General features: G+C 42.2%; 3 protein-coding genes across 9 annotated transcripts; 1 reads left to right on the top strand and 2 right to left on the bottom strand.

Moving 5' to 3' along the window:
• Positions 1 to 4,290: 4,290 nt before the first annotated feature.
• Positions 4,291 to 36,580, top strand: LOC120019560 (uridine diphosphate glucose pyrophosphatase NUDT14-like). Its single transcript, XM_038962864.1, has 5 exons — positions 4,291 to 4,397; positions 22,416 to 22,459; positions 25,455 to 25,519; positions 27,935 to 28,244; positions 36,124 to 36,580. Exons 1-5 carry the CDS (start codon positions 4,317 to 4,319, stop codon positions 36,371 to 36,373), a joined length of 750 nt encoding a protein of 249 aa, XP_038818792.1. The 5' UTR covers positions 4,291 to 4,316; the 3' UTR covers positions 36,374 to 36,580.
• Positions 36,581 to 71,005: 34,425 nt separating this feature from the next.
• LOC120019612 (protein sel-1 homolog 1-like) lies at positions 71,006 to 126,286 on the bottom strand. Of its 7 annotated transcripts, XM_038962957.1 has the most exons (23): positions 125,644 to 126,286; positions 125,367 to 125,410; positions 121,940 to 122,062; positions 121,229 to 121,810; positions 119,833 to 120,037; positions 102,689 to 102,856; positions 102,225 to 102,330; positions 92,161 to 92,323; positions 91,756 to 91,809; positions 91,546 to 91,605; positions 91,339 to 91,420; positions 90,916 to 91,070; positions 90,389 to 90,445; positions 90,196 to 90,264; positions 89,694 to 89,771; positions 86,278 to 86,340; positions 85,667 to 85,754; positions 85,264 to 85,412; positions 84,354 to 84,519; positions 76,849 to 76,923; positions 74,076 to 74,248; positions 73,870 to 73,998; positions 71,006 to 73,587 (listed from the first exon to the last, which is right to left on the bottom strand). In XM_038962957.1, exons 4-23 carry the CDS (start codon positions 121,313 to 121,315, stop codon positions 73,342 to 73,344), a joined length of 2,373 nt encoding a protein of 790 aa, XP_038818885.1. In that variant the 5' UTR covers positions 121,316 to 121,810; positions 121,940 to 122,062; positions 125,367 to 125,410; positions 125,644 to 126,286; the 3' UTR covers positions 71,006 to 73,341. The 7 variants fall into 7 exon arrangements, with proteins under 7 accessions (XP_038818885.1, XP_038818886.1, XP_038818884.1 ...); XM_038962958.1 differs by having other exon boundaries at positions 121,464 to 122,062; positions 125,644 to 126,282; XM_038962956.1 differs by lacking the exons at positions 121,229 to 121,810; positions 121,940 to 122,062 and having other exon boundaries at positions 76,849 to 76,920; positions 125,644 to 126,283.
• Positions 126,287 to 126,770: 484 nt separating this feature from the next.
• LOC120019611 (activator of 90 kDa heat shock protein ATPase homolog 1-like) lies at positions 126,771 to 142,895 on the bottom strand. Its single transcript, XM_038962953.1, has 9 exons — positions 142,453 to 142,895; positions 134,843 to 135,033; positions 132,468 to 132,550; positions 131,808 to 131,925; positions 131,604 to 131,695; positions 131,011 to 131,136; positions 129,916 to 130,017; positions 129,767 to 129,818; positions 126,771 to 127,290 (listed from the first exon to the last, which is right to left on the bottom strand). The coding sequence occupies exons 1-9, from the start codon at positions 142,530 to 142,532 to the stop codon at positions 127,118 to 127,120; spliced, it is 1,017 nt and encodes a 338-aa protein (XP_038818881.1). The 5' UTR covers positions 142,533 to 142,895; the 3' UTR covers positions 126,771 to 127,117.
• Between the last annotated feature and the right edge of the window lie 1,284 nt (positions 142,896 to 144,179).

Below are 144,179 nucleotides of genomic sequence, written 5' to 3'. Positions count from 1 at the left end.
TTGGGATTGGTCACACCTTATGCCTTTTCACACAGAATTTTTCTAAGCCCGGGCTATCTTCGCCCAAAGATGGAATGGCCCTGGGCTAGATTAGACTGTGTTCCCACAAGCATTTGTTAACTCTGAGGTAAGCTTTAGCACTGGGCTAAGGATTCACACTTTCCAAAGCCCTGAGCTAACGGACAAACACAACATGCGACCAATGTTATAAGCATTGACATTTATCAACACATTATTTCCCCTTGCTTCTAGTCTAGCATTTGATTTCCAACAGTGATTTGCATAAACCTTGCTGTCTGCCTGTCTGACCTTTTGAAATTCGATCTCTCCCTTTTAAAAAGAATGCTATGCATGTTTTCTGAATCTCTGAATCCAATTAAATGTCAATGGAAACGCTATGAAAACAGACAAACATGTAGTGTCTGCTCATAGAGATCCTATAAAATTATTACTAGGCTATTTCAATTCTATGCGTTTGCTCCCCTTCCAGCTGTAGAGTTTTTGTAACTTTAGTAGGATTTTATTGAGACGACATTAGCCAGCCTGCATAGCAGCTATTTTTGAAAATCATAGCAACCAAAGTTTTTGCACAGAATAAATTATTTTGGTTGGAAGGATGAAAGTAAGAATGTATCACAGGCATCACGAGCATATGTAAATTAGGTAACAGTGTAGCTTTTGTGATTGGACAGTGAGCACTCTAGGCGTTGTGAACACTCGCTTAACCCCGATCTAAAATCTTCCTTAGTCAAGGGCTAAGGTTTGAGGCTCTTAGCTCTGGGATAAGGTGCAGTGTGAACGCCCTTGTTTACCCAATGCTTACCTGCACCTCCTGTATTCTGTTCTCCGTTTTCCAGACAAAAGAAGTCAAACTCTTTCGGCATGCAGTCGGGGAGGGACTGAAGCTGGCTGGCTAAACAGGGGCGATAACAGCCCCCGACAATGACCTTGAGGTCCTCGAGGTCAAGGCTTCGGGAAGGACCTGGTGGCCACGACCACTAAACCCCTGCTCCAATGGTCTTCCATCTAGCTCAAGTTGTCAAAAGTATGCATCCATCCTCCCCCTGCTTCAGTTTCCAAGTGACAAACAAACCCTAATAAATGCTTCAACATTGAGTCTTAGGGGTCTTTTCAATCCATATCGCGGAAGTTCAGCTTTACAGCGTGATTGAAATTTAAAGGCAACGTTCCCCCATTAGCGGAGACTGCATTCATGGTAAATGCTGTAGATGTCGGCTCAATTGGAAAATACCTTAACATTTCTTTTGCATAGTAACACTTCAGCGATACAGATTGAATAGAGCTCTTAATTATGCCAATAGGAAACAGAACAGACCTCGAACACCTCTCTGCCTTATTCCACGACTACTTCTACCATTTGTCAACAAAAAAAAGTAATTCCAAACAAAATATGTAACAGAATGTATTTTATTTTTACTTTTATTTTATTTATTGGCTCATTACATTTTTTCCCCCTGTATTATAGCATGCTTTCTCTCTTCTCTTTGTTTTATATTACTGATGCCTCTGGAGCGCTTGAGTGATCTGCCCAGACCTGTAACGCTCGTCTGAAGAAGTAGACCAAGGTGCAGCGTGGTAAGTGTTCATGTTCTTTAATACTCAGAACACCAAACAAAAACAACAACAGGAATAACGAACGTCACGTTCTGCAGGCTTCACAGAGCTAACAAAAAAAACAAGATCCCACAACATAGGTGGGAAAACAGGCTACCTAAGTATGATTCCCAATCAGAGACAACGATAGACAGCTGCCTCTGATTGGGAACCACACTTGGCCAAAACCAAAGAAATACAAAACATAGACTGCCTACCCCACATCACACCCTGACCTCACCAAATAGAGAAATAAAACGTCTCTCTAAGGTCAGGGCGTGACAACGCCAACCCTCACCACCCAATAAATAAAACCTGTGTTGAAAATCTGACATGCGTTAATAATGAGCTCAACTTTCTATCTGATTCTAATATAAAGCATAGGTGCATAGCATAGCATGACACGCTTTATGGGGCAGTTTCTTTCGGACACAGATTAAGCATAGTCCTGGACTAAAAAGCTAAATAGAGAATCTTCATCTGAAGTAATTATATATATTTTTGGCCTAATCTGTGTCTGGGAAACTGCCACTGATTTTTGTTAGTCCTGTCGTGGAAATACTACACAGGTACACTCAAAGTCAATATTAAATTAATCATCCTTTATTGTCAGTGCGTTGGAGAGGTTCCAAACAACTCAATACACCAAGTGCACATGTCGATCAGGAGCTCCGACGGGGCTGTCCCATTTAGTTCTCTTATATATTGGTTACAGACACGTTACATAGACATAGTTCATAGGGTTGGTTCCGGCATGTCTGGCTCCGTCTCCTATCTTAACTTCTGCCAGATGGTCCAAAGGAGGAGGTAATGACGGCCGCCCCTTATATCTTTACCAGGCTCAGGCAGGAACCAAGGATTGGTTATGACACCAAAGTCAAGATGAACATTTTCAAGACTGTTTCTTCACAAAGTAAAATTTCCTTTATCATATATGCATAGTCACTCTAACCATATCTACATGTACATACTACCTCAATCAGCCCGACTAACCAGTGCCTGTATGTAGCCTCGCTACTGTTATAGCCTCGCTACTGTATATAGCCTCGCTACTGTCATTTTTCACTGTCTTTTTACTGTTGTTTTTATTTCTTTACTTACCTATTGTTCACCTAATACCTGTATTGCACTGTTGGTTAGAGCCTGTAAGTAAGCATTTCACTGTAAGGTCTACACCTGTTGTATTCGGCGCACATGACAAATAAACTTTGATTTGATTTGAAATGGTGGAAAAAAGGGATATGGTTTGTTAAAGAAGAATGGTAGAACGTGTAAGCAGAGGGAGCTGAAGACAGGAGGAGAAATGGAAGTGAATTAGTGTGAAGTATCGGAGGTGGTAGGTGTGGTATAGATATCGGAGACCGAGTTATGAACCGAGGATCAGGAAAAAGAAAAAAGTGGACTCTTTCCTTTTGGCTGATCCATTTGTGGTTTCACGGTCGGTGAAAAAAAGAGTTGGGTAATGTGGAGTCGGTGAGGGTAACCAGAAGTGGTCTAGTGATAATTGTTTGTGTTTCTGTTGGTCAGAGGGAGCTCGAAGTAAAACGAATGGGGGCAAGAAAAGTGAATTGTTTCGTTCTCAAGTAAAGGGCACCAATGAAAGGAGTGATAACTGGGGTAGCAGTAAATAGAAAAGTTGACCAGCTGAGGGGAAAGACTCCCTGTGTATCTGATGCTCGTCGTTTGATGCGACGCACGCAAACAGGGTGGCGAGAGTGGGGAAACAGAAGAGTCATTATCTTTTCATTTGAAAGAAGTTGAGTCTTTGCCTGACAAAGTGAAGTTAGGATATTTAAGTTAACCTGTACGATCGTATATGCCGAATACAGTACGATGTTACAGGTGTCAAGCTTACGGGCATGTGGCGGCATTGTGTAGGAGGGAGGGTCCAAGGTGTGAGAAATGTGCAGAAAGGAATGAGACAAAGGAATGTGTAGTATTGGGGAAAGTAGTGAAATGTGTTAATTGTAGGGGTGCCCATGGAGCTGGGGATCAGAAATGTCCCGTGCGAGAGTGGCAGGTGAGGTTTCCAGGGTTAGAGTAGTGCAGTAGTTGTCATGTGCTGAGTTAGTGAAGAAAGTAGGGGAAGTTGGGTTAAGGGGGAGGAGTGGTGAGAGTAGTAGAGATATACCAGTACAGAGGGATAAGCCAAAAACTGATATACGTTTCAGTAAGATTGGATTTTTTGCATTCATAGCAATGGTTATCAGCTGTACTGGAAGTCGCAGAAAATTGAGGTTGTGGTGGCAGATGCAGAGAGGTATTTGGGTGTGCAAGACTTGACATCAGAAGAGTTACAGGGTGTGTTAAGTGGTGATGTCCCATCCTTTCAGAATGATGGCATGAGGTAGGAATAAATACATTTAATTAGTGGAGAAGGGTGGTGTTAATTTTATTTGATATAATTTAGAAATTAGTGAGTGTAGTGTTAGATGGTAGGGTATTGTTTTAGTACATTTAAATTTTTCAAACAAAGTATAAGGGAGTTGTACTCCAGTCTAGTACGTAGCGGTAATGCAACAAATTGGATGCCAACCGCCGTTAAATCTCATAAAAGAAGAATAAGAAGACTTCCAATTAAAAACGAGTGTATTTTGTCCTTACTAGGGAACCGTAGGCATTTGTCTCATTCTCCACTACTACCTGTGGTTTGTGCTATCTGACGTGAGAGAAGCACCGGTGGAAAGCTAGCAGTCTGAACTATGGAGCAGATAAACGATATCCAGGTCGTTCCGTGCACCAACTCCAATTATCTGAAACCATTCAGGGTGCAATATAGCCAGGTGAGTCAAAATAGCTCACTAGCGTTATATCTAGTCTGAATTCCCGGACACATTCATTTCTTTTGCTAGTAGCCCAACCCCCATTCATTTTCCCATTGCTTTATTGTGCAGCATCAACGGCATAACCTTCATAAAAATACAGTACACCATATTTCAGTGATACTTATGGACTTAGCCATCTTAACTTTGCTTCACCACTGCCGCCAAATATTTTCTCTTAGCATAAAATGTAGATATTCAGGCAAGTAGCTAACATGTCGGTTACTGTCTCATGAGCACACGCTTTACATTAACGTTAGCTAACTAGCAACCTAGCGAAGTAATTGGCAAGCGTGTTGGAAATTTACAACCTGATGCCTAGCTAAAATATCTACATTTCCCCCGTGGTTGTTGTTGCAAGTGACCGTTTGCTAGTCAAGTCATGTAATGTCAGGCCTTGTGGATGTGTCGAACTAGAGATGGCCTTGCTAGTTTGATAGTGATTTTATGAGGTCGGATGTTGAGCGTTTGGTGCTGTGCTGAGCTTGCAAACCCATTTTAATTTCAGTGATGTATTTTAATATATCTATGGAACCCACACAAGTCCACTTATGTATAGAACCCACCAGTATTTTATGGCCCACAAATCATCATGTGAAAAGGTTAATCTACCTGAGTATTTAATCTAAAGGGAAATTCCCTCGGGAGATAAAATGCATGTTAGGATAGCTTTCTAGTTAGTTAGCTATATTGATTCCACTAGTAACTGTCCTCTTAGGGTACGTACAGTAGCTATTTGTTTGGAAGATGGATACACTTGAACTAATTGCCATTAGCAATGTGATGTTCAAGATGACTGTACTTTTATGGTTGATTGTATGTTTGTTGATTAGGAAATAGTTCTGGTCACAGGCAATTAGGCTATGCATATTTGGCTACATAAAACAACACAATTGGAACCAGATTTTGTTGTCGTTGCCATTCTTGAATTAGGCTGTTACCACTTTCTGGATCGAAAGCTATGCTCAGGTCAATCAATGACATGCATGTAGGCTTCTAGAGGCTGGGCTATTGCCTCCTTTGACACTTTCCTAGAGGAAATGTGGAATTGTTCTGCTGTGATTTCTTTGGCAGTGAGACCCTTTGGGGCGGGCAACGTTTCATCACATTCACTCAACCTTTCCTGAGATAATGACATTTCTCCTTCTGTGGATTTCATGAAGGGCATTAGGCACTGTTTTGGCAGGAGGGCACCTGTAGATATTTCCGTCCCAAGTGTTCTCCCCATCTGGGCTTGTGGTCCTGGCCTAACGCTTCCTGTCATTGAGTGTGGAAGTGTTCTGCTTCTCTGACCCGTTGTTGCTCTTTAGGTGTTTGTGAGTCATAGGCTGAATGACCACTGCTGAGCCCTATTGGTATGGCATTTCTTCCCCATCCGTTGTTATAGCAGAGACTTGATACTTTAAGTAGGGTGTTAAAGGACAAAATTAAACTCTAGTTCTGGTGTTATACTTTGTATTATTATAGAGAAGCTTCTCATGAACACAACACTTTTTTTGATTTCATGAAGATAGGACTTGCCATTGCTGAGATCTTATTTTCAAGTTATCTGAAGAGACCAACAAGGTTGCGGACAGGTCAATGTTAATCCTAGTTAATAATTTCACCATCACCTGTCTGGATTTTTTAATTCAACATGTTTTGTCCAATATCTCAAGATCGGGTGGTCATATTGTCATTAAATTGATTCAAATTAAAGTACAAAGTATTAAATAAAAATGCTATATTAGGCACTACAGAATACATATTTACAGTAATTTAAGGCCAATCATTTGAAGTAGGGTGGTCATATTAACAGATGTTCATGCTTTATGCAAAACTGAGTTTGTAACAATTCATTAAATTTGATTAACTTGTTATACAACTTTGCAAATTATATATTTAATATGCTAATTAGTCTGTATGGAATCAAAAGAAAAATACAGCATGTTAAGCCCATTCTTTTAAAGTAAGGTGTTCATACCATTAACATATATTGATGTGTGCGTGTGTATGTGCGTGTGCACACACACACCAGGAGTACTAGCAGTGTACATATAATTGGCAGCGCTCTAGAAGCACCTTTTTTACAAGGAGCCCGTGGGTTTCCGTAAGCCGGTAATAGCCGGCTTTTGGCTGTAAAAATAAATAGAAAAGCTGATAAATAAAATTGGCACCAGCCAAGTGTCCAGGATGAGAGGGAAAATCCCATTGTGAAATAATGCTTTTTAGCCTATTCATTGACGGAAATACCAGTTGATGTAAATACATTTGACTGGTTATGCTTATCGTTCTATTGGTTCATTTGCATCATTTAGTGGGATTAAATTGGCGAGTTTGTATATTCTTTATCTTATTTATCAGTTGTACATAGCGTACAGAGAGCCTTTGAGCAGAAAATCATTGCTCAACAATTCTAAATGCGATTGTGTATTAAAATAGTTTTGTCAATTATTAAAAAGAGCTAGTTTTATAAAAAAAATATATAGCTAGTTTATAAATTTAGCAACGTATCAAGTTGATCCCGTTCACCATTCAAATGCATAGGTTACGTAAGGCAGGTTTCAGCGCATCAAACACCACTTTTCAATGATCTGGAGGCAGTATGCATTTAGAAAACCATAGCAACTTAATTGTTTGACACCTGAATGTTTTACTCCATATTATGAACCATGTTTTACCTTGCTTCAAAGTAGCCTAGGCAAAATCCAACCATATCCATGGAGGAAGTAAGTTTTATAAAGACTTCCATATGCCTTTGAAACCAGTAGCCTATTTCTCTCATGTTCTGTTGCTTTTCAACTTCTTTCGTTATCCGATAGCAAAATTCACATTTACATGTAGCCTATTGCCTTTGCTGCGCTAATAATGTTAAGAAATAGTTTATCAACATTTTAAGCAAATTGTTCTGGTCTGTTGCATTAGAATCATTGCTTTTTAAATTTGTATGTAGCCTAGGCCTACTGGTTGTATGAATTTGGGATCTATTGTCCCACAACTGTCCCGGAGTCTGTTTGGGCTATTTTTTTATCGACAAGCTGACCAATAGAATAGTTCAACTTTTCTACTATGGAGGATAGTAGATTGACATAGGCGGCGTGTCCATAATCTAGGGAAGCTTTCCCTAAATAAATTGAATTAAATTGCCCAAATTATATAGCCTACTGCTGTCTATCTTTTTTTTTTTTAAACAGGCTACTAAAGCATGATTTGGACACAGAGAATCATTAGCTTACCCTAGCCTTAAAAAAAAAAAGTTGTGGATTCTAAATTGCAAGGAAAGGCAGCGCGTGTGGGGAAATACCAAATAGATGTTGAGTTGTGAAAAGTAGAGTCCCAGCCAGGCACATTGCAATATTTCTAAATTAAATTGCGGGAAAGCAAATGGCTGTAAAGAGAAGACAAGGAAAATACTATAATCTTTCTTTTAGTTACCAAAATTCTCAACTTAATTGACCTAACAGTAGGCCTATAACTTTTCTTATTGGCACCAGTAGAGAGCATCGGCCATATCTCAATCCCGTGAGCACTGCGCATATTCAGTCTTTATCATTGTTGGGTCAGTACCACTTAAGTTTTTGGACAATAATTTCCTCCAGTTTAGATGGATGTCATTCTATTTGTCTCACCTTTTCGTAGGCCTATTATATGGACAATGTTGTTTTTATTGATCTGTTTGTCATTGTCAGCAGAGTAGGCTACCTTGTAAATTGTTAATGTCTCCAATCATAAAGTGTAGTAGAATTACATGAAATGTATTTTCAACATACAAAGAAGAAACGTGTCTGATATAGGCTATAGCTCAGGCCTCTACCCTACAAGCGCTCAGCCAAGCATTGAACGGTCTTTGCATTGAACAAGTAAAATGGTCGCACTGTAGAACCCTGTTTGGGATTACATAATAATGAACAAAAAGCAGGGTTACTATTTACCAATTAGTAACTGTTAGTCTGTATATAAAACTATTCTGCTGTATTTTTTTCACAACTGTAGCCTAGGTTGCGCGGTATGCAAACATGTCCACTCCTACAATGACAGCGGTAAGACTGTAATAATAATATATTGAAGGCGGAGAAACAACAGGCCCGAGCGACGTCCAGCCACAGGAGCTGAGAAAGTTCAAATTTGCGTTTTCCCCTTAAGTTCGTGCCAAATTGAGATTTGCTTGCTAAGCATAGCCACCTCATTCCCTTAATCCTCCGCTAGCAAACAATTTCCGCATTGGAAATCCGGATTGTCAATATTGTTCCGGGAACAAGCGTGTAATAAACACAGCTTCTACAGCGCTTGAAACATTTGTTAGCTGTTCCAGGCGAAGCGGGCTCTAGCTAGTTGGTAACAGGTGTTGACACACACACACTCATGAACAAAATAAAACTTCAGAAACAGGCTGAAGCAACAGGTCGAGGCGCAGGAGGTATCAGAGTTTATAACAGGAAATTATGCGTCCAAGATATCAATCAAAATAGGGGTACGGGTACACTGTTATTTTTCCACATTTTGGTTATTTTTCCACATTTTGCTGTTACAGACAGAATTTAATTTTTTTGTCACTTGCCGTGGAATTGTTTAGAAATTCAATGAAAAGCTGAAATGTTTTGAGTCAAGTATTCAACCCCCTTTTTATGGCAAACCTAAATAAGTTCAGGTGTAAAAATTTGCTTAACAAATCACATAATACATTGCATGGACTGTGTGCAATAATAGTGTTTAACATGATTTATTAATGACTACCTCATCTCTGTACCCCACACATACTATCTGTAAGGTCCCTCAGTTGGGCAGTGAATTTCAAACACAGATTCAGCCACAAAGACCAGGGAGGTTTCCAATTGGTAGATGGGTAAAAAAAAAAATACATTGAATATCCCTTTGAGCATGGTGAAGTTATTAATTACTCTTTGGATGGTGCATCAATACACCCAGTCACTACAAAGATACAGGTGTCCTTCCTAGCTCAGTTGCCGGAGTGGAAGGAAACCGCTCAGGGATTTCACCATGAGGCCAATGGTGACTTTAAAACAGTTTAATGGCTATGTTAGAAAACCTGAGGATGGATCAACAACATTGTAGGTACTCCACAACACTAACTTAAATGGCAGAGTGAAAAGAAGGAAGCCTGTACAGAATAAAGAAATATTACAAAAATATTTGTAATAATGCACTAAAGTAATACTGCAAAAAATGTGTCAAAGCAATTAACTTTTTTGTCCTATGTTTGGGGCAAATCCAGCAATGCATCACTGAGTACCACTCTTTATATTTTCAAGCATGGTTGTGGATGCATCATGTTAAGGGTATGCTTGTAATCATTAAGGATTTGGGAGTTGTTCAGGGTAAAAAAAGAAACGGAATGTAGGCACAGGCAAAATCCTAGAGGAAAACCTGTTTGTCTGCTGGGAGATGAATTCACCTTTCAGCAGGACAATAACCTAAAATACAAGGCCAAATATACTTGAGTTGCTTACCAAGACAACGTTGAATGTTCCTGAGTGGCCTAGTTTCAATATTGAATCAAATCGGCTGAAGTCTATGGCAAGGCTTGAAAATGGCTGTCTGGCAATGATCAACAACCATCTTGACAAAGCTTGAAGGAAGGCCGATTTGCTTGTTTGAATTTGATCACTTGGGGCAAAGTCAGACTGCTTTTAGAGGACGTTTCTATCTCATCAGCCAAGTGTTGCAAGCTATCATCCTCAGTGGCAAGGGTCTCCTGCTGGGTCTCTGCCGCTATTGCTCTGAAATTCGTAATGCTCCAAGTGACCAGAGTCACTAGTTCCAGATTCCTGCTCGCTTTCAGAATCTCCCATTGACTCGGTTTCTCCATTACACTCTTGTCCTATCAACAAGGACCCGGAGGCGACTACAGTCTGATCACTGCCCCCATCCACCTCTGGTAGTGGGTTTGGTTTCATTGTTCTGGCATCTGCAAAACTCTCCTCTGAAAGGATGGAGGGAACAGTTGTATCCTTTTCAGCCTCTCCAATCAAAAGAAAGTTCACAGGAAGTAAGAAGTTGCAGTGTACAACCTTGACCTTGTCTGTGGAAGGGTTGGCTACTCTGTAGATGTGCAGATCTGGGTTGCTCCAGTTGAAGACATAGATGGTAGATTCCCCCACACCTGCCAATTTCCGTTTGCCCCGTTCTTTCTTGTTGGCTAAGAGAACTTTGTCACCGACCTCCAGGGTGCATCCTCTCACCTTTGTCATATTTTCTGGCCTGCTTTTTTCTGTGCCTTTGATGTGTTTGTCTGTGTAACACGCATGGCCTCCTGAAGATCTCTTTGAAAGGAGTCTACAAATTTGCTGTAACCCAAAACGGTCTCATCTCTCAGAACACTTCCAAACATGGTGTCGACCGATAGCTGTGCGGTCCGCCCAAACATTAAGTAAAAAGGGGGCGAACCCCGTCATCTCATCTACAGTTATATGCGAACGTGAGAGTTTGTATCATCTGAGGCCATTTCTCTTTAGTCTGTGGAGGCAAGGTTCGAATCATATTCCCGAAAGTACGATTAAATCTTTGTTTGCACATTGGTTGATGCCGAGTTGTGTGAGATTTCTTCACTCATGCTAGGTCCATTAGCTCTATCAGCTTGCTCTAAAAGTTGGCCCCTTGGTGACTTAATAGACGCTGAGGAAAACCGTAAATACAGAAAAAGTTGTTCCAGTTTCTGGGCAACTTGTTTTGCCGTCTGAGTTGTACAAGGGAAGGCGTGAGCTACTTTGGTAAAATGGTCTGTTATTATTAGTACGTCAATACTCGCTCCATCCTACGACCGAACAGAAATCGATACAGACCAACTCGAGTGGCGCACTTGTCTTAATCGATTGAAGAGGAGCTCTTGCCTCAAGTCTTCTTGACTTGCTCACAACACAGTGTCTACATCTCATGACCTAGTCTTTAACTTGTTCATCCATACCAACCCAAAATAACCTCTGTCTGAGGTGTAACATTCTTGCTTGACCTTGGTATGCAGCATCATCATGTGTTCCTTTCAACACATCTGCCTTCAGGGACAAAGTTACACTGAACTGATAGCTCTTATTTCCTGTTTTATCCTTTGATTTCCGGTACAGTTTTCCATCCTTGTATTCCAACTTCAAATTTTTCTGCACGTCCACTGTTTCATGTTCTCTTTCACGATGTATTGGTCTCCGTTTCCTTTCCACATAATAGGTAGCACGAGCCAATGTCTCATCTGCTTGCTGCTTCTCTTTGATATCTCCTAGTCAAAAAGTGTGTAGCGCTGGGTAACCTCCCTGCAGCAGATGTTGGGATAGCTGCATCAGAGGGACAGTGCACATGGATATGATCCCCTTTCGGTACAAGCGGTTGTCTAGGAGTGCCTTCACTTCATCAGAGATCTCAGCAGACTTTGTACCTTGATGGGACCCTGTCATGCCACTGTTTGGTGGGGCTTGGCAATCCAGACAGCCGGAGTGTCTCTTATACGTTCTCTGCTATGACGGGTTGAGTGGTACCGTCACTGACGAACGGTACACGGCTGAGTAAGTCGACGGGTATGTTCTGTGGCCCAGGTATGTATTTCAGATCAAAGTCATACGGGGCTAGCTTCGCCACCCACCTCTGCTCACAGGCATCAAGTTTAGGCTTTGTCAGTATGTGAGGGAGTGGGTTTTTATCTGTCAGGACAGTAAACTGGGCACCTTTTAGCCAGTGACAAAATGTTTCACATACGGACCATTTCAATGCAAGAAACTCTAGACGGAGGGCTGGATATCTTGCTTGGGATTTGTTGAGGGATTTACTAGCAAACGCAATGGGTCTACTTTTACTCTCACCCTCTGCGATCTGGCTCGGAACAGCACCTAGGCCGTCAATTGAAGCATCAGTCGAAAGTATGAAGGGTTTACTCAAATCTGGGTGAGCTAAAACTACAGCCTTTATTACAGCTGCTTTTAACTTTTCACGCCTCTCAACCCCGGATCCGGGATTACCCCCCACCCCCCCCACACTGATTAGCATCGCTAGCATAGCGTCACATTTAAATAGTAGCATCTAAATATCATTAAATCACAAGTCCAAGACACCAAATGAAAGATACAGATCTTGTGAATAAAGCCACCATTTCAGATTTTTAAAATGTTTTACAGGGAAGACAAAATATGTAAATCTATTAGCTAACCACGTTAGCAAAAGACACCACTTTTCTAACTCCATCAGTTTCTTACTCCATCAGGTGCTATCACCAATTCGACCAAATAAAGATATAAATAGCCACTAACCAAGAAAAAACTTCATCAGATGATAGTCTGATAACATATTTATTGTATAACATAGGTTTTGTTAGAAAAATGTGCATATTTCAGGTATAAATCATAGTTTGCCATTGCAGCCACCATCACAAATCTCCCCAAAGCGACTAGAATTACTACAGAGAGCAACGTGTATTACCAATTTACTCATCATAAAACATTTCTTAAAAATACACAGCTCACAGCAATGGAAAGACACAGATCTTGTGAATTCAGACAATATTTCAGATTTTCTAAGTGTTTTACAGCGAAAACACAATAAATCGTTATATTAGCATACCACATATGCAAACGTTACCCGAGCATTGATTCAAGCCAAAGAGAGCGATATCGTTATCATCGCCAAAATATATTAATTTTTTCACTAACCTTCTCAGAATTCTTCCGATGACACTCCTGTAACATCATATTACAACATACATATAGAGTTTGTTCGAAAATGTGCATATTTAGCCACAAAAATCGTGGTTATACAATGAGAATATTAGCAAAACTGGTCTGAAAATGTCGGGCGCCATCTTTGAGAGTGATCTAGCCTAATCGATAACTAATCATAAACTTGACTAAAAAATACAGGGTTGACAGGAATCGAAAGACAAATTAGTTCTTAATGCAATCGCTGAATTACATTTCTAAAATTATCCTTACTGTGCAATACAGGGTTCGCCAAGCGAAGCTATACCAAAAAAAATGGCAGAATATGCGTTTAACATTTTTCTACAGAACAACGATTTATCATCTTAAATATTTCTTACTATGAGCTGATCTTCCATCAGAATCTTGGGCAATGTATCCTTTCTCCGGTCTAATCGTCTTTTGGTCGAAAGATGTCCTCTTGTCTGTCGAAATGGCCACTAACGTTCGACCGGTACTGGAAACGTGCCCGGCGCTTCAAAGTGCATCACAAAGAAATGCCTCAAAATCGCACTAAACGGATATAAATTGCTATAAAACGGTTTAAATTAACTACCTTATGATGTTTTTAACACCTATAACGAGTAAAAACATGACCGGCGATATATAAGTGGCTAAACCAAAGCTTGGAAAGAGAGCCAGTCCGACGTCCTTCGTGCGTCAGGCGCAGCAGGAAAAGAAAGCCACTTCCGCCTTGTGCTCTTTTATACAGGCCCTGATTGCGCAATCGACTCCATTCAAATTGTCACCTCTTACTGACATCTAGAGGAAGGCGTGGGCAGTGTTTGTATCCTCATAGCATTTACAGGGACTTTAAAACTGACCTGGGACCAGAGGCCAAGATTTCTGAAATCTCACTCCCTGTCAGGAAAAGTGCTGTAGAATGAGTTCTGTTCCACTCAGAGACATAATTCAAACGGCTATAGAAACTAGAGAGTGTTTTCTATCCAATAATAACAATAATATGCATATTGTACGAGCAAGAATTGCGTACTAGGCAGTTTAATCTGTAGACCAAATTATGCTAATGCGAAACAGCACCCTTTATAGTGGCAAGAAGTTAACTCATCAAAGGCGTGTTGACACTCACTCGTCCAGTCTTCGGGTGTCATGCTCCGGGACGGCCTACTGAGTCTTGCCATTTTATCTTTTCGTTTGCTTTTCGGTCCCGCTGTTAAACAGTAGTGGCTTGGCGATTTTGAAAACCCTTGGCGTGGGAGTAGTAGTTCAAAATTCAGAGAAATGACTGGACCCTATTCAGTCCAGTAGTTTTTCCATCCATCTCCATGAGATCAGTGGCTGTCATCTCACTGATGACTGTCACTTTTCCCACATCAGTCTGGATCCCTTTTTCAGATAGTACATGGCCCAAGAATTTCACAGAACGCCTATGGAAGTGTCACTTTGGGGCAAGCTTCAAGTTGTTGTTTGAGAGTCTACAGAAAACCAACTCCAACCATTCGAGTGCTTCTTGTTCACTTTTACCAAAGACTAGTAAGTCATCTAGATTGATGACATCATCCTTGCAAACATAGCTGGGCTGTTGCAGAGGCCCTTAGCTCATCTGTTATATTCAAAAAGGCCAACTTGTGTGGTAACGGCTGTGTATTTACAATCTTCTTCGTGTATGGGAATATTATAAAATCCCGATGTCAGATCCATTGTGCTGAAAAGGCAGTTTCCGGCCAATGACGCCAGTGCTTCGGCTTGATTTGGTAGGGGCTAAGCATCCTTCTCAGTTCTCGTGTTGAGCCAGCGGAAATCTGTACAGACTCTGAGTTCACCATTTGGTTTCCAGACAAGAACGAGAGGGGATGCACTATTAGATTTCCTGAGGATTTCATGTTCTTCCATTTCCTCCAAGGTTTGTTTCAGTTTTTGGAAGGCACATGGTGGCACTCTGCTGTAAGGAAGTCTGAAAGGCCTCATCTTTCAGTCTTATTCTATGCACAGTCTCTTGCTTCGCCACGGTCCAATTTCCCTCTGGAAAATATGCTGTCATATTTCACAACCAGGTCTGCCATCTTGTTTTTCCATTCATCTGATACTCCACAGGAGGCAATGTCATCATCAGTCAGACCCATGTCTTTCAATACATCAGCATATGAGCATTTTTCTGCCTGTTCAGTCGTGGTTCCAATGACGTTCTGTGCAACATCTTGTTAGTCATCACATTGACCGCAGCTGCTGTTTAACTCCAGGTCTTCCAATGCTATACAGGGGTATACATCTGCCAGTTTTGCATTACACTTCAGTTGTAACTGGGGGATCTTGGAGATTAACCACCTTCATGCGGATCCATTTGTCACCCCACAGTAGGCATACAGTACGACCCACTAACACACTGTGCCTCTCGGGACGTTGTGGGCTCTACAATAACAGTACTGCCAATGGAAAATTGCCCTTTTCCTTTCAGTCTACCTCAAACTAAGTGTTCATGTTTTGGGGATAGTGTCACACACTGGCTGAGAACAGTGGCAACTTTTCCCAGGCATTTTACGTCCTTGCCAATGGTCAACATTTGCCAGTATGCTTATAAGTGTATCTGATTCATCAGAAAGGCCATTGGCTGGTTGTGATATTGCTTTCCAATATCCCTCAACGTTTTTTAGTTGGAGGACATGTTTCAGTACATTTGTTCCAATGATCACCATCAGTTTTCCCTGGCACAGCTAATACTGGCACCAGCATCTCGCAGTTCATTCATTTGATATGGAGCTCATATTCACATTTGGGATTGACCTGTTGCCCTCCACATCCGACGAGTACTACAGGAGTGGACATTTCGAGCTTTCAGTTAAGACTTGTTTTCGACGCAATGTATGCTCAGCAGATTCAGTTAACGTACAGGCCATTGAACCACTATCCTCTTAGTTCTACTGAACCTTGCACGGTCACTGGTGCGTAGAACAGACTTTCATTGCCGGTTATTCTCTGAGTAGGTTTATATATCACATTTTTGTTGCCTTGATTTTTCTCTTTGTATGAAGACAGTTCTATTTCAGGATCAATGTCATTTATAGGGGCTGAGCTTTTAGCTGCACCTTTCCTCTCAAGATGCAGACCTATTAGTTTAAAGCTGGACCTTGATTTTGTGGCCGCTGCCCGACTGGTGCCTCTCTTCTAACCTACTGCTTTTGTGGGCAGTCTATGGTTTGATGGCCAGGATTGTGACATTTGAAGCACAGGCGGTCATTAAGACAGTGAGACCGAGTGGAGTGAGCCACGTCTTTGACATATAGCACATGGGAAGGAGGGAGACAGCTGTGCAGTTCTGCTGGGCCCTCTTGTGTTGCGGGGCGAGCAGCGTTTTGGTTTATAATAAACCGTTCTAGCAGTGTTACAGGTTTTGTCATTGCCACTCTGAACTCCTTGAACTGCTGAGGTAAGGATGGGGAGCTCTGAGCTCTCCTCTGTTTTTTGGATGTCTTCCTGGGGTGTCAATATGTTTTGTTTCCTCCTTGTAGCACATCTATCATTTTAGTGGCTGTCTATCAATTCCTGAACTTCACCCACTGTCCATTTCTCCCTAGGCTTGCATCCGAATGCTGTGTACAGTTCAAGATTGGGGCAGTGCTTCACAAACATCATGGTGACCGCATGACCCGCGTCATCCATCTGTCTGCCCTGTCTTTGTAGACATTCATTAGCTAGATCTGCTACTCGGTTAAGGCACACCCAGTAGTCTAAGCTACTCTCCCCCTGGATAAGGTTTGGTTTCATAAAAATCTTGAAGTGGCATAGTAGGGGAGATGGCCTCACCAAAATGATCTTTCAAAATCCTGAAAATAACCTCAGGGTCTCTGCTGATGTTTACAAGGGGGTTGCTGTGATTTTTATCTTGACTAAATCCTTTGCCCTCCCCATTAACAGTTCCATGATTTTATTACCTTTCTCTGGCGTTTTGTAAGCTTTCTTTACCAAGTAAGTCTTCATCATTTCCTGCCACTCATACGCAGTACATTTATCTGTTCCATCACCTCTGAAAGTGGGTGGCTCACGCATATCAGATTTCATGACAGTTTACCTTGTACCAGTCTGGCATGCACAATGGGACGGTGTTGGCGGCTACCTTGAATGGAGTGGTATTACTTGCTGACAGACTGGTCACAGTATTGTTTCAAATCTCTTGACCCATCTGTTTGACTAAATCGAGCATAACATTTTGCTGCGTATGGTATTCATCATCATTGGAGTGATTATCATCTCCATCACTCTGACCTGTTGTTTGATCAATAACATCCTCTTGTTCATTTACTGACGGTACACCAGACTCCCGGTAAAAGTATGCTCTACCATTCTAGCTGTCTGAGCCCACCTACCAATACTGGGAGTTACAGTATCACAGTTAACTCCCCTAAATTGTAAGTCCTCACTCACCAGGGTTGGAATCGGCTAAACTTTGAACATTTAGGTATTAAGTAAATGATAGATCAGAAGCATAGAATATAAGGAGTGAAAGAGACTGGGTTTTATGTCAGAAGTTAATGGTTCCCTGTAGAAAGACAGATGGCTTTGGATTGTGTTGGGTGGACGGGAGGAGATCAAAGGATTGCTATAGGGGAGGCAGATGGACATCTGTGGATTAGGTGAAGGAGGAGTTGAGGTCAGGAGGTCAGATCCCCTGAAGGGAGTAATACGGGTTTATTACTCTATTACCCTATTACTGTGGAACCATAAGATGAGAGGAGGAGTGTCTAAAGTGGGATATAAAATATATATATATATATATATATTTTATGTTTTTTTTGTTGTCTGAATACAGCTGTGTCGACCCTTTGGGAAGAATTAAACTTGGTTAAGCTTCTCTAGTGTCCGTGAGTTATTTACTCTGAAAAATAAGAACCTAACACCAGTAAAAGTGGTGGATCACCATTGGGCTTGACCAGAGTACCTGGATTTTTTGGTGTGGACATGTTATTCATGACGAATATTCAAATTGACTGTCTCTTGAAGTTGACCGCAGGTGTAGTTCTCTTCTCTGGAGCACTGCTGTATTCCCGGTGATCGGCGACGGCTGATCTTGTAGATCTGGGTCACGGCACCAATTTTGTAACCAACTTCACACAGCCCCCCCAGAAGAAAGGCACACAGACACCCACACTTCAGGTTGACTCATCTTTTACTGCAGATTAAAACCAATCAAACAGTGATGACAGGCATTGACAGGACGGTCACAGCCACACGTTCACTGGTTAGGTAGGACATGAGATATCTTTAAGGTAGTGAGAAAATAAACATTCACTTAATATTTCAATAAAGCACAAGCTAGCAATAGCTATCGTGACATTGTAGTGCAGTGACCAACAGTGCAAGTTATCCCGTCGTTAACATGGCTAGCTAAGCCAGTAAAAACTTGGTTAACTTGCCGAATTAGGTGTTAAATACATAAACTGTATATATTTATTTTGCCGTTAAAGTCGGAAGTTTACATACATGTTAGCCAAATACATTTAAACTCAGTTTTCCACAATTTCTGACATTTAATACTAGTAAAAGTTCCCTGTCTTAGGTCAGTTAGGATCACCACTTTATTTTAAGAATGTGAAATGTCTTATTTCTTTCATCAAATTCCCAGTGGGCCAGAAGTTTACATACACTCAATTAGTAGAATTGTTTAACTTGGGTCAAATGTTTCAGGTAGCCTTCCACAAGCTTCCCACAATAAGTTGGGTGAATTTTGGCCCATTCCTCCTGACAGAGCTGGTGTAACGGAGTCAGGTTTGTAGGCCACTGTAAGGTATGTGTAACTGCAGGGAAGTCAGGCGCAGGAGAGCAGAATTGGGTAGCAAACGGAGCCCTTTATTACTGGTGTAACTGAGTCAGGTTTGGTGTAACTGAGTCAGGTTTGGTGTAACTGAGTCAGGTTTGTAGGCCTCCTTGCTCGCACATGCTTTTTCAGATCTGCCCACAAATGTTCTATAGGATTGAGGTCAGGGCTTTGTGATGGCCACGCCAATACCTTGACTTTGTTGTCCTTAAGCCATTTTGCCTCAACTTTGGAAGTATGCTTGGGGTCATTGTCCATTTGGAAGACCCATTTGCGACCAAGCTTTAACTTCCTGACTGATGTCTTGATGTTGCTTCAATATATCCACATAATTGTCATTCCTCATGACGCCATCTCTTTTGTGAAGTGCACCAGTCCCTCCTGCAGCAAAGCACCCCCACAACATGTTGCCACCCCGGTGCTTCACGGTTGGGATGGTGTTCTTCGGCTTGCAAGCATCCCCCTTTTTCCTCCAAACATAACGATGGTCATTATGACCAATGAGTTCTATTTTTGTTTCATCAGTCCAGAGGACATTTCTCCAAAAAGTACGATCTTTGTCTCCATTTGCAGTTGCAAACTGTAGTCTGGCTCTTTTTTATGGCAGTTTTGGAGCCGGGGCTTCTTCCTTGCTGAGCGGCCTTTCAGGTTATGTCGATTATAGGACTCGTTTTACTGTGGATATAGATACTTTTGTACTTGTTTCCTCCAGCATCGTCACAAGGTCATTTGCTGCTGTTCTGGGATTGATTTGAACTTTTTGCACCAAAGTACGTTCATCTCTAGGAGACAGAACACGTCTCCTTCCTGAGCGGTATGACAGCTGCTTGGTCACATGGTGTTTATACTTGCGTACGATTGTTTGTACAGATGAACGCGGTTACCTTCAGGCTTTTGGAAAATTCTCCCAAGGATGAACCAGACTTGTTGAGGTCCACATTTTCTTATCTGAGGTCTTCGCTGATTATATTTTGATTTTCCCATGTTGTCAAGCAAGGAGGCACTGAGTTTGAAGGTAGGCCTTGAAATACATCCACAGGTACACCTCCAATTGACTCAAATGATGTAAATTAGCCTGTCAGAAGCTTCTTAGCCATTACACAATTTTCTGGAATTTTCCAAGCTGTTTAAAGGCACAGTCAACTTAGTGTATGTAAACTTCTGACCCACTGTAATTGTGATACAGTGAATTATAAGTCAAATCTGTCTGTAAACAATTGTTGGAAAAATAACTTGTGTCATGCACAAAGTAGATGTCCTTACCGACTTGCCAAAACTATAGTTAGTTAACAAGAAATTTGTGGAGTGGTTGAAAAACAAGTTTTAATGACTCCAGCCTAAGTGTATGTGAACTTCCGACTTCAACTGTACATAGTCACATTCGCTATTGACTTTAGGATATATGATCCCGTTTTCCAACGACACTTGTTATGCAGTTTTTTTTATATACAGAGGAAGGAGACGCGAACCTGCTCTCAGAATATCTCTGACTGAGGAGCAGACCAACTTCCCAAATACGGGAGAAGCACTCAAAACCCACTAGTTGTTCTTTCAAAGAAAATAATACAAAAATGGTAAGTCCGAAGACCTCTTCTATTACCAACCTTACTACAATGGAAGCAAATATTCGTATGAATTCAGCAACACGTAATGAAAGGTAACTTTATTTATTTCACCCCTTTTCCTGAAGTGAATGGTTTCACCCACTACTCTACCTGCGAACTGCGGCGTTCTTTGATGTCTACATTGCGCGCGAGGTTGATGGAAACTCTACATTTTCATTTTGTCACACTAAGCCAGACAGAAAATGCTACCTGCTCCCATAAGAGGCAATCAGCAATTGATACTAACTTCAATCTACTAGCCCTATAATGAAATTTATTTTGAAATTTCATCTGATGGGTTCTTTGAATCAGTACACCACACACACACGATATCTAGCGGTATACAGTATATGACAGCCACCTAGCTAGAATTGACATGCACCCCTACTGAAATGTCAAAAGCTAACTAGCCAGCATTGGCAATTATCAATAGATTTGCGCTACCTGCTCCATAAGAGGTGATCAGCAATGTATACTAGCTTCAATCTATCTCTGTAATGAATATAGTCTATATAATTTTTTCCCCGACATTCGATGGGTTCTTTGAATCATTAACGTTACACCACACACACAATCTCTAGCCAGCTGACCGCACCCGTACTAAATTGTCAAAAGCCTGCACCCTCTTTTTCCAGTTGAGCGCACACACAGCGTTGCCACCTCGTTAATAATAAAGTGCCTTCAGAACGTATTCATACCTCTTTTGACTTATTCCACATTTTGTCGTGTTACAGCCTGATTAAATAAAATTTAAATCTCACTCATCTGCACATAGTACTCAATCATGACAAAGTGAAAATATATTTTTAGACATTTAATTGCGATTTTTTTTCTTATTTTTTTCTTTCCATTTGATTTACACAACATACATAGCACTTTGAAGGTGCGTAATATATGTTTATTAGAACCCCTTGTTGGATGGGGATTTGATTTGAACAGACCTCCAGGCTGTGTAATGGCTATTTGACCAAGAAGGAGAGATGGAGTGCTGCGTCAGATGACCTGGCCTCCACAATCACCTGACCTCAACCCAATTGAGATGGTTTTGGATGAGTTGGACCGCGGCGTGAAGGAAAAGCAGAGGGAACTCCGTGGGACCTCCTTCAAGATTGTTGGAAAAGCATTCCAGATAAAGCTGGTTGAGAGAATGCCAAGAGTGTGCACAGCTGTCATCAAGGCAAAGGGTGGCTACTTTGAAGAATCTCAAATATAAAATATATTTTGATTTAACACTTTTTGGTTACTACATGATTCCATATGTGTTATGTCATAGTTTGTCTTCACTATTATTCTACAATGTAAATAGTAAAAATAAAGAAACCATTGAATGAGTAGGTGTCCAAACTTTTGACAGGTACTGTATATAAAATGCTTATTGTAGTCTTTGCTCGGCATCAGACAAGTTTTGTGCTTCAGTTGCACTTCTAAACTCGGATGAGAATTCACAACAGGCATTCCATCAGTAGACAGCGCTCTTACTGATGTGTAGCTACTTTTCTCCAGTACTTTTTGCTTGTAAATGTCCAAACTCACCAAAAATGACTTTTCAGTAGCTACTACTTATATAACTTTTTGAGCTAGATTGCCAGTCTTTGTAATTTGTTTTTCATTTGCGCTCGTTAGCATATTTAGCTAGCAGTCTTCATATTGAAATCTGCTATTAGTTTGTGCAAATGTTGTTAGCAATCTGGTAACAGATGCCCAATTAGCTTTTTTTTTTGTGCCCCTTGTGTACTAAGACGGCAATACTGTAAATCCTGCGATGAAAAAGGCTGGCACAACTAAATGAAAATCTGGATACCGCCCTATCCTAGTTAATGGATGATTTGATATCCAACCGAGCCCACCAACATGTAGAACAATTAACTAGATCCTAGCACAGTTCTTTCAGAATGTGAATGTCATTCATGTATTGTTTTTGTGTCATTCACAGAATGGGACAAAGAAATCGTGGGACTTCATGCGAACTCATGACAGGTGAGCTTCTATCTGCCATTGACCCGTTTCATTGTTAAGAGAAACTCTGTGCTAGAGATTGGGTGTACTCACATGAACACACTTAAACACACACTCGTTCAACTACCTCATTGGCCTCGCTGTCAGCTGAGAGGAGTCCCTAAAGGTCAGATGTGAAGACCTTCAAAACCCCACATGCCCCCCCCTTCCCAACGCTTTCCTATACCCTTCACTTTGACTTGCTACCTAATAAACTAACAAAATATAATATTGAGGCCATTTCCTTGAACTTGGGAAAGCCCAGACAATTTCTCCCTTCAGTCAGTATACGCTCTAGGCATTTCTTGTGGAGATTTTAAAATCTGAGGTATGAGTTGACACTATTGTACCTAGGGACATTTTTGGCCAATACCGATATTTTCCTTGCCAAAATACCCGATACCGATATTAAAACATTTAGCGGCCGTTTAAGCATTCTAGTACAGTTAAATAGTTGAAACACACAAACTGACCAAAAAGTTATTTTGTTGGCATATCCCCATTACCAGTAAAACATAATCAAAACCTATTTCTTTCATTTGCTGTGCTGTTTCGTTGTTCATTTGTAAAGTCGTTTTTATTCTCAACCAAGATTTCGTCAAGCAGTGAAGTTTCAGCTCTGTCCGTGGCCTCTTTTCCTCGGTGCACACTGTCACTGTGTCCGTTTCCATCTTGTCCAGCTGTATCTGTAACATTTCACGTAAACCCTGTTTCTTGTCTGCATCGAAGTTGCGGTCCTTGTACCTAGCATCGAACATGGTGGCGACACAGGAAAGCGGCTCAGAGAGAATGCCACCGACTCGCTTGTTCACAGCTTCTAGTGGAGTACATTTGCAAGTTTTAACCCCACGGTCTGTGTCGGCAGTTTTGTTGAGCAGGCGTTTCGTGAAGCTAATAGCAGTGACACCCATAGCAAGTAGCTCATGGATGTGCGTTTCAACAATACTGTGTAACTCCGGTATGGCTACATCTGAAAAATAGCGCCTACTTGGTAGTGTGTACCGGGGCCCGAGGTGCTCGACCAGTCGGCAAAAGCCAACATCCACGACAGAGAGCGGTTGATTGTCAAGGGCAATGAATTCCATTATCTTGGCGTTAATGGATTTCGCATTTTGAGTTGTCTCACTAAAAATCATTGCAAATTACAAAAAGTTTAAGAACAAATTTACTCACCTACTTTGGATATCCAAAAAAACAAATTCCAAGAATCATTAAATAATATAAAGTCAACTTGGAAAATCATCAATCAACTATTGGAATGGTTGTAGATGGAGTTCTTGTTCATCTCAATTGTTGGAAATAAGACCTATCGTGTTCCTGATGTTATTTCATGTGACTTTTCTGTAACTTTTTTGGTGAATGTGGGTTCCTCTGTCAAAGAAAATTGAGAATACTTTTGGAAATCCCTTAGATTACATTAAGGGACATTATATATATATATATATATACACTTGCAGTATCAAGGTTCTTATTAGCTATTTCCAGCCTTAGCTGAGACGACGAGCAAATAATTCGTTTTTAGATTTTACAGCACCTTACACAACATGTATCTGCTCATTTCCCTAATCACCCCATTCACTCTGTCCAATTTGAAATATAGTTGAGTAGTGGAGACCAGAGTCTATCAAACTTGGGCTGTCTCTTGCGGAGATCATAAGTGAGCGTTTCAAGAGGGAGAAAGTCAACAATCTGGTCAATCCACATTTTAAATGTAGGAGAGGTATTAGAGGCCCACAATAGAATAATACATTTCTTAGCAAAGTATGTAATAGTCATAAGCAAATTTTCTCTGTCAGGATCAAGAACAAAGTCCTGCTGGGCATTAAGAAGAAAGATACACGGGGTCATATCAAACTGTACATCCAGTATTTTCTGTGCAGCACTATGTATAGATTGCCGAAATTATGCTCTAATCTATGGATTTCACATGACTGGGCAGAGGGGCACAGTCATGGTTGGGCCTGGGTGGTCATAGGCTCGCCCACTGGGTAGCCAGGTCCAGCCAATCAGAATGAGTTTTCCTCCATAAATTAGTATTACAGACAGAAATACTCCTCTGTTACATCAGGTGGCTGGTCTCAGTCGACCCCTTAGGTGAAGAAACCAGAGATCCTGGGCTGGCGTGATTACATGTGGCCTGCGGTTGAGAGGCCGGTTGGACGTACTGGCAAATTCTATAAAACGACGTTGGAGGCGGCTTATGGTAGAGAAATTAACATGCAACAGCTCTGGACATTTTTGCAGTCTGAATGCCAATTGCGCGATCCCTTAACTTGAGACATCTGTGTCATTGTGTTCTGACAACTGCATATTTTAGTGGCCTTTTATTGTCCCAATAACGAAGTTCACCTGTAATGCTGTTTAATCAGCTTCTTGATATTTCACACCTGTCGGGGGGATGGATTTTCTTGGCAAAGGAGAAATGCTCACTAACGGGGATGTAAACAAATTTGAGCACAAAATATGAGAGAAATAGGCTTTTTGTGCATATGGAACATATCTAGGAGGTTTTATTTAAAAAAATGGGACCAATACTTTACATGATACGTTTTATATTTTTGTTTAGAATTTGAGGACTATCCATGGACATATTACACTGCCAAAATGTATGGCTTGTGTTAGTGATTTCATACCAAAATTAGAATACAATCTCATTTTGTGGAGTAAACGCTCAACTATCATCAACACAACAGGGCGACTTCCTTCTTAAACTAGAACGATGTAATTCAAATAGCATATTTTCAAGTTTGTGCCCTTCTGTAGCTACATTAGGAAGAAGGAATTAGGGCAGTCTGGGCAGATATGTATTTTGTAGTTGATTTCTGTAAGCAGGAAATTGGTGCACTGTGTGTGATGTCATGTAATATAGTTAATTTAGTTTATTAACAATATTATTACTTCACTTTTGCTTGTGCCCCAAAAAATTATAAATTAAACAAACTGAATAATTTTTCTCTTCTCCCCCTTTTATTTCCAGTGTTTCGGTGCTGATCTTCAACACCACCTCACACTGCTTCATCTTGGTCAAGCAGTTCCGTCCAGGTAAAACTCCCTACTTAATTTCTCCTCGACCAATCAAATCATGTTTCCTCCGTAAGAACAACCTTTTGCTAAGGACTGGGAATTGACATTCCTTTTCATAGTTATTTGACAATGAAGAGGGACAGGAAATGAAAGTAAAGTGGAGAAAGTGTTAGAAGGGCGTGGGTCAGAATCGAACCCACCACAACCTTTCTTCATCACTGTCGGGAAGTGCTGCTATTGTCACATTGCAAGTTTCCTAGCCAGCACCTGTGTATTATATCGGATTTTGCTGAACTGCCACTTGAGCCTGTCAAGTGGAACAATATCCCCCGTAACACGTGGCCCGGGATCGGTCTGGCACTGTCGAGGCTTGTCTACTACTGAGAAAGGGCTAACATGCTCTCTCCTCCCGGCCTCCAGCCACCTTTACACCTGTGGTGGTCACCAGGGTTCGGGTCTATGTTGTATCTGCCAAAGCAGCAGCTACTCTTCCTGGGGTCCAGCAAAATTAAGGCAGTTAAACAATTTAAAAAAACATTACTATACATTCACAACAGGATTTACAATACTTTAAGTGTGTGCCCTCAGGCTCTTACGCTACTACCACAAATCTACAACACAATATAGTGTATAGTGCGTATGTTATTGTGTGTGTATGCATGTGTCTGTGCCTATGTTTGTTTGTTGCTTCACAGTCCCCGCTGTTCCATAAGGTGTATTTTTAACTTTTTTTAAATTTAAATTTGATTCTACTGCTTGCATCATTTGCCTGATGTGGAATAGAGTTCCATGTAGTCATGGCTCTTTGTAGTACTGTGCGCCTCCCGTAGTGTGTTCAGGATTTGGGGATTGTGAAGAGACCTCTGGTGGCATGTGTTGTTGGGTATGCATGGGTGTCTGAGCTGTGTTCTAGTAGTTTAAACAGACAGCTCGGTACATTCAGCTTGTCAACACTTGACGTCAGTCTCTCTTCCACTTTGAGCCATGGGAGATTGACTTGCATATCATTAATGTTAGCTCTTCGTGTACTTTTAAGGGCCAGCCGTGCACACCCTGTTCTGAGCCAATTGCAATTTTCCTAAGTCCCTCTTTGTTGCACCTGACCACACTACTGAACAGTAGTCTAGGTCCGACAAAACTAGGGCCTGTAGGACCTGCCTTGTTGACAGTGTTTAAGAAGGCAGAGGAGCGCTTTATTATGGACAGACTTCTCCCCATCTTAGCTACTATATTCCATGGCTACATCAAGCTTGTGACTTTACAAACTTGTTGGATGCATTTAGTTTTTTTTGTTTGTTTTGTATTATGTTTAGCCCAAAAGGAAGTGAACGGTGAACGATGTATTGTCATTTTGGAGTCACTTTTATTGTAAGTAAGAATAGAAGATGTATCTGAACATTTCTACATTTATGTCGATGCAACACTGATTATGGATGATCATGAATGAATTGTGAATAACTGAGAAAGTTAGAGGGACCAAGATCATATCCCCTCTAAAATACAATGCTAATCTCCTCTGCTATTGATAATGGGTTAGAGGTTTATTATGTTTTGTTGTAGCCTCAACTTTCTCACTCATTATTCATGATTTTTATTGCATTCAGGGTTATTTAGGACTGGTGTTCAGAAACATCTTATCTACTAACTTATACAGAAAGTTACTCCAGTCATTATTCACCGTTCAGTTACTATTGGGCTAAACGTAAACTGAAACCCAACCAAAACAAGCTGAAAATACATCCAGCAAGTGCGTATAGTCAAAAGCTTGACGTAGTCATTGCGTGTTAGGAATATGGGACCAAATACTAAACTTTGGACTACTTTAATACACTAAGTGTTTTTTGTCCAAAAAGTGACGTCTTCAAACGGGGGGACTAGATATATATAAAATGCTTTAATTTCTGAGCAGTAAAACATATGAATGAAAATACCCTCAAATGAAAGGTGACATTCTGTACTGTCGCCTCATATGAAACGTTTGATCTCAAATCCAAATCTTGGAGTATAGAAAATTTTAGCTTCAATGTCGATGCATAACGGAGGGAAGTGTATCTGTGTCCCCTTTTTTATTTAAAAAAAGTATATATATATATATATTTTTTTACCAGTCTCTTATTACGGTGTTGACTTCCACCAGCAAGGTTTTTACAACTTCAGGGGTGTGTAGAGGTATGCGTGTAGTGATTTCTATAGGGGTACGATTTTACTATACAAAATTTGTCAGACTCTTATTATATAATTTCAATTTTGGCCTATTTGAAGAATAAAAACGTAGACTTAGATTTTTGTATGAACTGCGCAATCCCTATTGTTGAGAAGTGAAAGGAATGATACCTTTTTCTCAGTGATGTATCTGGGTCCCCAGGTCACTATAGTGTAACACATGTTGCTATCTCGCTCTTCCCCATTCACTCTCCCTCCACCCTGTCGCAGCCGTGTACATGTGTGAGTGGGAGAGGACCAAGGAGCCAGCCGTGCAGGCAGCGGCGGGGGAGGAGGAAGAGGGGGCTGCAGCCACTGCTATCCCAGAGACTCCCATCGGCGAGACTCCCCAGGAGGAGGCTGTTGCTGGGGGCGTCAAGACCCCCCAGCCCCCGGGCTCGGCGGGTATGACCTACGAGCTGTGTGCAGGCCTGGTGGACAAGGCCGACCTGTCGCTGGAGGAGATTGCCAGGCAGGAGGTGCTGGAGGAGTGTGGCTACGACGTGCCAGTCACCAAGCTGCGGAGGATCACCTCGTACAGGTGTGTGTGTGTGTGTGTGCACGTATGGCTCCCGGCTGAAGTTTCCCCTAGGTACAAATCTAGGAGTAGCTTCCCCTCCTGCAATCCTAACCGTATTCATTAGCTGGGAAAATGCAAAACTGACCCAAGATTAGCGTCTAGCTTCACACACACACACATCCATAGCTTCATACAGACACACACATCCATAGCTTCATACAGACACACACATCCATAGCTTCATACAGACACACACACCCATAGCTTCATACAGGTGCGCACACACACACTGTCGTGAATAATTGATTTGCTCAAAGTGTGTAAAATGCTGAACCCAAAGATGAGGTTGAATGACTTCTATATTTAAAGATTTAATAGACAAATAGTAGGCATATTTTATTTATTTCACCTTTATTTAACCAGGTAGGCAAGTTGAGAACAAGATCTCATTTACAATTGCGACCTGGCCAAGATAAAGCAAAGCAGTTCGACACATTTAACAACACAGAGTTACACATGGAGTAAAACAAACATACAGTCAATAATACAGTAGAAAAATAAGTATATATACAATGTGAGCAAAGGAGGTGAGATAAGGGAGGTAAAGGCAATAAATAGGCCATGGTGGCTAAGTAAATACAATATAGCAATTAAAACACTGGAATGGTAGATGAGTGTGCAAAGAAGAAATACTGGGGAGCAAAATATATCAATACAGTAGGGAAAGAGGTAGTTGTTTGGGTTATTTATAAATGGGCTATGTACAGGTGCAATGATCTGTGAGCTGCTCTGACAGCTGGTGCTTAAAGCTAGTGAGGGAGAAGTGTTTCCAGTTTCAGAGATTTTTGTAGTTCGTTTCAGTCAATGGCAGCAGAGAACTGGAAGGAGAGGTGGCCATAAAAGGAATTGGCTTTGGGGGTGACCAGTGAGAGATACCTGCTGGAGCGCGTGCTACGGGTGAGTGCTGCTATGGTGACCAGCGAGCTGAGATAAGGCGGGACTTTACCTAGCAGGGTCTTGTAGATGACCTGGAGCCAGTGGGTTTGGCCACGAGTATGAAGCGAGGGCCAGCCAACGAGAGCGTACAGGTCGCAGTGGTGGGTAGTGTCATGACGTTGGCCTGTGGGTAGGTTTATGACAGTCATAAATACCTCTTTCCCCCTTTTTCTCTCTCCCTACTATAACTGATGTGACATAAGGAAACCCATGGGTTAACATAGAGATTCTGGGTAACATCAGAAGTTGGGGGAAATGTACTATATTCTGGTAATCCGACCAACTGAACATATGCGGTGGTACTTAAGGTATATTATGTCAGTTCGGTTGCCCTCTGACACATTCTCATCAATGATAGAATGACATAAACTCTACTGTGGAAAGTCTAAACGTCAGAGGTATCGGATTCACATGGAATTGTTGTTTAATTCAAATGTTTGAATATGAAATTATTTGTGAAGAGGTGAAATGTAATTTTAGCTTCCAAATGAGAGATCTGGACTTTCATAAGTTTTCCTCTGCTCACAGTGGCCCGCCCCTGTGAAGAGGCATGGGTTATAAACTTTTCAGACACACCCCTCTCCCTCCACTATAAAAGCCATTGGACAAGAATATAACTTTCTGTTCCGGGTACACTAGGATGACGGTCCGGTGTCAGAATGGTTCAGATAACTACAGAACTAAGCCAACATCAGCATGGACTTTGATTGTGAATGGTATGAACTTTGAACTCGTATTCACTACAGAAGTGATATCTCCTAGCCGTTGAGTTAGCAACAGCTAAACGCAGGTTAGGAAGGACAGTCCAAGTATCCCGTCTACTACACACAACGTATCCCGTGACTACCAGAGACATTCTTCAAAGGACAGAGGACTCGGGTTGGCGACACGGTCCATCTACCACCAACCTACTGAAGCGCAGCTCAGAGTAAATATTTATTGCATTCCTTTTCAAATGGGCGGTAATTTAGAATGCATAAGATACTGTATTTACGATAGCACAGCTCGCCTATGTTCCAGTCTCCCGCTCTTTCACTAGGACTCAGCCCCTTCCCTTTGTGTAACAAGCTGTCATATCTATTCCGCCCGCTAGGGACGTTTTTCTGTATGACGTAATTTGTGATCAAGTTATGATTTAATTGTATATGTATGATTCTGTGTGATTAGTTAGGTATTTAGTAAATAAATAATTAAACCCAATTTTGTATTGCTGATTCAACTTGTTAGCCAGGATTCTTGCAGATAACCAAGGACTTGCAACTTTCAGATGAGACTGAATAAAATTACGATTAATGTGACTGTTATGGATGTAAAATCTTACTAAATCTTTAAGAGTTTATTCGAAAGATAACAGCTCTATAAATATTCTTTCGTGGTGTCCCTCTCTAGTTAATTAACATTTACATGATTAGTTCAATCAGGTAATATTAATTACGGAGAAATTATTTTATAGAATAGCATGTCATAGCAATTAATCTGGCATAGTCAAAGACACGACAGTAGTATATGGGGATTTGGTGACAAAACGGATGGCACTGTGATAGACTGCATCCAATTTGTTGAGTAGAGTGTTGGAGGCTATTTTGTAAATGACATCGCCGAAGTCGAGGATCGGTAGGATGGTCAGTTTTACGAGGGTATGTTTGGCAGCATGGGTGAAGGATGCTTTGTTGCGAAATAGGAAGCCAATTCTAGATTTAATTTTGGATTGGAGATGTTTTATGTGAGTCTGGAAGGAGAGTTTACAGTCTAACCAGACACCTAGGTATTTGTAGTTGTCCACATATTCTAAGTCAGAACCGTCCAGAGTAGTGATGCTGGACGGGCGGGCAGGTGCAGGCAGCGATCGGTTGAAGAGCATGCATTTAGTTTAACTTGTATTTAAGAGATACGGACCAGATAAGGACCAGAGCTACGGTAATCGGGCTGGCTTTGTAGTGCCTGTCCCGAATGGCTCGTTCATGTGAATGGGCATATTGGAAGACTCCATGTCAGTAGGGATGGGATTTTGTAAATGTGTTATATTGGTATATTGTATCATGAGAAACATGTTGCAATATATGTAATTCATTATGTTTAGCTGAGTGGAAAATGTAGGCTTTGATGAAGGTAATTGCTTAATTAATTAGTGCTGGGTATGTTCTGATGGGAGGGGCTTCCCCTACAAAAGGAGCCTCTCTTTCAGTTCCAGGGGGGAACCATTTTGGATTGAGCATAATGGATACTTTGGATGGTTTTACTGTTGTTTTTCTTCCCGGATTCACTACATAAATAAACACCCTTGCACAGAAATACTTTTGCGGCTCCGCCATCTTTTAATTTGATAGAGGTTAGGTTTTTCAGTTTAGCCTTCTGGCTTGCTCTACGTGACAAATCACATTTTATTGGTCACATACACATGGTTAGCAGATGTTAATGCGAGTGTAGAGAAATGCTTGTGGTTCTAGTTCCGACCATGCAGTGTATCTAACATGTAATCTAACAATTTCACAACAACTACCTTATACACACGTGTAAAGGAACGAATATGTACATATAAATATATGGATGAGCGATGGCCGAACGGCATAGGCAAGATGCAGTAGATGGTATAGAGGAGAGGTCGACCGATTATGATTTTTCGATACTGATTATTGGAGGACCAAAATAAGCCGATACCAATTTTTATTTATTCTTTTTTTAAATTTATAATAATGACCATTCAGTATTGTTGTAATTAACACTTTTCTTTTAACTTAATACACTGCTCAAAAAAATAAAGGGAACACTTAAACAACACAATGTAACTCCAAGTCAATCAAACTTCTGTGAAATCAAACTGTCCACTTAGGAAGCAACACTGATTGACAATAAATTTCACATGCTGTTGTGCAAATGGAATAGACAAAAGGTGGAAATTATAGGCAATTAGCAAGACACCCCCAATAAAAGAGTGATTCTGCAGGTGGTGACCACAGACCACTTCTCAGTTCCTATGCTTCCTGGCTGATGTTTTGGTCACTTTTGAATGCTGGCGGTGCTCTCACTCTAGTGGTAGCATGAGACGGAGTCTACAACCCACACAAGTGGCTCAGGTAGTGCAGCTCATCCAGGATGGCACATCAATGCGAGCTGTGGCAAGAAGGTTTGCTGTGTCTGTCAGCGTAGTGTCCAGAGCATGGAGGCGCTACCAGGAGACAGGCCAGTACATCAGGAGACGTGGAGGAGGCCGTAGGAGGTCAACAACCCAGCTGCAGGACCGCTACCTCCGCCTTTGAGCAGGAGGAGCACTGCCAGAGCCCTGCAAAATTACCTCCAGCAGGCCACAAATGTGCATGTGTCTGCTCAAACGGCCCCTGAAGAAATGGTCTTCACAGTTCGCAACGAGCCAGGTGGCCCAAACTGCTGCATATACCCTGACTCTGCTTGCACGGGACGCAATTTCCCTAGTTAAAAGAAAGTCATGTTAGCAGGCAATATTAACTAAATATGCAGGTAAAAAAAATATGTGCTTGTGTATTGATTTTAAAGAAAGGCATTGATGCTTATGGTTAGGTTCACATTGGCGCAACGACAGTGCTTTTTTCATGAATGCGATTGTTAAATCATCACCCGTTTGGTGAAGTAGGCTGTGATTCGATGAGAAATTTAAAATTAGGCACCGCATCGATTATATGCAACGCAGGAGAAGCTAGATAATCTAGTAATATCCTCAACCATGTGTAGTTAACTAATGATTATGTTAAGATTTATTGTTTTTTTATAAGAAGTTTAATGCTAGCTAGCAACTTACCTTGGCTTCTTGCTGCACTCGTGTAACAGGTAGTCAGCTTGCCACACAGTCTCCTCGTGGAGTGCAATGTTATCGGCCACAATCTGTGTGCAAAAATGCCGATTACTGATTGTTATGAAAACTTGAAATCGGCCCTAATTAATCGGCTATTCCGATTAATCGGTTGACCTCTAGTATAGAGTACAGTATATACATATGAGATGAGTAATGTAGGGTATGTAAACATTATTTAAAGTGGCATTGTTGAAAGTGACTGGTGATGCATCCAATTTTTAATTATTAAAGTGGCTAGAGATATATCAGTATGTTGGCAGCAGCCACTCAATGTTAGTGATGGCTGTTTAACAGTCTGATGGCCTTGAGATAGAAGCTGTTTTTCAGTCTCTTGGTCCCAGCTTTGATGCACCTGTACTGACCTCGCCTTCTGGATGATAACAGGGTGAACAGGTAGTGGCTCGGGTGGTTGTTGTCCTTGATGATCTTTTTGGCCTTCCTGTGACATTGAGTGGTGTAGGTGTCCTGGAGGGCAGGTAGTTTGCCCCCCGGTGATGCGTTGTGCAGACCTCACTACCCTCTGGAGAGCCTTGCGGATGTGGGCGGAGCAGTTGCCGTACCAGGCGGTGATAAAGCACGACAGGATGCTCTCGATTGTGCATCTGTAGAAGTTTGTGTTTTAAGTGACAAGCCAAATTTCTTCAGCCTCCTGAGGATAGGGGGGTGCTCCCTCTGCTGTTTCCTGAAGTCCACGATCATCTCCTTTGTTTTGTTGACGTTGAGAGGTTGTTTTCCTGACACCACACACCGAGGGCCCTCACCTCCTCCCTGTAGGCCGTCTCGTCTTGGTCGGTAATCAAGCCTACCACTGTAGTGTCGTCTGCAAACTTGATTGAGTTGGAGGCGTGCATGGGTACACAGTCATGGGTGAACAGGGAGTACAGGAGAGGGCTGAGAACACACCCTTGTGGGGTCCCAGTGTTGAGGATCAGCGGGGTGGAGATGTTGTTTCCTACCCTCACCACCTGGGGGCGGCCCGTTAAAGTCCCAGACCCAGTTGAACAGGGCGGGGTCGAGACCGGGTCTCAAGCTTAATGATGAGTTTGGACGATACTATGGTGTTGAATGCTGCGCTGTAGTCGATGAACAGCATTCTTACATAGTTATTCCTCTTTTCCAGATCGGATAGGGCAGCGTGATGGTGATTGCATCGTCTGTGGATCTATTGGGGCGGTAAGCGAATTGGAGTGGTTCTAGGGTGACCGGTAGGGTGGAGGTGATATGATCCTTGACTAGTCTCTCAAAGCACTTCATGATGACAGAATTCCGTGCTACGGGGCGGTTGTCGTTTAGCTCAGTTACCTTAGCTTTCTTGGGAACAGGAACAATGGTGGCCCTCTTGCAGACTGGGATAGGGATTGATTGAATATGTCCGTAAACACACCAGCCAGCTGGTCTGCGCATGCTCTGAGGACGCGGCTAGGGATTTCATCTGGGCCGGCAGCCCTGCGAGTGTTAACACGTTTAAATGTTTTACTCACATCGGCCACGGAGAAGGAGATCCCGCAGTCTTGGTAGTGGGCTGTGTTGGTGGCACTGTATTGTCCGCAAATAAGTTGTTTAATTTGTCTGGGAGCAAGACGTTGATGTCCGCGATGGGGCTGTTTTTCTTTTGTAATCCGTGATTGACTGTAGACCCTGCCACATACCTCTCATGTCTGAGCCGTTGAATTGCGACTCCACTTTGTCTCTATATACTGACACTTTGCTTGTTTGATTGACTTACGGAGGGAAAAACTACATTGTTTCTATTCGGCCATGTTTCCAGTTGCCTTGCCATAATTAAATGCAGTGGTACGTGCTTTCAGTTTTGCGCAAATGCTGCCATCAATCTACAGTTTCTGGTTAGGGAAGGTTTTAATAGTCATAGTGGGTATAACATTTCATACACTTCCTTATTAACTTGTTCACCGAGTCAACGTATACGTCAATGTTATTGTCTGAGGCTACCCGGAACATATCCCAGTCCACGTGATCGACGCAATCTTGAAGTGTGGAATCTGATTTTGTCAGACCAGCGTTGGATAGACCTAAGCATGGGGGTGACCTGTTTTAGTTTCTGCCTATAGGAGGGGAGCAACAAGATGGAGTCATGGTCAGATTTGCCAAAAGGAGGGCAGGGGAGGGCCTTGTATTCATTGCGGAAGTTAGAGTAGAAGTGGTCGAGTGTTACTCGCTCGTGTACTGCAACGATATGCAGATTAGAATTTAGGTAGCCTTGTTCTCAGATTAGCTTTGTTAAAATCCCCCGCTACAATAAATGCAGCCTCAGGATATATGGTTTTCGTAATGTCCAGTGAAGTTCCTTGATGGCCGTCTTGGTATCCGCTTGCTTGATATACACGGCTGTGACGATAACCGAGGAGAGTTGAGAGATACTATGGTCGGCATTTGATTGTGAGGAATTCTAGGTCAGGTGAACAAAAGGACTTGAGTTCTTGTTTGTTTTAGCTGCCTGTGGATGGTGTACAACTGATGTGCTATCTTCGGTAGCAGAAGCAATGGCTGTTGGAACTCTTGGATCCCAGCCAGGGTCTGGGGTGAGTGTTCCCGTAGGTGCAGGTCTAGGATCAGCTTTCCCTCCCGAATTCAGATCAGCATCTAGGGGCAATGTCACCCTACACCTCCCACCGAACCTTTTACAGGATGATTTCCTGGATTCCTCAATCAGGATTAAGGGACCTTACTTGGCCCCTAGCTGTGGGCTCATTTTAGATGCCTGTGGATGGTGTTTTGATATGGCTGTCATGTGGGGAGAATTGAGGAATCTAAGTGTAGAGGGGAAGCCTTTCATGGGGATCCTCAAGCCCCAAAGAGGATCATCATCATCGCCCTATAGACACACTACACTCACCACTCCCTCTCCACCAACTCCAAGCTGGTGGTGTTTCACCTGGGATTGTCATGGTGATCTCTCAAAAGCTTTGGCATTGGTTTGGGACAATCTTTGATTTTGAACTGACTGCTAAAACCCTCCAAATTTAGCTGGATAACATTTGCTGTGTGAAATACTAAACAGGCTTACATGCCAGTCACCTGACCTTTGACCTCATGTGTGTGTCACCTCTCTCTCGACAGCTCCGGCGTAGGCGTGACAGGAGCCAAACAGACCATGTTCTACGCCGAGGTGTCGGACGAGAACCGCGTGGGCAAGGGCGGAGGCGTGCCTCAGGAGGGGGAGCTGATTGAAGTGGTCAAAGTGCCCCTCCACGAGGCCATGACATTTGCCTACGACGAGAGCATCCCCAAGACCATGAGCGTCATCTTCAGCTTCATCTGGTTCCACAACAACATGTCGCCCAAGTACAAGATCTCCACCAACGTGTAACCCACCCAACCCCGTCCTTGCACTCTTGAGCCTGAGGTAGAAGTTGCAGTTAACAACAGATCTGGGATCAGAAGACCCTAACCCCAAGCCTTATCTTTACTATTAAGGGTATGGAGAAAAATATCTGACCCTGTGTCAGTGGTTAGAGACAACTTCAATCTACTCCCAACACCTTGCCTCTGACAATTTCCATATAAAATGGCCCCATGGCAACCATTTTTGTCTTGTTACTAACTGTGTTCTTTTTTGGGGGGTTGTCAAATTTTTGGTCTTAATTCCTTTTCCTCTAAAACTTGCCATATTCACTTTTTGTTTGTGTAACTTTTTCCTCAGAGGTCACAAAGATGGCAACATCACTCTTGTTCAGAGCTGCTCGTCTGCAGTTGATTTGATTACGTTCCAGGAGTGCAAAAATGTTGTTTCTTATTCAGTGCCAGAGCTTATCACATTCGACGGTCGTTGCTGAGTCTGTTAAATTACCACAGCTGTTCCAGGCACGCCTTGCTTACTTTCTCTATGATCTACACAGGGCATTTTTATCCAAGCCAAGCACTAACACTCCTAATTTAACAAATGAATGACTTGAGTAACTGCCGGGCTAGAAAAAAAAGTATTCTCCCCTTTTGGGTCCCTCACGTCCAGGACTGGGGGACACTTCTCTAAGCAATACTTTGATAGTTGGTTGTTTGATCATGGTCTAAAAACAAATCAACATTTCAGTTTGCTTAGGCGTTTAGATATGTTGTAAGCATTGCATTGAATCCAGGGATGTCACTACAGTAGTGCGTGCTCTGAGGTCACAAGAAATTGTGCTTTCGATAGAGGCTTCTTTTAACTACCACAGGAATATCACCTACCTCTACACTGATAAGCTTTATTTCAGTTACTAATGTCACAATACCAGTACCACAACACTCCGTATCACAATACTCAGAGGTATTGTAATATCGTGATACTACACAATACTCATCACGATACTGCGATAATTCTGAGTATCGTGATACTGCGCATTGTGATAACACTAGTAACCACCATATGAATAATTGTGATATTGTGAGAACCTTCTGGTGGACAATTGCTCTCACACTTATACATGTGTGTTAACAGGAAGGCTTCACCGATATTGGCTGAGAACGACAGCGTTTTTATATATCTCAGACAGTGTTTTGTTTTTTCCTAATGAAGGAAAGTGATGTCGAGCCCCTATGACCCTGCTCCATTCTACGGAGGCTCAATGGGAGTTTTGTTTTGGGAAATTGAAAACCTAGCTTGTAACATGTCGGAGTAAGTTTAGCATGGTACTTAACCCAGCTTCCTGGAATAGCACCTCGAGCCCATAGTGCTGTTTTGTGATGTTTTTTAACCTGACGCGGGGGGAAAGTTTTTTTTTTTTTTGATACTTGCACTGTGTGAGGCTCGAAGGAAAATGGTTGCTCTTTTTAACTTGGGCCATGTCTCTCAGCTTCACAACAGTTAAACCCCCCTTTCCCCCATGGCTGTTTTGGCCAGACCACTTCAAAACACCCCAATTTCCACAGAAATCGACAACAGCAGCTATCCAAGTCTATAGTGGTTTGAAACTAGGGTTGCAAAACGTTCCCAGGTTTTCAGTAATCCCGGATGGAGGATTCCCAGCTGTAGGATTCCATCCTCGATTATTCCCTCCAGTTTTACTATAAATCTTTCAAGCGGAATTTCTGAAAAACCTCGGAACTTGGGGAAAGGTTCCGGAATTGTGCAACCCTATTTGGGAAAGAAAGAGCTTAAGACAACAATCACTTGCTTAACGTCTTAGGTCGAAACGGTTTCCCCCTCTCGATGAGGTGACATTCAGGGATCCCCATTCTGCACCTTTTAGCCATAGGCTTTTTAACCCTTGGGTATTGTACTGATGACAAATATGTCGTAACATTTCTATGTAGTTTGCCAATATCACGGACTGTCAAAGTCCTAAATGGTTTATTGACAAATCTTCTCAAGAAAAACCTTTCTTTTGGCAAGATATTAATGTGTGGATTCATGGCCCCTTCCGCTAAAACTTGGTAAAGATCAGTGGTACTATACTGAACAAAAATATAAACGCAACATGCAATCATTTCAGATTTGACTGACTTACAGTTCATAGAAGGAATTCCGACTCTTGAAATTAATTCATTAGGCCCTAATCTATGTATTTCACATGACTGGGAATACAGATATGCATTTGTTGGTTATAGATACCTTTAAAAAAAAAAAAAAAAAAAAGTATGGGTGTGGATCAAAAAACCAGTCAGTATCTGGTGTGACCACTATTTGCCTCATTCAACACATCTCCTTCTCATAGAGTTGATCAGGCTGTTGATTGTGCCTGTGGACTGTTGTCCCACTCCTTTTTAATGGCTGTGCAAAGCTGATGGATATTGGCAGGAACTGGAACACGCTGTCTTGCACATCGATCCCAAACATGCTCAATGGGTGTCCATGGCTGGTGAGTATGCGGGCCATGGACAAACTGGGACATTTTCAGCTTCCAGGAATTGTATACAGGTCCTTGCAACATAAGGCTGTGCATTATCATGCTTAAACATGACGTTATTGCGACGGATGAATGGCACGACAATGGGCCTCCAGGATTTCGTATGCATTCAAATTGCCATCGGGTTAACTGTCCATGGCTTATGCCTACCCATATATTCTCCCTAACACAAGGTGCGCCTGTGTAATTGTTTTATTTTATTTAACCTTTATTTAACTTGGCAAGTCAGTTAAGTACAAATTCTTATTTACAATTACTGCCTACCGGGGAACAGTGGGTTTAACTGCCTTGTTCAGGGGGCAGAACGACAGATTTTTGTCTTGTCAGCTCAGGGATTCGATCGAGCAACCTTTTGGTTACTGGCCCAACGCTCTAACCACTAGGCTACCTGCTGTCCCGTAATGATCATGCTGTCAGCTTCTTGATATGCTACATCTGTCAGGTGGATGGATTATCTTGGCAAAGGAGAAATGCTCACTAACAGGGATGTAAACAAATATTTGTAAACAACATTTGAGAGAAGTAAGGTTTTTGTGCGTATTTAACTTTTCTGGGATGTTTTATTTTAGCTCATGAAACATGGGACCAGCACTATACATGTTGCGTTTATATTTTTGGTGTGTACACACACAGTGCACTCGGAAAGTATTCAGACCCCTTCACTTTTTCCACATTTTGTTATTAAATCGTTTTTTTGTCCCTCAATCTACACACAATATCCCGTAATGAACAAGCAAAAACAGTGTTGAACATTTTTGCAAATCTGTTAAAAATAAAAACTATTTACATAATTATTCAGACTCTGTACTCTAGGAAGTCTTGGTGGTTCCAGAAGTCTTCAATTTAAGAATGATGGAGGCAACTGTGTTCTTGGGGACCTTCAATGTTGCAGAAATGTTTTGGTACCTTTCCCCAGATCTGTGCCTCGACACAATCCTGTCTCAGAGCTTTACAGAAAATTCCTTCGACCTCATGGCTTGGTTTTTGCTCTGAAAGGCACACAACGCACCGGTCTATATAAGATCCTACAATTGACAGTGTCAATTGTAGGATCTTATATAGACCGGTGCGTTGTGTGCCTTTCCAAATCATGTCCAATCAAGTTGTAGAAACATCTCAAGGATGATCAATGGAAACAGGATGAGCTCAAGTTAGTCTCATAGCAAAGGGTCTGAATACTTAAGTAAATAAGGTATTTGTGTTTTTTATTTTTAATAAATTTGCAAAAACCTGTTTGCGCTTTGTCATTATGGGCTTTGTGTGTAGATTGCTGAGAATTGCTTTTAGAATAAGGCTGTAAATGTAACAATGTGCAAAAAGTCAAGGTCTGAATACTGTTTGTGTGTATATATAAAGTGTTAAACAAATACGTATATTTTATATTTGAGATTCTTCGAAGTAGCCACCCTTTACCTTGACAGCTTTGCACACTTTTGGCATTCTCTCAACCTGCTTCACCTGGAATGCTTTACCAAACGTCTTGAAGGAGTTCCCACATATGCTGAGCACTTGTTTGCTGCGATCCAACTCATCCCAAACCATCTCAATTGGGATGAGGTCGGGTGTTGGTGGAGGCCATGTCATCTGATGCAATACACCATCACTCTCCTTAGTCAAATAGCCCTTACACAGCCTGGAGGTGTGTTGGGTCATTGTCCTGTTGAAAAACAAGTGATAGTCCCACTAAGCGCAAACCAGATGGGATGGCCTATCGCTGCAGAATGGTGTGGTAGCCATGCTGGTTAAGTGTGCCTTGAATTCTAAATAAATCAGTGTCACCAGCAAAGCACCATCACACCTCTTCCTGCATGCTTCACGGTGGGAACCACACATGCGGAGATCGTCCTCACAAAGACACGGCGGTTGGAACCAAAAATCTCAAATTTGGACTCATCAGACCAAATGACAGATTTCCACCGGTCTAATGTCCATTGCTCGTGTTTCTTGTCCCAAGCAAGTCTCTTCTTATTGGTGTTGTTTAGTAGTGGTTTCTTTGCGGCAATTTGACCATGAAGTCCTGATTCACACAGTCTCCTCTGAACAGCTGATGTTGAGATGTGTCTGTTACTTGAACTCTGAAGCATTTTTTTGGGCTGCAATTTCTGAGGATGGTAACTAATGACCATATCCTCTGCAGCAGAGGTAACTCTGGGTCTTCCTTTTCTGTGGCAGTCCTCGTGAGAGCCAGTTTCATCATAGAGCGTGATGGTTTTTGCGACTGGACTTGAAGAAACTTTCAAAGTTCTTGACATTTTCCGGATTGACTGTCCTTCATGTCTTAAAGTAATGGACTGTTGTTTATCTTTGCTTATTTGAGCTGTTCTTGACATAATAGGGCTATCTTCTGTATACCACCCTACTGTGTCACAGCACAACTGATTTGCTCAAAAGCATGAAGGAAAGAAATTCCACATTAACTTTTAACAAGGCACACTTGTTAACCTGTTTGGGCGCATGAACCGCTAGCAGGACACCTACGACAACATCCGGTGAAATTGCATTGAGGGAAATTCAAAATCCAAAAATCGTAATATTAAACATTCATGAAAATACAAGTATCATTTAAAGCTTTCATTTAAAAGCTTAATTTGTTAATCCAACCACGTTGTCATATTTCAAAAAGGCTTTACAGCGAAAGCATACCATGCGATTATCTCAGGACAGCGCCCCACATCAAAATACTTTTTCAGCCAGCACAGTCGTCACAAAATCACAAATAGCGATTAAATAAATCACTTACCTTTTGAAGATCTTCCTCTGTTTGCAATCCCAAGGGTCCCTGCTACACAATGAATGGTCGTTTTGTTCGATAAAGTCCTTTCTCTATATCCAAAAAAGTTTAGTTGGCGCCAACGATATCAGTAATCCACTCATTCAACATGCATACAAACAAATCCAAAAAGTTACCTGTAAAGTTCATCCATACATGTCAAACGATGTTTCAAATTAATCCTCAGGTACTCTAATATCTAAATAAACAATACTATTTAAGACGGAGAATAGTATGTTCAATAACGAAGAGTGCGCACCTCATTCATGCGCCTTGGAAAAACTACAACTACTTGCTCATTTTTCAAAAAACAAGCCTGAAACCCTTTCTAAAGACTTAACATCTAGTGGAAGCCATAGAAACTGCAATATGGGTCCTATCTATTTGTATTTCCCATAGGCTAGCATTGAAATGGCCTGTGACCTCAGAAAAAAAGGTCTGGATGTATTTTCCTCGGATTTTTGCCTGCCATATCAGTTCTGTTATACTCACAGACATCATTTTAACAGTTTTAGAGACTTCAGTGTTTTCTATCCAATGCTACCAAGTATATGCATATCCTAGCTTCTGGGTCTGAGTAACAGGCAGTTTACTTTGGGCACGTCAGTTATCCGGAATTCAGAATAATAAAGAGTATGCTAATGAAGAATTTAAATGCATTCCAGGTGACTACCTCATAAAGCTGGTTGAGAGAATGCCACGAGTGTGCAAAGCTCTCATCAAAGCAAAGGGTGGCTACTTTGATGAATCTCAAATATAAAATATATTTTGATACATTTAACACTGTTTTAGGTTACTACATGATTTCATATGTTCCATAGTTTTAATGTCTTCACTTATTCTACAATGTAGAAAATGGTAAAAATAAAAGCCCTTGAGTAGGTGTGTCCAAACTTTTAAGTTGTACTGTGTATATATACAGTTGAAGTCGGAAGTATACATTCACCTTAGCCAAATACGTTTAAACTCAGTTTTTCACAATTCCTGACATTTAATCCTAGTAAAAATTCCCTGTTTTAGGTCAGTTAGGATCACCACTTTATTTTAAGAATGTGAAATGTCAGAATAATAGTAATTTATTTAAGCTTTTATTTCTTTCATCACATTCCCAGTGGGTCAGAAGTTTACGTACACTCAATTAGTATTCGGTAGCATTGCCTTCAAATTGTTTAACTTGGGTCAAATGTTTTGGGTAGCCTTCCACAAGCTTCCCACAATAAGTTGGGTGAATTTTGTCCCATTCCCCCTGACAGAGCTGGTGTAACTGAGTCAGGTTTGTAGGCCTCCTTGCTTGCACACGCTTATTCAGTTCTGCCCACAATAATCTATAGGATTGAGGTCAGGGCTTTGTGATGGCCACGCCAATACCTTGACTTTGTTGTCCTTAAGCCATTTTGCCTCAACTTTGGAAGTATGCTTGGGGTCATTGTCCATTTGGAAGACCCATTTGCGACCAAGCTTTAACTTCCTGACTGATGTCTTGATGTTGCTTCAATATATCCACATAATTGTCATTCCTCATGACGCCATCTCTTTTGAAGTGCACCAGTCCCTCCTGCAGCAAAGCACCCCCACAACATGATGCTGCCACCCCCGTGCTTCACGGTTGGGATGGTGTTTTTTGGCTTGCAAGCCTCCCCCTTTTTCCTCCAAACATAACGATGGTCATTATGGCTAAACAGTTCTATTTTTGTTTCATCAGACCAGAGGACATTTCTCCAAAAAGTATGATCTTTGTCCCCAGGTTCAGTTGCAAACCGTAGTCTGGCTTTTTATGGCGGTTTTGGAGCAGTGGCTTCTTCCTTGCTGTGCGGCCTTTCAGGTTATGTCGACATAGGACTCGTTTTACTTTGGATATAGATACTTTTGTACCCGTTTCCTCCAGCATCTTCACAAGGTCCTTTGCTGTTGTTCTGGGATTGATTTGCACTTTTCGCACCAAAATACGTTCATCTCTAGGAGACCGAACCCGTCTCCTTCCTGAGCGGTATAACGGCTGCGTGGTCCCATGGTGTTTATACTTGCGTACTATTGTCTGTACAGATGAACGTGGTACCTTCAGGCATTTGGAAATTGCTCCCAAGGATGAACCAGACTTGTGGAGGTATACAATTTTTTTTCTGAGCTCTTGGCTGAATTATTTTGATTTTCCCATGATGTCAAGCAAAGAGGCACTGAGTTTGAAGGTAGGCCTTGAAATACATCCACAGGTACACCTCCAATTGACTCAAATGATGTCAATTAGCCTATCAGAAGCTTCTAAAGACATGACATAATTTTCTGGAATTTTCCAAGCTGTTTAAAGGCACAGTCAATTTAGTGTATGTAAACTTCTGACCCACTGGAATTGTGATACAGTGAAATAATCTGTAAACAATTGTTGGAAAAATGACTTGTGTCATGCACAAAGTAGATGTCTTAACCGACTTGCGAAAACTATAGTTTGTTAACAAGAAATGGGTGGAGTGGTTGAAAAACGAGTTTTATTGACTCCAACCTAAGTGTGGGTTAACTTTTGACTTCATCTCTAGATATTCAGAAAGTTTTCAGACCCCCTGACTTTTTCTACATTTTGTTACCTTACAGCCTTTTCTGAAATGGATAATAAAAAAATACAAATTCTCATCAATCTACAGACACAACGTGTGTAACCCCATAATGACAAAGCAGAAACCGGTTGTTTGAAATGTTTGAACACTTATTAAATATGTCCCTTTACTCAGTACTTTGTTGAAGCACCTTTGGCAGAGATTACAGTATTTAGTCCTCTTGGGTATGACGCTACAAGCTTGTCACATGTTTTTTGGGGATTTTCTCCTATTCTTCCCTACAAAGAAGCGTCGCTGCACAGCTATTTTCAGGTCTCTCCAGAGATGTTCGATCAGGTTGAAGTCCGAGCTTTGGCTGGGCCACTCAAGGACTTTCAGAGACTTGTCCCAAAGCCACTCCTACATTATCTTGGCTGTGTGCTTAAGGTTGTTGTCCTGTTGGAAGGTGAACCTTCACCCCAGTCTGAGTTCCTGAGCGCTCTGGAGCAGGTTTTCATTAAGGATCTCTGTATTTTTCTCTGTTCATCTTTCCCTCCATCCTGACTAGTCTCCCAGTCCCTGCCACTGAAGAACATCACAACAGCATGATGCTGCCACCACCATGCTTTACTGCAGGGATGGTGCCAGGTTTCCTCCAGACTTGACACTTGGCATTCAGGCCAAAGAGTTTAATCTTGGTTTCATCAGACCAGAGAATCTTGTTTATCATGGTCTGAGAGTCCTTTAGGTACCTTTATGGCAAACTCCAAGCGGGCTGTCATGTGCCTTTTACTTCCGTCTGGCCACTCTACCATAAAGGCCTATTGGTGGAGTGCTGCAGAGATGGTTGTCCTTCTGGAAGGTTCTCCCATCTCCACAGAGTAACTGTGGTGCTCTGTCAGTGACATTCGGGTTCTTGGTCCCCCGATTGCTCAGTTTAGCAGGGCGGCCAGCTCTAGGAGGAGTCTTGGTGGTTCGAAACTTCTTCCATTGAAGAATGATGGAGGAAACTGGGTTCTTGGGGACCCTCAATGCTGCAGACATTTTTTTGGTACACTTCCCCAGATCTGTGCCTCGACACAATCCTGTGTGGGATCTCTATGGACAATTTCTTTGACCTCATGACTTGGTTTTTGCTCAGACATGCACTGTCAACTGTGGGACCTTATATAGACAGGTGTGTTCCTTTCCAAATCATGTCCAATCATTTGCATTTACAACAGGTGGACTCCAATCAAGTTGTAGAAACATCTTAAGGATGATCAATGGAAACAGGATGCACCCGAGCTTAATTTTTATTCTCATGGCAAAGGGTCTGAATATTTATGTAAATAAGGTATTTCTGTTTTTTATTTTTAATACATTTGCAAAAATGTCTAAAGCTGTTTTCGATTTTTCGTTATGGTGCTTTGTGTGTAGATTAAGGAAATGTTTTTATTTAATCTGAGTCTGAATACTTTCTGAATGTGTGTGTGTGTGTGTGTGTATAGATAGATTATTTAGAAAGCCAGGTACATTTAACAGGTAGTCAATTTATTATAGACCTAATTAAGTTGGGGTTTCCTCTCTTCACTTTTCTTAGACAATTAAGGCAATGGCTGTTTTCGCGTCTCTTAACTCCGCAGCTGACTCTGCCGCATTGTTCGCCACACCAAAATGCTGGTTAACTTTGCTTTTATGCATATAGCAACATGGTCTAGGAAAAGGTGCCAATTCAACAGCGCAATGTTTCAGAACCCTGGATAGTGACCGCTGTCTAACGCGAGAAAGTGAATTTGTTATAAAACAATATTATTTTTATTGGTGTTGCACCATTGTTCTTACAAAATATAACAATATACAATTTCAGTAGCACATGTCTTAAATGGAATAGTCCACTTACACACTTTTATTTTATTGTTTTATTTTTTTACTGCTCGACTAAAGAAATCTCGGTCTACCAACAGCCTATCAATCAACCAGTCGACTAATTGGGGCCAGCTCTAATCCGCATATAGATGACATTTAAAATTGAACAGATTGACCAATAGCATTTATGTAAATGGTGAAAAGAACAGGTCCTAGTATCGACCCCTGCGGAACACCTTTATGTATTTCAAGAATTTCGGACTTGACCCCATCAATTACCATGGCCTTAGTTCCCGCCACTAAGATGTTCATGAAAGCATGAACAGGTGTCAGAGCTCAGGCCTATCGAGGACAACTTATTCAATAACGTAGCATGATCAACAGTATCAAAAGCTTTTGACAGGTCCACAAACAAAGCAGCACATTTAATTTTAGAGTCTAAAGCATTGACAAGATCATTAACAACCAAATTGGCTGCTCTAATAGTGCTATGACCAGGCCTAAACCCTGATTTGGTTTACATTCTAAATACATTTCTCAGATTTAAAAAAAAAAAAAAAAAAAAAAAGGGCAAAGTTGTACATTTACCAATGATTCAAGAATCTTAGCTAGACAAAGAAGCCTTGAAATTGGGCACTAATTATTTTGATCACTACTATCCCCACCCTTATGGAGGGGCAGCAAGAGATGATTTCCATAGTTTTGGGATTTTTCCTGACAACAATGTTAAACAAAAGATATGGGTTATTGAGCCAATAATGATGGGCGCAGCACACTTAAATGATTTGATACTTAGAGGGCTACATTGGACCTTTTTAACTAAGGGTGAATGCTTTACCGTAACATTCTAGAGGTGAGGGACTTGGTCAAATTCCTTTCAACCTCAAAAGGACTGGACTGCTGTCTTCCAGCACTGAGGCGGGCCCTTTCCTCTGAGCATGGAGTTTTCCCAAACGTCCTTTATTTCGAATCAAGTATCAGGATTGCATGGTTTTTGCTGGCTTGAATTTTTTTTTACCAAGAAAAAAAGATGACCCTACTCATGCTAGTTAGCTTGTTCAGCTACTTTGTGTAAAGTGTAAAACGGACACATTTTTCTCGCTCTTGGAGGTTTTAACATGTAGGAGTTTCTCTTCCGATGCTCCGCTGATTGAATCATGATAAGTATTTGTGAAGTTGGGTGGGCTTCGAAGGCTGAAAGAGGATTAGAAAAAGTAATTGTCCGTTAGGTTTGCACAAAATGGAAAATTTGCTTTGGCGCTCTTGGCATTGAAAGGATAAAAACAGACATAAAAATGCACATTCCACACATTGAGCTTTTCCATGTCGGTTCACCATAGAGGATTGTCACTGCAAGAGGGGATGAAAGATTGTTTTGTAAACTTTATTTTTTTTGCGTGGCACCTTTTAATCTCCGACCGGGCGGCAGCATGTTGAAGGGTGCGTGCTGTGTGTGGGTCTTTTCGTTGTAGACCTAGAGTGTTTTCCTTTTATAGTGTTCTATATGTGGAATAAGTCAAGGGGTATGCACTCTTTCTGAAGTCACTGTCGGTCACAAAGGCATATCAGAAGCAGGTGAGGTTGCACTGTGTTAAAGGCTGAGGAACTTCATTAATAAGATCCTGACATTATCTTCTCACCTTAGGTGGCTTCACTCCTACGTGATGCTCGTCAACAGATCTGTCTTGTAGGACATGGAACTTTAAACGTTTTGATTTTGCTCATCCGCCCAACATTAGTTCCTGATTCTTAAAATCACTCCGCTCTCGGTAGCTATTATGCACTGGCTACTACGGCAGACCATGTTTGATCAGCTGAGCAAGAGGGGAGGAGACGAAGCCACTCTCGCCAAAATCTGTCAAATTAGCCAAATGCAATTCTATGGGCTTATTTTTTTAACCCTTTATTTTACCATGTAAGTTGACTGATTTGATTTGAATACATTCTCATTTACAGCAACGACCTAGGGAATAGTTACAGGGGAGAGGAGGGGGGATGAATGAGCCAATTGTAATAAGCTGGGGATGATTAGGTGACCGTGATGGTATGAGGGCCAGATTGGGAATTTAACCAGGACACGGGTTAACACCCCTACTCTTACAATAAGTGCCATGGGATCTTTAGTGACCACAGAGAGTCAGGACACCCGTTTAACGTCCCATCCGAAAGACAGCACCCTACACAGGGAATGCGCTAATGCGTTAGCTAGCAGTTATTTTGTTGCACATTTTGAATTTCATGAATACGGATTCCACCACAAGCACCTTAGCTAGATGTAGAAGTGGGTGGTGAAGACTTGCTCCTGAAAACAAAATTCTTAGCTAAAGGTTTATAGTTTTTGGGAAGCTTTAACTCTGACACTTTTGGGGATGAAAGGGGGTTCAGTGGACGATGTCACCTTGGTTACATTTTCGAATGTTAGGACAGCATATTGTAGCAGTATCTGATATGATACATGTTAACTTTGTCCAGGAGAGTTCGTGTGGCATCTTCTATCTTTTACACCCAGGTTTGTCTAATAAACAAACTGAAGAGGTTCTGTATTTCCATACACTTGCTGAGTAGTGCGGTCAGGGTAATGGGTCTATAATTATTGAGGGATTTGTCATGTGGTATCTTAGGCACAGGAATTATAGTAGACACCTTCCAGTAGGGCTGTCCCTGATTTAAAAATCTTAGTCGAACAAGAGTCGTTTGTTCTTTCGACCAATCGTTTGGTCAAAATTTCCATATATAGACACATCCTATGTGTTAATCAAATCAACTACATGCACTGAGCTTGTCTGATGCTTTAAGCGCACTGTTTGATTAAATAAAGAAGACAAATGAGTCTGACGCAATTGATTTGATTGTGACTGTCCAGGCTCAGACTTGCTGTGTTTAAAAAATGTAAAAAAAAGACAAGTGACACTGTGACTAGCACCTGTTGTCTCTCTCTCCCTGCTGCAGCGACGACCACAGAACCGCAAAAGTGTTTATCATGCTGTCCGTGTTGCTGAAGCTGCAACATAATTACAGCCAGTTCTGACTGAAAGGTTTGATTACCGAAATCCCACATTTGTTTAGGAAAACCATTCCCTATTCCCTCAACCCCTGTTCTCTTTACTTGTATGCATCGCATGCATGTGACCAATAGGGCCTGACCTATAGCATATCATAATCAAATCAATAAATTGGTTATAACAAACTCTGAACATGTGACTGCAAAATGGATGCAGAGGTCATGACAAATAAACTTGAAACGGTAATGTTTACTGGCTGCGCACGAGGTAAAAGGGAAGTCAGATGTGTGGAGTAAATGTGACTTAAGTTGTGGAAAATACTAGAGATCAAGAAAAAGAAGGTAAGGAGCAAGTGCTACATGCATATTGTGTCCCAAACAGGTGCTGTTAGACCGTTTTGGAACAATGTAAACAACACTAAATATATTATAAGCCTACGAGAGAGTACATTTTTATTTTTTATTTTTTTTGTAAAGCCTTTCTTACAGCAAAGATTAAAGAGTCATATTCTTTCGTGAATGCAATTTCCCAAAAGAAAATGGTTAATTTATTATTTATGGTAATTATTTTGCATTTGAAATCATGAATGACTCGTATGCTCTGTGATGACATTAACGATAATGATAAAAACAAAAGGAGGTCAAGAAAAAAGTAGCATTGTTATTATGAATATTGTTTTTCTGAAAATTTGGAACAGTGTAAACTATTTATAAACTAATTATAAATAATACCAGCGGCTGTTTTAACAAGTCTTAAGCCTTTATTGCAGTATAGCAAAGATTAAAAACAGACGATTTTTATAAAATTGTTTAATCTGACATGTGGTTGTGTGATGCTTGGTGCTCACGGAATCAGTAGGCTATTAAAGAAACATTCAAACAGAAGCAGGATGCTACTGTGCACATAGTGGTTGCTCAATGAAAAGTTTTGAGATTATGCTGCTGGATTTAGAGGTAATTTGTGGTTTAGTACAGTACCCTGCGTCACTGCTTCATTTCTCCAGACCAGCGCAAGAGGGAGTTAGAGCACTGTTTTTATGATTTTGGGTCCCAAGGCGCTAATGTGTCTAACTGACAATGAGTGGGCGATATAAACCAAATAGAAACTGATAAATGGGCACGACTTCAACATTGAATTTCAATTAACTGAATGATGAGGATGAAGAAGGTGATTGAATTTAAAACAATAGTGTAAGAATTGCTATTCCTATGTCCTGCACGCTCGCACCTGGAAAAATACTTTTTTGTTTGTTTCTACTTGTCAGTATTACTTAGTAAAACTGTTCTTATGCTGTTTTTATTCTAAGAGGAACGAAAATGTTAAATTCTATGATATTCTTAAGATATGTGTTGACTGAAATATAAGTAAGTGATGTCTGCTAAATAAGCAAGTTGATGGCGCAGTCATATAGCCTCGGCACCTACATAAAGCCGAGTGACTTACTTATTCATGGCTTTGGATCAAAATAAATAAGTACCAACATTCTTTCCAATAGCCTTTAATAAAGAAACATTTTGGTTATCCTGACCTGGACGCCATGTATTATAGTCTCTAAAAGGAAAAATATTACCACCGTCTCTTGCACATGTCATTTTCCATATGGATCCATAACAAATTACTATGGGAATAAATATCACTGAATGACAGAAATATTGGAACAAAGTAGGTTAATGAATGTAAACATTGTTGCTTACTGGAAAATACTCTTTCAAAATTAATGGAAGAGGCGAGGGGGGGAAAAGACAGGATTCAGAGGTCGAGACAAGCATGGGGACTGGTCTTGATAAATCAATGAGATTTTTATTTGCCCTGAATCTCCGTTTGGGTATTTGTTAGATTACAATTAGTGTGGAAATGTGATAAAGGAATTTATATGTTTAAAGTAATAATAATAGAATCTGAATGACATTAAGAGTAATGACTAAAGTATTTCACCCTAATAGTTACAGAAGCTTAGACAATGTGTTTAGACATAATACTAGAATATTGTGAGACAGTGGGAACATTGTGTTTTGTGTGTGATAAAGAGGAACTGACAACAGACATGTTTTGGTACTGTGAGACCAAGGACAGGAGATAAAGTTCCTCCACCCAGGGAGGAGCAGATGCGCTTGTAGACTTGTAGGTGCTTGTAGGCGTTATATAAAAGGCTGTGCGCATTATATGATTTTTAGAACGTTCTCTGAGTCTTTGCCTAATTCTTATTAACCATAGCTTTACAATCTAGGGGGAATTGGTCAAAGCTATAGTGATTGTTATCATCATTGGGATTGAAAATTCTCGTGACAAAATGTTAGGATTATTTTGTTCGTACTGTAGCCTACTCCCAACCAGGCACATTGTACAGCGCCATTATGGGCTATTAGCAGGACAATATATTCTTGCTATGAAGGAGGTTAGGGGGAGAATTGTATCGTCAAATGTATTTCTTAGGTTAGCTGTATCACAACCGGCCGTGATTTGGAATCCCAATGGCCGGTGTAGGCCGTCATTGTAAATACGAATTTGTTCTTTAACTGACGTGCCTAGTTAAATAAAGGTCACGTATATTTTCCTGAGGGTTTAGTTTTTCTTGGAATATTAATCAAATAAGCTACATTAAGCTACATTTCTTAAAATCAATCTCATATACTATATGTAGGAATTTAAAATAGGTTTTAAATTCTCTAGTACAGCCAGTAACTTTCTGTTATTTGAAAACAAAAAAAGCTCTGAAATATCGTTAATGTTTTCAAACACTTGTTTTTCACAAGTGCTATTAGCAGGACAATAGACACGATGTGGTGCCAAAAACACCTCTCTGACATAGGGTCCAGCATATCTCTTGATGATGTCATTGAATGTCTGTTTAATATTCTCTACAAGGACAAATATTACCACAGTCTCTTGCGCATGTCACTTTCCAGATTTGCTCTAACAAAAAATGCCCCTTAGATGTTAATTTAGAATCCTCCAATAATCTAAATGTAATTATTGGCGGCGAGCCATGTAGATTTCAAAATAGTTGAAGAGATTTTCGATGGCACATGGTTTATGAATTGAGACACACTTTTCCGTTCATCCTGAACAATAGTGTAAGAATTGCTATTCCTCTGTCCTGCACGCACACCCAAATAAATACTTATTTTTTTGTTTTTACTTGATCAGAACAAGCTGTAACTGGACTGTAGCCAATTATTTACTAAAACTGTAACGGCAGTCTTTCGTCCTCCTCATCGGACGAGGAGAGGCGAGAAGGATCCAATGTACAGCGTGGTAAGTTTCCATGATTTAATAACATGAAAACAATATACCATTACAAAATAACAAAACAAACTAACCGTCACAGTCCCGTGTGGCACAAACACTGACACAGAAAACAACCACCCACAAAATCCCAACACAAAACAAGCCACCTATATATGATTCTCAATCAGGGACAACGATTGACAGCTGCCTCTGATTGAGAACCATATTAGGCTGAACACAGAAACAGACAAACTAGACACACAACATAGAATGCCCACCCAGCTCACGTCCTGACCAACACTAAAACAAGCAAAACACATAAGCACTATGGTCAGGACGTGACAAAAACTGTTATATTAAGGTTTTTATTCTAAGAGAAATGAAAATGACCTGGACGCCATGTACAGTATTATAGTCTCTAAAAGGGAAAATATTACCAGTCTCTTGCGCATTTCATTTCTTTCATAATGCATCCTTATTTACAAAGCGATAATTATTATTAGATATTCTCACAGTGCACATCTGTAAATCCCAAACTCTAAAAGTAATTGGAAAGGTTGATGCAAATGATTTGTGGCATTGTGGTTACAATAAAGAATGTAAACAAAATGTGTTTTTATTTACATTTAAGTAATTTAGTGTAACGGATGTGAAATGGCTAGCTAGTTAGCGGGTACGCGCTAGTAGCGTTTCAATCAGTTACGTCACTTGCTCTGAAACCTATTAGTAGTGTTGCCCCTTGCTCTGCAAGGGCCGTGGCCTTTGTGGAGCGATGGGTAACGATGCTTCGTGGGTGTCAGTTGTTGATGTGTGCAGAGGGTCCCTGGTTCGCGCCCGTGTCGGGGCGAGGGGACGGTTTAAAGTTATACTGTTACATTGGTGCCGTGACCCGGATCACTGGTTGCTGCCGAAAAGGAGGAGGTTGAAAGGGGGGTGAGTGTAACGGATGTGAAATGGCTAGCTAGTTAACGGGTACGCGCTAGTAGCGTTTCAATCAGTTACGTCACTTGCTCTGAAACCTATTAGTAGTGTTGCCCCTTGCTCTGCAAGGGCCGTGGCCTTTGTGGAGCGATGGGTAACGATGCTTCATGGGTGACCGTCGTTGATGTGTGCAGAGGGTCCCTGGTTCGCGCCCGTGTCGGGGCGAGGGGACGGTTTAAAGTTATACTGTTACATTAGCAGACACTCTTATCCAGAGCGACTTACAAATTTACAGTAGTGATGGACAGCTGGAGGCATTTTGAAAACTTGTTTTTCACTAGTGTACTCTAGCAGGTGTAGCCCATCATGCAAACAATGTTTCCTATTAGTGGGACAATACTGTTCACAGCCCGGCTGCTGTAGGTGTAAAAATCCCCTAATTTGGCCCTAACAGTTCTTCATCAACATCTTTATGCCTTCATGTAATAAATTGAGGAGAAATATTTATTTAAACTACATTTTAGTTGCACTTCCCCCCAGCTCCACAACCACGGGTAAAACCTTGCTGAGATGCTCGATGTATTTGTTGTATTGTCAATTTCTCAAGCCAAAACGTCTTGATGGCCTTCATCAGTTCATCTTTGCTTGTTACTGTAGGCTTGGCAAAGTTACGGATTAATGTTTTCAGTTGATGCCAAACAAGTTCGATTGGGTTTAAATCAGGAGACCTAATACATGTAGAGATGGGAAAAAAATATCTTTAGATATACTGTAGGCCTACCATAGGTGTTGTAGGTATTTTTTATTTTACTACATAAAGGTATACTTACTCTGCTGGCGTCTTGACCCAGTTTATGCCCTCATTTACAATGCAAACCTGGGCGGCAGTGTGTTTTGGGTCGTTGTCTGCATTTGGAGAAGAAAAAGACATTTAGTCTAACAGCCAACATTAGGTACAATACTAGAAATATACATGTAAATAGGCCTAAACATAACAAAATATTGCTATAATCTTACCTTGAAAGAAATGTGGTCCCAGAAACACCTCTGACATGAAGTACATCATATCTTCAAAGAAATCTCGAGCCATGATGCCTGAAAAGAGGCAACTGTGAATTATTGTTGAACACATAGCAGTCCGTGAGGTGTAGGCTACAATATTTGATATACCTTTTTGCTTTGTAAATGCTAAACTTACTATCAAAAATCAAATATGGGCCTGGTCCCTGGTGAGATAGTCCCCTACCTCACATTTAGTTTGATGGGATCCTTGGGACTCCGCTTGCTTGATCATCTTCCTTTTTTTCTGTAGCAATTTTGAGCAAATTGCTCAAGGGCCACAGTTGATACATCTGTGAAGATGGCGTCATTGAATGTCTCGCCAGCTTTGATCCACGCCTGGGCCTGCAGGATGCGAAGGTAGTTGTCAGATGAAATCATTGGGTCGAAACTACAGAACAGTACAAAACAAGAGAACACACATGGTAAATGTCCTGATGTCTGTGTCTTTCTGTCTCCTTCCCTCCCTTTCTTCAAGTCCAGGCAAGTTTCTTCAACTGTGTTCTGACTGTGATGTAGATGTGCCGTGATGCCAGCCGATTACAGATGGCCTTTGCCAAGCGCTCTTCATCCATTAGTGAGTCGATCGCTTGAATAGTCTTGCTGGAAATAGAATGCAATGTAAAAAATGCGCAGCCGACATTAAAGACCAGCAGTCGATTTATTTAACCATTATTAGGCCTACAGTATTTTAGCCTACTGTACCTGATCATTTTCCTGGGCTTTCGCATTCAGCGTAACACAGGCATCTGATGATAGTGTTTGCGAATAGCACTGTCCGTGACCAAAATCCCAAAGTCTACCAGTATTTTTAATGTCTTCAGTAGATTTTCTCTTCCTCCTTAAAGCCCTAATCTGCTCACTTACATTAATAGAGATCCTGGTCATGGTGCTACAGTATGCTACAGCATAATCAAACTGAGGACAATTGGCGATCTGCTGTATACTTATGGCCTATTGTAACTTGAAAGTCACACCTTTCCAGTACTCCTCACCACGCCCCAAACTCCCCCCTTAACAGTTACCATTCAAAAACTAGTTGTTTATCTATAAAAAAAAGACATTGCAACCAAAGAGAACAAACTAAATGGACATCGTTTTCATCAAGCCAGCTTCTTTCTATGGTGCTACCCAATCGCTCACTTTTGGTTATTTGAAAACGAAATCCTCTCCAAAATATCGTAATTCTTTAAACAAGCCATTGAAAGTTGGTTGCAATTTCAGTTTAATCCACCAGAAAAAGCAGAACAAATAAATCAACATATTGTGGTTAAACTCATATACTAATTGATTTTTAAAAATTATCAATTGGAACCTAACGAGTGGAAGGGGGAAAAAGTATTATTATTTAACCCTGCATTGTAATTATATAAAAGCCCCTTAGATATTGTTTTTATTTACAGTAGTGATGGACAGCTGGAGGCATTTTGTGTTTGACAAGCGTAGCATGCTGTGATTTCTGCAAACCAACGTTTATAGGGTGGGCTATTAGCAGGACTATATTTTGTTCATGGCTCCAGAGTGGTGCAGTGGTCTAAGGCACTGCATCTCAGTGCAAGAGGCATCACTACAGTCCCTGGTTCGATTCCAGGCTCATCCAGCGAGGGTATTGTCTTCTTAGCAAGGGAGGGGTATTCTCCACCTGGGTGGACTGTGAGAGGATCACGTACAAACCCAATGATATCCTTGGGCGTGCAGTAGTCTTCAAATCTGGTGGATAAATTATCCCTCAGCTGCTTGATGAAATATTCCATCACCTGCGGCTTGGTCCCTCTACCTGCCGTTTCTTCAGTGTGCTGAAGTGCAGTAGCCTTCCAGAAGTCCAAATTCAACCTTCCTAGTAAAGGCCTCAAATTTCTCCACCTTGTCCGCGACTGTTTCCCTCTTCCTTGTAACTGCAGATTTAACCCGTTTAAGTTACAGAATATGTCCATAAAAAAAGCTGTGTGCAGCTTGCAGTTAATGATTCAATGTTTCTGTGTCGGGCCTCTATATGGGGCGGGAAGGCCACTGAAAGTTCTATGCTTAGATTCATAGTCTGAGATTGAATTATTTGCAAACAGCGATATTTTCATTGCAACTAAGACACACTGGCTTGGCATTGGGAGAAGATGGAGAGATGAATGCAAATCTCTCTACATTCTTCTCTGAAACTTTGATTTTCATTAATCATCTTTCTACTTGATACATTTTGAGAGCGACATTTTATCTTGCTATCCAGCAAATTGTTCTGAACAAATGTTGACGTTAAAAAAAGTAGTGTAGCCTACAATAGGCTACGTAGACCTGTTTTTCCCCACCAATCAACGCACAGAGAAATAGACAAATTATATTTGAATAGAGGCATAGTGTTTTGTGAGCATAATCAGATCTTATTGTCACTGAATGTATGCACTAATCATGTGTTAAACATGTTAAATAAGTAGTGTAGGCAAATTAATTGTGCTAATATTATATACTTATGTTCTGACCCGCCGTCATCCAATTGTTATAACAAGATTTGAAGCAATAGCCAACCCGCGTGTGGTCAACTATTTCAGCACCGTTTCACACTGCTCTGAGACAAGCATGGGGACTGGTCTTGATAAATAAATTACATTTTTATTTTCACTGAATCTTCGTTTGGGTATTGGTTGGTCTACAATTAGGGTATGGAAACGGTCACGTTGTACAGCACCATATTTTCCTAACGGAAACCCTGAGGGTTTCGTTGTTCGTTTTTCTTGGAATCAAAACACCATAATATTAATCAAATTAATTAAGCTACATTTTTTTATCAATCCCACATACTATGTTCAAACAAAAAAAGGTTTTAAATTCTCTAGTACAGCCAATATTTAAGACTGTCATACTTCTCAAAAGTGCCCTCTGGTGATCTAACTAGCATTAATGGCAACAATGGCTGACACTTAAATAACGTGCCATAGAATTCCGCAGCAGCCCGCAAGGCATGCTGCAGTATGACGCAACTTTTTCTAGACTATCATCATGGTCTAGAAAAAGGCGCCAATCATATACAATTAAAGTAGCATGTCTTAGAGTGATGGACTGCCTTCTCCACGGCCTCCACAATGGATTAATCCACTCAGACAGGCGCAAATCAGATGGGTGTCTTGTACAACATGAAAATGTATTTATTTTTGCGACTGCTTGATTGAAGAAATCTTGGTTGACCAACAGCCTATCTTCCAAACAATCCACCAGTCGACTAAATGTGGTCACCCCTACCTTCCAGGCCTCCGGGACAAAGCTTGTGTTCAGAAACGACTGGAACAGTTGGGTGAAAACATATCACAGTTGTGAAGTGAACCACATTCCTTCAGGCCCTTCCCCTTCAGGCTGTCTGGTCCAGGAGCTTTGACATCCCTCTCCTCTATTGTCACATTGTCTGGAACCATTCCTTCAGAGAGTGTGTGGCAGTCCTCACTGAAGTCATGGTTGTCAAATCTGGAGTAAAATCTGTTCAGTTAATTTGCAAAATGTAGTGCTTGGTTTCTGTGGCTCTCATCGAATCCATTCCAAAGGGTATTCTCTTATTAAGTTGTAGTCCTTTGTTAAGCTATGTTTTGTTGTCTGGGAAAATTCTAACATTAGTTTTGATAATAGAATCAACACAGGTTAGTGTCCAATAGCAATTTTTGGTTTAGGGAACAGACAGGGCCATTAAGAAATGCATCCCATTCAGATGCTTCAAAGCAGCCTGTTAATGGCTCTACAGAGTCATTTAAGGGTTATCTGGGAACTATTATAACTAAATTGTGTTAATCATTAGTGTCTCCCTTAAATATGTAACCCCAGACTTGGGGACACGCTGTCCCCTCTGCCTTTGTCCCTATGAAACAACATTTTATTTGATGTCTGCCTACATTCGAATCCACATGATTCGATTGTTGTAGATTAATTGACTGCAATAGTCCCTGCTGAGACAAAATCTGAAGTGAGAATTCCACCAAAAGTTGTGGTGTTGGTGCTTACCTCTCCTACCCTTTGGATGGTCTGGATTTGTACAGCTATAACTCGGATGCATTTACAGACTGACAGTCTGTATACAGTTGAAGTCGGAAGTTTACGTACACCTTAGCCAAATACATTTAAACTCAGTTTTTCACAATTCCTGACATTCAATCCTAGTAAAAATTCACTGTCTTAGGTCAGTTAGGATCACCACTTTATTTTAAGAATGTGAAATGTCAGAATAATAGTTGAGAGAATTATATTTTCAACTTTTATTTCTTTCATCACATTCCCAGTGGGTCAGAAGTTTACATACACTCAATTGTAATTTGGTAGCGTTGCCTTTTAAATTGTTTAACTTGGGTCAAACGTTTTGGGTAGCATTCCACAAGCTTCCCACAATAAGTTGGGTGAATTTTGGCCCATTCCTCCTGACAGAGCTGGTGTAACTGAGTCAGGTTTGTAGGCCTCCTTGCTCGCACAAGCTTTTTCAGTTCTGCCCACACATTTTCTATAGGCTTGAGGTCAGGGCTTTGTGATGGCCACTCCAATACCTTGACTTTGTTGTCCTTAAGCCATTTTGCCTCAACTTTGGAAGTATGTTTGGGGTCATTGTCCATTTGGAAGACCCATTTGCGACCAAGCTTTAACTTCCTGGCTGATGTCTTGACGTTGCTTCAATATATCCACATAATTGTCATTTCTCATGATGCCATCTATTTTGTGAAGTGGTCTGACCAATTGGAATCCACGCTTAAAGATTGTTTTGATCACGTGGACTGGGAAATGTTCCGTGCAGCCTCAGAGAATAACATTGATTTATATGCTGATTCGGTGAGTGAGTTTATAAGGAAGTGCATTGGAGATGTTGTACCCACCTTAACTATCAAAACCTACCCTAACCAGAAACTGTGGATAGATTTTGGCATTCGCGCAAAACTGAAAGCGCGAACCACCGCATTTAACCATGGAAAGATGACTGGGAATATGGCCAAATATAAACAGTGTAGTTATTCCCTCCGCAAGGCAATCAAACAAGCGAAATGTCGGTATAGGAACAAAGTGTAGTCGCAATTCAACGGCTCAGACATGAGATGTTTGTGGCATGGTCTACAGGCAATTATGGACTACAAAAAGAAAACTAGCCATGTCACGGACACCGACGTCTTGCTTCCACACAAACCTAACACCTTTGCCCACTTTGAAGATAATACAGTGCCACTGACGCGGCCCGCTACCAAGGACTGCGCCGCCTCCTCCGTGGGCGACGTGAGTAAAACATTTAAACGTGTTAACCGTCGCAAGGCTGCTGGCCCAGACAGCATCCCTAGGTGCATCCTCAGAGTATGCGCAGACCAGCTGGCTCCCTATGCCAGTCTGCTGTCCACACATGCTTCAAGATGGCCACCATTGTTGCTGTACCCAAGAAGGCAAAGATAACTGAACTAAATGACTAACACTCACTTCTGTCACCAGGAAGAGCTTTGCGAGACTAGTCAAGGATCATATCACCTCCACCTTACCTGCCACCCTAGACCCACTACAGTTTGCATACCGCCTCAACAGGTCCACAGACGATGCAATCGCCATCACACTGTCCTATCCCATCTGGACAGCCCTCTCCTGTACTCCCTGTTCACCCATGACTGCATGGCAATGCACGCCTCCAACTCAATCATCATGTTTGCAGATGACACAACAGTAGTGGGCTTGATTACCAACTATGGCGAAACAGCCTACAAGGAGGAGGTGAGGGCACTCGGAGTGTGGTGTCAGGAAAACAACCTCTCACTCAACATCAATAAAACAAAGAAGATTATCGTAGACTTCAGGAAACAGCAGAGGGAGAACCCCCCCTATCCACATCGACGGGACAGCAGTGGAGAAGGTGGAAAGTTAAGTTCCTCGGCGTACACATCACGGACAAACTGAAATGGTCCACCCACACAGACAGTCTGGTGAAGGCGGCGCAACAGCGCCTCTTCGACCTCAGGAGGCTGAAGAAATGTGGCTTGTCACCTAAAACCCTCTCAAAATATTACAGATGCACAATTGAGAGCATCATGTCGGGCTGTTTCACTGCCTGGTATGGAAACTGCACTACCCACAACCGCAAGGCTCTCCAGAGGATGGTGTTGTCTTCACAACGCATCTCCGGGGGCAAACTACATGCCCGCCTCCAGGACACCTACAGCACCTGATGGGGGGTCACCTTGGGGTCATGATCGGGGCTGCACCAAATGTTTGATGTATTATAATAATTGATTATGCTTATGTTGTATTAATAGAAGGGGAAGGGCTATAAGACCCCTCCACCACTACATTTATAGGGTTCTGTCCTATAGATTAGCAATATATACACTGCTCAAAAAAATAAAGGGAACACTTAAACAACACAATGTAACTCCAAGTCAATCACACTTCTGTGAAATCAAACTGTCCACTTAGGAAGCAACACTGATTGACAATAAATTTCACATGCTGTTGTGCAAATGGAATAGACAAAAGGTGGAAATTATAGGCAATTAGCAAGACACCCCCAATAAAGGAGTGGTTCTGCAGGTGGTGACCACAGACCACTTCTCAGTTCCTATGCTTCCTGGCTGATGTTTTGGTCACTTTTGAATGCTGGCGGTGCTTTCACTCTAGTGGTAGCATGAGACGGAGTCTACACCCCACACAAGTGGCTCAGGTAGTGCAGCTCATCCAGGATGGCACATCAATGCGAGCTGTGGCAAGAAGGTTTGCTGTGTCTGTCAGCGTAGTGTCCAGAGCATGGAGGCACTACCAGGAGACAGGCCAGTACATCAGGAGACGTGGAGGAGGCCGTAGGAGGGCAACAACCCAGCAGCAGGACCGCTATCTCCGCCTTTGTGCAAGGAGGAGCAGGAGGAGCACTGCCAGAGCCCTGCAAAATGACCTCCAGCAGGCCACAAATGTGCATGTGTCTGCTCAAACGGTCAGAAACAGACTCCATGAGGGTGGTATGAGGGCCCGACGTCCACAGGTGGGGGTTGTGCTTACAGCCCAACACCGTGCAGGACGTTTGGCATTTGCCAGAGAACACCTAGATTGGCAAATTCGCCACTGGCGCCCTGTGCTCTTCACAGATGAAAGCAGGTTCTCACTGAGCACATGAGCACATGTGACAGTCTGGAGACGCCGTGGAGAACGTTCTGCTGCCTGCAACATCCTCCAGCATGACCGGTTTGGCGGTGGGTCAGTCATGGTGTGGGGTGGCATTTCTTTGTGGGGCCGCACAGCCCTCCATGTGCTCGCCAGAAGTAGCCTGACTGCCATTAGGTACCGAGATGAGATCCTCAGACCCCTTGTGAGACCATATGCTGGTGCGGTTGGCCCTGGGTTCCTCCTAATGCAAGACAATGCTAGACCTCATGTGGCTGGAGTGTGTCAGCAGTTCCTGCAAGAGGAGGGCATTGATGCTATGGACTGGCCCGCCCGTTCCCCAGACCTGAATCCAATTGAGCACATATGGGACATCATGTCTCGCTCCATCCACCAACGCCACGTTGCACCACAGACTGTCCAAGAGTTGGCGGATGCTTTAGTCCAGGTCTGGGAGGAGATCCCTCAGGAGACCATCCGCCACCTCATCAGGAGCATGCCCAGGCGTTGTAGGGAGGTCATACAGGCACTTGGAGGCCACACACACTACTGAGCCTTGTTTTAAGGACATTACATCAAAGTTGGATCAGCCTGTAGTGTGGTTTTCCACTTTAATTTTGAGTGTGACTCCAAATCCAGACCTCCATGGGTTGATCAATTTGATTTCCATTGATCAATTTTGTGTGATTTTGTTGTCAGCACATTCAACTATGTAAAGAAAAAAGTATTTAATAAGAATATTTAATTCATTCAGATCTAGGATGTGTTATTTTAGTGTTCCCTTTATTTTTTTGAACAGTGTATATTCATTTTAAGGTTTAACTTCTTAGTGATCCCTTCCTGCTCAGATCCCGGTAACGGGATTGATTTGACAACATCCAGTGAAATTGCAGGGCGCCAAATTCAAAAACAGAAATAATCATAATAAAAATTCACAAAACATACATGTATAATACATCAAAATAAACCTTAACTTCTTTGATATAGGGGGCAGCATTTTCACTTTTGGATGAATTACGTGCCCATAGTGAACTGTCTCCTACTCTGTCCCACATGCTAATATATGCATATTATTATTACTAATGGATAGAAAACACTTTGAAGTTTCTAAAACTGTTTGAATGATGTCTGTGAGTATAACATAACTCATATGGCAGGCAAAAACAGGCAAATCCAAACAGGAAGTGAAAATTCTGAGTGGTAGTTGTTAAAGTCATCGCCTATTCAATTCCCTGTAATATATGGATCTGTTTGCACTTCATACGCCTTCCACTAGATGTCAACAGTCAGTAGAACATGGAATGAAGTTTATGCTGTGTTGTGGGACCGGATGGGAGGGGAATGAGTCAGTGGTCTGGCAGATTGCCAGTTCTTGGTCACGCGCTTTCCTCATGTTGTCTCCTTGCGTTCCATTACTTATACAGACATGAAAGAATGCTTCGGTTGGAACGATATTGGATATAAATGATGATAACATTCTGAAGATTGATTCTCTACTAAATATGACCAGTTTATTCGACCTGGAATATAACTTTTTGAAGTTTTCGTCCGACGTTCGCCTGCATCTGCACGAGGGTTTGGACACGTGTACTACACATGCTAGCAACATTAGCTAATTGGACATAAGTAATGGACATTATCGAACAAAACAACATAACTTGGTCCAAACATTTCAAACAACATTCCTTATCCAAACTTCGGTATCGTTAAAATGTAAATAATCAATCAAATTTAAGACGGGATAAACTGTGTTCAATACTGGATGAAAACAAAGTGAAGCGCGTTCCAGGTCGAGCGCACCAAAAGACTAGAGTCCACCTGGAGTGACACATGGAAAAAACAGGGCTACTTCTTCATTCTCAAAAGAAAAACATCAACCAATTTCTAAAGACTGTTGACATCTAGTGGAAGCCATAGGAACTGCAAGCAGATTCCTATTAAAAAGGACTTACCACAGAAAACTAATGGAAAACAGATTGACCTCAAAAAAAGAATTCCCTGGCTGGATTGTGCACGGGGTTTCGCCTGCCAAATCAGTTCTGTTATACTCACAGACATTATTTAAACAGTTTTAGAAACTAGACCTGAGTAGCAGGCAGTTTACTTTGGGCACGCTTTTCATCCGGATGTGAAAATACTGCCCCCTATGGTCTGAGATGTGAGTTATTGCAGTCAAAACAGGGTGTCTGTGAGAAAGCGCCTCAAGGCTAAAAGAGATTCATAGACACAGAACCCTGCAGGGGAGTGAAAGAGATAAGAGACTAGTCAGCCATACCACTATAAAGCAACTTGGGGAGTGGAAAATTACTGCTGAGCCCTTAGAAACACTGGAACTATTGTCTCTCCTGCAAGTTTGTATAACTGTATATGCATTGGCTTGGTCTCATGAGTAGAAGGTGTTGACGTAGGCAGTTACATCACTAGGGGTTGACTGCAAGCATATTAAAGCAACTTGGATCCTATTTTGCAGAACTTACTCGGAAACATGCGTGCTATGTTCCTGTTGTCAACTTCTGTCTGCAATTGCGTTAATAAAGGTTTTTGATTGATTTACTTAAAGATATTGTCTGATTGCTGATTTCACCAATAAGCAAATGATTGACAAGGAACAAGGAACCTACCCCAACATTTGGCAAGCTTGCCAGGAGTAAGTGTCCACCCCAGTTGGAGGAGATTCTTCACCATGGTGCCAGAGCTCCAAATTAAACAAGGTAAGCAGACACCTGTTTAATCTAAGTCTGTAATTAATTGGCATTCACTGGTGTGGTTCAAGTAAACGTCACCTCACTCACTCTAAAATATATACATACACTTTGAATTTGACATAGTCGATTTTCTAGATTGGAGAAATTACAAAACAGACTTGGTGAAATGCATGATGTCAATATATGATAAATGAAATGAATGATTGATGATTTGAATTTTTACTTTGGGTGGTAATGCAGCGACCATTGCTGAATACTAGTTATTTTATTTTTTAGAGGTGATTCAGTAATAATCATCACATTTTTGGGGGGTGGTAATGCGGAGACCATTACTGAAAACGAGTTGTTTTGGAGAGGGGGTTCAGTAATAATCATCTTCTATTTTATTTTGGGTGGTAATGTGGGCGACCATTACTAAATACTAGTTATTTTATTTTGTAGAGGTAATTCAGCGACAATTACCCAGGCCACCTTGAGCTATGAGAGGGTGGTTCATAATTTTTTTTGTAGTGGTAATTCTATGAAAATTACCCAGTGAATGAGTTGAGTTGTTTATGAATAGTGCGTTTGTATGTTTCGTTTGTTTGTTTGTCTGTGGATTATGGCGGGGTTTATTGGGTAATGGCCCAATGGTGGAATAAAAAGTTAGGAGTAGGACAGAAGTTATTTGAATAAAAGGTTGAACATATTTGTTAGTGAAACTTTCCTACCGTACAACCCTTAGTATACCAGTAAAATTATAACAAGGAAGTTATGTAGAGATTTTCATAGAAAATGACTTTGTGACACTATCACCAGGGGGCACTGGTGTATAACATATTACTGTTACTCTACACCCTTAAGATATAATATTAGGAATTGAAGTCTATCATGCAGTTGTCTCTGAGGCCCTTGTGTGAAATATATTTGAGTTTAGTAGAACCATTTACTATAGCCTGGATTAAGTGAGAGTAGAATTAGGATTACAGTATCAACCACTGTTGTTTAACACACACTGAAAGGAGATAAAGAATAATTTATATAGGCATATGTTTACATGTTACACCCACTTTAAGATACCCCTATAAAAATTGGGAAACACATTACGCGCAGACTATTTAAATAAAACGCCGGAGCACCATGGCACAGTCAAACCAGAATGAGGAGATAGGAGCAATGAAGCCTGTCATGCTTGTTGAATATATGCAAAAGAAGTTTCCCGCTGTGGAATTTACATTCACTTTTAAGAAATGGCATGTCTGGACAGATGGCAGGAGAAAATAGATATCCAATGGATGGTTCATTCAACAAGACTAGGTTGGATTTAGTCAAGGAGATAATTCAGACAAGAAAAATGGACGAAGAAAAGTACCCTTGTGATAGGAATGATGATGCTGGAAGGACAGATTTTCATGAACAAGGCTACCGTGACCAAACTAAAGCTGGAGAGAACAATAGAGTGTGGGAGGAAAGAAATGAGTCAGGACAGAGGCAGAACAGAAGTACAGGAGTAATCAACCCAAAGGACCCCCGGGTGACTATACACAGATCTACCCTCTCATACCACTGACAGAAGAAAATGGAGAAGCAACCACAATTATCCTCAAGGGGACTCTGATGAAGGAGGTGGATGACACAACAGCAGCAACAAGCGGCATGAGAACAATAGAATTGGATGGAGAGAAAAAAAAGGAGGAGTTTCCCTCGACACCCCAACTCACTCCACAAAAAGGAACCGACTGGAAGACCCTAGACATATGGCCGCCTGTAGAAAATAAACTAACTACTAAAGAAGTAAAAGAAAAGTACAGTGTTACCATCCATGGGTAACTTATTCAGAGACAAGGGAGAAGGAAGACTGGAAAATAATAAGTTGTATACATTACGAAAAGAGAAGAGAAAGTTGATAGAAGATCTGCAGGTGCTAATTGCTGATAAGATTAAAGAGACAATGGACACAGATGATGTGGACAAAAGTAAAAAGCTAAAAGAGGATGTGTGCCCGCCAGAGCCCCTCGTGACTGGAACAACACTCAATGCTACTGTCACGCCCTGACCATAGTAAGCTGTTTTTCTCTGTGTTGGTTGGGGCGTGATAGTGACTAGGGTGGGTCATCTAGGTGTTTGTATGTCTGTTGGCCTGATATGGTCCCCAATCAGAGACAGCTGTTTATCGTTGTCTCTGATTGGGGTTCATATTTAGGTAGCCATTTTCCCCATTGTTAGTTGTGGGATCTTGTCTACAGTAAGTTGCCTTTGTGCACTCCAGTACTTTCACGTTTCGTTTGTTCTTTATTGTTTTGTTTAGTGAGTTTCTCTTTATTAAAATTATGTGGAACTCTATGCACGCTGCGCCTTGGTCTCATCCTTATAACGAACGTGACAGAAGATCCCAACAACAAAGGACCAAGCAGCGTGCCCAGGAGGAGGAAGTATCCTGGACTTGGGAAGAGATCCTGGACTTGGGAGGAAATCCTGGCAGGACAGGATCGCCTTCCTTGGCGGGAGTTGCCTAGGAGCATGAGAAGACAGCGACGACATCGGGGAGGTAGGCCACAGAAACCCCAAGAAAATGTTTATCTTTATTAAAATTATGTGGAACTTTATGCACGCTGCGCCTTGGTCTCATCCTTATAACGAATGTGACAGCTGGACCTGTGGGCAGTTGGAGCATGTGAGTTCACAATGTGGGGGAAATGAAAGAGGAAGAGTTTACAATAGGGGTAGAGGAAACTTTGGGCCTGGCAGAGGAAGAGGAAACTTTGCTAATGCACATCCTGGAGTGTACTACCCACCATGGCAACAATATGCTCCTCAGCCACAGTACCACTCGCCCGGAGCTGAAAATGCTCCCCAGGGGCCACCTATGCCCTATGGACAAGGAGGACAAGTTAATGTCAGAGGACAGCCATGGCCAATGGGAAATCAGAACACCAACAGTTCTTATTTCCCTTAGAATCAACAGTGAAGGCCCCCGACTCCCCTGCTCCAGTGTCCCCAGTACGATTTCAATGATGGAAGAGAAGAGCCAATGGTTACTCTTAATGTTAATGGACATGACCTACCATTTCTAATACATACTAGAGCTCACTGTTCCTGTTTAGGCAAACCTGGGCAAGTTGTTGGGGCTTCCCTGAGCAAATCATCAGTAACAATAACAGGGACATCGGGACAGCCCAGGAATGTGTACTGAACAAAGACTTGTTTGATGAACCTCTGCTTGACTCTGACATGGTGCTGTTCGCTGATGGTTCTGCCTATATAGATCAAAGCACAGGGAAGAAACATGTAGGATTTGCTGTAGTAGATGTGGAAGGTGATATTGAGGTTATACGGCCCCTACCAGACCATTTATCAGCGCAACAGGCAGATTTATTAGCTCTGAACACAGCTTGTGATTTGGGGGAAGGGAAGGCCCTTACTGTCTACTCAGACTCAGCATATGCTATTGGGGTTTGTTTGTCATGGTGTGGGGTTTGGAGAGCAGGAGGTATTTGAAACTATGTGAAAACCTAACAAATTGGCTATTGCTAAGGTTGAGGCACAGACGGGTAGGAGTGATTATGCTAAGTATTGGTAACAGCATAGCTGATGAGGCAGCCAAATTGTCTGCTTCCCGTTGTCACACACATGCATTCTATGTTTAGTCTTTTTTATTATCTGAAACTACTGATCTTCAGAAACAGCAGCAGGCTGATATTCTCGATCACCAAGTATGGAGGGAGAGAGGGTGAGCTCTCTGTCCTAGGCCTGGCCTATGGCTATATCTTTTGTCTGGCATGCCCTGTTTGCCATCAACCATGATCTCTACTGTTTGCCGATTGGCTCATGGAGTGAGCCATTCGTCAAGGGGGATATGGTGGAAGAAGATGATTTTGGCCCAATGGTTTTACCCAAATTTCAGTCAACACGTAAAACAGTTAATTTATCATTGTTTGTTATATATGTTTGTTATATAACATAGACAAGGTAACTCCACTGAAACGAGGGAAGTTCCCCACTAAAAAATGACATTTTGTCCACCTTGCTATGGCTTTCATAGACATGGTAGAGCGAAAAGAAAGAAAGAGATGCTGCCTGGTGATAATTGACAGGTTCACCAGGTGGGTGGAAGCATCTCCCACCACCAACTGCGATGCATGAACAGTTGCAAAATTGCTAGTAAGGGAAATCATACCCAGGTTCGGTGTGCCTGAGGTTTTGTCTGCAGATAATGGTACCCATCTCATAGGAGATGTGGTTGCCCAAGTGGCCAAAATGATGGGTGTTGACCAGAAGTTTGTGTCCATCTATCACCCGCGGAGTAACGGGAGTTACTGAAAGGGCTAATCAGACCCTGAATGGCTCCCTTGCCAAACTATGCCATTCCACAGAAATGACATGGGTAGAGGGATTGCCCCTTGTCCTCAAGAAAATGCGCAGCAGCCTTAACAAAGGTATTGGGTGTACACCTTGTGAAATGTTAAAAAGATGACCAATGAACACCCCAGGGGTGAGACCTATGACTGACCGACAGATAGACATAACTAAGGCACAGTGTGATCACATTGAGTACATGAAAGAACTAACTTCAATTGTCAGTTTTCTCCACTCTCACACTAGGAAAGCAGCAGAACCAATCCCAGGTGAGGATCCAGATGCTCTGACCACCTGCGTAGGAGACTGGGTGAAACTCAGTCCACACGTGAAAATGGAACCAACCACAATGGATGGGTCCATTCCAGGTAACCATGGTAACACCAACAGCCCTTCGAGTGGTGGAGGGGTCCGGCTGGCATCATCTCTCCCACTGCAAGCACCTCCCAGAGTGGAAGCCATGGATGAGCGACTGGAGGGAGGGAGAGCAGGGCCCCGAGGACATCTGAAGGAGGAAAAAGGTCAGAGCCGAAGGACAGAAGCAGAAGGCCGAGACGAAACGGCCGGAAAGAAAGATGAAGAAGAAGGCTCTAGCCAACGAGCAGAAGGAGACATCATTTCACACTCACACCCAGGTTCTATAACTAGGAAACAGAGACTACACCGGGTCTGGTGGTTTGTTTTCCCCATCATCCATCATGTGTCTCCTTGTGGGCGCAGCCACGGGACCCCCTGGGGGATCTGAGGAAAACAACAAATGGATGGAAATGCTGAGAAAAAATGGAAATCAGACTAAGAGGCCAGGAACCCAGATTTTAGTATTTAGAAAGCCTACAGTTGAAGTCGGAAGTTTGCATACACTTAGGTTGGAGTCATTAAAACTCGTTTTTCAACCACTCCACAAGTTTCTTGTTAACAAACTATAGTTTTGGCAAGTCGGTTAGGACATCTACTTTGTGCATGACACAAGTAATTTCTCAACAATTGTTTACAGACAGATTTAGCACTTATAATTCACTGTATCACAATTCCAGTGGGTCAGAAGTTTACATACACTAAGTTGACTGTACCTTTAAACAGCTTGGAAAATTCCAGAAAATTATGTCATGGCTTTAGAAGCTTCTGATAGGCTAATTGACATCATTTGAGTCAATTGGAGGTGTACCTGTGGATGTATTTCAAGGCCTACCTTCAAAATCAGTGCCTCTTTGCTTGACATCATGGGAAAATCAAAAGAAATCAGCCAAGACCTCAGAAAGAAAATTGTAGACCTTTGGTCCACCCTTGGGAGCAGTTTCCAAACGCCTGAAGGTACCACGTTCATCTGTACAAACAATCGTACGCAAGTATAAACACCATGGGACCACGCAGCCGTCATACCTCTCAGGAAGGAGACGCTTTCTGTCTCTTAGAGATGAACGTACTTTGGTGCGAAAAGTGCAAATCACTCCCAGAACAACAGCAAAGGACCTTGTGAAGATGCTGGAGGAAACGGGTACAAAAGTATCTATATCCACAGGTAAACGAGTCCTATATCGACATAACCTGAAAGGCTGCTCGGCAAGGAAGAAGCCACTGCTCTAAAACTGCCATAAAAAAGCCAGTCTACGGTTTGCAACTGCACATGGGGACAAAGATCGTACTTTTTGGAGAAATGTCCTCTGGTCTGATGAAACAAAAACAGAACTGTTTGGCCATAATGACCATCGTTATGTTTGGAGGAAAAAGGGGGATGCTCGCAAGCCAAAGAACAACATCCCAACCGTGAAGCACGGGGGTGGCAGCATCATGTTGTGGGGGTGCTTTGCTGCAGTACTTCACAAAATAGATGGCTTCATGGGGATGGAATATTATGTGGATATATTGAAGCAAAATCTCAAGATATCAATCAGGAAGTTAAAGCTTGGTTGCAAATGGGTCTTCCAAATGGACAATGACCCCAAGCATACTTCCAAAGTTGTGGCAAAATGGCTTAAGGACAACAAAGTCAAGGTATTGGAGTACCCATCACAAAGCCCTGACCTCAATCCTATAGAAAATGTGTGGGCAGAACTGAAAAAGCGTGTGTGAGCAAGGCGGCCTACAAACCTGACTCAGTTACACCAGCTCTGTCAGGAGGAATGGGCCAAAATTCATTCAACTTATTGTGGGAAGCTTGTGGAAGGCTACCTGAAACGTTTGACCCAAGTTAAACAATTTAAAGGCACTTCTACCAAATGCTAATTGAGTGTATGTAAACTTCTGACCCACTGGGAATGTGATGAAAGAAATAAAAACTAAAATAAATAATTATGTCTATTCTGAAATTTCACATTCTTAAAATAAAGTGGTGATGCTAACTGGAATTTTTAATGGGATTAAATGTCAGGAATTGTGAAAAGTTTAAATTCATCCGTTTCCAGCTACAATAGTCATTTACAACATTAACAATGTTTACGCTGTATTTCTGAACAATCTGATGTTATTTTAAATGGACAAAAATGTTGCTTTTCTATCAAAAACAAGGACATTTCTGAGTGACCCCAAACTTTTGAACGGTAGTGAATCTCTATAGATCATTATTCATAAACTATAAACATTGATGGAAAAATGCAATTTTTTCAACGACCTGGACCAGTATTTTATTGCAGACAGAGAGAAATAGTATGTAGCCTGTTATTTTATTACTTGTGTTGATATCATATTCAAACCAAAGTGAGTACAGAGGACATCAGTGTTGCGTTTTGGTGAGTGATAAGTCTTATTTGAAACTTCTCATGAAAAATCTGACTCATTCTCTTAACATCCCATTATGTTCCTAATATACTGCTTCATACATTGAACGTTAGTGTATTGCTATATAAACACGTGTATTCCTCTTTACAGTATGCAAAGGGTATATCCTCCGTTGGCAAATTAAATTGGGCACCAAATGGAACAAAACATACTGACACAGAGAGGGACTTGTCATATTACACATATTTAGATTTTTTAAAAACGTTTTCCAGTGCGTGCTCCAATGAACACAGCCCAGGAAATAGCACATAAAGGACGTGAATGTTCTCTTTTTACATCAGTGTTATTATACCCCACCCCATCTTGCTTAACGTACTGTAATTATGTTTTACCTTGGCACACAGCGTTTCCCATTGCCACCTTACGCTCAAATATGAAGATCTGTGGCCAAATGTGTCAAGTGTGTTAGAGTAGGAGAGCAGATCTGGGATCAGGTCCCTCCTGTTCATAATATAGTCTTATTAATTATGATCTAAAACTCGAAACTGATCCTAGATTAGATCAGCACTCCTACTCCGAAATAATTATACATACAGCCCATGAGAGTGGATCCATGTATGTTACAAAGTCAATAGAAAAAGTCAATGCTTTCTTCTATTGAGTCTTCACATGACACGAAGGCTAACTGCTCCTAAAATGATAACTTACACAGTCACCGGAGATTACGAGAGCCGCCATCTCTGTTCCTGTCGCAGTTAAACCTCTGGGTGACTTATCAAGCCAAACAGTTTAAACAGGAGAAAATTCAATGAACAATGGTGCCACAAACGTACTACCAATTACTAGAAGACGGAACAACCCGAAAATGCACCTACAATAAGATAATCCTGTGGCAATGTAGACCGACTACAAACAAACACAGAGAATAGTACAATTCTTAAGATATGCTACTCTTTACGGTAATATATTGTGCAGAGTGCAGAGGACAAGAAAATATACATTTCTTCTCTATGTTTGCCGTAAAAATAAAATAAAAAAAGGCACAAAGGGTTAAAGGTACACTTAGCAAGATGACATCATCATACAGAATGGGGCAACTTCCTACTTACAGACAACATAGAGAATTACAAATCTGCCACGACTGACATTATTGGCTATTCCCAATGTGTGTGTACCACACGGGGCGATGCAAATTGTTACTTTTGCTTAATGAGGGTAATCTTGGCGGCAGATTTGAATTCCGCTGTTGCTGTTGTATAATGTCCTTCGGTTAATGATGTAATCTGCTGAGTGTACCTTTAATTTTTCAGCTGTGTGCACCACTATCAGGCACAGTGTAGACACAGTGTAGACACCTACAGTGTAGACACTGAAGGGTTTCTTCAACCTAGCACTTTTTCAGGATTTTGGCTGTAAGAGAGCATCTATGGTGGGGATCGGCATTCAGCAATATCCCCATAATATTTCCCTTATTATATAGACACGAGAGCCGAATCCAACTTTTTGCCTGACCATACCATAGCAGAGCTCAAATTACTGACAAGTGACAACAATACCTTTCATGACTTGTTCCACTCAAACAAGAAGGCTGCCCAAAGCTCAGCTCCGTTTTGAACTGGATGTCAAATAAATTAGCAAGTTTGTTTCTTTCATTAATTCAACATAATGTGCTAACGAAGCACGTTCGCTAACAAAACAAGTTCCCGTTTGCTAAAGAAATATTTGCACAAAAAAGCATGCTGAAAAAAAAAAAAACTTGCTTGATAAAGAATGTTTGCTTATAGAACGTCTTCCCGAACAAATAATTTCCTAAAGACAAGGAGATGAAGCTAACTTCACGTGTCGAGTTCCAATTGCTGCCAATCTCAAAGCTGTTGGTTTTGCAAGGTGTGTGTGTTGTTTCTGGTATCGTATTTGCTGATAAGGAAAGTTGTAACCTTTAAACACCTACATAAAATCCGCAAAAATATCTGGTAACCACTACCAGAGCACACAAAACAAGACTGTTTATTTACAGATTGGATGATAATTAAAGGGATAGTTCGGGATTTTGGCAATGAAGCCCTTTATCTACTTCCTCAGTCAGATGAACTTGTGGACACCATTTTCTTGTCTAACTTCCAGTATGCAGGAAGTTAGAGGTCATTTTGGGAGCCAATGCTAATTAGCGTTAGCGCAATAATTGGAAGTCTACAGGAACAGCTAGCATATTCACTGTTCCCATAGACTTCCAGTCATTGCTCTAATGCTAGTAGCAATTGCTCACTGCTGCTCCTCTTCGGCCTGGGGTGGGACCTCGGGCTGAACCTGGTCCTCAGGTTGGGGCTGCTCCTGAGGGGGCCTGTCTGGGGCCGGGAGAGGAGGGGGCCGCGGGGGCACAGCCTGATGCTGTCTCTGGCGGTAGGCGATGATAGTGCCCAGAAGCAGGGCGATGACCGTCATGAGGTAGAGGTCCCACTCGGGGCCCAGGAGCTGGTCAAGGTCCACCTGACTGACCAGCTCAGTCATCTGGTGGAGGGGGGATGGAGCGAGGAGTGAGATGATGCAGGGAGGGAGGGGAAGAAATAAAGAGGGAGGTCAGAGGGAGAGGGAGCAGAAAGAGAGAGCATTGATTACATTTAACAAACAGTACAATCCCATGAATCCTGTACAAATGTTGTAAACTACAACTAGCCTAAGTTTGCCTCAAATATTGAGCCTGGACCCCACGAGTTGAAATAGAAACGACTGAGGAAACTGAATCTCCCAGAGTCACCCGGGTCCAGGAAGCGCTCTGTACTGTACACTCACATTGAGGTTGTGCATGTACTGCAGGGTGTAGACCAGGCCCAGTTTACACAGAGCCAGGAAGACGGGCACCTGGGCGTCGGGACTGGCCTCGGCAGCCATGTCATAGAAACGCTTGGCCAGGTGGATGTCCTACACCAGGCGGAAAGATAGAGGGTTACACGGTTGTGTGCGTATATTAATGCGTGTGCATGTGTGTGTTTGCCCACCTGTTTGATGCCCAGGCCTTTCTCATGCATGTAGCCCAGGTTGAACATGGCCTGAGCACTGTGCTGCTGCTCCGAGGCCAGCCTATAGTGGATGACAGCAGTCTCGTAGTCCACATCAGTACCATAACCGTAGAAATGGTAGTCCCCAAGCTTTATTCTAGCCACTGTATAACCTGGGTAACACAGTTAGACATATAGTACCCACGTCAGTACTGTAACCGTACACACATCAGTATCATAACCGTAGAAGAGGTAGTCCCCCAGCTTTATTCTAGCCACTGTATAACCTGGGTAACACAGGTAGACATATAGTACCCACGTCAGTACCGTAACCGTACACACATCAGTATCATAACCGTAGAAGAGGTAGTCCCCCAGCTTTATTCTAGCCACTGTATAACCTGGGTAACACAGCTAGACATATAGTACCCACGTCAGTACCGTAACCGTACACACATCAGTATCATAACCGTAGAAGAGGTAGTCCCCCAGCTTTATTCTAGCCACTGTATAACCTGGGTAACACAGCTAGACATATAGTACCCACGTCAGTACCGTAACCGTACACACATCAGTATCATAACCGTAGAAGAGGTAGTCCCCCAGCTTTATTCTAGCCACTGTATAACCTGGGTGACACAGTTAGACATATAGTACCCACGTCAGTACCGTAACCGTACACACATCAGTATCAAAACCGTAGAAGAGGTAGTCCCCCAGCTTTATTCTAGCCACTGTATAACCTGGGTAACACAGCTAGACATATAGTACCCACGTCAGTACCGTAACCGTACACACATCAGTATCATAACCGTAGAAGAGGTAGTCCCCCAGCTTTATTCTAGCCACTGTATAACCTGGGTGACACAGTTAGACATATAGTACCCACGTCAGTACCGTAACCGTACACACATCAGTATCAAAACCGTAGAAGAGGTAGTCCCCCAGCTTTATTCTAGCCACTGTATAACCTGGGTAACACAGCTAGACATATAGTACCCACGTCAGTACCGTAACCGTACACACATCAGTATCATAACCGTAGAAGAGGTAGTCCCCCAGCTTTATTCTAGCCACTGTATAACCTGGGTGACACAGTTAGACATATAGTACCCACGTCAGTACCGTAACCGTACACACATCAGTATCAAAACCGTAGAAGAGGTAGTCCCCCAGCTTTATTCTAGCCACTGTATAACCTGGGTAACACAGCTAGACATATAGTACCCACGTCAGTACCGTAACCGTACACACATCAGTATCATAACCGTAGAAGAGGTAGTCCCCCAGCTTTATTCTAGCCACTGTATAACCTGGGTAACACAGGTAGACATATAGTACCCACGTCAGTACCGTAACCGTACACACATCAGTATCATAACCGTAGAAGAGGTAGTCCCCCAGCTTTATTCTAGCCACTGTATAACCTGGGTAACACAGCTAGACATATAGTACCCACGTCAGTACCGTAACCGTACACACATCAGTATCATAACCGTAGAAGAGGATGTGGATATAGATACTTTTGTACCTGTTTCCTCCAGCATCTTCACAAGGTCCTTTGCTGCTGTTCTGGGATTGATTTGCACTTTTCGCACCAAAGTATGTTAATCTCTAGAAGACAGAACGCGTCTCCTTCCTGAGCGGTGTGACGGCTGCGTGGTCCCATGGTGTTTATACTTGCGTATTATTATTTGTACAGATGAACGTGGTACCTTCAGGCATTTGGAAATTGCTCCCAAGGAAGAACCAGACTTGTGGAGGTCTACAATTTTTTTTCTGAGGTCTTGGCTGATTTCTTTTGATTTTCCCATGATGTCAAGCAAAGAGGCACTGAGTTTGAAGGTAGGCCTTGAAATACATCCACAGGTACACCTCCAATTGACTCAAATGATATCAATAAGCTTATCAGAAGCTTCTAAAGCCATGACATCATTTTCTGGAATTTTCCAAGCTGTTTAAAGGCACACTCAACTTAGTGTATGTAAACTTTTGACCCACTGGAATTGTGATACAGTGAAATAATCTGTAAACAATTGTTGGAAAAATTACTTGTGTCATGCACAAAGTAGATGTCCTACCCGACTTGCCAAAACTATAGTTTGTTAACAAGAAATATGTGGAGTGGTTGAAAAATTAGTTTTAATGACTCCAACCTAAGTGTATGTAAACTGACTTCAACTGTACATGTACATATTACCTCAACTAACCGGTGCCCCCGCAAATTGACTCTGTACCTGTACCCCCCCGTATATAGTCTTGCTATTGTTATTTACTGCTGCTCTTTAATTACTTATCACTTTTATTTCTTATTCTTATCTGTATTTTTTAAAACTGCATTGTTGGTTAGGGGCTCGTAAGTAAGCATTTCACTGTAAGGTGAAACCTGTTGTATTCGGTGCATGTGAATAATACAATTTTATTTGATTTTATATTTATTGTAGCATATAATGTGATATGTTGGAGATTTTTTTCCATTTTGTCACATGATCATTTTAATGTGGATTAAAATGTTTGTTTTTTAACTGGGCCCCTGGGTAACACAGTACACACGTCAGTCCCGTAACCGTAGAAGTGGTTGTCCCCCAGCTTTATCCTAGTCCTTGTTTAACCACAGTTGAACATACAGTACACATGTCATTACCATACGTTTTAATACCCCAGCTTTATCTTACCTATCCTTGCCAACAATAACTTAAGGGTACAAAAACAAGATGGTTGCTCAGCACAGCAATAAGAGGGGAGGGTGATTTATGAAGGAGGCTAGACCAACCCTGTGCTGCTGCTCTGGTCCAATGGAGGAGGGCTCGAGGGTACGTCTCGTTCTTACTGAAGATCCGGGCCTCTGCTTGAAATAGAAACAAACACACACAAGGTTCAGAACAGGGGTTGGAACCCAAATGATTATCCAATTGTTTCATTCCGAACAGAACCTCAATATTTGTTGTTCCAATAGTGCACTGTTCATATACATGGTAAAATAATGGTTAATAAACAACTCCAAGGGGTCCCTATAAAATCAGTTTTATATTTTCCTTTTTCAATGGTTTTAGATCTTTTTTGTTCATAGAGAAACAACTAAATTAGATGTTCTGAGTCAATGTCAATGCTTAAATCACAGAACACTATTTTTATGGGGTGTGAAAAACAAACATTTGGGTTTTTAAGTGTAATTCCCCTTTAATTGAGTGTCTGGCCCTTTTAATTGTGCTTCTAACGAGTGAGGAATGTGCCGTCTAATGTGATGGTCTATCAATGTATCTGTACTGCTGCTGCTCATTTCATGACAAAGTTTGCAAATAACAAATAATAGATACAATTCTATAATTCAGTGGTCACGAACCGGTCGATCGCTAAAGGCATTCCTAGTCGATCACCAGACGTTTCTGTGGAAAATACATAAATAAAGGATTGTTCTCCATTTTTATTATTTGTGTTGCGCTGTTGGCGGTATGTGCACTTGATTCAGAAGCCCTGCGCACCGGGTAGGCAAAGTGTTCCCACATTTAAATGTGTCTAAAAAGACTAACTCCGCCTGCCCGGTGGACCGGGAGATCTGTGGCTAAATCGAGTGATAGCTCATATCACCGCTTCCACGACACCGGCAAAAGCAAATGTTGATACTAGCCTATGTGAGACTTCATACCTTTTAAAACCATGAACAGAGAGACTCAAATAATACAGCAAAGAGCTGCTGTTTGAGTTAAGTTTTTATTCAGCACTGTCAACACTGTTTTTGCTCAACACCATTACAAAACATAAAAACACTTCTCCCTACTCCCACTCGTGCGGCAGCTGCAATGAATGAGTAGCCAAGTATATCAATAGACCGGCGTGCCAATTTTTATAGAGGAATATTTAACTTTCTCTGGTCATAGGAACAACATGAATTTGTGCATGAGGCAGATGCGGTGTGACTCGAGTTTTGCCATAAGGTGGAAAACAGTGTCCCCTCTGAGAGGCGAAGCCTCTGTTGCTCTCTCCCTCCCTCCGCTGAGACTAATGCCGTGTTCAAAACAACTGGGAACTTGGAAATCCCAGACATCAGTGCGTTCAAGACAACTGGGAAGTCAGTCTGGGAAAAATAGTTCAACGGTCATCCAACTCGCTATTCCAAGTCGGAAACACTAGCATCTTTCTAGAGCTCTGACTTTCCAACCTGAAGATCACTGGCATCACGACCTTGTTTTTTCCCCCGAGTTCCCAGTTGTCTTGAAAGCACCATGAACATCAGATGCAGGTACCATCAGTAAAATAAAATAACAATTATTTGCAAATTATTTACGATCAGTTATGCCTCACCAAGTGCTACACCAACTGATCTATTTTGTTATCAAAGCTCGTGTTTTGAAATATAATATGGTCCTGGGGAGAAACTTTCACTAGGGACAGGGGGGACATGACCCCCCTCACATTCTGAAATGGCCTTTTTGTCACCCCCAGTTTTATTATTGCACTGTGATACAAAACGAAGCACCAGTGTTTTAGGACCATGCGGACGCCTCAGGGCGGCCTGGGTAGGCTGTTTTCCGGGTTCAGCCGGCTGGATTTTAGGACTGCACGGACACCACACCACGTGCGGTGAAGGCAAAGCTTCTGAAAGGCTGGAGCATAGGACAGGGATATGGGCGAGATTAACAGAGGCAGCTGCTGTCTGTGTGTGTTGCACTAATTCTCCAAGTTGTAAAAGTAAGCAGAGCAGAAACTGGCTACTCTTTAGTTCACTGATCTACCTGGCAAGGTAACTGCTGTTTGACAGAAAAAAATGTATTTATTCCCAGTACTGAGCTAGTAGTGTAACTGACATGTTACGTTAGCTAATGTAATGTTTAATCTCCTCTCGACTGGAGTGAATGAACTACTAGCAGCTGGTTAGCTAGCTAGTAGCCAACACAGCCAGTTCAGCTTTAGCTATCTGTCAGTAAGCAGTATCTAACAGCTGTTGTGTGTATGGAAATGTTTTCTAGCCTTTGTTTTGTCCCATTTTAACAGAAGTAAATTTGATGTACCATTAGCTAAAGCTAGCCAAAAGTTGTCCAACGTTAGCTAGCTAGCTCACTAACTTCAGCTATTATGTTTGCCTCAATCACACTAGACCTGAATCAAACGATGAAACCAGCGGCCAAACGTACTGAAGACCGATATTCTGACGTTTTTTCAGCGCAATGTGAGTTTTTATTTTTCAGTATAGCAATGTAATGTTATTGATCTGTCAGTTTACCTAGCTATTTCCCTACCTTTCACACTGACACTGTATAAACAGCTCTACACGCTTCACTGTCATGGTGCACTGTTAGTACACAACACTATGCTCATCATGTCTTAGCAGGATCAGATGGTGACAGGTGTCTCAGCAGGGTCAGACAGGGAAGACCAGTCTACGGAGCTCAGGTGAATTTTGCAGTATATAAAAATAATAATAAGTGAATGGATGCAAAGTTCCATCTTGAGTTGATAGGTACAGTCTGGGATCTGGGGAAAATTGTCATTTCAATTACTGAACCATTGATTATATTCTTGGATAATATAATGCATAAATGTACACCAAAGTATTTCTTTGTCATGCCTCATCTGAACAGGATCAGATGGTGAAAGGGGTCACAGCAGGGTCAGAGAACCAGGGAAGACCAGTCTCTGACGGCGCAGAAGTGAACCTTTGCAGATACAACACTTTATTCTCCCTGTGCAGCAAACACTGGACAAGCAAGAAGCTTCGAAGACTGAAACTAATTTAAGGCAGTGTGACAAACTTCTAAAGTTGATTTCAAAACTGTATCAAGGGTTGATAGAGGCTTTTCTCGGTGACACAAAACATGTAAAACAAAAATGTGACGAAGACCTGTGAGACGCTAATGATGATGATGAATGGATACAGACATGTTAGAATGGCCAGTCATGTTCATATAATCTCAGACATAAATTACTGCAGTTTAAGACCATCCATAGAATGTACTATATGCCAGTGAAACTGAATATCATGCACTGAGAAATATAATACCTCTGCTGGAGGTGTACAACACATAAGGGAACACATTTGCATATGTTATGGTCTTATGAAGGCTGGCTGAATTCTGGCAAAGAGTCTGTTCTTTTATCTCAATATGTCTACAGGTTCTCCCTTCTCCTTGTTTTTGTTTGGTTGGAAATGTAGATACTGGAGACTTATCAGAAGAAACTGTGTAACCTAGCATTTATAGCAGCTAAGAAACGCATTGCAATTAATTGGAAGGTTGGTTATCCTCCCACAATGGATGGAAGAAATGTCAAGTTATGTATAACTAGATTTGATTTATTACAAGATTAAGGGTATACTGTGCAACTTTCATAAGGTCTGGATGCCTTATATGGAATATTGTACAACAAAAGGAATCTATTGAAAACATGCCCACGTCAGGGTCGATATCCACACTGCATGACCAAAAGTATGTGTCACTTGCTCGTCAAACATCTCATGCCAAAACCATGGGCATTAATATGGAGTTGGTCCCCCCTTTGCTGCTATAAGAGCCTCCACTCTTCTGGATGTTGGAACATTGATTACGGGGACTTGCTTCCATTCAGCCACAAGAGCATTAGTGAGGTCGGGCACTGATGTTGGGCTATTACACCTGGCTTGCAGTCGGCGTTCTAATTCATCCCAAAGATGTTCGATTGGGTTGAGGTCAGGGCTCTGTGGAGGCCAGTCAAGTTCTTCCACACCGATCTTGACAAACCATTTCTGTATGGACCTCGCTTTGTGCACAGGGGCACTGTCATGCTGAAACAGGAATGGGCTTTTCCTAAACTGTTGGAAGCACAGAATCGTCTAGAATGTCATTGTATACTGTAGCGTTAAGATTTCCCTTCACTGGAACTAAGGAGCCCGAACCATGAAAAACAGTCCCAGACCATTATTCCTCCTCCACCAAACTATAAAGTTAGCACTATGCATTGGGGCAGGTGGCGTTCTCCCGGCATCCGGCAAACCCAGAGTGAGAGGGGTAACAGGAACAATCTAAGAAACAGCTATTACCTATGTCGTTGCACATTGGTCCAGTAACGATACCAGGATAATTTTACATTGTTATGGAAAAGAGAGACCAGTCACATAATATAATATGGGAGTGAATTGTTAGACTCCTTGGCGAGATACATCTAAGCCGTGTCTAAGGGTAGTGAATGCTAAAGAAATTGACACTATTTTCCAGGGATGGGGGTAGTCTTTTTCTCTCTCTTTGAAATGTTTGAGTGAAATTCTGCAGTGTTGTTAGTATAAGAGCTCAATGATGACGTGGCAGGTGGCAGCTTGGTAGGCACAGCTTGTCCCATGAATTAATCACAAAACTTGAGGATTAGCTGATAACTACGAAACAAACCTTCTGGATAATATAGAGCAGGTATTCCCAAACTGGGGTATGCGCAATTCCCCAGGGGTACGCCAAATAAAAATGTGATTCACATTTTTAAAAATGGGGCTATACAATTGGGTGAGGTTTTTTTCTCGCCCGAGTAGCTTCGTTTCACTGCCAAAAATATAATTAAAACATCTAGTGTTCAGTGAAATAACACCACAATGTCAAATACAGGTAGACAATGCTGGGGGAAAAGGCCACAAAAAACTATACAGACAATGCCTTCATCAAACAACACTGTTTCACGACGCATCAGTGACATGGCAGAAGATGTTTTGAAACAATTACTCCTTCGCCTACAAGCCAATGAATTATATGCGTTACAGCTGGATGAGTCAGACGTGGCGGGCCTGGCACAGCTCCTGATATAAGTCCGTTACGTTAATGGGGGGGTCAATTAAGGAAGACATCCTCTTCTGCAAACTACTGGAAACCTTGACAACATGAGAGGATATTGTTAAAGTACTGGACAGCTTTGTGACATCAAATGGACTTTGGTGGTCAAGATGTGTTGGTATCTGTACTGATGGTGCAAAAGCCCTGACAGGGAGACATAGTGGAGTGGTAACGCACGAGCAAGCAGTTGCTCCTGACGCCACTTGGGTACACTGCAGCATCCACTGAGAGGCTCTTGCTGCCAAGGGAATGCCTGACAACTTGAAAGACGTTTTGGACAGTACAGTGAAAATGGTTAACTTTGTTAAAGCAAGGCCCCTGAACTCTCGTGTATTTTCTGCATTATGATATGGGCAACGACCATGTAACGCTTTCACAACATACAGAAGTGCGCTGGTTATCAAGGGGCAAGGTATTGACCCATTTTTTTGAACTAAGAGACGAGCTTAACGTTTTTTTTTACTGACTGTAATTTTCACTTGTCTGACCGCTTGCATGATGACGACGAGTTTTTCACACGATTGGCCTATCTGGGTGATGCTTTTTCTTGCCTGAATGATCTGAATCTAGGATTACAGGGACTCTCCGCAACTATATTCAATGTGCGGGACAAAATTGAGGCTATGATTAAGAAGTTGGAGCTGTTTTCTGTCTGCGTTAACAAGGACAAGACACAGGTCTTTCCATCATTGTATGATTTCTTTGTGCGCAAATGAACTCAAGCTTACGGACAATGTCAAATGTGATATAGCGAAGCATCTGAGTGAGCTGGGTGCGAAATTACACAGGTAATTTCCAGAAATGGACGACACAAACAACTGGATTCGTTATCCCTTTCAAGCCCTGCCTCCAGTCCACTTACCGATATCTGAACAAGCGAGCCTCATCGAAATTGCAACAAGCGATTCTGTGAAAATTTGATTTAATCAGAAGCCACTGCCAGACTGCGCTCAGAGTTTCTAAAACTGTTTGAATGATGTCTGTGAGTATAACAGAACTCATGTGTCAGGCAAAAACCTGAGAAAAAATCCAACCAGGAAGTGGAAAATCTGAGGTTAGTCGATTTTCAACTCAGCTCCTATTGAAGATACAGTGGGATATTGGTAATGTTGCACTTCCTAAGGCTTCCACTAGATGTCATCAGTCTTTAGAACCTTGTCTGATGCTTCTACTGTGAAGTGGGGCCGAATGAGAGGGGATTGAGTAAGGTTTACCATGACCTGAACATGCGCTGACCATGCGCGTTCATGTGAGAGCGAGCTCTGTTCCATCGCACTTCTGAAGACAAAGGAATTCTCCGGTTGGAACATTATTGAATTATGTTAAAAACATCCTAAAGATTGATTCAATACTTTGTTTGTCATGTTTTTACGGACTGTAATATAACTTTTTCAACTTTTCGTCCGTACTTTCCGCTGGACTTGCCCGCGCGTCGTGAGTTTGGAAAGTGTACTGAACGCTAAAACAACAAGGAGGAATTTGGACATAAATGATGGACATTATCGAACAAAACAAATATTTATTGTGGAACTGGGATTCCTTGGAGTGCATTCTGATGAAGATCATCAAAGGTAAGTGAATGTTTATAATGTTATTTCTGACTTCTATTGACTGCACAATATGGCGGATATATTTTTGTCTTGATAGGGCTCTGAGCGCCGACCTCAGATTATTGCATGGTTTGCTTTTTCCGTAAAGCTTTTTTGAAATCTGACAGCGGTTGCATTAAGGAGAAGTGCATCTAAAATTCCATGCATAACATTTATAATGAGTATTTATGTAAATTGATGTGGCTCTCTGCAAAATCCCCGGATGTTTTGGAACTACTGAACGTAACGCGCCAATGTAAACTCTGATTTTTGGATATAAATATGAACTTTACCGAACAAAACATACATGTATTGTGTAACATGAAGTCCTATGAGTGTCATCTGATGAAGATCATCAAAGGTTAGTGCTTAATTTTATCTCTATTTCTGCTTTTTGTTACTCCTCTCTTTGGCTGGAAAAATGGCTGTGTTATTCTGTGAATAGGCACTCACCTAACATAATCGTTTGGTGTGCACCGTAAATCCTTTTTGAAATCAGACATGTTGGCTGGATTCACAACATGTGTAGCTTTAATTTGGTGTCTTTCATGTGTGATTTCATGAAAGATTGATTTTTATAGTAATTTATTTGAATTTGGCACGCTGCATTTTTACTGGCTTTTGGCCAAGTGAGACGTTAGCGTCCCACATACACTAGAGAGGTTAAAGGCACAGTTAACTTAGTGTATGTAAACTTCAGACCCACTGGAATTGGGATACAGTGATATAAGTGAAATAATCTGTCTGTAAACAATTGTTGGAAAAATTACTTGTGTCATGCACAAAGTAGATGTCCTAACTGACTTGCCAAAACTGTAGTTTGTTAACAAGAAATTTGTGGAGTGGTTGAAAAACGAGTTTTAATGACTCCAACTGTACATGCACTGTTTATGTGTTCTTACTCTGGTCCAGGATGAAGGCTACATTGCTCTGGGCCACTTCATAGCCCTGCTCGGCCAGCAGTAGGTACTGCACCAGCGACCCGTCCATGTCGCCATCCTTGAAGCTGCGGTAGGCTGCCATAAGCCTCTCCGACCAGCGCCCACGCTCACACACATTCTTGAAGAGCTGCTCACAGACACACACACACAATAAGACAGACAGATATACACACAGAAACATGAACAAAAGGGTATGTTCAGAGAATTCGAGGTAGAAGTCACCCCTAACCACAGACTTAGGATCAGATTGCACAACCCCTGATTTTAAATTTAACCATTGGGAGGATAAAAATATATCTGACCCCAGTTGTGGATCAATGGCTAAGGAATGGATAAGTATGGATTGGCAAACAATGACTGACAATGAGTAGCAAATGGCTAAATGCTTAGCTAATACATGGCTGAATGGCATTTAATGGAGGGCAATTAACACGCTACTAAAGGGCTAAACGGATGGCCATTTTTTATTCCTAGCTAGAAGACAGATATTTGGTTATTCATGCATAGATCTAACGGATGAAGGTTAATCTCAGGCTAACGGATGGTTTATTGATGGTTTAATGCACAGGTAACAGAAAGCTAATTGCTGGCTAATGGAAAATGCTGTCTAGAGGCTAGCTCCCAGGTGGCTAGTTTGGCAGTGGTGTGTAATTAAAGGCTAATGAACTGTGACGCGCTGGGATACTGAACTAGCTAATAGCTAGCTAATGGCTAATCCTATAGCTATACAATTCCATAGCAGCTAGTTAACGGCTAGTTGATGGCTAATGCTATAGCTAGCCAATTCAATACAGCAGCTATAGCTAATTACTAATTAATGCTGTAGCTAGCCAATTATGTAAATCCGCTAGCTAATGGCTAACTAGCTCACCTCCACGGCGGTGTGGCAGGAGCGCATAACGCCGGTGCCCGTGGCATGCATCTGGGCCAGGTTGTAGAAGGCCAGGATGTGGCCCGCCTGCGAGGCCAGGTTGAAGAACTTGAGGGCCTGCTTGTAGTCACACTTCACCCCGATCCCATCTGGGGAGGAAGAGGGGGAATGGAGAGACAAAAGTGAGTGAGAGATCCCCAACACAGAGAAGGAGAGGGAGAGGTGGTGTGCAAGAGAAAAAAGAGTGGTTGAGACTGCAGAGTTGGGAGCAGAATGTTGGTGGGCAACTAACATTGCACTGTTCCCCAGGAAACTAAAGGGACAAGGTTGTTTTACACTAACCAACAGAAAAAACAGGGGGTCTCTACACACACAGGCCCACAACGCATGCGCACACACTCACTGTAGTACATTGTGCCCAGCTGAAGCTGTCCGTCTACCCAGCCCTGCTCTGCTGCCTTCTGGAAGTATTTCAGCGCCAACTCGTAATTCTGTAGGACACACACACAAAACATAACTATTGTGTAAATCATACAGGAAATACAGACAGCCTACACAGCTGCTGGATTCAATTGCCTATGCCAATCTCTACAAAAGCTCACTTTTGGAATGTAACTCCAGTTTGAATCATACAGGCATGCAGCTAAAACCTATTGCATGTGCCAAATCTTTATCTCAAATAAATATGTTTTGGGAAAGGGGGATACCTAGTCGGTTGTACAACAATGCATTCAACTGAAATGTGTCTTCTGAATTTAACTCAACCCCTCTGAATCAGAGAGGTGCGGGGGGCTGCCTTAATCAACATCCACGTCATTGGTGCCTGGGGAACAGTGGGTTAACTGCCTTGCTCAGGAGCAGAGGGACAGATTTTTACCTGGTCAGCTCTGGGATTTGATCCAGCAACCTTTCGGTTACTGGCACAACACTCCTACCCGCCAGGCTACCTGCCAAGCTCTTGTAGTGTAGGTGCCAGGTGGCACTGGGTGATGGTGGACAGTTGCAGTCACTTACCACTGGAACGCCCCTCCCGTACAGGTACGCCATGCCCAGTCCACTCTGCCCAACAGGGTTACCCTAGGGGACAAGAACAGTTGGAAAGGACACCAAAAAGAGAGACACTCTTGAAAACCACATCTATACCGGTTAATTTGACTAATAATATATACAGTTGAAGTCGGAAGTTTACATACACTTAGGTTGGAGTCATTAAAACTAGTTTTTCAACCACTCCACAAATGTCTTGTTAACAAACTATAGTTTTGGCAAGTCAGTTAGGACATCTACTTTGTGCATGACACAAGTAATTTTTCCAACAATTGTTTACAGACAGATTATTTCACTTATAATTCACTGTATCACAATTCCAGTGGGTCAGAAGTTTACTGTCACGCCCTGACCTTAGAGATCCTTATTATTCTCTATGTTTGGTTAGGTCAGGGTGTGACTCGGGTGGGAAAGTCTATGTTTTCTATTTCTTTGTTTTTGGCCGAGTGTGGTTCCCAATCAGAGGCAGCTGTCTATCGTTGTCTCTGATTGGGGATCATATATAAGTTGTCATTTTCCTTTTGGGTTTTGCGGGATCTTGTTTCCTGTTTAGTGTTTCTGCCTGACAGAACTGTGCGCTTTCGTTTTCACGTTTGTTATTTCGTTTGAGTGTTTTTTTTAAATAAAAGAATCATGAACACTTTCCACGCTGCGCTTTGGTCCACTCTTCCTACCACCAACGAGAACCGTAACAGAAGATCCCACCACCAACGGACCAAGCAGCGTGCCCCGGAGTGGAGGACATTATGGACATGGGAGGAGGTAATGGCAGGGCATGAGAGCCTGCCGTGGAAACAGGCGGAAGCAGCGAGGGAGGAGCGGCGACGAGACCAGGAGTCATGGCAACGAAGGAAGCACGAGAGGCAGCTCCCAAAAGTTTTTTGGGGGGGGGCACACGGGGAGATTGGCGGAGTCAGGGTTTAGACCTGAGCCAACTCCCCGTGCTTACCGTGGGGAGCGTGTGACCGGTCAGGCACCGGTCAGGCACAGTGCACATTCACAGCCCGGTGCGCTCTGTGCCAGCTCCCCGCAGTTGCCGTGCTAGAGTGGGCATTCAGCCAGGACGGATTGTGCCAGCTCAGGGCTCCTGGCCTCCGGTGCGTCTCTTCGGCCCAGGATATCCTGCGCCAGCTCTACGCAAGGTATCCCTAGTTCGCCAGCACAACCCAGTGCGGCCTGTGCCAGCTCCCCGCACTTGCCGTGCTACAGGGGGTATTCAGCCAGGACGCGTTGTGCGCTACAGGGGGTATTCAGCCAGACCTCCAGTGTGCCTCCACGACCCAGTATATCCTGCGCCGGCTCTACGCACTATGCCTCCAGTGCGCCTTCTTAGCCCAGTGCGTCCTGTGCTAGCTCTCCACACTCATCGAGCTAAAGTGGGTATCCAACCAGGACGCGTTGTGGCAGCTCCACGACCAGGCTTCCAGTACGTCTCCTCAGTCCGGTGAGACCTGTTCCGGCTCCACGTACGAAGCCTCCAGTGATGATCCATGGCCCGAAGCCTCCAGTGATGATCCATGGCACGAAGCCTCCAGTGATGATCCATGGCCCGGAGCCTGTAGCGATAATCCATGGCACGAAGCCTGCAGTGAAGATCCATGGCTCGGAGCCTGCAGCGACGGTCCCCGGTCCAGAGCCTGCATAAAAGAATCATGAACACTTTCCACGCTGCGCTTTGGTCCACTCTTCCTACCAACGAGAGCCGTAACATTTACATACACTAAGTTGACTGTGCCTTTAAACAGCTTGGAAAATTCCAGAAAATGACGTCATGGCTTTAGAAGCTTCTGATAGGCTAATTGACGTCAATTGGAGGTGTACCTGTGGATGTATTTCAAGGCCTACCTTCAAATTCAGTGCCTCTTCATGGGAAAATCAAGAAATCAGCCAAGACCTCAGAACAAAAATTGTAGACCTGGTTCATCCTTGGGAGCAATTTCCAAACGCTTGAAGGTACCACGTTCATCTGTACAAACAATCGTACGTAAGTATAAACACCATGGGACCACGCAGCCGTCATACCGCTCAGGAAGGAGACATGTTCTGTCTCCTAGAGATGAACATACTTTGGTGCGAAAAGTGCAAATCAATCCCAGAACAACAGCAAAGGAACTTGTGAACATGCTGAAGGAAACAGGTACAAAAGTAGCTATATCCACAGTAAAACGAGTCGTAAATCGACATAACCTGAAAGGCCGCTCAGCAAGGAAGAAGCCACTGCTCCAAAACCGCCATAAAAAAGCCAGACTACGGTTTGCAACTGCACATGGGGACAAAGATCGTACTTTTTGGAGAAATGTCCTCTGGTCTGATGAAACAAAAATAGAACTGTTTGGCCATAATGACCATCGTTATGTTTGGAGGAAAAAGGGGAAGGCCTGCAAGCCGAAGTACTCCATCCCAACCGTGAAGCACGGGGGTGGCAGCATCATGTTGTGGGGGTGCTTTGCTGCAGGAGGGACTGGTGCACTTCACAAAAGAGATGGCATCATGAGGGATGAAAATTATGTGGATATATTGAAGCAACATCTCAAGACATCAGTCAGGAAGTTAAAGCTTGGTCGCAAATGGGTCTTCCAAATGGACAATGACCCCAAGCAAACTTCCAAAGTTGTGACAAAATGGCTTAAGGACAACAAAGTCAAGGTATTGGAGTGGCCATCACAAAGCCCTGACCTCAATCCTATAGAAAATGTGTGGGCAGAACTGAAAAAGCGTGTGCGAGCAAGGAGGCCTACAAACCTGACTCAGTTACATCAGCTCTGTCAGGAGGAATGGGTCAAAATTGTGAGAAGCTTGTGGAAGGCTACCCAAAACGTTTGACCCAAGTTAAACAATTTAAAGGCAATGCTACCAAATACTAATTGAGTGTATGTAAACGTCTGACCCATTGGGAATGTGATGAAAGAAATAAAAGTTGAAATAAATCCCCCTCTCAACTATTATTCTGACATTTCACATTCTTAAAATAAAGTGGTAATCCTAACTGACCTAAGACAGGGAATTTTTACTAGGATGAAATGTCAGGAATTGTGAAAAACTGAGTTTAAATATATTTGGCTAAGGTGTATGTAAACATCCGACTTCAACTGTAACTGATCGATCCTGAAAAACCATGTGGTCATTGAAAAGCGATGTATAAGAATGTTTCTGTCCCAGCAGTTTTTGACCACTATGAACAGTGGATTCTTATATAGGTAATTCTTACAGGCACTGTGGCCTATGTATAAGATACCCAAAGAAGTGAATAGTTTGATAAAAGGAAATATTAAGAAAACACAGAGTTATACATATATCATTATGGATGTATAACAATCCATGGTTGGACCACAGAAATATGATGTCCACACCAGTGATTCTATTTCTAAGATTTGGACACTCACCAGGTCAGAGGCCTTCTTGAAGTACTGCAGGGCCGTCTCATTGTTCTGAGACAAGTACTCACTGCCATCCGAGTACATCTGACAGAGAGACAGAGAGCGAGAGAGACAGAGAGCGAGCGAGACAGAGAGCGAGCGAGACAGAAAGCGATCGAGCGAGTGAGAGACAGAGAGCGAGCGAGCGAGAGACAGAGAGCGAGCGAGCGAGAGACAGAGAGCGAGCGAGCGAGAGACAGAGAGCGAGCGAGCGGGCGACAGAGAGCGAGCGGGCGACAGAGAGCGAGCGAGAGAGAGAGCGAGCAAAAGACAGCGAGAGAGAGCGAGAGACAGATAGAGCGAGAGACAGACAGAGCGAGACAGAGAGGAAAATAGAATAAAGAGAAGGGGAGAGAAGGGAGCATGAGGAGAAACCACTGGAAAGTAGCACAGCCACAGAGTAAGGTTTGCGTTACTTATTTATTTCTACACAGTGCTACAGGCCTATAAGATCATGTAATAATCTTACCTTCCCAAGGAAGGCCATGGCATGTGTGTTCCCCGCATTCGCTGCCTGGTTGAAGTAATCATAGGCCCGCTGTCGACAAACAAACATTTAATTTGTGACCAACTCCACACAACAACTTCACATTGAATACAAGAGTGAGCACGACATAGAGCTAGTGTTTGAATAATTTGAAAATGGGTTAGCGAGAGTTTACCTGGTGGTTCTGCTCCACCCCCCGACCACCGTACAGATGCAGCTGGCCCAGTCCCACCTGTTGTGGACAAAGCATGGGGTCATGGCACGAAACATGACGTATGAGAACCAAATGGCACCATATTCCCTATATAGTGCACTACTTTTGACCAGAATCCACCCTTTCAATCATTACACGCTTACTCATGATCATACTACAGCCGTGCACGCCAGAGAAACGTGAAAATCAAGACTCAGAAAGGGACTTGTTTACTTCCTTTAACTCCTGCAAGTGCGAGGAAGTGTATAATCGGTATAATGCCCCGAATGCCCCTGACTGTCTCGCTTTAACTTTGGTGATTGTTAGTTCTCAAAGATGACATTACGAAACAAATATATCAAGGCTTTTATCTTTTCTACATACTTTCAACTTAGTTTTAGTGCTTCACATTTACACCGATTGCTTTTTTCCCCATCGCCAAAGAATTCCAAAGAATTTCCCATTCAAAGAAAATCACTCAGAGCAGTCTTTCCCATCTGAACCCTAACCTGGGCCTGTACATCTCCCTTCTCAGCCAGGAACTGGTAGTACTGGATCAGGTCTTCCTCCAGCATGCCGCTGGTAGAGCCCGGGTTCTCCACCTCGTCCAGCAGACGCACCCTCTGCACCGCACTGCCCCCAGTCAGGGACACGTCACTGGCCACTGGAGAGTTGGTGAGAGAAAGACAATGTTTCCCGCCATAAATTGCTCTGTGAATAAAATTGATATTTTTTTTGAAACACAGTTGAGGTGCAGCCTTCGCTTTTGTTTGATCAGTTTGCTGAGATTCTGGAACGTCTACTTTTTAAACTCTACTGCACATACTCGTTTCGGGCTGTTCAGATGCAGGCGTTCTCCATTCGAAACACTGACAAACTGTCATCTGAGATAGTGAAAGTGTTCAATTGGTTGGTAGCAGGTGGCTTCGTACCATGATTGGCCACCAGTCTGTAGTGTGTCAGTGCTGATTCGCAGCTCTGGGGCACACCCACACCACCCCAGTATCGGTATCCCTAAAGAGAGAATGGTAGCAAAGGGAGAACAGGTCAATCGTCATACAGTATATATCCATAAGAGAGAAACAATACACATTATAAGGCTTCTCTATTCAAATCTACAAAAAGCAGAAGTAGCTCACCAGAATCATATGAGCCACCAGGTTTCCACCCAAAGCCCCAAAGGTGTAGTAAACCAACGCCTGAAACAGAGTTGAGGAGTTATGCATTTACTTTACATTCCTGGTTAAGGAGGTAACTCCACATTATCTAAGAAAGCTACCTCTGAACAAATACAGCTTTTCATCAGTATATAGGCGATACGGAAAGAAGGAGAGGCTGGATGTCGGTACCTTTGCTTGACTGGAGTTCATTCCTAACCCAGCAGCGTACAAGAAACCAAGTGCCTGTTGGAAGATACCGGGGTGGAGCGTTAGAATACCTACGACCACACAGAGATGCATGAACATAGATTAAATAGTATACGCATACAATAATTGTTAGTTTTCGTCAGTCCACATTTCTATTCAAGTCATATACTTTAAAGCAAGTTTCATATGTAAGACGACGGACATACTGTGCTTATTTTTGAAGGACATTCATCTCTGTTCATCAACGGACGACTCCCATTGAAAAACCATCAACTCAATCCGTCATTTTAAGACAAAAGCTGTCTTGCTGAAGCCCTAAGCATCAATAGAGCGTGTTTAAAATGTCTACCCTGGATCCATTAAGTTTAAATAGGAATGTTCCATTACCATCTGAGCTTTAGGTGAGCCCTCCAGGGCCAGCTTCTCAAACAGCTCCTTGGCCTTGGGGATATTCTGGGTCATATAGTCTCCAAACAGCATGGCGTAGGCCACCTTCTCCATGGCCTTGTGGTGGCCTTTCCACGCCACCTTCACTAGCTTCTCATACAACCTGGTGAGGAATAAGATGAAGATTGAGAAGTTAAAGGTGTGCGGATGTAGCCTGGGATGGTCTAGCGGTCTAAGCCTCTCCTATAGAACACGTGTACTAAGTACCGCTGCAAGCAAGGGTTCCAATCCAACCCACTGCTCCAGCAATATCTTTCCTCCTTCCTTTCTCTCTGTCGATCCTGTCCAAGATAGATACAGATACAAAATAAGAAAGGAGTAGGACTGCCCCAAATCGGGAAAAAGGTGTTGTGGTCCAGATTAGTGACAAGACACACGCAGCCCTGCAATCATATCAAAGCTTTCAGAAAGTATTTCACATCCTTTTACAGCCTGAATTTAAAATTGCTTAAATGTATATTTTGTGTCACTGATCTACACAGAATACCCCATAACATCAAAGTGGATATATTATTTTTTATTGAATATCCAAAACATACAATATACTTGCAGTGAAGCCGCTTAACAACTACACCATACAAGTCATCCAACAGACTCCCATTCAGAGTGACACACAGAAGCATCCAGGGTCAATGCCCTGCTCAAGGGCACGTTGACAGATCTACCACCAGGCCAAAAAACGTGAACCCGAACCCTCCAAGACCCCCCCCCCCCACAGTTCCCCAATAGCTGTCCCACAACCATTCAAGACCCCTCCCACAGTCCCCTCCATGAAGAAAAATAAAAAATAAATACAATTAATTCCATTCCCCACCCCTAAGAACCCCCCAATGCACCAACAACCAAGAGAACGAACTAAAGAGAAAAAAGAAAGACAGAAGAAAACAGCAAACAACAATAAAAAATTTAAAAAGACATCAAGGACAACTAAAATCATAACAGCAATGCCAACTGTATATGTTTGTGTGCATGTCTGGCACTATTACATGTATGTGTGTGTTCTTGTATGCATATATTTGAATGAGAGTGTGTGTATATGCATGTGTACAAACACCTGCACGGCATCAGCCTCAGGCAAACCGGCATTAGCTGTAAAAACACTGCCCCTCAGTGTCATTCAAACATACTTTTTTGTATTTTGACTTTATTTTTGACTTATATCTTTGACCATCATTCTATCTCCAGCACAACAACTCCACTCCCACTTGTCTCCAATTCCACATCCCAACCCTCAGCTTCCCTCAGCCCATCCCACCTATCTCTGCTGCCCACCCTCTTAGGATTTCTACGCAACATAGATCTTTCAACTATGCTGTGATGTTAAATGTACAATTTCAATCTATCTAATCGAATAGAATCCACAGATTGTGAGTTGAAGATAAATACTTTTACTAAGAGTATTAGTATATTAGCAATTGACTGACCCGGTCTCTCCAGATCTCCTAACAGTACTATTTTAATGTCAATTTTAGATCAATGCTATGCATTTTCAGCCATTCTTGAACCTGAGACAAGAAACAGGCTACCTGAGGGCAATACCAAAATAAATGGTCTATTGATTCTGTATCCTCACAACAAAATCTGCAGAGCTTTTATGATTTTATGCCCCAAATATTAAAAAATAAAAATTGGTGGCAAGAATGCTGTATAATAATTTTAGCTGAAAAGCACGAAGTCTTGAATCTTGCATTGTTTTATATATCAACTCATACACCCAGTACTATGGAATCGGTACATCAAAAATATCTTCCCAACTATTTTTGCAATCTGTATGGCACAGTTGTCAACATCCTGGTCCTCAAATGAAACTGGTATACTTTCCTATTTCTGCTATTTTTATTCCTCTGCCAGTTTTGATCCTTTATATTGGCAGACAGACAGTTCGCTACCTCCTTCCGCTGCCACCTGCCTCCTCCATTTTTGGGGTAATGCTGTAATCAATTGGTTGTACTCTTGGAATGAGCAGACCTTCCCGTACAATTCCGATAACTCCATGAAGGACATAACTCTACCATTACAATTTACAATATCACTTAAGAACAAAATACCCTTTTCAAACATCTTTCCCATAAATACAAGTATTTTATCAACCAGCATATTTGAGTTCAGGCATAATATTTGTTGTAATATTTGTTCTATCTTTTCTGGGGGATGAAATTTAAATTGTAGCCAGCTCTGCAATGCTTGTTTGAAAAAGAGAGATACTTTGAAAAAACGATCATTTTCAATTAATCGAAAATGAGACATGGCAATCTGCACAAGGGCAAAAAGGCCATTCTTAAACAATGGATGAGCTTTTCTTAGTAATCTACTTGTGAACCATTTAGGGTTCAAGTCAAACTTTTGAATAAGTGAAGCTTTTAGGGTGAGGTTTAGTGCTTTTATATTTAATAGGCTCAACCCACCCAATTCATTATATAGATAGGCACGCTTTATTTTGTCTGGTTTAGCGTCCCAGATAAAGCCAAATATTTTTCCGCTCATATGATTTGAAAAACGAATCATCAGGAGTAGGCAGCACCATAAGTAAATTAGTAAACTGAGATGACTAAGGAGTTAATCAGGGCAATTTTTCCATAAATAGACAGGTATTTACCTCTCCATGGTTGCAGGAACTTGTCTATTTTTACAAATGTTCTATTGAAATTAATTGTGGAGAGCTTATTTATATCTTTGTGATATGAACACCAAGTATGTCTACTTCACCATCAGCCCATTTTATAGGTAAACTGCAAGGGCTGTTAATGTTAATGTAAAAGTTGTATTAGATAAAGATCCAATACGTAATATTGTAACTTATCATAATTAGGTTTTAGTCCAGAGAGTATAGATCAAATCAAATGTATTTATATAGCCCTTCTTACATCAGCTGATATCTCAAAGTGCTGTACAGAAACCCAGCCTAAAACCCCAAACAGCAAGCAATGCAGGTGTAGAAGCACGGTGGCTAGGAAAAACTCCCTAGAAAGGCCAACACCTAGGAAGAAACCTAGAGAGGAACCAGGCTATGAGGGGTGGCCAGTATAGAAAAGTTATCTAGATCTTCAATGAGACATTGCAGGGATCTAACTCCAGAACTTAATATAAAACTTGAGTCATCAAAATCCGTTATAAATACCAGGCCTGGCTTCTTAGATGTTTCATGATGTTCTATTATTTCTAGTAGTTGTCGTATATTATCTCCAATGTATCGTCCATGTAAAAAACCTGTCTGATCAGGATGAACAATACCTGGTAAAACCCGGTATAATTCTGAGTGCTATGCATTTCGCTAGTATTTTTGCATCACAACACTGAAGTGTAAGGGGCCTCCAGTTTTTTAGATAGACTGGGTCTTTATATTTGCCATCTAGGTCTTGTTTTAATAATAGAGAAATCAGACCTTCCTGCTGAGTACCTGACAGACTTCCATTTCTATAGGAGTAGTTAAAACAATCTAACAATGGAGCTTTTAGTATATCAAAAAAGGCTTGATATACCTCTACCGGTATGCCATCAAGCCCTGGGGTTTTCCCAGACTGAAAAGACTTAATAGCCTCAAAAAATTATTCCTCTGTAATTTGGCCTTCGCACTGATCTTTCTGTGCATTTGTTAATTTTCAATTTTTTATATTATTTGGAAAGAATTCCTTACTGTAATCTTCATTCAGTGGCAGAGGATGAAATGGAAAAGAGAACATCTGCCTAAAATATTTAGCTTCCTCTTTTAAAATATAATTCGTAGAATCATAGATGACTTTGTTAGCGTTCCAGTATTGGAGATTCAGGAAGAACTTTGTGCATTTTTCTCCAAAATTCCATCCAGTTTGCTTTATTTTTGTAATAGATTACATAAGATCATTCTTGAATACGTTCCTCAGGTTCTTTTTGTTTTTCCTCTAACTTATTTTGTATCTCTGTTGTGTCGTTTTTATTGCTATCTACCTGTACTATTAGTTCATGGATTTCCCTTGTTAGTCTTGTCTCTTTAGCCAGAAACTGATTTTTTATTATTGATGAATATTGAATTGAATGACCTCAAGGTACATTTAAAGGTATCCCAAACAATAAGGGGATTTGCTGAACCTATATTATACTGGAAAAATTCTGTTATAAATTATTTTGTCTTAGTTAAAAATAAGTTGTCCTCCAGTAAACTTTGATTACATTTCCAATATCCCCGTCCACGTGGAAAATCTATAAGAGTTGTGTGAATGCCAATTAGATGATGATCCGATCGCATTCTGTCTCCTATTAAAACTTTTTTAACCTTTGATGCAAGAGAGAAAGAGACAAAGTAGTCCAGACGACTAGCTTGATTAAGTCTCCTCCATGTATATCTCACTAGGTCGGGGTTATCCAAATATCCAAATATTAAATTGTTTAACTTGGGTCAAACGTTTTGGGTAGCCTTCCGCAAGTTTCCCACAATAAGTTGGGTGAATTTTGGCCCATTCCTCCTGACAAAGCTGGTGTAACTGAGTCAGGTTTGTTGGCCTCCTTGCTTGAACACACTTTTTCAGTTCTGCCCACAAATGTTCTATAGGATTGAGGTCAGGGCTTTGTGATGGCTACTCCAATACCTTGACTTTGTTGTCCTTAAGCCATTTGCCACAACTTTGGAAGTATGCTTGGGGTCATTGTCCATTAAGAAGACCCATTTGCAACTAAGCTTTAACTTCCTGACTGATGTCTTGAGATGTTGCTCAATATATGTACTGTACTTCCGGTGCCGACAGAGATGGCCGCCTCGCTTCGCGTTCCTAGGAAACTATGCAGTATTTTGTTTTTTTTACGTGTTATTTCTTACATTGGTACCCCAGGTAATCTTAGGTTTTATTACATACAGTCGGGAGGAACTACTGGATTTAAGAGCAACGTCAACTCACCATCATTACGACCAGCAATACGACTTTTCCAAAGCGGATCCTCTGTTTTGCCAACCACCCAGGACAATGGATCGATCCCAGCCGGCGAACCAAAACAACGACGCCGTAAAAGGGGCAGACGAAGTGGTCTTCTGGTCAGGCTCCGGGGACGGTCACATCGCGCACCGCTCCCGAGCATACTAATCGCCAATGTCCAGTCTCTTGACAACAAGGTTGATGAAATCCGAGCAAGGGTGGCATTACAGGGAGACATAAGAGACTGTAAAATTCTTTGCTTCACGGAAACATGGCTCACTCGAGACAAGCTATCGGAGTCGGTACAGCCACCTGGTTTCTTCACGCATCGCGCCGACAGAAACAAGCATCTTTCTGGTAAGAAGGGGGGTGGGGGGGGGGGGTATGCCTTATGATCAACGAGACGTGGTGTGATCATAACAACATACAGGAACTCAACTCCTTCTGTTCACCTGACTTAGAATTCCTCACAATCAAATGTCGACAGCATTATCTACCAAGAGAATTCTCTTCGATTATAATCACAGCCGCATATATTCCCCCCCAAGCAGACACATCGATGGCCCTGAACAAACTTTATTTGACTCTATGTAAACTGGAACCCACATATCCTGAGGCTGCATTCATTGTAGCTGGGGAATTTAACAAGGCTAATCTGAAAACAAGACTCCCTAAATTCTATCAGCATATTGATTGTGCTACCAGGGCTGGTAAAACCCTGGATCATTGTTATTCTAACTTCCGCGACGCATATAAGGCCCTCCCCCTCGCTCCTTTCGGAAAAGCTGACCACGGCTCCATTTTGTTGCTCCCAGCCTATAGACAGAGACTAAAACAGGAATCTCCCGCGCTCAGGTCTGTTCAACACTGGTCCGACCAATCTGATTCCACGCTTCAAGATTGCTTCGATCATGTGGATTGGGATATGTTCCGCATTGCGTCAAACAACAACATTGACGAATACACTGATTCGGTGAGCGAGTTTATTAGCAAGTGCATCGGCGATGTCGTACCCACAGCAACTATTAAAACATTCCCAAACCAGAAACCGTGGATTGATGGCAGCATTCGTGCGAAACTGAAAGCGCGAACCACTGCTTTTAACCAGGGCAAGGTGACCGGAAACATGACCGAATACAAACAGCGTAGCTATTCCCTCCGCAAGGCAATCAAACAAGCTAAGTGTCAGTATAGAGACAAAGTAGAGTTGCAATTCAACAGCTCAGACACAAGAGGTATGTGGCAGGGTCTACAGTCAATCACGGATTACAAAAGGAAAACCAGCCCCGTCGCGGACCAGGATGTCTTGCTCACAAACAGACTAAACAACTTCTTTGCTCGCTTTGAGGACAATACAGTGCCACTGACACGGCCCGCTACCAAAACCTGCGGACTCTCCTTCACTGCAGCCGACGTGAGTAAAACATTAAAACGTGTTAACCCTCGCAAGGCTGCAGCCCCAGACGGCATCCCCAGCCGTGTCCTCAGAGCATGCGCAGACCAGCTGGCTCGTGTGTTTACGGACATATTCAATCAATCCTTATCCCAGTCTGCTGTTCCCACATGCTTCAAGAGGGCCACCATTGTTCCTGTTCCCAAGAAAGCTAAGGTAACTGAGTTAAACGACTACCGCCCCGCAGCACTCACTTCCGTCATCATGAAGTGCTTTGAGAGACTAGTCAAGGACCATGTCACCTCCACCCTACCTGACACCCTAGACCCACTCCAATTTGCTTACCGCCCCAATAGGTCCACAGACGAAGCAATCGCAACCACACTGCCCTAACCCATCTCGACAAGAGGAACACCTATGTGAGAATGCTGTTCATCGACTACAGCTCAGCATTTAACACCATAGTACCCTCCAAACTCGTCATCAAGCTTGAGACCCTGGGTCTCGACCCCGTCCTGTGCAACTGGATACTGGACTTCCTGACGGGCCGCCTCCAGGTGGTGAGGGTAGGTAACAACATCTCCACCCCGCTGATCCTCAACACTGGGGCCCCACAAGGGTGCGTTCTGAGCCCTCTCCTGTACTCCCTGTTCACCCACGACTGCGTGGCCATGCACGCCTCCAACTCAATCATCAAGTTTGCAGACGACACTACAGTGGTAGGCTTGATTACCAACAACGACGAGACGGCCTACAGGGAGGAGGTGAGGGCTCTCGGAGTATGGTGTCAGGAAAATAACCTCACACTCAACGTCAACAAAACAAAGGAGATGATCGTAGACTTCAGGAAACAGCAGAGGGAGCATCCCCCTATCCACATCGACGGGACAGTAGTGGAGAGGGTATTAAGTTTTAAGTTCCTCGGCGTACACATCACGGACAAACTGAAATGGTCCACCCACACAGACAGCGTGGTGAAGAAGGCGAAGCAGCGCCTCTTCAACCTCAGGAGGCTGAAGAAATTCGGCTTGTCACCAAAAGCACTCACAAATTTCTACAGATACACAATCGAGAGCATCCTGTTGGGCTGTATCACCGCCTGGTATGGCAACTGCTCCGCCCACAACCGTAAGGCTCTCCAGAGGGTAGTGAGGTCTGCACAACGCTTCACGAGGGCAAACTACCTGCCCTCCAGGACACCTACACCACCCGATGTCACAGGAAGGCCATAAAGATCATCAAGGACAACAACCACCTGAGCCACTGCCTGTTCTTTACACTTGTGTGTATAAGGTAGTTGTTGTGAAATTATTAGGTTAGATTACTTGTTGGTTATTACTGCATTGTCGGAACTAGAAGCACATGCATTTCGCTACACTCGCATTAACATCTGCTAACCATGTGTATGTGACAAATACAATTTGATTTGATATATCCACATCATTTTCATTATGTGAAGTGCACCAGTCCCTCCTGCAGCAAAGCATACCCACAACATGATGCTGCTTCACGGTTGGGATGGTGTTCTTCGGCTTGCAATCCTCCCCTTTTTGCCTCCAAACATAACGATGGTCATTATGGCCAAACAGTTATATTGTTGTTTAATCAGACCAGAGGACATTTCACCAAAAAGTATGATCTTTGTACCCATGTGCAGTTGCAAACCGTAGTTTGGCTTTTTTATGGCAGTTTTGGTTATGTCGATATAGGACTCGTTTTACTGTGGATATAGATACTTTTGTACCTGTTTCCTCCAGCATTTTCACAAGGTCCTTTGCTGTTGTTCTGGGATGGATTTGCACTTTTCACACAAAAGTACATTCATCTCCTTCCTGAGCGGTATGATGGCTGCGTGGTCCTATGGTGTTTATACTTGTGTACTATTGTTTGTACAGATGAACGTGGCACCTTCAGGCGTTTGGAAATTGCTCCCAAAGATGAACCAGACTTGTGGATGTCTACAATTTTTGTTCTGAGGTCCTGGCTGATTTCTTTTGATTCTCCCATGATGTCAAGCAAAGATGCACTGAGTTTGAAGGTAGGCCTTGAAATACATCCACAGGTACACCTCCAATTGACTCAAAGTATGTCAATTAGCCTATCAGAAGCTTCTAAAGCCATGACATAATTTTCTGGAATTTTTCAAGCTGGGTAGGGGGCAGCATTACGAATTTTGGATGAAAAGCGTGCCCAAATTAAACTGCCTGCTACTCAGCCATAAAAGCCAGAATATGCATATAATTAGATTTGGATAGAAAAGACTCTGAAGTTTCTAAAACTGTTTGAATGATGTCTGTGAGTATAACAGAACTCATATGGCAGGCAAAAACCTGAGAAAACATCCAACCAGGAAGTGGGAAATCTGAGATTTGTAGTTTTTCAACTCTTTTCCTATCAAATACAGTGTCTATGGGGTCATATTGCACTTCCTAAGGCTTCCACTAGATGTCTACAGTCTTTAGAACCTTGTTTGATGCTTCTACTGTGAAGTGGGGGCGAATGAGAGGGGATTGAGTCAGAGGTCTGCCAGAGAGCCACGAGCTGACCATGCGCGTTCACATGAGAGTTTGCTCCCGTTCCATTTGCTTTTCTGAAGACAAAGGAATTCTCCAGTTGGAACATTATTGAAGAATTATGTTAAAAACATCCTAAAGATTGATTCAATACATCGTTTGACATGTTTCTACTGACAGTTACGGAACTTTTTGACATTTTGTCTGCTTTTAGTGAACGCGCTTCGTGACTTTGGATTTGTTTACCAAACGCGCTAACAAAAGTAACTATTTGGACATAAATGATGGACATTGCCGAACAAAATAAAAATTTCTTGTGGAAGTGGGAGTCCATTCCGACGAAGATCAGCAAAGGTAAGTGAAGATTTATAATGCTTTTATGACTTTTGTTGAGTGCATAATATGGCGGCTATATTTGTGTCTTCATAGGGCTCTGAGCGCCGACCTCAGATTATTGCATGGTTTTTGCTTTTTCCGTAAAGCTTTTTTGAAATCTGACACAGCGGTTGCATTAAGGAGAAGTGCATCTAAAATTCCATGCATAACAGTTGTATCTTTTAGCAATGTTTATTATGAGTATTCCTGTAAATTGATGTGGCTCTCTGCAAAATCACAGGATGTTTTGGAACTACTGAACGTAACGCGCCAATGTAAACTCAGATTTTTTTATATAAATATGAACTTTACCGAACAAAACATACATGTATTGTGTAACATGAAATCCTATGAGTGTCATCTGATGAAGATCATCAAAGGTTAGTGATACATTTTATCTATATTTCTGCTTTTTGTGAATCCTCTCTTTGGCTGAAAAAATGGCTGTGTTATTCTGTGAATAGGCACTCACCTAACCTAATCGTTTGGTTTGCTTTCGTCGTAATGCCTTTTTGAAATCGGACACTGTGGCTGGATTTACAACAAGTGTATCTTTAAAATGGTGTAAAATACACGTATGTTTTGAGGAATTTTAATTATGGGATTTCTGTTGTTTTGAATTTGGCGCCCTGCAGTTTCACTGGCTGTTGAAGCGATGTGACGCTAACGTCTGACGTACCCTAGAGAGGTTAAGTGGTTTAAGCGCTAAAGCAAGAAAGCAAATAATAATAAGAGTAAGTGGAATGTCTAGAATTTTCTTGCTTTCAGCAGGCACACTTATGAACACTAAAGGAGAATGTGAGAGATTAATGTGTAGGTGAGACAAGGAAGAGAGCTCACTCTTTCTTCTGGCTCTTCCGGTTGGTTCCGTTGATCATGCGGAGGGCAGTCTGGTACTCCTTTTCGGCCTCCTCCGCTACATGCCTCTGCTCAGCCTGCTCCTCCGCTACAATACAACACAATTTGATTTATTCACAACTTTTTTCAGCCTCGTAAGTGGTGGTAAGTGTGTCTTGTTTTGACGTATGCATGCTGTAAGGGGGAGGGACATAAAAGAGAGCTTTGTTTTTACCACAACAATCAAACGTTGATTCAGTCACAAAGAAAAAAAATTGCTGTCAGCTAAGGTTCACTCAAATGATTGGTCAGTCTAGGCCAATTCCGAATGTGTTCCTCACTGAGCTTACAAGTTTTGTAATAGCTCACAAATGAAGCCAATATATTCACTCACTGAATAATATTAGAATATAACAGTAACTCACTTTTGAGTTTCCTCAAGGTCTGAAATGCCCATGCCGACTTACTCTCACAGAAGCCCCATCTCTTGTCCCTGTCGTAGTCGTAGGTTGTGGCGCACCACAGGCGTTCGTCCCCCCGTCCATCGGTGGTACAGTCCGAGTACTCCTTCCCCAGGAAGAGAAAGGGGAACAGACAGGGCTCCCTATTGGCTGTGCCCCCATTCACCACAGGAACTGCATCAACCAAAAATCACAAATGGCAGGGGAGTTAGTATGTTCAAGCAAAAACACAGACAGAAAGCAGATGGATGATAATAACCGTGTGTGTGTGTGTGTGTGTGTTAAACATGAACAAAAGTACATGAAAGTAAGATCAAATACGAATCATGTAAATTAAAGCTTTAACCATTCTTGTTTAATTCCACTGAATGATGAAAGAAACCCTACAGAACAGTGGCCAAATGATATATACCCTTCACCAGAGTATCGGTGCTACTTTCAGAGAAAACACTGGTGCAAGACTTATTGCTATTTTTATTGACTTGGCCAAAGCTTTTGATTCGGTAGACCATTCCATTCTTGTGGGCCGGCTAAGGAGTATTGGTGTCACTGAGGGGTCTTTGCCCTGGTTTGCCAACTACCTCTCAAATAGTGCAGTGTATAAAGTCAGAACATCTGTCTCAGCCACTGCCTGTCACCACGGCTCAATCCTAGGCCCCACGCTCTTCTCAATTTACATCAACATCATAGCTCAGGCAGTAGGAATCTCTCTCATCCATTTATATGCAGATGATACAGTCTTATACTCAGCTGGCCTCACCCTGGATTTTGTGTTAAACGGTCTACAACAAAGCTTTCTTAGTGTTCAGGGGCAGAATGACAGATTATTACCTTGTCAGCTCTGGGATTCGATCTAGCAACCTTTCGGTTACTGGCCCAACGCTCTAACTACTAGCCTACCTGCCGCCCCAAAAGGTCCCTAAAGCACACACATCCTTGGGTCGCTCGTCTTTTCAGTTCGCCGCAGCTAGCGACTGGAACTAAATGCAACAAACACTCAAACTGGACAGTTTTATCTCAATCTTTTCATTCAAAGACTCAATCATGGACACTATTACTGACAGTTGTTGCTGCTTTACGAGATGAATTGTTGTCTCTACCTTCTTGCCCTTTGTACTGTTGTCTGTGCCCGTTTTTGTCCTGCTACCATGTTGTGCCGCTTACACGTTGTGTTCAAATTAAATCAAACGTTATGTCACGTGCAGAATACAGCAGGAAATGCTTACTTACAAGCCCCTAACGATGCAGTTAAGAAAAACACACACAAAAAAAAGTAACAAATAATTAAAGAGCAGCAATAAAATAACAATAGCGAGGCATACAGGGGGTACCAGGAACAGTGTCAATGTGCGGGGGCACCGGTTAGTCGAGGTAATATGTACATGCAGGTAGTTATTAAAGTGACAATGCATAGATAATAACAGAGTAGCAGCAGCGTAAAAGGGGGGGGGGGGCAATGCTAATAGTCTGGGTAGCCATTTGATTAGATGTTCAGGAGTCTTATGGCTTGGGGATAGAAGCTGTTTAGAAGCTTCTTGAACCTAGACGTGGTGCTCAGGTACCGCTTGCCGTGCGGTAGCAGAGAGAACAGTCTATGACTCAAATGCCTACCCGGACTATTTGCATTGTCCCACCCCCATTTCCACACTGCTGAAACTCTGTTTATTTCCATGCATAGTCACTTTACCTCTACATGTACATATTACCTTAACTACCTCAACTAACCTGTGCCTCCCCACATTGACTCTGTACCGGTAGCCCCTGTATAAAGCCTCGCTACTGTTATTTCATTGTTACTCCTTAATAATATTTTATTTTATTTTTTACTTCAGTTTATTTACTTCAGTTTAAATACTTTAACACATATTATTCTTAAAACTGCATTCTTGATTAAGTGCTTGTAAGTAAGCATTTCACTATAAGGTCAACACCTTTTGTATTCACCTTTTGTATTCATGTGACAAATAAAATTAGATTTGATTCAAGTCCAGGATCCAGTTGCAGAGGAGGTGTTTAGTCCCAGGGTCCTTAGCTTAGTGACGAGCTTTGAGGGCACCAAGGTTGTTGAACGCTGAGCTGTAGTCAATGAAAAGCATTCTCACATAGGTGTTCCTTTTGTCTAGGAGTGAAAGGTCAGTGTGGAGTGCAATAGAGATTGCATCATCTGTGGATCTGTTGGGGCGGTATGCAAATTGGAGTGGGTCTAGGGTTTCTGGGATAATGGTGTTGATGTCAGCCATGACCAGCCTTTCAAAGCACTTCATGGATACAGACGTGAGTGCTACGGGTTGATAGTCATTTAGGCAGGTTACCTTAGTGTTCTTGGGCACAGGGACTATGGTGGTCTGCTTGAAACATGTTGGTATTACAGACTCAGACAGGGAGAGGTTGAAAATGTCAGTGAAGACACCTGCCAGTTGGTCAGCGCATTCTCGGAGCACACGTCCTGGTAATCCATCCGGTCCTGCGGCCTTGTGAATGTTGACCTGTTTAAAAGGTCTTACATCGGCTGCGGAGAGTGTGATCTCACAGTTGCCCGAAACAGCTGATGCTCTCATGCATGTTTCAGTGTTACTTGCCTCAAAGTGAGCATAGAATTAATTTAGCTAATCTGGTAGGCTCGTGTCACTGGGCAGCTCTCGTCTGTGCTTCCCTTTGTAGTCTGTAATAGTTTGCAAGCCCTGCCACATCCGACGAGCATCGGAGCCGGTATAGTACAATTCAATCTTAGTCCTGCTTTGATGCTTTGCCTGTTTCATGGTTCGTTGGAAGGCATAGCAGGATTTCTTATAAGCTTCCAAGTTAGAGTTCCGCTAATTGAAAGCGGCAGCTCTACCTGAAATTGAAAAGTTGCCTGAAATCCATGGCTTCTGGTAGGGGTACAGTCACTGTGGGGGCGACGTCATCGATGCACTTATTGATAAAGCCAGTGACTGATGTGGTGTACTCCTCAATTCAATCGGAAGTGTCCCGGAGCATATTCCAGTCGGTGCTAGCAAAACAGTCCTGTAGCTTAGCATCTGCTTCATCTGACCACTTTAATATCGACCAAGTCACTGGTGCTTCCTGCTTTCATTTGTGCTTGTAAGCAGGAATCAGGATATAATTATGGTCAGATTTGCCAAATGGAGGGCGAGGGAGAGCTTTGTACGTGTCTCTGTGTGTGGAGTAAAAGTGGTCTTGAGTTTATTTCCCTCTGGTTGCACATTTACCATAGTAGTAGAAATTAGGTAAAACAGATTGAAGTTTCCCTGCATTAAAGTCCCCGGCCACTAGGAGCGCCCTCTGGATGAGCGTTTTTCTGTTTGCTTACGGACATATACAGCTCATTGAGTGCGGTCTTAGTGCCAGCATCAGTTTGTGGTGGTAAATAGACAGCTACGAAGAATATAGATGAAAACTCTCTAGGTAGACAGTGTGGTCAACAGCTTATAATGAGATACTCTACCTCAGGCGAGCAAAATCTTTTTGCTCGCCTTCCTAAGATGTCATGCACCAGCTGTTGTTTACAAATATACATAGACCGCCACCCCTTGTCTTACCAGAGGCTGCTGTTCTATCGTGCCGATACAGTGTATAACCTGCCAGCTGTATGTTATTCATGTCGTCGTTCAGCCACGATTCGGTGAAACATAAGATATTACAGTTTTTAATGTCCTGTTGGTAGGATATACGTGCTTGTAGTTCGTACACTTTATTATCCAGCTATTGTACCTTGGCCAATAGTACTGATGGCAAAGGCAGATGAGCCACTCGTCACCGGATCCTCAAAAGGCACCCCGATCTCCATCAGCGATACCTCCGTCTCATTTTTATTTACTTTATTTCACCTTTATTTAACCAGGTAGGCCAGTTGAGAACAAGTTCTCATTTACAACTGCGACCTGGCCAAGACAAAGCAAAGCACTGCGACAAAAACAACACAGAGTTACACAAACAAACGTACAGTCAATAACACAATAGAAAATAAAAATAGAAAAATCTATATACAGTGTGTGCAAATGTAGAAGAGTAGGGAGGTAAGGCAATAAATAGGCCATAGAGGTGAAATAATTACAATTTAGCATTAATACTGGAGTGATAGATGTGCAGATGATGATGTGAAAGTAGAGATAGTGGGGTGAAAAAAAGCAAGAGGTTAAGTAATATGATGGGGATGAGGTACTTGGGTGTGCTATTTACAGATTGGCTGTGTACAGGTACAGTGATCGGTAAGCTGCTCTGACAGCTGATGCTTAAAGTTCGAGAGGGAGATATGTCTCCAGCGTCAGTGATTTTTGCAATTCATTCCAGTCATTGGCAGCAGAGAACTGGAAGGAAAGGCGGCCAAAGGAGGTGTTGGCTTTGGGGATGACCAGTGGAATATACCTGCTGGAGCGAGTGCTACGGGTGGGTGTTGATATGGTGACCAGTGAGCTGAGATAAGGCGGGGCTTTACCTAACAAAGACTTATAGATGACCTGGAGCCAGTGGGTTGGGTGACGGATATGTAGTGAGGGCCAGCCAACGAGAGCATACAGGTCGCAGTGGTGGGTAGTATATGGGGCTTTGGTGACAAAACGGATGGCTCTGTGATAGATTACATCCAGTTTGCTGAGTAGAGTGTTGGGGGTTATTTTGTAAATTACATCGCCGAAGTCAAGGATCGGTAGGATAGTCAGTTTTACGAGGGTATGTTTGGCGGCATGAGTGAAGGAGGCTTTGTGTGAGTCTGGAAGGAGAGTTTACAGTCTAACCAGACACCTAGGTATTTGTAGTTGTCCACATATTCTAAGTCAGAACCGTCCAGAGTAGTGATGCTAGTTGGGCGGGAGGGTGCGGGCACAAATCGGTTGAAGAGCATGCATTTAGTTTTACTAGCATTTAAGAGCAGTTGGAGGCCACGGAAGGAGTGTTGTATGGCATTGAAGCTCGTTTGGAGGTTTGTTAGCACAGTGTCCAAAGAAGGGCCATAGGTATTACATAATGGTGTCGTCTGCGTAGAGGTGGATCAGAGAATCACCAGCAGCAAGAGCGACATCATTAATGTATACAGAGAAAAGAGTCGGCCTGAGAATTTACCCTGTGGCACCCCCATAGAGACTGCCAGAGGTCCGGACAACAGGCCCTCCGATTTTACACACAACTCTGAGAAGTAATTGGTGAACCAGGCGAGGCAATCATTTGAGAAGCCAAGGCTATCGAGTCTGCCGATAAGAATGCAGTGATTGACTGACAGAGTCAAAAGCCTTGGCCAGGTCGATGAAGACGGCTGCACAGCACTGTCTTTTATGGATGGCGGTTATGATATCATTTAGGACCTTGAGCGTGGCTAAGGTGCACCCATGACCAGCTCGGAAACCAGATTGCATAGTGGAGAAGGTATGGTGGGATTCGAAAGGGTCGGTGATCTTTTTATTAACTTGGCTTTCAAAGGTTTTAGAAAGGCAGGACAGAATGGATATAGGTCTATAACAGTTTGGGTCTAGAGTGTCTTCCGCTTTGAAGAGGGGGATGACCGCGGCAGATTTCCAATCTTTGGGGATCTCAGACGATACGAAAGAGGTTGAAAAGGCTAGTAGTAGGGGTTGCAACAATTTTGGCGGATCATTTTAAAAAGAAAGGGTCCAGATTGTCTAGCTCAGCTGATTTTTAGGGATCCAGATTATGCAGTTCAGAACATCAGCTATCTGGATATGGGTGAAGAAGAAGCGGAGGGGTTGGGCAAGTTGCTGCAGGGGGTGCTGAGATGTTGGCCGGGGTAGGGGTAGCCAGGTGGAAAGCATGGCCAGCCGTGGAAAAATGCTTATTGAAATGATTGATTATCGTAGATTTATCGGTGGTGACAGTGTTTCCTATCCTCAGTACAGTGGGCAGCTGGGAGGAGGTGCTCTTATTCTCCACGAACTTTAGTGTCCCAAAACTTTTTGGAATTAGTGCTACAGGATGAAAATTTCTGTTTGAAAAAGCTAGCCTTAGCTTTCCTAACTGACTGAGTATATTGGATCCTGACTTCCTTGAAAAGTTGCATATCGCAGGGGCTATTCAATGCTAATGCAGAACGCCACAGGATGTTTTTGTGCTGGTCAAGGGCAGTCAAGCCTGGGGTGAACCAAGGGCTATATCTGTTCTTAGTTCAACATTTTTTGAATGGAGCATGCTTATTTAAGATGGAGAGGAAAGCACTTTTGAAGAGCAACCAGGCATCCTCTACTGACGGGATGAGGTCAACATCCTTCCAGCATACCCGGTCCAGGTCCATCAGAAAGGCCTGCTCGCAGAAGTGTTTTAGGGAGCGTTAGGCAGTGATGAGGGGTGGTCGTTTGACCGCGGAGCCATTATGCACGCAGGCAATAAGGCAGTGATCGCTGAGATCCTGGTTGAAGACAGCAGAGGTGTATTTAGAGGGCAAATTGGTCAGGATTATATCTAAGAGGGTGCCCATGGTTACGGATTTAAGGTTGTACCTGGTAGGTTCCTTGACACACTCAAACCGGTGCGGCTGGTACCTACTACCATACTCCGTTCAAAGGCACTTAAATATTTTTTTCTTGCCCATTCAAACTCTGAATGACACACACACACACAATGCTTGTCTCAAGGCTTAATAATTCTTCTTTAATTTATCTTCTTCCCTTCATCTACACTGACTGAAGAGAATTTAACAAGTGACATCAATAAGGGATCATAGCTTTAACCTGGTCAGTTGATGTCATGGAAAGAACAGGTTCCTAATGTTTTGTACACGCAGTCTATGTCTAGGGTCCGTTGCAGCTATTAGTTTGCTTTTCGCAAATGTTTAAATACAATCGCATGAAAAAGCCAATGCTGTCATTACTAAATGTGTAACACGATAGGTATTGTAACATGATTTATAGATTTTTTTCAGACTCAAAAAAATTACAACAATAATTTTAATCAGTCGTCTTCCTCAAATGAAGGGGATGATGACAATGTATTTGAGAGGTGGTTTATTTGATTTCAATGGTCTTCAACTCGTGACAGACACTTCATTTAGGATACATGGAGTTGCCCTAAGTTAGACTGCCCCAGAGCAGGTTAGTTCTGAAGGATTCGTTACCATTAAAATGTACCTGTCTAAAAGGTGAGCCACTTTCGTGGTCTATGTTTTCCCAAGTTGAACTCAGAGTTGACTAAAGTTCTCTCGCCAACTCCTCAAACCTGATTCATAGAATAGGGCTTAGGTGTCCGCAAAGGTTAGGTTGCACTTATTTCTCAAATGTTTCCTCAATGTTTTCAGCTAAGATAGTTTACTAAACAGAAACATGTTTAGAGTGACTAAGTCCCAGTTCTGGAGGAGTGAATTTAAGGGTTGCTGAAATCTACTGGGTGAAACTTTCAGTGCATTGCATTCCAGGGTTTTTCTTTATTTTTACTATTTTCTACATTGAAGAATAATAGTGAAGACATCAAAACTATGAAATAACACATATGGAATCATGTAGTTACCCAAAAAGTGTTAAACAACTCCAAATATATTTTATATTTGAGATTCTTCAAAGTGGCCACCCTTTGCCTTGACAGCTTTGCACACTCTTGGCGTTCTCTCAACCAGCTTCATGAGGTAGTCACCTGGAATGCATTTCAATTAACAGGTGTGCATTGCTAAAAGTTAATTTGTGGAATTTCTTTCCTTCTTAATGCGTTTGAGCCAATCAGTTGTGTTGTGACAAGGTAGGGGTGTGTCCTGACCTTCCCTCCTGGGTGAGGATCAGAGAGCCTTGAAGTTGGCCGTTTTATGACGGTCGTAAATACCTTGCAGGAACTCTCTCTCCCCCTCTGCAGAAATGGAAGTAAAAAATCCCTGTGTTACAACAGAGAGATTTTGTAGTACTGTAACATCCAAGATTGGATAAAGAACAATATTTCTGTAATCCAAACATTTGGAATGGTCCGTGGATATAATCATGTCCAACGTTTATTGTTTGGTGATCATTAAAGACGTTATAATGGAAACATTTGTCACTAAGAGCTTTCACAGTATGTATGTCAGATTTACATCTAAATGTTGTGGAACTTATATGATTGAATGTGATTTTAGCCTTCTTAATGAGAGAATGGTTTTTCATATAAAAAAGTTCTACCCAGTCAGTGACCACACGTGAGCGCAGACATTATATTGGCATCATGGAAGGCCTCCTTTTGCCAGAGTGGATAAAACCCCACGTGACGAAATTCAGATTAGACCAAGCAGACTACGGTGTAAGCCGGATACTGACAGCTGTGCCATATAAATTGCAAAATAGTTGGGAAGAGATTTTCGATGTACCCATTCCATGGCACATGATTTATGAATTGATACGCGAAAACAACGCCGGATTCAAAACTTCGAATTTTTCAATTTAAATTATTGTACAAAATTCTTGCAACTAATAGAATGTTATATATATGGGGGATACAATCTTCCCAGCTCTGCAGATTCTGCTGTGAGGAGGCAGAGTCATTAGATCATTTATTTTGGTATTGTCCGTATGTAGCTCGTTTTTGGTCACAGGTCCAGGAATGGTTGAAGAATTGCAACATTTGCGTAGAACTAACGCTACAGATAGCAATACTGGGGGATTTGAAAAGCCATAGTCAATCAATCAATAATATAATAATTATTTTAGCAAAAATGTTTATTTTTAATTTACAATCCGTGGAAGCTATGAGAATAGGAAGATTCAAATCTTTTGTGAAGCATCACAGCACAGTTGAAAAATATATGGCAAATAAAAATCCGAAATGGATGATGTTGGAAGATAGATGGGAAGGGTTGAGTGGAGCTGAAGGGTGGGACTAATAACAAGATAAACAATGTAGGGCATACGGGATCTGTGAAATGTGTATAGGTGCGGAGCTTTTGTGAAATAGCACAGTTACAAGTGGAAATCAAACTGGATGGACAACATAAATAGAGGAAGGACTAAGAACAAACAAGAGAGAACTATTATAAAGTAGACTGTGTCTGTAAAATGTGTATAAGATGTATAAATTGAAGGTAAAAACAGAAATGTTTATCAGTTTACTCCAATTGGGGGATCGGTGGTAGGGTTTGCGGGGAATAATAATAATAATAATAATAAAGGTCTTTAAAAAAGTATGTATTTCTATATAGGTATGTGTATGTATATATGTGCATATGTATGCATACGTGTATGGATATATATATTTACCCCAAAAAATATGGGGGATTGGAAATGATGCAGACAATTACATTGGAAGCAACATTCTTTCCGCAATATTAAGCTGATCCACCCCTAAAAAAAAAAAATTATATATAAAAAAAAAAAGCCGGATATTGCAAATGGTTAGACTCTACCAGACCAGTTACGTGCAGCGCGAGCGGAATACGTCACAAATGGTTAGGAACTCTCGACAAGTGAAGATAAAGACTATACATTCACAGTCTGCAGCTGTATATGTAAAATAGTATAGTAAACTCAACCGAAGAGGAGAAAAGAAGAACATTTCCCTATCAAACTACCATTGGTAGACCTTTGGAAGATTCGTTCTAACAGACACTCTGAGACCAACCTACCACAACTAAAAAGGACATGGTGACCTCTTGTGAACAACCAGACTCACACAACCAGAGAATTCGGAAGAATTTCTCTCCATAGATGGACCGGTTGATTTCAACAGAAAGACGACAAGGACATCCAAGCGTAAATATGTGTTGCATTTCTAAATCCAAATGAGTGGTTGTTAGGGTGCTAAATATCCATATTTACGACGATGGTATTATTCAACTATGTACAATAGTTGAATTCCTTTGTCTCTCATTCTCCTGCTCTTTCTTTCCCCACCCCTTTTCATTGTGTACCAAGCTGTCATGTCGAGTTAGTCCACCAGGGACTTTTCATTGCATTGTAAGTAATCAACGTATAATCTATCCTGTGTGTGTGTTTACGTAATTCTGTGTGATTATTTAGTTAGTAAATAAATAATTAAGCCAATTTGTGTATCGCTGATTCATCATGGAGACTAGAGTTCATGCAGATTTGAAGTCAACCACGTTCAGAATGAGACTGATGAGAAAATAATGATAATTAATGAAGACTGGTATAACGATCTATTTATATCTTTAGAGTTCATTCAGAAAAAGGTAAATCATTAAACAAACTTTTCCCGTGGTGCCCCAAGATTGCTAAGAGTTAAGTGTAACATGAGTAATTTAATCATCGTAATAATTAAACATAGTTAATTGGTTTGATAAAATAATCATCATCGCATTAATGGTACCAACGACACAACGAGGAATCTAAGATAGAATGAGGCCTTTGTTGCATTCAGCCTATATGAAATTGAAAAGCAGATTACATCATTTAAACCCAGATTGTTATACACCATTAGAGTTGTAGACAGGAATTGTTGGTTGTGTGTGTTGCCATTTGAACAATACATAGAGGTTGCCTTCGTGTTGTTTCTCTGACAGTCAGTGTAGAGGTTAAGTACGGAATGCTACGAGCAAGGCCATGCATAGGGGCTGGCCGGCTTAGGTATTCTGAGGAATAGAAGTGTCGGGCCAAATGTGCTATTTGTCTCTTGCGCCTCAGGAGCGAGTAGACTGTCAGTATTAATTTCCTGAGCAGGACATAGGGCCAGCCGATTTAAATTTGAGTAGATATGTCATCTTAACCGAAGCAGGTAATTATCTCTCCATCCCTCGTGTTTCGGTAGCGCGAGTAGAAATACTGTATTTACATGACAGAGGAACTCTGGCTAGAAGGCCAGCATCCCGGAGTCGCCGCTTCACTGTTGACGTTGAGACTGGCGTTTTGCGGGTACTATTTAATGAAGCTGCCAGTTGAGGCCTTGCGAGGTGTCGGTTTCTCAAACTAAACACTCTAATGTACTTGTCTTCTTGCTCAGTTGTGCACCGGGGCCTCCCACTCCTCTTTCTATTCTGGTTAGAGTCAGTTTGCGCTGTTCTGTGAAGGTAGTACACAGTGTTATACGAGATATTCAGTTTGTTGGCAATTTCTCGCATGGAATAGCCTTAATTTCTCAGAACAAGAATAGACTGATGAGTTTCAGAAGAAAGTTCTTTATTTCTGGCCATTTTGAGCCTGTAATCGAACCCACAAATGCTGATGCTCCAGATACTCAACTAGTCTAAAGAAGGCCAGTTTTATTGCTTCTTTAATCAGACAACAGTTTTCAGCTGTGCTAACATAATTGCAAAAGGGCTTTCTCATGATCAATTGGCCTTTTAAAATTATAAACTAACACAACGTGCCATTGGAACACAGGTGTGATGGTTGCTGATAATGGGCCTTTGTTGGCCTATGTAGATATTCCATTAAAATCAGCCGTTTCCAGCTACAAGTCATTTACAACATTAACAGTGTCTACACTGTATTTCTGATCAATTTTATGTTATTTTAATGGATAAAAAAAATTGCTTTTCTTTCAAAAACAAGGACATTTCTAAGTGACCCCAAACTTTTGAACAGTTGTGTGTGTGTTTATAATATATATATATATATATATACACACACACACACACACACACACACACACACACACATATACACCTAAGCTCTAATATGTAGACGTGTTTAGAATTAATCCTCACTTTAGAAAGCTCTGTCCATTTCGTTGTTAGGCTTTGAAACAACATCCACAACGACCATGTTTTCCACTCAGTTTCAACCTGTTGAACTTCTTTCTTCACATGATCATCACAGTGAGGTGAGTTTAAAAAGCAATATACTGGTTTGATGTGATTTTAGATTGCATTTGCATTGACGTCAGTGGTTAGAGCAGGCCTGGGCAAATATTTTCCATGGAGGGCCATATTAGAATATATTTTGCCATTGTGAGCCAGAATCAAATTATAGGAGTGTACATCATGCGTTATGACTGTGTTGACATATCTACTGTAAATCATGTCCAGATATGCTACTTATTTTACTGTTTTAACATGCACAGAAATAAACCACACCCATGTTCTCCTTTTGGTAGGTATTTTCATTATTAAACATGCAATGAACTACACAGAAGGAAAAGGACACTGAATTCAGCACCAATGACAGAACTCTTGTTAACGGGTATGCACAAAAACACAGAGCTCAACATTCAACAGTGAATTCTCTGATGGGCATAGACTTGCGCATTGAAGCCAGGTATAGTTTGACGTCGCTATGCGCAGGATAGCTGAGAGTCAGTAAGAGATGATCTATGCCTCTGCTCAGAAGACATATTCCTATATTTCTCTGCACGATTTGTCTGGAAGTGTCGGGACAAGTTGTCTTTCAAGACAGCGATGCTCTGTTTGCAATAAAGACATATTTCGATGTCCACTCTTGCTGGAATACCCTACATTCATTGTCTACTTTGCTTTTCTTTGAAAAACACATTTTTGCACAATTTCTAGCTAGCTAGTTTTTGTAACTGTGACGTGTGTCTCAGCCTGTCAGTCACTGTCTGTCCTCGTGCAGTTATTTATAAGTGCCTTCAAAATAAATGTCACAAGCGGTGGGAGTTAAATCATTTAACAAAGGCGAGTATTCATTGGGCTTTTAATTTGAATAAGAAATACATTTTTCAAAACTTTACTATCGCAAATTCTTGATGTGATCTGAGCATGATTCCGCGGGCCATACTGAAATCAGGTCGCCAGCCGCAAACTAAGATTGAATCCTACTACGCCGGGTCTGACGCTTGTTAGATGTGGCAGGGCTTGCAAACTATAATGGATTACAAAGGGAAACCCAGCCGCGAGCTGCCCAATGACAAAAGCCTACCAGATGAGCTAGATTCCTATGGTCGCTTTGAGGCAAGCAACACTGAACCATGCATGACAGCACCTCCGTAGCCAATGTGAGTAAGACCTTAAAACAGGTTAGCATTCACAAGGCCAAACATATTACCAGGACATGTACTCTGAGCATGCGCTGACCAGCTGGTAAGTGCCTTCACTGAAATGTTCAACATCTCCTTGACCCAGACTGTAATACCTTTCAAGCAGACCACCATAGTCCCTGTGCCCATGAACGCCAAGGTAACCTGTCTAAATGACTACTGCCCTGTAGCACTCACATCTGTAGCCACGAAATGCCTTGCAACACCATCATCCCAGACACATTACAATTTGCCTACCACCAACAGATCCATAGATGACGCAATCTCTATTGCACTGCCTCTTCCCACCTGGACAAGAGGAACACCTACGTGAGAATGCTTTTCATTGACTACAGCTCAACACCATAGTGCCCTCAAAGCTCATCACTAAGCTCAAGACCCTAGGACTGAAAACCTCCCTCTGCAACTGGATCCTGGACTTCCTGATGGGCTGCCATCAGATGGTGAGGGTAGGCATTAACACATCTGCCACACTGACCCTCAACACAGGGGGGTCCCCTCCTGTACTTTGTTCACCCACAACTGCATAGCCGCGCACGACTCCAACATCAATAAGTTTGCTGACGACACACTGGTGGTTGGCCTGATCACCGACGACGATGAGACAACCTATAGGGAGGAGGTCAGTAACTGTGGCAGTGTGGTGCCAGGACAACAACCTCTCCTTCAACGTCAGCAAGACAAAGGAGCTGATCGTGGACTACAGGAAATGGAGGGCCGAGCATGCCCCCATCCACATCGATGGGTCTGTAGTGGAGTGGGTCGAGAGCTTCAAGTTCCTCGGTGTCTATATCACAAAGGAATGATCATGGTACCCACACACAGCTGCACCATTGAGAGCATCTTGACTGACTGCAACACCGCTTGGTATGGCAACTGCTTGGCATCCGACCACAAGGCGATACAGAGGGTAGTACATATAGCCCAGTACATCACTGGAGCCGAGCTCCCTGCAATCCAGGACTTCTATACCAGGCGGTGTCAATGGAAGGCCCTACCGATTCAGAAAGTCTGGAACCAGCAGGACCCTGAAAAGCTTCTACCACCAAGCCATAAGAATGCTAAATAGTTAGTCTGGGTAGCTATTGGTTATCTGCATTGACCCTACTGCACAAACTCTTTTGACTCACACACACCCACACACCAATAACACACGCACATTGACGCCAAACACATTCACAAACACACTTTCCATATACACTGCTGCTACTGTTTACTATCTATCCTGTTGCTTAGTCACTCTATCCCTACTGATATGTACATATCTCCCTCAATTACCTCGTACCCCTGCACGTCGACTTGGTACTGGTACCCAGTGTATATAACTAAGTTATCGTTACTCATTGTTTATTTATTCCTTGTGTTATTATCTTTCAATAACTTCAGTTTTCTCCTCTCTAGATTGTTGGGAAGGGCCCGTAAGTAAGCCTTTCACTGTAAAGTCTACCCTAGAGCTTCCATTAGATGGACATTGCCCGACTTTTGGGTCGATAAAAAATAAATGAAAAGCTGATCAAACTTTTGCTGGCTAAAATGACCAGGATGCATTTTTTAAATACCAGTCGATGGAAATACATTTGACCATCATGCTTATTGGTCTACAGGTAAATTTGCGTAATTGAGTGAAATTAAATTGGCCTGTGTTTATTTTCATTAGTCATCATGCATCTTACTTATCCAACACAAAATCTGCAAATAATGTTTCCACTCCGAGAATTACAAAGGTAAATGAATAATAAATGCATTAACAGAAATTAATGTAACCAAATGATGGGGATTAACAGTATTGATTGATTTTTTTCTTTAAAGGGCAAACCATTCACACAATGAAACAATTAATGAGCAAGAACTGCCGGGAGACAGCCATTCTGGAGAGACTTGCCTATATGTATATATATATATATATTGCCTACATCTTCGCGACACACCTCTCCCCTTCTTCTCAACATTTTAAACTATAGTAACATCATCTTTACACATATTTTAGATGCTTTTCACTGACAGCAGTAACTCAATAATCAGCTAGGCCTATTGCCACGCACGCTGACCAAACTGCGGGCTTCCCAAACGAGCATGTGATTTGAAACAATCCACAGCTATTTATTTTAAAGAAGCTAATGATCTTCCATTCCTCTGTGGCTAAGTCATGCTTTCTGGTGAAGAATTTATGATTTTAATTATTTTTGAATAATTTTGGCAAATGTATTTCCATTTACTTCCCTATTGGACCCACCGCTGGTGCCATTTCTCTCGTTTTATTGGTTTTCATATCAACTTTCTTTTGTTGTCCAGAAGCCAAAGGCACAATCCTAGTCATATTAGCAACCCATCCTAGTTGTTGCATCTTTAGATCTCTAAGTTTCTAACAGAGATATCTGTCACATATGGGACTGATATCAGGTGTGCTGTTTAGTATGGTATTTTCCTGCGAATTGCATTTTGGCAAATGTTTGGAAATGACGTTTTATTGGCTGCTTTATTACATGAGTTAAGATCCATTACCATAATCTAAATGGGATTTCTGTCATTCTGAGCACAGTGGGTGGACTCCCTAACCCTTTTCCTTTCCTAATAGGTTATGCAACCAATGTAAACTCAGGGGGGAAAAAGAAATGTCCCTTTTTCAGGACCTGTCTTTCAAAGATAATTCGTAAAAATCCAAATAACTTCACAGATCTTCATTGTAAAGAGTTTAAACACTGTTTCCCATGCTTGTTTAATGAACCATAAACAATGAATGAACATGCATCTGTGGAACGGTCGTTAAGACACTAACAGCTTAGACGGTTAGGCAATTAAGGTCACAGTTATGAAAACTTAGGACACTAAAGAGGCCTTTCTACTGACTCTGAAAAACACCAAAAGAAAGATGCCCAGGGTCCCTCTGCGTGAACGTGCTTTGGGCATGCTGCAAGTAGGCATGCAATAACTTGCAATGTCCGTACTGTGAGATGCCTAAGACAGGACGGACAGCTGATTGTCCTCGCAGTGGCAGACCACGTGTAACACCTGCACAGGATCGGTACATCCGAACATCACACCTGCGGGACAGGTACAGGATGGCAACAACAACTGCCCAAGTTACACCAGGAACGCACAATCCCTCCATCAGAGCTCAGACTGTACGCAGTAGGCTGAGAGAGGCTGGACTGAGGGCTTGTAGGCCTGTTGTATGGCAGGTCCTCACCAGACATCACCGGCAACAATGTCGCCTATGGGCACTAACCCACCGTCGCTGGACCAGACAGGGCTGGCAAAAAGTGCTCTTTACTGACGAGTCGCGGTTTTGTCTCACCAGGGGTGATGGGCGGATTCGCGTTTATCGTCAAAGGAATGAGCGTTACACCGAGGCCTGTACTCTGGAGCAGGATTGATTGAGGTGGAGGATCAGTCATGGTCTGGGGCGGTGTGTCCCAGCATCATCGGACTGAGCTTGTTGTCATTGCAGGTAATCTCAACGCTGTGCGTTACAGGGAAGACATTCTCCTCCCTCATGTGGTACCCTTCCTGCTGGCTCATCCTGACATGACCCTCCAGCATGACAATGCCACCAGCCATACTGCTTGTTCTGTGGGTGATTTCCTGCAAGACAGGAATGTCAGTGTTCTGCCATGGCCGGCGAAGAGCCCGGATCTCAATCCCATTGAGCATGTCTGGGACCTGTTGGATCGGAGGGTGAGGGCTAGGGCCATTCCCCCCAGGAATGTCCAGGAACTTGCAGATGCCTTGGTAGAAGAGTGGGATAACATCTTACAGCAAGAACTGGCAAATCTGGTGCAGTCCATGAGAAGGAGATGCACTGCAGTACTTAATTCAGCTGGTGGCCACACCAGATACTGAATGTTACTTTTGATTTGACCCCCCCTTTGTTCAGGGACACATTATTCCATTTCTGTTAGTCACATGTCTGTGGAACTTGTTCAGTTTATGTCTCAGTTGTTGAATGTTCATACAAATATTTACACATGTTAAGTTTGCTGAAAATAAATGCAATTGACAGTGAGAGAAGTTTGTTTTTTTGCTGAGTTTATATGGGTCCGGTAATTTTCTCAAACGGCCGGTAAATAAACATCTTCCCGGTCACATTGTTTAGCGCCATATTTTCCTAACGGAAAATTTGATTTGAAATCAAAAATGCATGACAACAGGAGGAAGCAACAGTATCATTTACAACATCATTTTTCAATATGATTCTACGAAATCAGGTAAACGACTGAATGAGCCCCAAAACGTGCTATGATTTATTGATTTTGATGATATTAGTGAAATCGTGAAAATGAGTTTGTCCTGGCTGTCCTTACTCTCTTTGGGCCTTTCCTCAACGGGAGGAGGTTGGGTGGGAAAGTCCTCCTTCTCTTCCCCCTCTTGCCCATCCTCCTGGACCCCACCATCAGGTCTTCTCTCCCCCTCATGCTGCGGGGCCTCCCTGGGGGAAGTCACCATTCCTGCTACAATCCTGGAAGCTACTGGGTCCTCTTCCTCCTCAGAATTGGGGTCATGGTAAGACTAGAGGGGGGAAACGACCAACATGAGATGGTGGAGGAGAAACAAAGGCATTCTAAGTCACGTCATGTTACGTGATGAAATATAACTTATTCTATTGTCATTAGCTTGATGGTTAGTGGGTGAGTGTAACGCCATCGCTACACAAATCCACTTTGGTCAGTTCTTTGCTAAACAACCATACCATGAGACATCAATGTCTTCATCACTGGAAAAGATAAATGGTTGAGATTGATATCATTTAAAAGCTTATAAAAAGGGTTGTCAAACAATTGTATTTTTTTAATACACATTTTCACTTTAACCATCAACTCAAATGATTTTCATATTCACAGATGTTGCAGCTTACATCATCTGAGGTTGTCGTGTTGTGCCCACCATCAGTTGAGACATGATCTGGAATACAGGGTGGGTGTCATGTTTTGGCTGATAAATGTACTAACATGGGAATACAATTGAAATGTCTACTTCCAAATGGTACCATAAAGATGGTTAGAGGTCCAGATATCAGGGAATGTTGACGAATGGGAATATCTGTTTTAAATTATACTGTCAATCCTCCATAGAAAACCTATTTAAATCATAGAAATATAGATAGTCGAATAGACATGACAATATGAGTTGACATTCAACGGTGGGTGGACCATTGGCCATCTTTGTGGTAGTAATTAGAAGTTACAATTTCAATAGTGTACCTGATACACCGCAGTCGTCTGATGGGATAGGTCCATTCTATTGCTATGATTGAAATGACACCCACCCTGTATTCAAGAGCATGTTGTCTCACCCGATGGCAGGCACAACACAAAAAACTTCGATGACAAAATAGGATCTCAGCTACAACATACGCAAATGAGAAGTTCGCGTTTTTAGATAGACGTTAAAGGTTAAATCAAATGACAATTCTTATGACTTAAAGATGGTTGTCACACTTTCATACACTGTTTGTAACCCTTTACATGGTATCAAACTCAAGCGTTTATCTTTTCCAGTGATCAAGACATGGATGTCTAATGGTAAGGTATGTAAAATTAGTCATTCAGGTCCATGTTTAGGCAAAAAATGTAAAAAGTTCCATTCGGCCCACTTCTTCTATGAGCAAAACAAGTTTTGTTTAAAACAAAAGGCATGCTGTCAAAAAGAGATTGAATTCAAATGGATTAACCCCTTTGACTGGGCTGAGCGGGAGCTGACCTCCCGTAGGGGTTGGACCGCCAAGAGACCAGAGTTGGCTAATTGGGATGTAGGGTTTGCGCATAGCCTGAAGGTAGCAGTTCTCATTGCTGCTCAGTAGGCAAGCACCACGGATGTAATGATGTGAGCTTTGACTGGAAGCCAGTGGAGTGCACGGAGGAGCGACATGAGGGGTGACATGAGAGAATTTAGGAAGGCTGACACCAGATAGGCTGCAACGTTCTGGATAAGTTACATGGATTTGAAGGAACAAGTGGGAAGCCCATCCAACAGAGACTTGCAGTAATCCAGACGGGATATGACGAGTGCCTGGAATAGGACCCGCGGCCCTTCCTGTGTGAGGCAAGGTTGTACTCTGATGTTTGCAGAGAACAATAGGGTGTTGTCCAGGGTCACATCAAGGTTCTTTGTACTCTGGGAAGGGGACACCGTGGAGTTGTCGACCGTAATGGAGAGGTCTTGGAGAGGGCAGGCCTTCCCCGGGAGGAAGAGCAGCTAAGTCTTGTCGAGGTTAAGCTTGAGGTGGTGGGCTGACACCCAAGCTGAGAAATCTGACAGGCACTGAGAGATGCGTGTCGCCACCTGGGAGTCAGAAGGGGGGAATGAGAAAAGTAGTTGAGTGTCATCCGCATAATGATAGGAGAGACCATGAGAGTATGTGACAGAGCTGAGTGACTTGGTGTATAGAGAAAAGAGGAGAGGGCCTAAAACCAGATCAGGAGCAACCCGCCAGGTAGGATGCATTCCAAGTGCGTGGAGAGCCTGAGACGCCCAGCTCTGAGAGGGTCGAGAGGAGGATCTGGTGGGTCACAGTGTCGAATGCAGCGGATAGATCTAGGAGGATGAGAACAGAGAGAGATTCAGCTTTGGCAGAGCGGAGAGTGGTCAGGGATGAGTTGATGAGGGAAGTGAGGAATGGGAGGTCTCCAGAGATAGTCTGGAGAAGGGAAGAGGGGATGGGGTTGAGTGGACCAGTTGTCGGGCGGCTTGACATCAAGTCGCAGAATTTCATCTGGAGAGAGGGGAGAAAGAGGTCAAGGCGTAGGGTAGTTCTGTGTGAGTGGGACCAGTGGCTTTAGTAGGCTGAGTGAATGAGGATGGAATGTCGTCAACCTTTTTTTTTTTTAAGTTGACAAAGTCATCTGCAGAGAGGGAGGAGGTAGGGGGAGGAGGATTAAGGACGGAGGAGGTGTCGAATAGTTTCCCAGGGTTTGAGGCCGAGGCTTGGAATTTAGAGTGATAGAAAGCAGCTTCAGCAAAGGATACACAAGAGTAGAGTGGAAGGATGATAGGTCGTCTAGAAAGTTTCGTTTTCCTACATTTTTGCTCAGCTGCCTGCAGCCCTGTTCCGTGAGTCACTCAGCCAAAGAGCAGAAGGGGAGGGTCGAGCCGGCCGGGAGGAAAGGGGACAGTGGGAGTGAAAGGAGGTGGAAAGAGAGGAGAGAAGGGTTGAAGATGCAGTCAGGAGACAGGAAGGAGAAGGATTTAGTGGAAGGAAGAGAAGATAGAATAGAAGAGAGCGAAAATTGCAACGGCGTAATGAATCTATCAATATATGACATGTACAGTGCATTCGGAAAGTATTTAGACCCCTTGACTTTTTCCACATTTCGTTACGTTACAGCCTTACTCTAAAATGGATTTTGAAAAGTAAAAAAAACTCAAATCTACACACAAGACCCCGTAATGGCAAAGTGAACAGGTTTTTATACATTTTCGAAAATGTATAAAACATTTAAAACAGAAATACTTAATTGAAATAAGTATTCAGACCCTTTGCTGTGAGACTCATCCTCGACATGTTTCTACAACTTCATTGGAGACCAACTATGATAAATTCAATTGATTGGACATGATTTGGAAAGGCACACACCTGTCTATATAAGGTCCCACAGTTGACAGCGCATGTCAGAGCAAAAACCAAGCCATGAGGATGAAGGAATTGTCCGTAGAGCCCCGAGACAGGATTGTGTCGAAGCACAGATCGGGTACCCAAAAATGTTTGCAGCATTGAAGGTCCCCAAGAACACAGTGGCCTCCATCATTCTTAAATGGAAGAAGTTTCAAACCACCAAGACTCTTCCTAGAGCTAGGCGCCCAGCCAAACTGAGCAATCAGGGGAGAAGGGCCTTGGACTAAGAAGGTCCTTGGACCAAGAACACAATGGTTACTCTGACAGCTCGAGAGTTCCTCTGTGGAGATGGGAGAACCTTCCAGAAAGACAACCAACTCTGCCCCACTCCACCAAGTGCCTCCTGAGTGGCGCAGCCGTCTAAGGCACTGCATCTCACATTAAGCATCTCCAATCCAAAATTTAATCTAGAATTGGCTTCCTATATCGCAACAAAGCATCCTTCACTCATGCTGCCAAACATACCCTCGTAAAACTGACCATCCTACCGATCCTCGACTTCGGTGATGTCATCTATAAAATAGCCTCCAACACTCTACTCAACAAACTGGATGCAGTCTATCACAGTGCCATCCGTTTTGTCACCAAAGCCCCATACACTACCCACCATTGCGACCTGTACGCTCTCGTTGGTTGGCCCTCGCTTCATACTCGTCGCCAAACCCACTGGCTACAGGTTATCTACAAGTCTCTGCTAGGTAAAGCCCCGCCTTATCTCAGCTCACTGGTCACCATAGCAGCACCAACTCATAGCACGCGCTCCAGCAGGTATATCTCACTGGTCACCCCCAAAGTCAATTCCTCCTTTGGTCGTCTTTCCTTCCAGTTCTCTGCTGCCAATGACTGGAACGAACTGCAAAAATCTCTGAAGCTGGAAACACTTATCTCCCTCACTAGCTTAAGCACCAGCTGTCAGAGCAGCTCACAGATTACTGCACCTGTACTTAGCCCATCTATAATTTAGTCCAAACAACTACCCCTTCCCCTACTGTATTTATTTAGCTCCTTTGCACCCCATTATTTCTATTTCTACTTTGCACATTCTTCCACTGCAAATCTACCATTCCAGTGTTTTACTTGCTATATTGTATTTACCTCGCCACCATGGCCTTTTTTTGCCTTTACCTCCCTTATCTCACCTCATTTGCTCACATTGTATATAGACTTATTTTTCTACTGTATTATTGACTGTATGTTTTGTTTATTCCATGTGTAACTCTGTGTTGTTGTATGTGTCAAATTGCTATGCTTTATCTTGGCCAGGTCGCAGTTGCAAATGAGAACTTGTTCTCAACTAGCCTACCTGTTTAAATAAAGGTTAATAAATAAAAATAACCAAATCAGACCTTTATGGTAGAGTGGCCAGACAGAAGCCACTCCTCAGTAAAAGGCACATGACAGCCAGCTTGAGAAACAAGGTCTGATGAAACCAAGATTGAACTTTTTGGCCTGAATGCCAAGCGTCACGTCTGGAGGAAACCTGGCACCATCCATACAGTGAAGCATGGTTGTGGCAGCATCATGCAGTGGGGATGTTTTTCTGCAGCAGGGACTGGGAGACTAGTCAGGGAAAGATAAACGGAGCAAAGTACAGAGAGATCCTTGATGAAAACCTGCTCCAGAGCACTCAGGACCTCAGACTGGGGCTAGGTTCACCTTCCAACAGGACAATGACCCTAAACACACAGCCAAGACAACGCAGGAGTGGCTTCGGGACAAGTCTCTGAATGTCTTTGAGTGGCCCAGCCAGAGGCCGGACATGAAACCGATCTCTGGAGAGACCTGAAAATAGCTGTGCAGAGACACTCGCCATCCAACTTGACAGAGCTTGAGAGGATCTGCAGAACAAAATGGGAGAAACTCCCCAAATATAAATACAGGTGTGACAAGTTTGTAGCATCATACCCAAGAAGATAATCGCTGCCAAAGGTGCTTCAACAAAGTACTAAGTAAAGGGTCAGAATACTTATGTAAATGTAATATTTCAGTTATTTTTATTTTATACATTTGCTAAAATGTATTCAAATCTGTTTTTGCATTGTCATTATGGGGTAGATTGTAGATTGAGGGTGAAAAAACAATTTAATCAATTTTAGAATACGGCTGTAACATAAAATGTGGATAAGGTCAAGGGGTCTGAATACTTACCGAATGCACTGTATATATTGCTTGTTACATCAAGGTACCTATTTGAACCTAGGGCTAGTGAAATGTGTTTATAGTTACCTTCAATTCAGGAGCATGATCATGATTCCCCTGTAACTCTTCATCTGTAGAAAGACAAAGAAAATGTAATTGATTAGGCATTGTGCATCACCTGACAATCCAAACACTTTTCGTACAAAAAACACCACTTCGTAGAAAAAGAAACTACTTTCCTACACACAGTATTGATAGTTAGCGCCTCAAAATAATGTCAACAAGCTTACTACTGCTAGCGTTACAGTATCTGTCAAATTGTATCAACTATGACATCTACCCGGCTGACGTGTTTAAGACTTACCAGCTGCTGTTCCGTGTGAGAAAAATATAAGGAGAACGACCAGGGACAAAACCATCCTCGAAGTCTTGAATGACCCTTTAAAAGTCATTTCGATTACAAACTAACGACTGCTAGCTAGCTACTTTAGTTAACGGAGTTAGCTCCGTGGCTAATGTTAGTCATCCACGTACAGGATTCTTCTTATCTTGCATACGCTGCGAACTAACATTCACGAGCGCAAAGCCCACCAAATAAATATTTGATAGCAGCATAGGGTAGGTACACTGTTTGTTTTAACTAAAGATAGCTAGCTCATGCTTTTTTTACTGCTGACATGGAATATATTTAGCTGGATAGCTAGCATGTTAGCTAAACAAAATACCTAGTTTCATTAGCTAGGTACGCGTTCCTGGTCTTTGAAGCCTGTTGATAAATTGCAACGATGTGCTGTTATACCGTTCGCACTTTATCAGACAACACGTCTAGTTAAACTTGAACGCCACTTCCTAATCTCTCCGATAGACGTATCCTAGCACGCGTTGGCTGACATTGACCAATGTAAAGGACGTCATCCAATCTTGCGTGCACGGTAGACGGGGTTGCACAAAATGTGTCCGCCTGTGGTTTTACACAGGTCGAAAGACGAAACGCCTTCTAACATAATTCGTGTACGTTTGTGTTGCATAACATGTATTTGGCACGCCAAAAAAAGTAATCAGTACTAGTCTTAACATAATTACTTTTAAGTCATTTAGCAGACGTTATCCAGAGCGACTGACAGGAGCACTTAGGTTTAAATTCGTTGCTCAAGGGCACATCGACAGATTTTCCAGTCGGCTCGTGGATTCAAAGCAGTGACCTGTCGATTACTAGCACAATGCTCTTAACCGCTTGGCTACCTGCATAATGGGTATGGTAGGCTATATATCCCATTGGGATAATATATTGAAAATATAATTCAAAACCCTTTAATTAAATGTACCTCTTGTCCATATTTAATGTGCTCTGCAATTTCTTTGATGTCTGTTTGTCAAATCTCTAAGAATATCAAGCGCGAGCAACCTTTTTTCAAGAGAAACATCACTGGACATCCGGTAGCCACTAACCAGTAGTCTTGCGCAATAAGTCATCAAACCCACAAAACATAATCCAGTAAAAATCGCATTTATTTCAGCATGACACTTCAAAATGTGCAGAATTGGATAGAGAATACTAATCATTAATTCCAAATACTGTCAGCACGTAAATATACTGTCATTCGAGTGATTGTTTCTACATCTCCTTTGCTTAGACTCGGTGAGGTAAGCGGCCCTCAAAGGAAGCCTTGAACCACTGACCCTTACACTGCAAGCGTCTTCCAAGTGGAAAAGGCACCGTTTGTCTACGCACACAGTATGGCTAGTGCTACAAGAAACAGTGCCAAAGAGAGTATTTATTCATTCACATTAAATAATCAGGTTCTCTTTTATGTTTTGTTCATGACTTAGAGTCAATCTCAGTAGAGCCGGGCCCCGAAACCAAAAGTTTGTTTGATGGCTTCAAAGTAGTATCTCTTCCAACCCTCCTTCGTCCTATCCTCTTCTCCAGTAGGGACATCTTTACATTCCATCTTCAGCTCAGTCTCATTGCCTCGATCCTTCATGTTTAGAGTGATAGTCGCATAGTGCTCTGGAAGAGGGAAATCAGAGTGAGTTGTTGCAAAAACAATATATACAAGCCATTTATGTTACTATCCAGGGTTCCTGAAGTCCAGTCGTGGGTCCCCAACAGGGTATGCAGGCTTTTGTTCCTGCCCAGTTTCAACACACCGGATCCAACTAATCATCAAGCCTGTGATTAGTTTAATCAGGTATGTTAAAATCAAATCAAAATGTATTGGTCACATCAGATTTACAGGTGTTATAGATGCAGCAAAATGCTTGTTACTAGCTCAAACAGTGCAGTTGAATCAAATATGTGTATAACTAAACCAAGATGGAATCAACATGCTGTGGTCTAATGGGAACAAATGAGTGATAGTGGGCAGAACAAGCATAGAGGTGGGCAGAGCAAAGCACGCGCTAGCGATATCCTATCGGCGCGTTCCAGTATACATCTGCATATTTCCGTTAAGGAACACCTACTCTGAAGTGCACGTGTACAATAACTCAATTTGCTTTTGCACTCCTAAGCAGTGCATTTTTTACTTTTGCAAACGGCAAAGTCCACAAAACTCTGTCCACTCTGTTCATAACAGATTCTACTTTTAGGAACAGAAAACTGTATTGACATCAAATGTTTAATTGATGAGAAAATGTACAGAATGTCAGCCAAAACCCATCTTCTCCCACTGCCCGCCAGTGAGCTTGCTATCGCTTCCATACAATATTTGGTTGTGAGCGGAAACGCCAACAGGATGCTTCACATGTATACATCCAGTGAGATATCGGTCTCATTGTTCTATCGGTAGTGGAATGTCTAGCAAATACCAAACAAATACACAGATAATCAAATCAAGAAATGTCACAACACGTCCAATTAACAAATCCAAAGTAGATATATCACGTGAGCAATGTCAGAATCCAGAATGTAAATACAATGCTTCAGAAATTATTCACACCCCTCGACTTCTTCCACATTTTGTTGTTACAAAGTGGGATTACAATGGATTTGTCATTTTTTGTCAACGATCTACACAAAATACTCTGTCAAAGTGGAGGAAAAATTATACAATTTGTAATACATAAAAATAAAAAAAACACTAATATACTGTATCTTGATTAAATAAGTATTCATCCCCCTGAGTCAATGCATGTTAGAATCACCTTTGGCAGCGATTACAGCTTTAAATCTTTCTGGGTAAGTCTATACATTTTGCACACCTGGATTGTACAATATTTGCACATTATTCTCTAAAAAAATTCTTCAAGCACTGTCATGTTGGTTGTTGATCATTGCTAGACAGCCATTTTCAAGTCTTGCCATAGATTTTAAGACAATTTACGCCAAAACTGTAACTAGGCTACTCAGGAACATTCAATGTCATCTTGGTAAGCAATTCCAGTGTATATTTGGCCTTGTGTTGTAGATTATTGTCCTGCTGAAAGGTGAATGTCTCCCAGTGTCTGTTGGAAAGCAGACTGAACCAGGTTTTCCTCTAGGATTTTGCCTGTGCTTAGCTTTATTCTGTTTTATTTATCCTAATAAAAAAAACATGACCAACATGATGGAGCCACCATCATGCTTGAAAATATGTGTTTGAAATGCACTGCTCGACTGAGGGACCTTATAGATAATTGTATGTGTGGAGTCCAGTACATGGGTTTGAGGTAGTCATTCAAAAATCATCTTAAAACACTTATTGCACACAGTGAGTCCAGGCAACTTAAGCACATTTTTACTTGCCATAACAAAGGGGTTGAATACTTACTGACTCAAGACATTTCAGCTTTTCATTTTTAATTAATTTGTAAACATAATTCAACTGACATTTTAAATTGAGGCCCTGGCGTGACATTTTGATAACCATGTAAATCTCTATTGGACAAGCTGATTTATCAATATTTTCGGGCTCTTTTTACTCTTAGATTCTAAAATGCTAATTAGCATCAAAGTAGACATCACACAAGACTACAAATCCCTACAAGCTCCTTCATGTCATCTCTAGCTGGCACCTTTGCTAACAGGTATTGTGTCAATTTAAAACTTGCACAAGACAGTTCACAGAATTGTCAATTTAAAGAAATGTAGCCAATTTATTCATTACTACATTTAGCTAACAGATGGCTCTGATTCTCTGGATTAACTGTCTCGGAAGGAAGAATAACAATGATCAAGTGTCCTTTCTCCCCGTGTAACACAGGAGATGAATTTCGGGAGAATTCTCCTCAGATTTCCTTTGTTAAAGTCCTCGGCAACAATAAATGCGGTTTCCAGTTTGCTCAATGAGTGTTATCCTTAGTTCTAGGATGAAACAAAAGCCTGAAAAACCTGTGGGTCCCCAGGAGCTAGTTGAGAAAGCAGTTAGTGTTGTAGAGATGACCTGTATAAGAAATACCTAAGTGGAGACATGCTGAAATGAAAGTTGATATTGAAAGTTGCTGAGGTTTAAAAGGAGCACACACAAAATAAACAGAGCACAACCGGGCAAGGTGGGGAAACCTACCACATGGCCAGGTCTTGAACCTCCATTTCATAACAATCTTCTCATCTGGGACCTAAGAAGTGGAAACAAAGACTACAGTTAGAATTGGGACGTTCTTCCACAATGGGTTACGATTGACGGATAACAAACATGATCTCACGTGTCCTCACCAGCTCTGTAAACTCTCCGTTGACACTCCCCTCGAGCAGCTGAAACTTCCCTCCTTTTTCTCCGTCGACCACAGCTGCAGCATGGGTGAACGCCTGGACCATCTGCATTACCAGAGAGGAGACCAGAGGAGGCGAATCAGCAATGATTCCTACAAGCCGTCAGCCAATTGTAGTCATGATTCAAAAGAGTTATGGGCCACCAATTTGAAAGTAGGTGGACATTATCTTACAATAGGCAACATTTCTGAACCGGCAGCAATCTACACAGAGTTTAAGTCTAGTTCACTGAGGTTGCTCCTCGTTCCCAATTGAAAGCAACAGTAAAATCCAACATTGGATATAAGAGTGAATCAAAAATGTTTGCACTGATGAAATTATTTGCACTAGTGAAGTACCGCAGGGGAAAAAAGGATAAAAATTACATCAAAACCCAGGTAAAACCCTTTCTTTAGAAGGCAAACTAGCACATGCACTCAATGATATTCTTACTCTACATTATTAGGGCAACTGAGCTTGTTAATGACATGGAAACCCTGCTTTACTGCTTCACCCAAACTCGGTCCTCGGGACCCCAAGGGGTGCACGTTTTGGTTTTTGCCCTAGCACTACACGGCTGATTCAAAAATTGATCAAGCTTTGATCATTTGAATCAGCTGTGCAGTGTTAGGGCAAAACCCAAAACATGCACCCCTTGGTGTCCCAAGGACCGAGTTTGGGAAACGCTGCAGTTAAGCCTCTCTGCATCTCACCATTGCCAAACTATGGTTGTTTCAATACTCTAAAATGGCATCCTTTCCTACTTCCTCAGTGACTGGGGAAAGGACTGGCAAGGGCAACCGTTTAAGAACTAAAACGGAAGCAAACAGAGCAAATAGAACGAAACGGAGAGGGGCCCAACTGAATTTGTCCAATAGAAACTCGTTTGGAGTAAACAGTTGCAAAACATTTTGCAACAGACTATACGTTTAGCAACAGAATCTGCGTAATGAATATACTCCTGGAGTATATTTTGTTCATGGAGTGTACAACTGTTATGCCTGACCCGATAAGTGATGTTCGAGGAAAGGACAAGGAAAAGACTACTTGACCACTCACGTTTTGGTTGATGAAGGTTCTGTACAGCTCATCAGGTGAGGTGAGGAAGGTTTCCTTGAGACTAAACTTGCAGGTTGAAATCTTGACCCCTGTGCTTGATGGTGGAGCAGAAACAGAGGGACCAATCTGGGGACAGACAACAGACAAGCATGATCATGAAGTCCCAGTATTTTTGTACCTTAGGTGAAGCTCACGTAATACTCGATAAGCCTGAATACTTGATATCCAAAACTTGGAAGTTGAGTAAATTAATTTTGGAATGGATTGTGGCACTTTACATTGTATGAAGGGCGGTGGGGATGAACTTCAGTTACATTTTTACAGATAAAAAAAGCAAATTTCTTTATTTTGTTTTGCTAATTGGACTCTTGAACACAACATGTATGGAACATTCCTTACACTGTTATTGCTAGTTGGGTTTTAAATCATTACTCCCTTGATACATTGGCTGCGTCCCAATTCTTCTCCATTCTTTTGTTTGTATTGGATTGATGTAAACATTAGCTGGAAGTTTCCACCATTGTTAAATCCATAACGGAAGAGATTGAGGTTAGAGAAACAGGGCGTAAGGTAAGAAGGCAACTGCTACCCACCTGGGTTTTGTCAACTTTGACCTTTGTCTGCGATGGCTGTGGCTTGCTCGCTGCCCCATTCGCCGTGGGCAGGATCATGCCCTGAGTGAACTCTGCAATCATCGGAAAAGTTCAATTTCAACTAGTATCAAGCGGAACTATCGCCTATGGAAATATGGCTATGAACAGGCAATAGAGTTGAATAGATTTGAATAAAGGCCTCACCTGATTTCAGGTGGCCAACATAGCTCCCCAGGGCAGCTCGCACTTTCTTTGCTCCCTCCTTCCTCATGAGTTCGGTGAGAGGTGTATCGGGTTCATCCTTGCAGAGAACCACACTGATCTGTGCCCCCCCCACAAAATAGAGAGCAAAGACTATACAGATTGTTATGTTAGGTGCGTTCTTCATCTACCCATATAAAGGTAGTCCAAAGAAATAAACTTAACTCCCTTTGGGCCAACTGATATAAACTAGATGTTGTTGGTGCTCCTATTGGAGAATAGTGTTGGTGCTACAGTTGGAAGTCAGCAGTGACGTTGCCATTACCAATTACTATCATTACAATTTCTTGAATGTTCAGATTTTCTTTCCATCATTGTTTATTTTTGTCAATTTTTATTTACTTTTTTGTGATGTCCTTGTATGAAGCCTTGGTGGGGTGGGGTGGGTGGGTGGGTGGGAGAGATGGATGGAGGGGAAAAGGGACTAGGGATGTTGTACTGTTTTCAATGTCTCACTGTTCTCATATCTGAAAATTGTTAAATAAAGTAGAAAATAAATAAATGTAACTTTTTTCAAGAGTAACTAGCATTACAACCGACAGTTAGCAGCTGTCGATTAGCCTGAAAGAGCATGATCCTGAATGGCATTCTGTCACAACCTACATCTAGGTCGTCCATGTCATTTTCATCGGAGAGGTTGGGAACGTCAATGTTCCCTTTGTACTTGATTCCGGTGTTTGATGTTCCTGGGGGAGAAAGAAAGATTGGGAGATGTCATGAAGCCTACTTTGAAGGCAGATACTATGACAACCCACCCAAATCTCACTGAACCCCTGGGTCTTTGTGTACGGGAGAATATAGTTGTCACCACCGATAAATCTACGATAATTGAGAATTTCAATAAGCATTTTCCTACAGCTGGCCATGCTTTCCACCTGGCTACCCCTACCCAACAGCTCTGCACCCCCCACAGCAACTTGCCCAAGCCCCGCTTCTCCTTCACCCAAATCCAGATAGCCGATGTTCTGAAAGAGCTGCAAAATCTGGACCCCGACAAATCAGCTGGGCTAGACAATCTGGACCCTCTCTAAAATTATCCACTGCAATTGTTGCAACCCCTATTACTAGTCTGTTCAACCTCTCTTTCGTATTGTCCAAGATCCCCAAATATTGGAAAGCTGCCGCGGTCATCCCCCTCTTCAAAGGGGGTGACACTCTAGACCCAAACTGTTAGACCTATATCTATCCTACCTTGCCTTACTAAAGTCTTCGAAAGCCAAGTTAACAGATCATTGACAATTTCGAATCTCACCGTACCTTCTCCACTATGCAATCTGGTTTACGAGCTGGTCATGGGTGCACCTCAGCCACGCTCAAGGTCCTAAACGATATAACCGCCATCGAAAAAAGACAGTACCGTGCAGCCGTCTTCATCGACCTGGCCAAGGCTTTCGACTCTGTCAATCACCACAACCTTATCGGTAGATTCAATAGCATTGGTTTCTCAAATGACTGCCTCGCCTGGTTCACCAACTACTTCTCAGACAGAGTTCAGTGTGTCAAATCGGAGGGCCTGTTGTCCGGACCTCTGGCAGTCTATGGGGGTGCCACAGGGTTCAATTCTCGGGCCGACTCTTTTCTCTGTATACATCAATGATGTCGCTCTTGCTGCTGGTGATTCTCTGATCCACCTCTATGCAGACGACGCCATTCTATAAACTTCTGGCCCTTCTTGGAACACTGTTAACTAACCTCCAGACGAGCTTCAATGCCATACAACACTCCTTCCGTGGCCCCCAACTGCTCTTAAATGCAAGTAAAACTAAATGCATGCTCTTCAACCGATCGCTGCCTGCACACACCCGCCAGACTAGCATTATTACTCTGGACGGTTCATACTTAGAATATGTGGACAACTACAAATACTTAGGTGTCTGGTAAGACTGTAAACTCTCCTTCCAGATTGACATTAAGCATCTCCAATCCAAAGTTAAATCTAGAATCGCCTTCCTATTTCACAACAAAGCCTCCTTCACTTATGCTGCTGCTAAACATACCCACGTAAAACTGACTATCCTACCGATCCTTGACTTCGGCGATGTCATTTACAAAATAACCTCCAACATTCTACTCAGCAAATTGGATGTAATCTATCACAGTGACATCCGTTTTGTCACCAAAGCCCCATATACTACCCACCACTGCGACCTGTATGCTCTCGTTGGCTGGCCCTCGCTTCATATTCGTCGCCAAACCCACTGGCTCCAGGCCATCTATAAGTCTTTGCTAGATAAAGCCCTGCCTTATCTCAGCTCACTGGTCACCATAGCAACACCCACCCGTAGCACGCGCTCCAGCAGGTATATTTCACTGGTCATCCCCAAAGCCAACTCTTACTTTGGCCGCCTTTCCTTCCAGTTCTCTGCTGCCAATGACTGGAACGAATTGCAAAAATCACAGAAGCTGGAGACATATCTCCCTCACTAACTTTAAGCATTAGCTGCCAGAGCAGCTTACCGATCACTGTACACAGCCAATCTGTAAATAGCACACCCAACTACCTCATCCCCATATTGTTATTTATTTTTGCACCCCAGTATCTCTACTTGCACATCTATCACTACAGTGTTAATGCAAAATTTTAATTATTTCACCACTATGGCCTATTTATTGCCTCACCTCACTAATCATACTACATTTGCACACACTGTATATAGATTTCTCTATTGTATTATTGACTGTACGTTTGTTTATTCCATGTGTAACTCGGTTGTTTTTGTCACACTGCTTTGCTTTATCTTGGCCAAGTCGCAGTTGTAAATGAGAACTTGTTCTCAACTGGCCTACCTGGTTAAATAAAATAAATAAAAGTGAGTCTCATCACCATGGAAACGAGTGCTAAGCTGCACTTAGTTTGGCTCAAACCCCTCTGTGTTTCAATCAAAATGTGGGATACTTTTCTTTGCAGAAAACATCTTACTATGTTTTCAACATGAGTTCCATACAGAGTGGTGTGTGTGAGAGTGTGCTGCACTCACCGGTCCACGTCGCCTTGACGTTCCACTCATAGAAGTAGATGAGCTTTCCCTTGCGGTTGTTGATGGACGCCTCGCCGTCCAGCGTCGGGACGTCGGTGACCTCGCAGCTCCCCTCGGGTCCCTCCACGCGCAGCCCCAACAGGAGCTCCTTCAGCTTGTCTGTCGACCAGCCTGTCACATCACGTTCCGTCCTGTAGGGACACGCAATGAATTCATATATTCAACTGGGTTGTGTTCAGTAGGGCACACAGTCACCCAACAAAGCATTCTTGTAACAGAAACAAGCATTTGCTATTGGAGAACTTCCCCGTTTCAGACCGCTCATATTTTGTGCTTGTGTAATGAACTAGTAAAACTGTGATATGGTAATTTGGCTGTCAACATTGACACAGTGACATGTTCAGTATGTGGCCCGTGCAGGTACCAAACCCACAACCCAGGTGTTGCTGGCACCATGCCAGCAAAGCTCAATTGTAGCAGTGTGTACACAGCCCTAGATGGACTCAAAAGAAAGTAATCCGTTTCAATCACATATTCTTAGGCAAGTGAATTTTTCCTTCAGAAATATAGTTCAATTGGGTTTATTTACATAATAATAAATATACAGTACTCTCTGAAGACAATCACACCCCTGGACCTTTTCCAGATGTTGTTCAGCTACAGCCTGAATTCAAAATGGATTCAATTGAAATGCTTTTGTCACTGGCCTACACACAATACCCCATAATGTCAAAGTGGATAAAAATAAACAAATTAATAAATTAAAAGCTACAAAAGTATTCAATCCCTTTTATGTCAAGCCTAAGCTTAAGGTGTAAAAACTTGATTAACAGCCACATACTAAAAAGGCATGGACTCTGTGTGCAATAATAGAGTTTAACATGAGTTTTGAATGACTACCTCATCTCTGTACCCAACACATACAGATCATTGTAAGGTCCCCTCAGTTGAGCAGTACATTTCAAACAGATTCAACCACAAATACCAGGGAGATTCTCCAATGCCTCAAAGAAAAGGGGACCTTTTGGTAGATATAATAGCATGGTGAAGTTAATTACACTTTGGATGGTGCATCAATACACAGAGTCACTACAAAGATACAGGCGTCCTTCCTAACTCAGTTGTTGGAGAGGAAGGAAACCGCTCAGGGATTTCACCACGAGGCCAATTGGTACTTTAAAACCGTTTACAGAGTTTAATGGCTGTGATAGGAGAAAACTGAGGATGGATCAACAACATTATAGTTACTCCACAATACTAACCTAATTAACAGACTGAAAAGGAAGCCTGTAAAGAATAAAAAATATTCCAAAAACAAGCATCCAGTTTGCAACAATGCACTAAAGTAATGCTGCAAAAAAAATGTGGCAAAGCAATTCACTTTCTTTTTGTCCTGAATACAAAGTGTTCAAATCACTTTTTCAAGTTTCACTCTCCATTTTTTGAAGCATAGTGGTGCCTGTTTGTTATTGACCAGGGAGTGTTAAGATAAAAAAAAAAAAAAAAATGAAAGCAACGGAACAGAGCTAAGCACAAGCAAAATGTGGAAAACCTGGTTCAGTCTGCTCTCCACCAGACACTGGGAGATGAATTCACATTTCAGCAAGACAACCCGAAAACACAAGGCCAAATCTATACTGGAGTTGCTTACCAAAAACAGTGAATGTTCCTGAGTGGCCAAGTTACAGTTCTGACTTATAATCTACTTGAAAATCTCAGGCAAAACCTGAAAATGTCTGTCTAGCAACAAGCAACTACCACTTTGACAGAGCTTGAAGAATTTTGAAAATAATTTATATAAATAAAAAAAATGGGCAAATGTTGCGCAATCCAGGTGTGGAAAGCTCTTAGAGACCCAGAAAAGAGATATTTCTGTATTTCATTTTTCAATAAATCTGCAAACATTTCTAAAACCCTGTTTTCACTTAGTTATTAAGGGGTATTGTGTGTAGATGAGTGGAAAAATATTAAATCCATTTTGTATTGAGGCTGCAACAAAATGTGGAATAAATCAAGGGGTATGAATACTTTCTGAAGGCACTGTATTTACAGTTATTGTACTTATTAAGTCAGACTAAATTATCTGAGTAGAAAAACAGGGAAACAATGAGTCCAAGACAGTTCACAAAAGAACATACCAGGGGGCATCGTTTACTAGGATCACCTGGTTACCGCCAGTGTTGAATACATTGAGCTCGTTGACAAATCAAACCACGGGACGCTTTTTCACACATATTTATTTGCCAAAAAGGTCCACGGTGGGCCTGTGTAAGCTAATACAAATGTATTGGAGACAGGTTTATGGCAGTGAATGTCATTCATTTATAGCTATAGTATTTCTCAGCTAAGTAACATAAGTAGGCCTACAGTATCACAGCGAGGTCAAACAGGTCGTGTGTGTGTGTGTGTGTATGTGTGTGTGTGAGAGACTATCCTGTGTCCACAGCAACACGATTGATTATTCTCTACCCCCAGTGCATGTGGTGTACTATGGTCTTGGCCATCGACAAAGCCACAGTGGAGAGGGTAAAAACCTTCAAGTTCCTCAGCGTGTACATCACTGACGACCTGAAATGGTCCCCTCACACAGAGAGTATGGTGTAGGAGGCTGAAGACATTTGGCTTGGCCTCTAAGACCCTCAAAAACTTCTACAGATGCACCATTAAGAGCATCCTGTCGGTCTGCATCACCGACTGGTACGAAAATTGCACCGTCTGCAACTGCAGGGCTCTCCAGAGGGTGGGGCAGCCAGCCCAACACATCATTGGGGGCACACTGCCTGCTCCCCAGGACATTTACAGCACCTGGAGTAAAAGCCCAAGAAGATCATCAAGGACCTCAGCCACCGAACCACAGCCTGTTCACCCCGCTAACATCTAGGAGGAGGTGACAGTACAGGTACATCAAAGTCTGGAGGAAACCATACGGTGAAGCATGGTGGCAGCATCATGTTGTGTGGATGTTCTGCAGCGGCACGGCCTGGGAGACTAGTCAGGATCGAGGCAAAGATGAACAGAGAAAAGTACAGAGATCTTTGATGAAAACCTGCTCCAGAGCGCTCAGGACCTCAGACTGGGGCAAAGGTTCACCTTCCAGCAGCAATAATGCTATACAGAGTAATCTACTCACGTTCGCACACGCCGATTCACGGACCGTCTATATCCGGGTTGCATACAGTTTATACCACAGACATTAAAACCAGTAGATAGGATTGGAATGTCAGCGCTATGGAAAACTCCCGATGTCACATGAAGCCGGAAGTATTTATAGAAACAGTAACAATATTACACATCAATACAGGGACATTCCTGTGAATACTCTGGGGAAAAAAGGGAGTATTTGAATATGAAGCATGTAATATTCAGAGATGCAAACTGGTGAGGGCCCAAAAGGGCGACTTTTTTCCCCCTGACACACGCAAACACAGGGGTCCTTTTTTTTGTTGCTTTAAATTTCTAGTGACTTTTAGGCTGGAATCCCTTCTTGAAACGCAGGTTAACTGTACTAACTAAACAACAAAGAACATGATCAGTCTCGGTGTGTGAAATAAAAAGTGGTTCATGTGAACCAAACTCCTAGCTAAAAAATTAAGGAACACAATCCAATGTTATTTGTTGCCTAGACTTACACCAATGTTGCCGTTAGCGATGACAGCCTTTATAATAGAACGCTTGTGACGACACACGCACACGCGCTAAATATTGCACTAGAATGAAACAAACAGGCATTCTATTTATGCTCCATTATAGTGGCCACTATAGTGGACATGGATTAAGTGCACAAGGCTACATGTGTACAAAAGTAACGTTCACGGAGTAAAACATGAAATAATCCCCCCTCAATCCCACGAAAGTGTTACAGCACGGTCAAGTTCAACACAGCAAAAGCATTATCTTTGGGCTACACTGCACATTATCACATTGTAGAACAGATGTACACAGGAAGAAAGTGTACAATGTGCCAGCAGCAGAACACGAGACCCTTTGTTGGCATAATTGATCTCTTTCGGGCAGAGAGTGCGTACACCTGACATATCCCTTTTTATACTCCTTATTGAAAAAGAGGGAAAGTGTGTGGTGTTCCTTTTCACCTCTATTGGCATCCAGCTTAAAGCCAGGCCCAGCTGAACTTGATCCCCGAATCCACTTGTTTAACAAGCGACATCTAATTTTCACCTAATTCTCCCACCCTGAAAATTAACCAGAGGGAAAACATTAGTTCATTAGCTAGCTAACATTTCACACAGAATGCCAGGGTCCAGTGAGCGACTAACGTTATAGCTTAAGGAATGGCAAGGAGTCGTATAACCAGTTAATAATAGCCAATTGGTTCCTCGCGCTAACGTTATCTGATGTTGAAATGTTCTTTTACCTAATTTTCACACCATAAACTACATTATTTGATCTAACTAAGTTAGCTAAATGTTACTCAACATTTTTCTGGCTAGCTAACAGAGAATTCGAGCCAGCTACTGTAGCAAGATACTTAACAATGCTAGGGTTGTAACTGGCAAACTGCCTTTCCACTCTCTTTCCTGAGCACGCGCTGATGCTGGAACTAGCAAGTTGGTTGGCTCTTCTCTTCATAGGGATCCACCGACTTGACATTTTTGGGCGATACCGATATTTTCCTTGCTAAAAAAATCTGATACCGATACCCGATTAAAAATATTTTGTCCTTAAGCATTCTAGTACAGTTAAATAGTTCACCCACACACACAGACCAAGAAGTTATTTTGTTGTCATTTACGTATGTCCCCATCACCAGTAAAATAATCTAAACCCATTTCTTTCACTTACTTGCTGTGCTGTTTCGTTGTTCAATCGTTTCATTCTCAACCAGGATTTCATCATACATGTCAAGCAGTGAAGTTTCAGCTGTCTGTCCGTGGCCTCTTCTGTCGTGGATCTTCTTCCTCAGTGCACACTGTCACTGTGTCCCTTTCTATCTTGTCCAGCTGTGTCTAACATTTGACGTAAACCCTGTTGCTAGTCTGCATCAAAGTAGCGGTAAAGAGGCTCAGAGAGAATGCCACTGAATCGCTTGATCACAGCCTCTAGTACTTTTCCAAGTTAACCCGACGGTCTGTGTCGGCATTTTTGTTGAGCAGGCGTTTCAATGCCATGACAGGGTATCACGTCTGCTGCAGACGCAGTTGAGCTTATTTCTCCAGTCAGTTGTTTGAATGGAGCTAGGAGTGTTCATGTTTCAAACATGTTCTCAAATGCCATTGAAATGCCAGCAGCAGTATGAGAACCAGTAACATTAATGAGCATGCAATACGGCTTTCCTCAGTACGAAATCCTTGTCGACTCATTGTCAGACTTGGCATGCTCACGGGGCTGACATCTCTGATTCAAATGTCAGTCGTGAAGCTAATAGCAGTGACGCCCATAGCAAGTAGCTCATGGATGTTCGTTTCATCAATACTGTGTAATTCCGGTAGGGCAACATCTGAAAAAAATCACCTACTTGGTAATGTGTACTGGGGCTCGAGGTGCTCGACCAGTCAAGGGCAATGAATTCCATTATCTTGGTGTTAATGGATTTCGCCTTTGAGTTGTTTCGCTGAAATTCTCTCAATCTTTCGAATGACTGCTGGACTTGAACTTGTTTAGTTGTTGGAAGTGTGTGCTTAGTTTTTCCCCTGCTTTTGTTCTAAGTAGTCTCTGAACTTCTGGGGGTGATGCACTTTCAAATGAGTAATTAGGTTTGTGGTATTGAAAGATTTCACTTTCTCACCTCCTCAGGAAATAGCAGCACAAACGTTGCATGCGGCCTTTTTGTTATCTTCCTTTGAAACTGAAAAATAGATCCACACAGCAAACATTGTGGGCTAGGTTGGGAATGCTGTGTTGCACGTGTAGTGCTGGATTCTCCGTGGCGTCATTCGTCATCTACCTATGTTATATAGGTATGAACGTCAGCTTTGACATCGGTTTTGCACATTGGCATTAAGCTAGACATCGGGCCAATGCAGATGTTGGCATTTATAGCTAATATCGTACGGTTCCTATATGCTAACCGATTCTTCGACCAATCCCATCGTGGTTGGTCTGTCAGCACAGTCCTGTATGACGACAAATGTAGTCCTCAGAATGGATCACTATTTAATTAAATATCTGGATTTGTAGCGAACGTTCAAATAATTCACTGTGGGGACGGAACTTGATCATCATAAACACATTTTAGAGCCCAAAACAGGCGTCTAAAATGTTTTAGTTTGGCAGTTCTGGCGATCGTAATTTACATAGGCTTCCTCAGACAGACCTGGCATTTTGGCAGCGCTAGGTTGCTATGCAGCAGCAAAGCTCGTGACTTCACGCTCCATACCAGACACTGGGGGCCTGGTGTATATGGACGAACATCACACGCACACTAGCACTCACTGCGCATAGGGAGCAGCAAAGACGCCACATCATCCAAAAACACAGCAGACATTGGATGAATAGAAGATGTTAATATATTTTGATGTGAGTGATGGAAAAACAAAATTGGCATCCTCGACAATTATTTGAATAATTCAATGAATGAATGTTTTATACCAAGGCAGTTGTGTTAAGTACTTAAGTGTACATTAAAGTACTACTAAAGTAGTTTTTTGGGGTATCAGTACTTTCTTTATATTTGACAACTTTCACTACATTCCTAAAGAAACTTTACTTTTTACTCCATACATTTTCCCTGACACCCAAAAGTACTGCTTATATTTAGATGTTTTATTTAACTACACAACTCAGTTAAGAACAAATTCTTATTTACAATGACGGCCTACCCCGGCCAAACCCATAACCCGGACGACGCTGGGCCAATTGTGCTCCGCCCTATGGGACTCCCAATCACGGCCTGTTGTGATACAGCCTGGAATCGAACCAGGGTCTGTAGTGACACCTCTAGCACTGACATGCAGTGGCTTAGACTGCTGTGCCACTCGGGAGCCCAATGCTTAGCAAGACAGAAAATGGTCCAATTCGCACACTTATCACGAGAACATCCCTGGTCATCCCTACTGCCTCTGATCTGGCAGACTTACTAATCACAAATGTTTTGTTTTTAAATGATGACTGAGCGTTGGAGTGTGACCCTGGCTATCCGTAAATGAATAAAAACAATTGTGCTGTCTGGTTGGTTTAATATAAGGAACTTTTAAATTGTCCACACCTATACTTTTGATACTTAAGTATATTTTAGCAACTACATTTACTTTTGATACTTAAGTATATTTAAAAACAAATACTTTTAGACTTTTACTCAAGTAATGTTAGTATTTTACTGAGTGACTTTCACTTGAGTAATTTTTTTATTGAGGTATATTTACTTTTACTCAAATATGAGAATTGAGTACTTTTTCCACCAACGCCCAAAGGTGATGACTAAAGTGTATTTTTAGGCATTTCAACTGACTTCTTTCTCTATGTGGGAGTCTGGGCCGGGCGTTATCTAAACTGCAGTGCAGTACCGAAGCAAAACTGTTGTGGGAGCAGTCTAAACCGTGTTTCTACCTCCGGAACCCTTGCCTTGGTCTGATAATAGCTGGCCAGTGAGCAGGCCTTTCCAACTGCATCTCGAAAGGCAGTGTGGTTTCTTCAACTAGGCTAACGTTACTCACCAATGCCAGTTGTTGACGTTTGTTGCATCGGCTCTCTCCTCCACGATCCAGCGTGGATCCCCTTCTCCCCATTTAGCCATGACGACAGTGGTGGCTAGCTAATGTTAGCAACAGTAGTAACTTACTATCAAACAAGCTGTACAATTGAGTCCCCGAAGCTTGCTAACGTCAGCTAACTAGCTAGCTAAATGAATCGCAAATGCCGGCGACCGAAAGGAACGAACGTGATGATTAGCTAGCTAACGTTAGCAAGCTAAACCGATTAAGTAAATAGGTTGACTATTATCTACAATTGCGTTATGGCCGCAACTATGTTCCTGAGCGACGGTTTGCGTCTTGGTTTATGACCCTGGTCTTTCTAGAAAAGTCGTTTTGACATGCAAGGAGCTTTCGCCATTGCCATATGAAGGTGGTGTACAGCTACAGACGGAAGTGACGCATGTACCCCTACACCCCCCTCAAAAAATGCAGCAGCAGAGTTCCTTCTTCCTCTGTAGATTTTTTTATGGCAGTTGGCAACCAACATTAAATTGCATTACCGCCACCAACTGGATTAGAGTGTGGACTAGAGACAGTGAATGTGCTGACAAACTGCCTGGGAGCTCCTCAGTGGTGAAACTCCTCCTCCTTCAATCAGTGGTGAACCAGGTGGAACAAATCTTCCAGGCAATCTGGGCGTGCCAGCACCTGGCTCTGCTGTTGTCTTTAGACCGCAGTGAAAGGAGCGTTAGTAACACCACAAGACCAAGGAAACTTCATCTTTGTGATCAAGGTGACTGTGCAAGTCCAAGCCCTCCACAAAACTGTGAAAGACAGCCGGTAAGCGCCATATTGGCCATGTTTGGCTAGACTGACTTAAGCAGTGCACTGCTAATGATACTCTGGAAAACACAGACTCTTAACTCTTAACTTTGATAGGACTTTTGCAGTGGTATTTATAACTTCAAATGTTGTTTGTGGGGTATAAAGGAAAAGTAAGAAGAGCCAAATTCATTGTTGACAAAGAACTTGTTTGAAATGGTTAAAAGTAATTTAAACTTTGTAGAAATCTTAGTAAACCAAGTTCTTAATTCAGTAACAAATGTATAGTCTAAAAAAATCTTTGGCTAAAAAATGTAAGATTTGTATGCTTAAAACTACTGATTAGAAAAATAAATGTAATTTTTTACTACAAAAAATATTTTGAATGTATTTGGCTAAAATGCAAATTTAGATAAAAATGTACTGATTCTGCTCATTTGATTAAAAATGGTGGGTTTCTATTTTGGGAAACATTTGCTTAAGTGGAAACCTTGTATTTTATAATGGCAGAAATGTGTTTATCTGAGGTGAATGTGGATAATTTTGTGTATTTAATTAGGCTGTCAACTCAAATAATAACTTGTATTTGTAATCTCTTTTTTGAGGTTTTTCACCTGTTTACTGACAACCAAAGAATGGTAAATAAAAGACAAACAACTGATTCCATGGCTGTTAATTGAGTGAAATCCAGTTAAAATCTTCATGTGGAGGGACTGTACTTTTCAAGTGGGGAATTGCACAAGAAAGAGGTCAACTTGACAGTGAAGGTCTAAATAATGTTCACTTACAACTGAATCTACTCCTTCCTCAACATCTCTTACCCTCTCAAACAACCCTAGATCTATAGGCTAAGGGAGAAACCAAGGTGGGATACCAGGAAGAACCACAGAGGGGCTAAACTCCCTCCCAAGCAACACCATCTTGCT

Source organism: Salvelinus namaycush, chromosome 24 (genome assembly GCF_016432855.1).
Source record: "Salvelinus namaycush isolate Seneca chromosome 24, SaNama_1.0, whole genome shotgun sequence".
Lineage (NCBI taxonomy): Eukaryota > Metazoa > Chordata > Actinopteri > Salmoniformes > Salmonidae > Salvelinus > Salvelinus namaycush.
This window is presented reverse-complemented; position numbering and strand designations above follow the sequence as displayed.

What these genes read in the sequence shown, in the direction of transcription:
- LOC120019612 (XM_038962955.1), bottom strand. Translation starts at nt 125,731, where the DNA reads ATGACTTTTAAAGGGTCATTCAAGACTTCGAGGATGGTTTTGTCCCTG. An exon ending in CCATGGCCTTCCTTGGGAAG is followed by an intron (nt 89,772 to 90,195) that starts GTAAGATTATTA and finishes TCTCTCTGTCAG; the next exon opens with ATGTACTCGGATGGCAGTGA. An exon ending in ACGGGAGGGGCGTTCCAGTG is followed by an intron (nt 85,755 to 86,277) that starts GTAAGTGACTGC and finishes TGTGTCCTACAG; the next exon opens with AATTACGAGTTGGCGCTGAA.
- LOC120019560 (XM_038962864.1), top strand. Translation starts at nt 4,317, where the DNA reads ATGGAGCAGATAAACGATATCCAGGTCGTTCCGTGCACCAACTCCAAT. An exon ending in TCAGGGTGCAATATAGCCAG is followed by an intron (nt 4,398 to 22,415) that starts GTGAGTCAAAAT and finishes TGTCATTCACAG; the next exon opens with AATGGGACAAAGAAATCGTG. An exon ending in TTCATGCGAACTCATGACAG is followed by an intron (nt 22,460 to 25,454) that starts GTGAGCTTCTAT and finishes TTTTATTTCCAG; the next exon opens with TGTTTCGGTGCTGATCTTCA.
- LOC120019611 (XM_038962953.1), bottom strand. Translation starts at nt 142,532, where the DNA reads ATGGCTAAATGGGGAGAAGGGGATCCACGCTGGATCGTGGAGGAGAGA. An exon ending in CGTCAAGGCGACGTGGACCG is followed by an intron (nt 132,551 to 134,842) that starts GTGAGTGCAGCA and finishes TTTCTCCCCCAG; the next exon opens with GAACATCAAACACCGGAATC. An exon ending in GAACCTTCATCAACCAAAAC is followed by an intron (nt 130,018 to 131,010) that starts GTGAGTGGTCAA and finishes CTGGTAATGCAG; the next exon opens with ATGGTCCAGGCGTTCACCCA.